This window comes from Sorex fumeus, unplaced genomic scaffold (genome assembly GCF_029834395.1).
Source record: "Sorex fumeus unplaced genomic scaffold, SorFum_2.1 ptg000024l, whole genome shotgun sequence".
NCBI lineage: Eukaryota > Metazoa > Chordata > Mammalia > Eulipotyphla > Soricidae > Sorex > Sorex fumeus.
This window is the reverse complement of record NW_026606081.1, coordinates 15,365,633-15,509,811: the sequence shown is the minus strand read 5'-3', so window position 1 is coordinate 15,509,811 and position 144,179 is coordinate 15,365,633. Positions and strand designations below refer to the sequence as shown.

Below are 144,179 nucleotides of genomic sequence, written 5' to 3'. Positions count from 1 at the left end.
TCCTCCCCGCCCCAACCAGGGCTCCGGCAGCCGAAGACCTCCAGGACCAGCCACCACCATGCTGAGACCACTCTCTGCACACATGAAGGTACTGGCAGAGGGACAAAGCCACGCGGGTTCCGGGGCCGAGACCTCCAAGCCTACTCGAATTGGAGTCGAGCATCCTCCACCCAGATCCTCCAAATTCCAGTAGGCGGGGGTCACACCCACCACCTGGCCCCCTGGCGCCGTGTAATCCCATCAGCGGCCAAGACTCAGAGACTATAAAATCCAGCTCCCGGACATCATATCAGGACATCTTTTTATGACATCTTATTATCTCATTCCTATTTTGGATAAACTTGCAGGCTATCGAATGTAGCCTGCCCACAAGGCAGAGTCTGGCAAACTCCCCGTGGCGCACCAAATATGCCAAATACCAGTAACAATAATGGGTCTCATTCTCCTAAAAGAGCCTTGAATATAATCTCAGGGCTAGGATGAAAGAGACGTTACTGGGGCCTGCTCGAGGCAATCGACGAATAACAGGATGATGAATGAATGAATGAATGAATGAATGCTTGGGTTTCAGTTACACAATGATCAAGTACCCATCCCTCCACCAGCACGCATCCTCCACCACCACGGGTCCCATCATCCCTCCCACCCCCCATCCCCCATCCCACCCAGCCTCTGTGGCAGGGCATTCCCTTTTGTTCTCTCTCTCTCTCTCTCTCTCTCTCCTTTTGGGTCCTGTGGTTTTCAAGAGAGGCATTGAGTGGCAATCATGTTTGATCTATAGTATACTTTCAGCATGTTTCTCCCATCATGGGAGGATCCTCCCAAGACCCTTTATTTGGTGCTCCCTTCTCTATCTGAGCTTCCTTTTCCCCTAGCACATGTGGCTGGCCTCCAAATCATGGAGCAAAATTCCTGGTACTAATCTCAGCCACTCCTGGGTGTTAGTCTCCCATTTTGTTACTTTATGTTCCCCAGATGAATGCAATCTTTCTGTGTCTATCCTGCTCTTTCTGACTCATTTTGCTTAACGTGATACTTTCCATGTAGTACCACTTGTATGTAAATTTCATGACTTCATCTTTTCTAACAGCTACATAGTACTTCATTGTGTAAATGTGCCAAAGTTTCTTTAACCAGTCATCTGTTCTTGGACACTCAGTTTTTTTCCAGATTCTGGCTATTGTAAGGAGTGCTGCAATGAACAAACAAGTGCAGATGTCACTTCGACTATACATTTTTGTCTCTCTGGGATATATTCCCAGGAGTGGTATTTCTGGGTCAAATGGGAGATCAAATTCTAATTTTTTGAGAATCGTCCATACTGTTTTCCAAAAGGCAAACCCTGGATTTTTACAAGTCAGTCCTGGACAAAGGACCATCTCCTGTAAATTACTTTCTGTATTGCTACAACTTCCGAAGACAAAGAAGTTCAGAGATGATGCCAGTGCTCTGATAAAATGAGAATGGGAAGAAAAATTAAATTTAAAAATAAACCAAAAGCATGAAAAGTCACACTAATATTTTAATAGGCTATTTCAGATTTTCATACGGGAGACTTATGTATAGTAGCATTTCATGCACTATCTTTGTTTAGTTCTGGTCATTTCATAACTTTTTTAAAAATGTGGAACCATGCTTATTTCTCTGGACTCAGTGTAATTTAAATATAATTATAACTCTAAGGGGGCTGGAGCGATAGCCCAGTGGGTAGGGCGTTTGCCTTGCATGTAGCTGACCTGACCGACCCGGGTTTGATTCCTCCGCCCCTCTCGGAGAGCCCAGCAAGCTACCAAGAGTATCTAGTCCGCATGGCAAAGCCTGGCAAGCTACCCATGACGTATTTGATATGCCAAACACAGTAACAACAAGTCTCAAAATGAAGACATTACTGGGCCCGCTCGAGCAAATCGATGAACAACGGGAGTACAGTGCTACAGTGCTAAAGTGCTATAATTCTAAATTTCTTTAAAGTATGCTAAAATGGGCAGGAGAGATGGCACAGTGGGTAGAGCACTTGTGTTGCATGCAGTCAGCCTAGGTTCAAAACCCAGCAAGCCATATGTCTCCGTAGCACTTCCAGGAAAGATCCCTGAGCACCAAGCCAGGAGTAAAACCTTAGCATAGCCAAGTATGACCCCAAAACAACAACAACAACAAACACGGTAAAATTAACCTGTGAAATCATCTGAGCTAGGGGATGTTGAGTTCTGAAAACTTATCAGTATCCATGATAAATCCATGATAAATGGTATTCATTACTGTTTTATCTCTTTATGAACATTTTGACATATTTTATTTTCCTAGAGATGTTTGTTAATGCATATTTTGAAAATGTATAAACAAACTCAAGTAAGTTGTCTTAATATTTTAATTTTTCTTTAGTTATCTTCCCTTGTATTGCTAATTTTGCAAATTTATGCAAGAGTGTTTTAAATCTGCACTGTCACTGTCCTCCTATTGTTCATCGATTTGCTTGAGTGGGCCCAGTAACATCTCCATTGCGAGACTTGTTGTTACTGTGTTCAGCATATCAAATACATCACGGGTAGCTTACCAGGCTTTGCCATGCCGGTGAGATACTCTCGGTAGCTTGCCGGGCTCCCCGAGAGGGGCAGAAGAATCAAACCCAAGTCAGCCGGGCCGGCTGCATGCAAGGCAAACAAACGCCCTACTGCTGTGCTATTGCATCTATGGCTGGAGCTATAGCACAGCAGGTAGGGCATTTGCCTTGCATGCGACCGACCCGGGTTTGATTCCATCCCTCTTGGAGAGCCCAGCAAGCTACCAGTATCCTGCCCATACAGCAGAGCCTGGCAAGCCCCCCGTGGCATATCCAATATGCCAAAACAGTAACAAGTTTCACAATGGAGATGTTACTGGTGCCCACTCGAGCAAATCAATGAACAACGGGAGGACAGTGCTACAGTGTTTTAAATCAAGTTTTAAATAACTTTTTTCATTTCATTTCATTTCATAATCCTGTTATTCGTCGATTGCCTCGAGCAGGCCCCAGTAACGTCTCTTTCATCCTAGCCCTGAGATTATATTCAAGGCTCTTTAGGAGAATGAGACCCATCATTGTTACTGGTATTTGGCATATTTGGAGTTTGCCAGACTCTGCCCTGTGGGCAGGCTACATTCGATAGCCTGCAAGTTTATCCAAAGTAGGAATGAGATAATAAGATGTCATAAAAAGATGTCCTGATATGATGTCCGGGAGCTGGATTTTATAGTCTCTGAGTCTTGGCCGCTGATGGGATTACACGGCGCCAGGGGGCCAGGTGGTGGGTGTGACCCCCGCCTACTGGAATTTGGAGGATCTGGGTGGAGGATGCTCAACTCCGATCCGAGTAGGCTTGGAGGTCTCGGCCCCGGAACCCGCGTGGCTTTGTCCCTCTGCCAGTACCTTAATGTGTGCGGAGAGTGGTCTCAGCATGAGGGTGGCTGGTCCTGGAGGTCTTCGGCTGCCGGAGCCCTGGTCGGGGCGGGGAGGAAAGCTCAACCCGCTCCCCTCCAAGGGGCCCAGGCGAGGAACAGCCAGGCGCGGGGGCAGAAGACTGCACTGTTCTCGTCCGGGAACTGGATTTTATAGTCTCTGAGTCTTGGCCGTTGATGCGATTACTTTTTAACTTTTATTATAGTTTTTTAATCAAAGTAGATTTGATTGAAACTTATTTGGAAAGTTATGAGGGAGAGTGTGTGTGAGAACACAGGAGAGAACAGGGGGCCGGATAATACAGTGGGTAGGGCGCTTGCCTTGCACGTTGATCCCCGGCATCCCATACTGTTCCTTGAATACTGCCAGGAGTGATTCCTGAGTGCAGGGCCTGGGATGCACAGAGGCTTCCAAGGCCACACCTAGTGGTGCTGAGGGAATCATATGGGGTCAGGAAGCAAACCCAGGTCAGTGCCTGCTAGGCATGTGCCATAACTGCTAGATTATCTCCTGGCCCCATAGATCAGCTTCATTTGTTTGTTTGTTTTGTTATTGGACGCCACGCCCACCAGTACCTGGGGATTACTCCTGGCAGGGCTCCTGAGACCAAATGCAGTCCTGGGAGCAGAACCTGGTTGGCTGCAAGTCAAATGCCTTACCGGCTTGCACTATCTCTCTGCCCCTAGTGCATACATCAGATTTTTATACCTTATACTTTCAATAAGGGCTGGAGAGATAGCCCAGTGGGTAGGGTGTTTGCCTTGCACGCAGCTGACCTGGTCAACCCAGGTTCGATTCCTTTGCCCCTCTCAGAGAGCCTGGCAAGCTACCAAGAGTATCTTGCCTGCATGGCAAAGCCTGGCAAGCTACCCCTAACGTGTTCGATATGCCAAACACAGTAACAACAAGTCTCACAATGGAGATGTTACTGGGCCTGCTTGAGCAAATCAATGAACAATGGGAGGACAGTGCTACAGTGCTACTTTCAATAATGCACCATAAAATATTCACCATAGCTGTATAGTGGTGGAGAAATGGAATACAAAAAAAAATAATTATTTTTCCAAAACGTTTAGAAGAAATATGTGTGCACATGACATTTCTGACAAGGCTATTGTGACACAGCAGTATGAGGATGCAGCTGTTTTCATGTAGAGATTTTTAAACAAAGTCTCAGAAACCATTACATTTTCATCTGTTTCTGTTAACAAGTAATGTGTGAAACAGACTTATTCTTCCCATTCTGACATCTTTCCACAGACTTGCACCAACCCCACCTGTTATAGATCCTCAACCCCTCGGATAATGAGCAGGGATTAAGGGGGTGGGGGGAGGGGCTGGATGGAGGTGGGGTCAAGAATGGGTTGAGGATGAGGGGTGCAGGGAGGTTAGGCATCATCTGGCAGGCAAACTAGAAGTGACCAGAAATTCTATGTTTACCCACTTTTTCATCTCCCAGAGTTCCATCCATCACTTGAGCAAAGTATTTGCTCATTCTCTGAGAATTCACTTATATATTGAACAGTCTGCTAAATTTACAGTAGACAAACGCCTTTAAATTTGTGAATAAACAAAACTGTCTGAGTAAAAAATGCTACTTCATCTGTTTTACATTTGAACATCCAGAGAATGCAACTTTGGATACCTTCGAGTTTTAAAAAATTGCTAACTAAGTGCTTGATTAATTGGATATATATTACATATAGACTGGAGTGAGACATGTGGAATACTTGAAGTAAGATCTGAATACTCATGAAAATATTCTATTTCGGGGTCGGGGGCGTCCAGCCGGGAAGTGCTCCTGCCCCCCCAGCCGTGCCTCAGATTCCCGCCTGAAGCCCAGTGGGGAGACTGTAGACCACCCTTCCTCCATTCCAGGATCCTGGGTGGGTGTCGCCTGGGACAGGCTCGGGGCGTGGCCACCAGGAAAGGGGCGTGGCCTCTTAAAGGGGGCGTGGCCTTCTCCTTGGCGGGCGGCCGCTAATGCGGCCGCAGTTATATCACTCACATCAAGCACTCAGGACTCCCATCCCCAACTTGCTTCCTAATACCAACCAAACATTTCCCACCTCTTCTACTGCAATCCAACAACAAACCACTCGCCTACTCAAGTTCCCACAAAGACCTGTTTGAAAACAGCTGTATAAGTTCATTTCCAAATAGCACCTCCTCCAAAAGTTTCACTCAATGTCTGTTATAAAACAAAGAATAACGCCTGACTGAGAAGAACGTCAAACTCAGAAACGTAGAAGGGTGCCTACCATGGACAAAAACTTATCCATAATCCCTTCCCACTATAAGAGAGAATAGTATAATCTGTGCTGGACAAACAGAGGCCCATTGTTTGGCAACAAAACTGAACGGCTCCTGGCAGTCTCTCCTCATTCAACCAGGTACAGCCTGCTCCACGGCTTGAGACTCCCCAAGGGAATGCGCAGCTAGCTTGATCCCCTAGAATTGCCGGTTTTCTCCCTTGGCCTGCGCAGAACGGGAACTGAGGCAACATCAGATCCCGCGGCAACAAAGCTGAAGGGATCCGGGAACTCTCTCCTCACTCAACCAGAATAGTAACAGTGAACGTGAAGGACTAAACCACACCTCTCACAATGGTAAAGCAATGCAAAAGCCCACCAAACTTTCTTATTGAAGAGGCAAGCCCAGAAGACACCAACAGTACTGTAGTATCAGACAACCTCTCTGACAAGGAATTCAGAAGGGAGCTAGTTAGGATGCTTAGGGAACTAAAAGAAACAATGGAAACCAATGCCAATAAAAGACAAGAGGATTTGAAGGCAGAAATGATAAAAATGCAATCGGAAATGTCGGACCTGAAAACCCTGGTAGGCGAATTGAAAACCTCAGTGGAAGGCGTCAGAAGCAGAGTAACAGCTGCTGAGAACAGAATCAGTGAACTTGAAGATGAAGTTCAGAGACTCGCCAGAAAAGAGCAGAAAATGGAAAAGAGACTCACAGTTCGGGAACAGATGGCAAGAGAAGATCGTGATGAAGCCAAGAGGGGTAACATAAGAATTATTGGAATCCCAGAGGGACAGGAAGAAAACCCTGATGAAGAAGAAACTGTCAAAGACATCATTGCTACAATATTTCCAGAGCTGAAGAAAACTTGTGACCACATTCAGGAGGCCCGGAGGGTACCACCTAGAAGAAATCCGAACAAAAATACCCCAAGACACATCCTGATCAAAATGACCAAAACTTTAGACAGAGACAAAATTCTGAAAGCAGCAAGATCGAAAAAAGAAATCTCTCACAAAGGAGCACCCTTAAAATTCACAGCTGATTTTTCTGATGAAACCCTCAGGGCCCGAAAACAGTGGTGGGACATAGTGAGAAAACTCAATGAAATAAATGCCTCTCCAAAAATACTTTACCCAGCAAGACTCTCATTCATAATAGAAGGAACAACACACAGTTTCACAGACAAACAACAGCTCAGGAACTTCATAGACTCAAGACCATGGTTACAAGTACAACTAAATGGGCTACTTTAAGACAGGACAGGCCCCTCAAATACACCTAATTTCAACAGAACAATGGGACAAAATCCCATAACAGTAATCTCTCTCAATGTCAATGGGCTAAACGCACCAATTAAAAGACACAGAGTGGCTGGATGGATTAGAAAATTGAACCCAACATTCTGCTGCCTGCAAGAAACACACTTTAATAGTCAAAGCAAACACAGACTCAGAGTAAAAGGCTGGAAAACAATCCTACAGGCAAACAGCTCCCATAAAAAAGCTGGGGTAGCCACCTTAATATCAGACCACATCGATTTCAGAGTGAAGAAAGTCATAAGAGACAGTGAAGGCCATTTCTTAGTGATCAAAGGATCTGTACAACAGGAAGAACTTACAATAATAAATGTATATGCACCTAATGAGAGACCAGCAAAGTACTTAAAACAACTACTCATAGATTTGGAAAAAGACATCAATAGCAACACAATACTTGTGGGAGACTTCAACACCGCTTTGTCACCTCTGGATAGATCAACCAGACTCAAACTTAGCAAGGACATACTTAATCTGAGGGAAACAATGGAAGAAAGGGACTTAGTAGATATATACAGGACACTTCATCCTCAAAAGGCTGAATACACATTCTTCTCAAGCGTACATGGAACATTCTCCAAGATAGACCACATGCTGAGCAACAAAACATATCTCCATAAAATTAAGAAGATAGAGATTGTATTAACAATCTTCTCAGACCACAATGCGCTTAAATTAGAAGTAAATCACACACAAAAACAGAAAACTAAATCAAATACCTGGAAATTAAACAGTGCGCTATTGAACAACGAGTGGCTTAGAATGGAAATCAAAGAGGAAATCAAAAGATTCCTAGAAACGAATGAAAATGAGGACACGAGTTACCAAAACTTATGGGACACAGCTAAAGCTGTCTTAAGAGGAAAGTTTATAGCTCTACAAGCATTCCTCAGAAAGGAGGAGCGAGCCCACATAAATAAACTAACCTCACAGCTTAAGAGCTTGGAGAAGGACCAACAAAAGGAGCACAACCCGAACAGCAGGAAGGAAATAATAAAACTCAGAGCAGAGATTAACGAGATGGAAACCCAAAAAACAATCCGAAAGATCAATGAAACCAAGAGCTGATTCTTTGAGAAAATTAACAAGATCGATAAGCCTCTAGCAAAACTCACAAAGAAGGGGAGAGAGAAAACCCTAATAAACCGAATCAGAAATGAAAAGGGTGTCATTACAACAGAAACTACAGAAATTCAAAGGATCCTCAGGGAGTACTTTGAGAAGCTTTATGCCATGGAACAGCAAAACCTCGAGGAAATGGATAAATTCCTAGACTCCTACAGACTCCCAAGGCTGAACCAAGAAGACCTGGAATACCTGAACAGACCTATCACCATCAAGGAAATTGAAATGGTAATAAAAAGTCTCCCCAAGCACAAAAGCCCTGGCCCGGATGGATTCACCAGTGAATTCTTCCAAATCTTTAAAGAAGAGTTACTACCAATCCTCTTTAAACTTTTCCACGAAATTGAAATATCAAAAACACTTCCGAATAGTTTCCACGAAGCAAATATCACACTGATACCAAAAGCAGACAGAGATACCACAAAGAAAGAGAATTACAGGCCGATATCCCTGATGAACACAGATGCAAAGATCCTCAACAAACTACTAGCAAATAGAATCCAACTACTCATCAAAAAGATCATACACCATGACCAAGTAGGATTCATCCCAGGGATGCAAGGATGGTTCAACATTCGGAAATCAATCAACATAATCCACCATATCAACAAAAGAAAAGATAAAAAGCATATGATCATATCAATAGATGCAGAGAAAGCATTTGACAAGGTCCAGCACCCCTTTATGATGAAAACCCTAGCCAAAATGGGTATAGAGGGGACTTTCCTCAACATAGTTAAAGCCATCTACCACAAGCCTACAGCAAGCATCATCCTCAATGGGGAAAAACTGAGAGCCTTCCCTCTAAGATCAGGGACGAGACAAGGATGCCCACTCTCTCCACTGCTGTTCAATATAGTACTGGAAGTACTTGCAATAGCGATTAGGCAAGAAAAAGATATTAAGGGCATTCAGGTAGGAAAGGAAGAAATCAAGCTCTCACTATTCGCAGATGATATGTTACTATACTTAGAGAACCCAATAACCTCCACCAAAAAACTCCTAGAAACAATAGACTCATGTAGTAAAGTTGCAGGCTATAAAATCAATACCCAAAAGTCCATGGCTTTCCTATACGCAAACAGTGAGAGAGAAGAAAGCAACATGAAAAAAACAATCCCGTTCACAATTGTGCCCCAGAAAATCAAGTACCTAGGAATCAGCTTAACTAAGGAAGTAAAGGACCTGTACAAAGAAAACTACAAAATGCTACTTCAGGAAATAAAAGAGGACATGAGGAAATGGAAAGATATCCCCTGCTCATGGGTCGGGAGACTTAACATTGTCAAAATGGCAATACTACCGAAAGCATTGTATAAATTCAATGCAATCCCTATAAGGATACCCATGACATTCTTCAAAGAAATGGAGCAAACACTCCTGAAATTTATATGGAACAATAAGTCCCCACGAATAGCTAAAGCAATTCTTGGGAAAAAGAAAATGGGAGGAATCAACCTCCCTAACTTCAAACTCTACTACAAAGCAGTAATAATTAAAACAGCGTGGTACTGGAACAAAAGCAGAACTGCAGACCAATGGAACAGGGTTGAATACACTGACATCTCCCCTCAATCATATGATCATCTAATCTTTGATAAAGGTGCAAGAAATGTGAAGTGGAGTAAGGAAAGCCTCTTTAACAAAGTGTGCTGGCATCACTGGACGGCTACATGCAAAAAATTGGGCTCAGAACTCTGCCTAACACCATGTACAAAAGTAAGATCAAAATGGATTAAAGACCTCAACATCAGACCAGACACCATAAGGTACATTGAAGACAAAGTTGGCAAAACCCTCCATGACATTGAGGCTAATGGTACTTTCAAAGATGCCACGCCACTGGCCGAGCAAGTAAAAACAGAGATAGATAAATGGGACTATCTTAAACTAAGAAGCTTCTGCACCTCCAAAGAAACAGTGACCAAAATACAAAGACAGTCTACAGAATGGGAAAGGATATTCACCGAATACACATCTGACAAGGGGTTGATAACAAGGATATACAAAATACTGGTGGAACTCCACAAGAAGAAAACATCCAACCCCATCAAAAAATGGGGCAATGAAATGAACAGAAACTTTCTCAAAGAAGAAATCCGAATGGCAAAAAAGCACATGAGAAAATGCTCTACATCATTAATCATCAGGGAGATGCAGATCAAAACCACAATGAGATACCATCTCACACCTCAGAGACTGGCCCACATTCAAAAGAACAGAAGCAACCGATGCTGGCGTGGATGTGGCGAGAAAGGGACACTCCTTCACTGTTGGTGGGAATGTCGACTAGTTCAGCCCTTTTGGAAAACAGTACGGACGTTTCTCAAAAAATTAGAAATTGAGCTCCCATTTGACCCAGCGATACCACTCCTGGGAATATACCCCAGAGAGGCAAAAATGTGTAGTCGAAGTGACATCTGCACTTGTTTGTTCATTGCAGCACTCTTTACAATAGCCAGAAACTGGAAGAAACCTGAGTGCCCAAGAACAGATGACTGGTTAAAGAAACTCTGGTACATCTACACAATGGAGTACTACGTAGCTCTTAGAAAAGATGAAGTCATGAAATTTACATACAAGTGGTACAATATGGAAAGTATCATGCTAAGCAAAATGAGTCAGAAAGAGAGGGATAGACATAGAAAAATTGCATTCATCTGGGGGATATAAAGCAACAAAATATGAGATCAATACCTAAGAATAGCTGAGATCAACACCAGGAGGATTACTCCATAACTTAGAGGCCAGCCGGATATTCTAGGGGAAAGGGCAGTTCAGATAGAGAAGGGAACACCAAATGAAAGGTGTTTGGAGGATCCTCCCAGGAGGGGAAATGCATGTTGAAAGTAGACTATGAACTGAACATGATTGCCACTCAATGCCTCTTTTGCAGACCACAACACCCAAAAGGAGAGAGAGAACAAAGGGGAATGCCCTTCCACAGAGGCAGGGGGGGAGGGGGGGGCGGGGGGAAATGGGCACTGGTGGAGGGATGGGTATTTGATCATTGTATGACCGAAACTCAGGCACAAAGATTTGTAAATCTACAACTGTACCTCATGGTGCTTCACTAGTAAAAATAAATAAAAAAATATATATGTTCTATTTCCCAGTAGTTACCTTAATTACCAGTGATTATTCTTCAATTTTCAAAGTAATTATTACCTAAAATATTCTACAAAGTACCAATTACTACTAAAATTCAGTCAGTAATCAAATTCCCAACACAAAAATTTCTAAAGTCAAAAATCCTCAGAAGAGGATTTTACAAAACATTTTAAAAATGATTATTACCAATACTCAAACTACCAAAATATCAAGGAAGAAGAAATACTTTCAAGTTCATTCCAAGAAGCCACTATTACTCTGATACCATAATCAAATATGAATATCACAAGAAAAAGAGAAGTGCAGACCAATAACTCTGATGAATATATATACAAAAATTATCAACAATATACTAACAAATCAAAATCCAGAATGTATCAAAAGAATTATACACCATTATAAAGTTGAATTTACCTTAGGATACAGGAATAGGTCACTATATGGAAACCAATAAATTTAATGAATCACATCAATAAAAATTGAAAATCATATGATCATTTCAATAAATGTAGAAAAAGCTTTTGAAAAGTATCATTTAATGATTTAAAAAATCTTTAAGACTGACTAGTCAATGAGCATAAGTTAAGGCTGAATAATCAAGACAATATACAACAAAACCATTAGCATTTTTGAATGGAGATAAACGGTGATGGTCACGATCCTCCCGTTATTCATCGATTTGCTCAAGCGAGCCCAGTAACGTCTCCTTCGTGAGACCTGTTACTGTGTTTGGTATATTGAATACGTCACAGGTAGCTTGCCAGGCTCTGCGGTGCGGGCAACATACTCTCGGTAGCTTGCCGGGCTCTCCGAGAGGGGCAGAGGAATCGAACTCAGGGTGGGCATGTTGGCTGCATGCAAGGCAAACGCCCTACCCGCTGTGCTACCACTCCAGCCCGGAGAGAAACTGAAAGTAAAAATTCTAAGATCTGAAGAAGATTGTAGAACTGGAAGTAATACTTCTGGTGTAACTCAAGGTTTCCCATTCTTACCCCTATTCAATACAATCCTGGAAGTCTATAGCCAGAACAACCTGAGAAGATAATAAAATAAAGTATCACAATCACGACCATCCTGTTGTTCGTTGATTGCCTCGAGCAGGCCCCAGTAACGTCTCCTTCATCCTAGTAATAAAGTTTATCCAAATAGAAACACAAAACAAGGAAACAGTATAAAATTATGGCAAGTCTTTGCCCTTAGATTATAAAAATCAGTGCTAAACAGTGTGAGGGATGGGTGGGGAGAAATGAAGAGACAAACTACAGATAACAACGGGACATTAGTGGAGGGTCTTAGGCACTTTGATAGTAGCTGCGTGCAGTAACTCTGTACATCAAAACCATAAATATTAACATGACTCTATAACCTAAACTACCACTGTCACTGTCCTCTCATTGTTCATCGATTTTCTAGAGCGGGCCCAGTAACATCTCCATCGTGAGACTTGTTACTGTGTTTGGCATATCGAATATATCACAGGTAGCTTGCCAGGCTCTGCCGTATGGGCAAGATACTCTTGGTAGCCTGTCAGGCTCTCCGAGAGGGGCGGAGGAATCAAACTTGGGTCGGCCATGTTGGCCGCGTGCAAAGCGAACGCCCTACCCGCTGTGCTATTGCTCCAGCCCAACCTAAACTATATTTTAGATTTTTAAAACAAAAATAAAATTTAGTTTAAATAAGGACTGGAGCAATAACAGAGTGGGTAGGGTATTTGCCTTGCATGCAGCCGACCCAGGTTTGATTCCTCCGTCCCTCTCGGAGAGCCCAGCAGCTGCCGAGAGTATTCCATCCACATGGCAGAGCCTGGCAAGCTCCCATGGCATACTTGAAATGCCAAAAACAGTAACAAGTCTCCCAATGGCAACATTACGGGTGCCCGCTCAAGCAAATCGATGAAAAACAGGACAACAGTGCTACAGTACTACAATTTAAATAAATAAAAGAATCTTCACAACTGTGTTCATCAGGGATATTGGCTTGTAGTTCTCTTTTCTTGTGGTATCTTTATTTCCTTTTGGTGTTAGAGAGATATGAGCTTCATAGAAACTGTTTGGGAGAGTTTCTGTTTCTTCAATTTCATGGAAAAGCTTGAGAAGAACTGGCAATAGGTCTTCTTTAAATGTTTGGAAAAATTCCCTAGCGAATCCATCTAAATCTGGGTTTTTGTTTAGGGGAAGACTATTGACTACAGTTTCAATTTTCTTGATATTATAGGACTGGGAGATTATAGGAATCCAGGAATTTATCATTTCTTCTAGGTTCTCTTGTTTTGTGGCATACAGAATTTCAAAGTAGTCTCTGATGATCTTCTGAATTTCTTTGGTTCCTGTTGTGATATCCCCCGTCTCATTTCTGATTCAGTTTATTAGGGTTCTCTCTCTCTTTTTCTTTGTGAGTCTTGCTAGTGATTTATCTATCTTGTTTATTTTCTTAAAGAACCAGCTCTTGGTTTGATTGATGTTTAGGATTGATTTTTGGGTTTCCATATCATTGATTTCTGCTCTAAGTTTTATTATTTCTTTTCTTCTTCCTGGTTTGTGCTCCCTTTGTTGGTCCTTTACTAAGATCTTGAACTGTGACATCAAGTTGTTTATGTGGGGCCTTTCTTCCTTCCTGAGAAATGCTTGCAGAGCTATAAATTTTCCCCTAAACACAGCTTTAGCTGCGTCCCAGAGGTAAATAAAAGGCACCCAAGTCAAGAAGGATAAAGCAAAGCTGTCACTATTTGCTAATGGTATGTTATTTGTAGAAATCTCATTGACAAAGTTATTGTAATTAATCAGTATTCACAAAAGTGACAAAATCATGTACAGAAATCAGTGAGATTCCTGTGCAATAATGATAGAAAATTAGAAAAAAGGTAAAAGCAATCCACTCACAATAGTTTTAAAAGCAACATTAGGTATTAGCTCTCAGGAAAGTGTAGAATTATTTAAATAAATTTGCATCACTTGATCACTTGACATCCTGTTACTCATCAATTCGTTCAAGAAGGCGCCAGCAACGTCTCCATTCATCCCTGTCATGTGCTAGTGTAGTCCAATGGCATCTGCTTGTTCCAGGAACGCAAATAGCCTCAAATCAATTGTTAAAGGTCTTGACGAAGAAGTCTGATCATCTCATAGATGAGAGGCCACTCAATCTTTTGATGTCCCGTGGAATCCAGTCGGTAATGGCTCTAGTCCAGTGGTCATCTCCAAATCGCATTACGTGTCCAGCCCATCTGATTTTCAATGCCTTGGCAAACGAGACAACGTCCCTGATTCTCAATCATCAATGGAGGTCGGAACTCCGGATTCTTTCTCTCATTTGAGTGAAGTGTGATACTCCAAGCATAGCTCTTTCGATTCCTCTTTGGGAGACCTGAATAGCGTTCTCATCCTGTTTGCATAGGGCCCAGGTCTCTGAGGCATATGTTAATGCAGGAAGAACAGTGGAATTGAAGAGATGTGCCCAAAGCCAGAGGTTCTTCGTCCTCTTAGCTATTTCTTTGACGCTCTTGAAGGCATTCCAAGCTGCTTTCTTCTTCGAGAGTTTTCGAAGACAGGTGTCTTTTTGTGGTTATCTCTCTCTCTCTCTCGGCGTTCTTTGCACAATCATGGAGGTGCTGAACCAGTCGATCGTATTCCTCATCAATGTTGTCAACGATGGCATCTTCCCATGTTGCTGCTTTAGTGCCAAAGAGCTCCCAGTTGGTGGTTGTTCTGGGAGTTCTTTCTTAAACTTTTCAGCCCTTTCTCCCAACTCTGTGAAGTAGAATTTAGCATGAAGGAGACAGTGGTCTGATGCCGTTTGGAATTTTGGGACAACAGCGAAATCGGTCAGGCAAGACTGTCAATTGAATATGATGTGGTCAATTTCATTGTGGAACCATCCACCGGGAAACTCCCATGTCCAACGTTTAGATTTAGCCTTCAGAAATTGTGAATTACCATGGATGGTCTTGGTCAACATGATGAACTCAGACAGTCTCTCGCCCTGTTCGTTCCATTCTAGGCCATGGATCCCAAAGTGGAGTTCTTCGGCTGATCTTCTCAGTCCTATCTTGGCATTAAAATCACTGACAATGATCTGGTAGAAGGTGTGGTCTTCTTTATAGAACTTCTACAACTCCATATAGAACTTCTCAATTTCTCCTTCATTAAAATTGAATGTTGGTGCATAGACAATAAAGATAGAAACTGCCAGCAGTGAGCCACATCTATTCAAGTGTAATAGTTTGATTCGGGTTGTTAGGCATTCAATGAATCAATGTTTATGGCCAAGTTTGTGTTGACATGGACACCGACACCACCAATGCCTCTTTTGTTGCATGTTCCGAGGAACAGTTCTTTCCCAGTGTTGAAAATAGCATGATGTGATTGATGCCTTCCCATCTGGATAAGACCAATGATGTAGTACTTGATCTTTTGCACTTGCACCATCAGGTCCTCGATGGATGCATCCAATGCCAGCATATGTGCATTGAAAGTATAGACAGTCATTGTTGTCCTTCTTTGTTTTGGCAGTCTAGTTCAGCCCTGAGATTTTATCAGCCTCTCCTTCCTCATCCTTCTTAACGCTGATGTATTGGTGGCTCTTTCAGGGTCAGGGTAATGAGACCCATTGTATTTACTGGTTTTGGCATATCAAATACACCACAGATAGCTTGCCAGGCTCTCCTGTGTTCCTAAATTTGCATATGGTCTATAAAATATATAACAAAGGAAGTCAAAATTCTGTAATAAAAATGCTGAAAAAAATCAATGAAACAAACAGATGTAAAATCACCCATATTCATGTATCCAAACAATTTTGTTAAAATGGCACAATGCCATCTACAGAGTCAACCCAATGGACAAATGCTGTCATGATCCGAAAGTAATGGCGAGATTAGGTTCCTGCTTGGATTGGGAAGACTAACCTGGCCTGAGGACTGTGATCTGGAATACAAAGTGTGATGTCCTCAGGAAGAACCAAACTTTAAGTTTGATCTATCTCTTACTGTGCTCATACAGAATGACATTACTAGAAATATTAGAAGTAGATTTACTACAACTATTTAAGTGGAATACTAGCTGAGGAAAAAAGAAAGTGACACACCCTGGATGGGATCCTCCCCTTGAGCAGATCTCTAGTAATCAGGAGTAAACTCCTTAGAAGAGATTTTATCCTTGAGTTAATCTCCTGGAGTGGTTTTACCCCTCTTTGTTGATTTGTTAATGTTCAACCCACCTTTGTGTCACCACCCTATGTGATTTCTATATAAACTAAGACTGTAAGAGTGGAGGGGGGCAGAGTCAGATCCAGAGGCAGGAAGGAGAATGAGGGGGTAGCAAGAAGGAGAATGAAGGGGGCTCAGGAGAGAGAGAGAAGCAGGAAGGGAATCAGAGAAGACTGAAGAGGAGATAGAAATAAACTGCAATTGATACAGTCGAGCCTGGCCCTCGTTCCTTCCTTTGCCTACCCATCGCCCTCAGCCTCCCCGGGGTGGGGGGAAGCAGAGAGCACCGAATGCAAGCAGCAAGAGAGACAGAACATCGCTGCCCTTTAGAAAATACACACCCATCATATACCAAAGGACACAGGAGTTCTTCAGAAAAACAAACAATCTTGAAATGTACATGGAACCACAAAAGACCCTAAATAGCACAAACAAACCTGAGAAGAAAGAGAGTCAAAAGTATCACACTTACTGACTTTAAGACATATTGCAAAACTGCCATAGTAAAACACTATGGTATCTGCAAAAAATAAAAATAAAATAAAATAAAAATGTGCATATAGGGGGCTGGAGCAATATCACAGCAGGTAGGGCGTTTTCCTTGCACATGGCCGACCCAGGTTCGATTCCCAGCATCCCATATGGTCCCCCGAGCACTGCCAGGAATGATTCCTGAGTGCATGAACCAGGAGTAATTCCTGTGCATCGCTGGGTGTGACAAAAAAAATGTGCATATAGAACAATAAAACAGAAAAAAAAAACCTGCCCACCCCCTGCCAGCAAAAAAAATAAATAAAAACCTGTATATGGGTCAACTTATATTCAACAAGGGAGCCAAGAACATCCAATGAGAAAATAACAAGTTTTTTCAACAAATGGAGCTAGGAAAATAGATGCAAAATAAAATGAAATTTGGTACATCTATACAGTGGAATACTATGCAGCTGTTAGAAAAGATGAAGTCATGAAATTTACATACAAGTGGTTCTACATGGAAAGTATCATGCTAAGTGAAATGAGTCAGAAAGAGAGGGACAGACAGAAAGACTGCACTCATCTGGGAAATATAAAGTAACAGAATGGGAGTCGAACACCCAAGGATAGTTGAGATATGTACCAGGAGGTCTGCTCCAGGGCTTGGCAGCTGGCCTCACATGCTGGGGGAAAAGACAGCTCAGATAGAGAAGGGAACAGCAAGTAAAGGATGTTTGGAGGACTCACTAGGGATGCGAGATGCGTACTGAAAGTAGAATATAGACAGAACACGATGGCCACTGAATACCTCTATTGCAAACTACAAGACCTTGAAGGAAAGAGTGAGCAAAAGGGAATTCCCTGCCACAGAGGTGGGGTAGGGCAGGGGGAGATGGGGTGTGGGGGTCGGAGGGCTACTAGGATCATTTATGGTAGAGAATGGGCACTGGTGGAGGAATGGATACTCGATCATTGTATAACTGAAACCCAAGCATGAAAGTTTGTAAGTCTACAACTGTACCTTATGGTGTTTCACTAATAAAAAAAAAAAAGAAACTGGATCCCTATCTCATACCAGTCACAAAAATCAACTGAAATGAATCAAACACAAAAGACATGATTCCACAAAATTCCTGGTAAAAAACATAAGGAGATTGTTCATTAATATTTGTCTTGGCTGTCACCAGGTATAACCCTGGATGCCCCCAAGCACAGCAGGGCCTGAGTGTCACAGCATCCTTGGGCTCTAGTATTGAACCATCCTTTCCAGTTGGCCGAGTCACCCCCAGACCTCCTGAACCCTGCTTAGAAAGCACCACTCCCCCAAAATTTTATCATCACAAGAAAAAAATGTGACTATGTCGGGTGATGGAGATTAACTCTTTTTATTGTGGTTATCATTTCACAGAATATATAAATATTTAACAGTTTGCATACCTAAAACTGTACTCATACCTGAATTTTCCCTTTTTTGTTGTTGTTGGTAGTTTTTGTTTTTGTTTTTGGGCTACACCAGCAATCCTCAGGACAGTCTGAGCTGGTTCAGGAACAATATGGGAAACTGGGGATAAAACCTGGATTGGCTGCATGCAAGGTAAGCACTCTACCCGCTGGCCCTGTATATCTGAATTTTCTTTCTTTCCAAATTTTATTTTATTAAAGCACCATGAGGTACAAAGTTATTCATAGGTAGGTTTTGACATAGAGTGTTCCATCACCAATCCTGTCACCAGTGTCAACTCCCCTCCACCAGTGTTCCCAGGTTCTCCCTCCATACCTCCCACCCCTGGCCAGCCCCAGTCTGCCTTCTTGACAGGCAACTTTTTAGTTTGGCTATTAAATTTTGGGTCCTGTGATTCATTCAATGTCATTGACTCTGTTGTTCAGATATTTAGCTCTATCATTCTTTAATAGCTCTGATGGACCTGAATCCCCTTGACCTTTGCCCCCTTTGCTTTTCTTCTCTCTCCTCTCTTCTTCCCCTTCACTCTATTTTTTTCCTTCTCCCTATACTCTGGGGCCAAGGGTGATCTAGGAATCCCCCCTTTAAACCATTGTATTTCCTCATCCTCTTACTCTACATATAAGTGATATCATTCTTGTTTGATAGGAAATGAATCTTTTAGTGATATATATCACTAGGTTGATAAATATCACTAAATATATACCACAAATATATTCATAAAAGTTTTAACATCCTTAAATACATATACAGGCAATGTTTTTCTAACATAGTGCCAAAAACAAACAAAAACCAAACAAAAAGTGGAATTTAATCAAATTCAAAAGCTTCTTCACAGCAAAATACACAAAGTGAGTGATATTTTATCAGAGAAAACATTTGCAAACTAACCCTAATGCCCCAAAGTAGAGAGAGAGAACAGGGGAAATTGTCTGCAAGGGAGGCAGGGGGAGGGTGGGAAAGGGTGGTCATACTGGGGATATTGGTGGTGGGAAATGTGCACTGGTGGAAGGATGGTTGTTGTATGATTGTATAATTTTAAGCAGAACTGCAGACCAATGGAATAGGGTTGAATACACTGACATCTCCCCTCAATCATATGATCATCTAATCTTTGATAAAGGTGCAAGAAATGTGAAGTGGAGTAAGGAAAGCCTCTTTAACAAATTGTGCTGGCATCACTGGACGGCTACATGCAAAAAAATGGGCTCAGAACTCTGCCTAACACCATGTACAAAACTAAGATCAAAATGGATTAAAGACCTCAACATCAGACCAGACACCATAAGGTACATTGAAGACAAAGTTGGCAAAACCCTCCATGACATTGAGGCTAATGGTACTTTCAAAGATGCCACGCCACTGGCCGAGCAAGTAAAAACAGAGATAGATAAATGGGACTATCTTGAACTAAGAAGCTTCTGCACCTCCAAAGAAACAGTGACCAAAATACAAAGACAGTCTACAGAATGGGAAAGGATATTCACCGAATACACATCTGACAAGGGGTTGATATCAAGGATATACAAAGTACTGGTTGAACTCCACAGGAAGAAAGCATCCAACCCCATCAAAAAATGGGGCAATGAAATGAACAGAAACTTTCTCAAAGAAGAAATCCGAATGGCAAAAAAGCACATGAGAAAATGCTCTACATCATTAATCATCAGGGAGATGCAGATCAAAACCACAATGAGATACCATCTCACACCTCAGAGACTGGCCCACATTCAAAAGAACAGAAGCAACCGATGCTGGCGTGGATGTGGCGAGAAAGGGACACTCCTTCACTGTTGGTGGGAATGTCGACTAGTTCAGCCCTTTTGGAAAACAGTATGGACGTTTCTCAAAAAATTAGAAATTGAGCTCCCATTTGACCCAGCGATACCACTCCTGGGAATATATCCCAGAGAGGCAAAATGTGTAGTCGAAGTGACATCTGCACTTGTTTGTTCATTGCAGCACTCTTTACAATAGCCAGAAACTGGAAGAAACCTGAGTGCCCAAGAACAGATGACTGGTTAAAGAAACTTTGGTACATCTACACAATGGAGTACTATGTAGCTCTTAGAAAAGATGAAGTCATGAAATTTACATACAAGTGGTACAATATGGAAAGTATCATGCTAAGCGAAATGAGTCAGAAAGAGAGGGATAGACATAGAAAGATTGCATTCATCTGGGAAATATAAAGCAACAAAATATGAGATTAATACCCAAGAATAGCTGAGATCAGCACCAGGAGGACTACTCCATAACTTAGAGGCCAGCCGGGTATCCTAGAGGAAAGGGCAGTTCAGATAGAGAAGGAAGCACCAAATAAAGGGTGTTTGGAGGATCCTCCCAGGAGGGGAAATGCTTGTTGAAAGTAGACTATGGACTGAACATGTTTGCCACTCAATGCCTCTTTTGCAGACCACAACACCCAAAAGGAGAGATAGAACAAAGGGGAATGCCCTGCCACAGAGGCAGGGTGGGAGGGGGGGTGGGGGGGATATTATCCATGGTGGTGGAAAATGGGCATTGGTGGAGGGATGGGTATTTGATCATTGTATGACCGAAAACCAAGCACAAAGATTTGTAAATTCTACAACTGTACCTCATGGTGCTTCACTAATAAAATTAAAAAAAAAAAAACATGAAAGCTTGTACCTGTATCTTACAGTGATACAATAAAAAAAAATTTTAACAAATTTTTAAGAAAAGAACAAAGAAAACTTTGGCAAACTACACATCAGATAAGATGTTATATGGGAGCTGGAGAGATAGTACAGCAGGTAAGGAGCTTGCTGCATGAAGCTGACTCAAGTTCCACCCTCAGCATCCCATATGGTCCTGAGCCCCACCAGGAGAGATCCTAGGCATAACCCCTGAGCACAGCCAGGTGTGAAGTAAAAATAAAACAACAACCACAAATAGATTTTATATACCTCCAAAACAAGTAACAAAAATTAAAAAGTACAGTCCAATGGAAAAAATTAAGCAGAAGATTGCAATAAAATATGCAAACAGACAGTTTTTCCAAAGAAGTCATCAAAAGACCCAGCAAAAGAAAAGATGTTCATCACAATAATCGGGAAAGTACAAATTAAAATCACAGACACAGATAATAATGAGGATGTAATAAAATGAAACACTTACTCCACTGTGCACTCTTGGTGACAATGTAAATTAGTTCAACCATTATGGATAGCAATATGAAATTATTATTTTAAAATCACATAAACAGACTACCATATGAATCAAAAATTCCACCTCAGGTGATATACCCATTGGAAATTAAAATAGGAATTTGATGAAATATATGCACATGCATGCAAAACATTAGTTCCAACAGACAAAATTTTTAAATACCCAACAACAGATAAAGAGGCATACAAAAACAATGGAGTACTTAATAAAATTTTGCGCTTTGCTGTAACTGGATAGAGAACATTATGCTAAGTGAAATAAATAAGAATGCAAAAGAAATACCAGATAATCTCACACACAAAATATAATGAAACAAGGGAAGGGATTATACAATCTCCTATGCAAACAGCCCAGAGATAGGATCATTAAAAATGAGAACTGAGGAAGCTGGGGTGGCACTGCAAAATAGAATTCTGCATCATTATAAACTCGATACCTCAACCAAAACAATTTTAAGTAGCCCAAAAGTCCATCAATAGATTAACAGGTTACAAATATGTCTCACATATATTCACAACATATTAGTCATGAGAAAGGAGGAAATCCTGCCATGTGCAACAACATGGATAGACTTTGAGCACTTTACATCAAGTGATACAAGTCAAAGATAAACACTGTGTCTGCTTATGTATGAAATCTTAGAAATGTTGACCTGTCACACTCCACAACATCAGAGGGTAAATTAATGATCAAGAGAGTATCAAGTTGGAGTGTAAGACAGAGGATTTAAAGATAGAAACTTAACATATAGTAAATAATCGTAGAGATTTAATGATTTATGATTACTTAATGATTTAAAATAATTAAATGATTTTAACAATTTAATGATAATTAATTAATGATTATCTTAATATGTGATAAAATTTCAATGACAACCATTACAATAAACAAATGCATAGAGTCATAAATAGCTAACATTTACAAAATGTAAAAATTATCAACTTAAAAAAAAGACCTACATGTGGAAAAATAAACCAGTCTGGTTGACACATGGGTAAATGCAGAAAATCACTAATAAAAATAATCATGATTACAAGTGCTATTAGGTATCCATATTTGTGTAAATTGCATATTTTAAATGATCTATTTTATAAAGTGGGCTCCTAGTTCTTTAGAACAGAGCTTCTTAAACATTTTTCATTTTCAGCCCCTTTTCACCCAGAAACGTTTACACAACTCCCAGGTATACAGGGATATTAAATAGATATACAAATCAAACACTTACGGATAATCATAAAGACATTTACCTTAAAACAAATTTTTAAGATTTTCCATAAGCCCCAGATTTAGACTCCCATATGAGGCTGCAACCGACTGTTTAAGAAGCTAGGATTTAAAACAACAGCAAAATCTACCTTTGAGCTACTATAAAAGTCAGTAAGTATATCCATAGTTCTGTATGGAAACTATTTCTCCTGAATGAAGGATTTGGTGATTCGCCTTCGGGGAGTTCTTTGTATATCATCTGTTTTCAATTTCTTCTTGGGTTTCATGCCCCAGTGAGTATATGTACGTGCTTGTGCTTGGGTAAAACACATTCCGAACTAACCCAAACATATCATTGCAAATTCATTTGAATATGAATATGCATCCACATTATTTCCAAATAAAACTGTTATATGGAAAAAATAGGAGGATACTGAAAACTAAAGAGGCCATCATAAAATATAGCTTGAATTTATAATTCAACATATTGTATTTAAATCAGTCACCGTAGAACTAAAAGAACTAAAATGCAAAAGTGTGTCCAATCTGTATAGAATTAGCATGAATCACTGGCATTTAACTTGGAGTACTTAGCATTACTTTACAAAAGATCACTAAGTCCTTCCTAAATGCCTGGTTCTATTCTGGCTGGTCAGTTAGGCAGACGGTGATGCACAAAAGGGACCAAGTCTTGGCCCTGAAGATTCTCAGCTCTGGAGCAAACATACAAAATGGGCCAATTAGTACATAAGTTTAGATGATGATAATTTCCTTAAAGAAAAATAAATGTGGGGCTGGAGCAAGACAAATGCACAGTGTACCATTATACAGTGGGTAGGGCAGGTGGCCAACCCAGGTTCAATCCTCAGTATCCCATATGGTCCCCTAAGCATCACCAGGAGCGATCCCTCAGCACAGAGCCAGGTGTAAGCCCTAAACACCACCCTGTGTGGGCTTCCTGTCCCCCAAATAAGAAAGAAATCTGAGTGAGTAATTCCAATGAGATGGCAGAGTAACAATACATGAGCAGAGTTCTGACTGAAGTGAAAGCTAGCCATGGGGCGGGGGGAGGGGAAGTGTGCCAAATAGCAGAGGGGAAGCAAATATAGAGGATCTGACAGAGGAAAGCATGTGTCCAAAGGTCCACTAGGCCAAGGTGGTTAGTGGAGACAGAGAGAATGAGTGTGTAAATAGTGGAAGCAGAGAATGAAGCAAGAACAGAATGGTGCCTTCCTTGGAAACAGGAAGAAGCAGCAAAGAAGCAGGGGTCAGAAAAATAGTTAATCACCATGGAAGTCAAGAGAAGAATATCCAGAAGGAAGAATTGATGCTAAGAAACTAAACTGATGACCAGGAATCAGCCTTAAAATCTATCAAGCCGGGAGCCAGAGAGTACAGTGAGCAGGTTGCTTGCCTTGCTGCAGCCAACCCAGGTGATCTCCTGAACCTCACCAGGAGTGATCCCTGAGCACAGAGCTAGGAGGAAGCCCTGAGAATCAAAAAAGATTTTTATCAAGCTTATTTCACTCAGCACAATGCCCTTCAAACCACTGGCTAGACTCATGAGGAAAAACTAAAATGCTCAAATAAATTGGATCAGAAACAAAATGGGTGAAATTACAACAGAACCTCATGAAATACGAATATCATGAGAACTTACTTTGAACAACCGGAGAACCTAGAAAAAAAATGGACAGATTAGTAGAAATATGGGATCTCCCAAAACTGAATGAGGAGGAGGAAGAAGTAGATAGTCTGAATGGGCCAATTGAAACTAAGTAATAATTTCTTATTCAACATTGTATTGGAAGTTTTGGCAAGGGCAATCAGGTAAGAAAAGGATGTCAAAGGGATACAAATAGGAGAAGAACAAGTCAAATTATCTCTAATGCAGATGACATGATGATATGCATTGAGGACCCTAATGAGGCTACACAAAAGCTCCTAGAAACAATAAAATAATGCAGCAAAGTGGCCATCTACAAAGTCACTGTAACACTGTAGCACAGTCACCCGGTTGTTCATCAATTTTCTCGCTTGAGTGGGCACCAGTAACGTCTCCGTTGTGAGATCTGTTGTTACTGTTTTTGGCATATAGAATACGCCAAGGTAGCTTACCAGGCTCTGCCATGCAGGGGGGATACCCTCAGTAGCTTGCCAGGCTCTCCGAGAAGGACAGAGGAATCGAGCCAGGGTTGCTTGCGTGCAAGGCAAATTCCCTACCCGCTGTGCTATCGCTCTGGCCCCTACAAAGTCAATACCCAAAAAATTGTAGCATTCCTATATAAAAATAACAAATCAGAGGATAGATCATAGAGCCTAGCCTATTTAAATTAGTGCTCAAAAACATCAAGTACTTAGGAATCAACCTAACAGAAGAGGTCAGGGATCTATAGCATGGAAACTTTAAAACACTTAAAAATTCAAAAGACCTTAGAAAATGGAAAAACATTCCATGCTCATGGATTGGAAGAATCAACATTGTCAAAATAACCATATTACCTAAAATACTGTAGATTCAATTCAATTCCTGTCCAAACTTAGACAACATTTTTCAAGGACTTAGAATAGTCAACTACAAAGCTTGTGTGGAATCATAAACAACCCCACACAGCCAAAACCATACTGATAAACAAGAAACTCGGAGGCATCTCACTAACTGGAATCTATACTATAAAGCCACAGTAATCAAAACATCATGGTACTGGAATGAATAAAGACCCTCTGACTGATGGGTTACAATAGAATATCCACAGATAAACCTCTATATCTATGCTCAGCTAATTTTTGACAAAGGAGCCAAGAGCATGAGATGTATTAAGGACAGCCTTTTCAACAAATAGTATTGGGAGAATTAGATAACCACATGCAAGTAATTAAAGCTGGATCCATATATCACACATTATACATAAGTCAACTCAAAGTGGATCAAAGACCTTGAGATAAGACCTGAATCTATAAAGCACTCTGAGGAAAAATTAGGCCGAATGCTACAAGACCCAGACCTCAAACAATATGCCATTGGCAAAGGCTGAGAATCAGAACTAAACAAATGGTATTATATCAAACATCAAAAAGTTTCTGTATGGCAAAAGAACTTTGGGCTAAAATTAAACAAAAGCCAACTGAGTGGGAGGAAATATTCACACTCAGCACATCAGATAAGGGTTGATGTCCAGGATCTATAAAGTACTCACAAAGATCAACCAAAAAGAGGATACGAGGAAATGGAAAAATATCCCCTGTTCATGGATCGGGAGAATTAACATTGTCAAAATGGCAATATTTCTCAAAGCACTGTATAAATTCAACGCAATCCCTATTAGGATATCCATGACATTCTTTAATAAATGGAGCAAACACTCCTGAAATTTATATGGAACAATAAGCCCCCACGAATAGCTAAAGCAATTCTTGGGAAAAAGAAAATGGGAGGAATCAAGCTCCCTAACTTCAAACTCTACCACAAAGCAGTAATAATTAAAACAGCATGGTACTGGAACAAAGGCAGAGCTGTAGACCAATGGAACAGGGTTGAATATACTGACATCTCCCACCAAGCATACGAGCATCTAATCTTCGATAAGGGGGAAAGAAAAGTGAAGTGGAGCAGGGAAAGCCTCTTTAACAAATTGTGCTGGCAAAACTACATGCAAAAAAGTGGGCTCAGATCTCTGCCTAACTCCATGTACAAAAGTAAGATCAAAGTGGATTAAAGACCTCAACATTAGACCGAAATCTATAAGGTACATTTAGGAAAAAGTTGGCAAAACCCTCCATGACATAGAAGCTAATGGTGTCTTCAAAGATGTCACACCACTGGCCAAGTAAGTGAAAACAAAGATAGACAAATGGGACTATATTAAACTAAGAAGCTTCTGCACCTCAAAAGAAACAATGACCAAAATACAAAGACTACAGAATGGGAAAGGATATTTGCCAAATATACATCCGATAAGGGGTTGATAGCACAGCGGTAGGGCGTTTGCCTTGCACGCAGCCAATATGGCTGACCCGAGTTCGATTCCTCCGCCCCTCTCGGAGAGCCCAGCAAGCTACCGAGAGTATCGCGCCCGCACGGCAGTGACGTATTCAATATGCCAAACACAGTAACAACAAAGTCTCCAATGGAGACATTACTGGGCCCGCTCGAGCAAATCGATGAACAACGGGACGACCGTGACCGTGACCGTGAGCAAGGATATACAAAGTACTGGTTGAACTCCACAAAAAGAAAACATCCAACCCCATCAAAAAATGCGGAGATGAAATGAATAGAAATTTTCACAAAGAAGAAATCCAAATGGCTAAAAGGCACATGAGAAAATGCTCTACATCATTAATCATCAGGGAGATGCAGATAAAAACAACAATGAGATATCATTTCACACCACAGAGACTGGCTCATATCCACAAGAACAAAAGCATCTGGTGCTGGCGCGGATGTGGTGAGAAAGGGACATTCCTTCACTGCTGGTGGGAATGCTGACTGGTTCAGCCCTTTTGGAAAACAGCATGGATGATTCTCAAAAAATTAGAAATTGAGCTCCCATTTGACCCAGCAATACCACTCCTGGGAATATATCCCAGAGTGGCAAAAAAAGTATAGTCGAAGTGACATCTGCAATTGTTTGTTCATTGCAGCACTCTTTACAATAGCCAAAATCTGGAAAAAACCTGAGTGCCCAAGAACAGATGACTGGTTAAAGAAACTTTGGTACATTTACACAATGGAGTACTATGTAGCTGTTAGAAAAGACCAAGTCATGAAATTTACATACAAGTGGTACTACATGGAAAGTATCATGTTAAGCGAAATTACTCAGAAAGAAAGGGATAGACACAGAAAGATTGCATTAATCTGGGGAACATAAAGTAACAAAATAGGAGACTAACATCAAAGAATGGCTGAGATTAGTACCAGGAATTTTACTCCATGGCTTGGAGGCCAGCCACACATGCTAGGGGGAAAGGGAGCTTAGATAGAGAAGGGAGCACCAAATAAAGGGTGTTGGGAGGATCCTCCCAGCATGGGAGAAGCATGCTGAAAGTAGACTATAGACCAAACATGATTGCCACTCAATGCCTCTCTTGCAAACCACAGGACCCAAAAGGAGAGAAAGAGAACAAAAGGGAATGCCCTGCCACAGAGGCTGGGATGGGGGGATGGGCGGTGGGAGGGATACTGGGATCCGTGGTGGTGGGAAATGGGCACTGGTGGAGGGATGGGTATTTGATCATTGTATAATTGAAACCCAAGCACAAAAACTTATAAGTCTGCAACTGTACCTCATGATGTCTCACTAATAAAAATAAATAAATAAATAAATAATTTTAAAAAAAAGAAATCTGAAAGCCCCATCAAAAAATGGGGAGAGGTGGGGCTGGAGCAATAGCATGGCAGGTAGGGTGTTTGCCTTGCACGCGGTCGACCCAGGTTCGATTCCCAGCATCCCATATGGTCCCCCAAGCACTGTCAGGAGTAATTCCTGAGTGCATGAGCCAGGAATAACCCCTGTGCAATGCTGGGTATGACCCAAAAGCAAAAAAAAAAAAATAGGGAGAGGAAATGAGCAGTCACTTCTCTGAGGAAGGCCAATGAATGGCCAAGAGGCATATACAAATAAATACTCATCATTTATTATTAGGGCAATCCAAATCAAAACAATAATGAGATGTCATCTTACACCAATAAGAATGGCACATATCAAAAACAATGGGAACAGTTTCTATTGTCGGGGATATGGTGAAAAAGGAACCCTCATCCGCTACTAATGAGAATGTTTTCTAGTACAACCCTTGTGTAAAACAGTAGGAATCTCTTCAGTAAATTCAAAATTGACCTCCCAAATGAACCAGAAATTCCACTTTTGAGTATCTATCCTAAGACATAAAAACATTCATTCAAAAGAACATATGTACACATTATTCACTGCAGTGCAGTACAATAGCTAAGATTGTGGATCAGGAAAATGTGGTATATATACACAACAGAATATTATACAGCTATAAAAAATGATGAAATCATGCACTTTGCTTCAATATGGATGGAACTGGAAGACATACTATGTTAAGTTAAATAAGCCAGGAGAAGAAGAATAAACACTTCATGATATCACTTACATATGGTATTTAGAATAACCAGATAAAGGAGTGCAATGGCTTATGAGGGGGTATACTCAGATTAACCTTGGCCCTAGAATATAAGGAAAGGAAGGAAAGAAAGAGTGGAAGGGAAACAGAGGAGAGATGAGAAGCTACAGGGTGAGGTCAGGGGAGCCAGGTACCAATAGTGATGTTGAGGAACCGTACAGCAAAATATACAAAGAGATGTCCCAAGGGAAGATGTCCAAAGGCTCCCAGTGAAAACAGACTCAACTAGAAAAACCGCAAGATATATTTGTCCTCAAAATGATGAAAGTCAAAGATAGAGGGGGCCAGAGCAGTAGTGCAGCGGGTAGGGTCGTTGCCTTGCATGTGGCCTACCTGGGCTGGATCCCTGGTATCCTATGTGATCCCCTGAGCCCCACCAGGAGTAATTCCTGAGTACCTCTGGGTGTGGCTGCAAATCAAAACCAAAAACAAAAGTCAAAGATAGAGACAGAATATTGAAATTAGCGAGATCACAAGAACTTATATACAAAGGAAAGCCCATAACATTTGCAGCGGATCTAGCAAATGAGACTCTGTAAGCCTGAAGAGAATGGAGGCTATAGCACAAAATCTCAACAAAATGGACACCTCGCCAAGAATATACTTTTCAGCTCGATTTTCATTTCATTTCTGAAGAATGGTACAGAGATCTGTGAACAGCCAACCGCTTAGGGAATTAACAGTCTTGGAATCAGTTTTGCAAGAAACATTAATAGTTCCTTTAAGGGAAGACAAACTTACCGACATGTGGCATTGAGAATGGCACTCACTAATGGTGCATATGGTTGTCCCGACTAGATTAAGGAAGGTTATGTTTACTCCTGGACTGGAGCGATAGCACAGCATGTATGGCATGTGCCTTGCACATGCCCAACCGGGGTTCGATTCCTCCATCCCTCTCGGAGAGCTTGGCAAGCTACTGAGAGCATCCCGCCCACATAGCAGAGCCTGGCAAGATCCTCATGTCATATTCAATATGCCAAAAACAGTAACAACAAGTCTAACAATGGAGACGTTACTGGTGCCCTCTCGAGCAAATCGATGAACAACAGGAGGACAGTGCTACAGTGCTATGTTTACTTCTAGCTTGCTAAGGGATTTTATACATTTTCAATAATGAATTAACATCTTGTTTATATTGATTGTTCTCATGTCTGATCAGTTCTTTTTTACATCCAGAGATTTTTATTGCAATCTTTTACTTATGAAGACACTTAAGCAGTATATATATGTTCTTATATCAAACCAATTATTCCTTTCTCCTTTATACTTTTACAAGCCTACTATATTTCCCCATTTAAATTTTAGTTCTCTTTACTTTTAGTAAATTTTACATTTTTAGGTTTTTGACTATTTCATAGAAACTCTTAAATACATTATTAGCCCAGGATTTTTTAAAGAGCTTTATTTATGAGGATATGATTACTACTGCAATAAGATACAAGTACACCATAAAAGTTAATATAATATATATATATTTTTTTTGCTTTTTGAGTCACACCCGGTGACGCACAGGAGTTACTCCTGGTTCATACACTCAGAAATTACTCCTGGTGGTGCTCTGGGGACCATATGGAATGCTGGGAATCAAACCTCGGTCGGCTGCGTGCAAGGCAAGTGCCTTACCCGCTGTGCTATTCCAATATAATATATTTTGAAATAAAGATAACAATAATCTTTATTTTATAGTATAGTTATTTGGTTGTGCTTAACAAAACACCATGAACATAGAGCATATAACAATTAAGTATTACCATTTTATAGGTGATACAATTGCGCTTAAAAATTTATTTGCTCAAGATTAATTAGATGGTGACATGAGACATCAGACATGAGACACTAGTCATAATTTTCTCTCTAATGTACGTTATATACTTGTAGACTTATTTCTAATACCTGATCCTCCTTTCAATATTCCTATCATCCTGGGACATTATAAGGGACAACCAGCCCAGTCTATGCAGTACACAGCGATATAACACCCCAGTCACATGCTATTTTCCACAGTCACTGGGAGAAGGACTCTGCTTTGCCACATGAATCCATTTCAGGGAATACACATCCAGGCCTGTGCCCTATGATTCCTGATTTTCCTCAGCTAGATAAATCTCTGTTAGTTTCCTCTGCAAATTTTCCTCAAAATGAAGTAAATCTATCAGGTTTTAACATCACTTCTAAATATTAATCTCTAGGTTAATATTAGACTTACCTCTACATATGATTCACAGAAGAAAAATATCCTCTTACTGAGAAGACTCAAAGTAGTTGAGAATTCTGCAGAAATCTAGAGCCTCTTGAAGCCTAAGTATCTATTCATCTCATTCCTAGGATACAAGTATTCAGAAATAGGACAGCAGAATCTTTCCACTATATACTGACAATGTTTTCCTTATCGCTAGAGACTTTACTTAAGATCTCCACAAAACAGACTTTTTTATTATTAATTGAAGTACAACTTGAAGCATGAAAGTAAAATTAAGAAGTCATTGTCTTTCATAAGACTTAACAAATCTAGTATGATTTAAAGTCCTTAAGTTCTACCCCCATTTTAATATATCCTAGTTTAAAAACTAGCCTTGATGCAATCTCCCTCGACTCCAATAGAATGACTCCCATTTCTCTTCACCTACACAAAGACTTCTAAATGAATCTAACATTTTCTAAATGAACTTAGCATTTCTAAATGAATCAAACACTCATTTAGAAATTTCTAAATGAATCTAACAGTTCTAAATGAATCTTTTAAATGAATCTAGTATCTGAAAAATTCTGAAGTATTACAGAGATGGTCCCAAAGCTCAATGAAGTTCTCAATGGCAGTGAACTTTTGCACATGTGCATGATGCAAAAACTAAACTTTGTTCTCAAGATCTCAAAGATGATCACAATCTGATTTCTTCTGCATATAAATTAAATGCTATAAATACTATAAATACCCCTATAAATTAAATACTTGGATTTTTAGATAGTCCTTCTCAAAGTCATACAAAGATTCAAACTTGAGACTTCATCTCAAACAAACTTACACATTATTCCAGAGTGCCCTTATTTTTTCAGAATAATAAATGCTTTCTGGTCAGTGCAAAAAGTTTTCTGCTTTGTGCCTCCTTTAGACAAAATTGTGGCTTTAATAAGAGGAAGTCCTCACTTAACCTCAATAGGTTCATGGAAACTGCAACTTCAAGTGAAATTAAGAATAATGAAACCAATTTCACACTAATCGATATAAACTGGAGAGTTAAATTCCTGTGGCAGGTTTCAAGTTGCAAAAACATCACCAAAGTTAAGTGAAGACACCAAATAATTCTAATGTTCAATATTCATTTGTATTCACTCATTTTCTGATCCACTGATTCCAGTTCAAGGTCACAGGTAGATAGGTGGAGAGAGTCACTGTGCGCACTGGGGATGTGCAGGGTGAAAACCAAAATCCACAGAGAAAAACCAAAGAATACACATGCCTACATGCATGCGCGTACACACACACACACAGACACACACACATACACACACCACAGCCAGGAATTAATTCTTTATCAACTTTAAAACAGAACAACATCACACAAAATAGCTTGGTTCTAATGCCTGATGTAAAAATGAAATGGGTGGGCATGTCCTCAGCAAATAACTTATGTTGAACTAAGAGTCTTATTACTACCAAGATTGTCAATATAGTCTTTGTAAAAATTAAAATTAAATTTCCATTAGAAACACACAAATCCCTCTCGGCCAAATATGAAAGGTCAAAACTGGTACAAAGAAAATTTTCCAAGTTTTTGGAAGGTCATTATTAACAAAAAGATTTAACTATTTTTGGCACTATCCCTTGAAACAACTTGAAAGACAAAATAAGCTAAAATGTGAAGCCTATAACTAAGGGTGCCCAGTCAGTCAGTTCATTGCCAAAATAATTCTGTTGCCTTTTATGTTTGAAGAATTTTCCTTTGATTAAATTCCCTTGCAGTGTAGGGCTCTGTATTGTTCTAAAGGCCAAGACAGAACGTGGGAGAACCAAAGAGCAGGGGGTTTCCAGGGTCAGGTCTTCAGAAAGTGGTGGACAGACTTGCTCAATATAGGATTCATTTCTCAAGAAGCCCTAGAATCTAACAACCAAAATAAGTGGGCAATAAAATAGTGAAAAGTTCACTCTGGAAGACACCATGAGAGATATTTCCTTTTCCTAGCACAAACAAGTGTATTACTTTATATTTTAATTCTCTGATAAACTCTCTGAATTTTCTGTTTGCATATACACACAGTAAATTTAACCAACTTAAATAACTGACAAGTCAATCTCTTATCATTAATGCTACAATAATAACTATTGGGGAGTTTAAAGTTTACCTCCATCCAACAGGAGACCACGGGGCTGAGGAAGCTTATAGGGATATATGTTTTTTAAAAAGTCAAAGAAAGAAAATTCTTTTGTCATCTCATAGTTAAGTAATCAAATTATCAGACAGCTTACATTGTAAATACACACTAAAGTCAGTCAGTGGACCTGCCAGCTCATGGATTCCAGTTCTTGAAGGGCAGGGAGATGAGAGTGAGGAAGAGGAATATGAGAGGGGCCAGAGTGATAGTTCAGCAGGTAGAACATTTGCCTTGCACATGGCCAACCCGGGTTGGATCCCCGGCATCGTATGTGGTCCCCTGAGCACTCTCAGGAGTAATTCCTGAGTGCACAGTCAGGAATAAACCCTGAGCATTGTCGATGTGGCTGAAAAAAATATATATATGTATACACACACAAACACATACACACTCACACACACACACATATATATATGAATATGAATGAGAAAGTAGGATTTATTTTTGGAACCATACTAGCATCATTAATCTTTTTAATTTTTGCATCCATTAATTTATAGAAAATTATTACACATATGGGCTGGAGCGATAGCACAGCAAGTAGGGCGTTTGCTTTGCACATGGCTGATCCAGGTTCGATTTCTCCTCGGAGAGCCCAGCAAGCTACCGAAAGTATCTCGCCTGCAAGGCAGAGCCTGGCAAGCTACCCAAGACGTATTTGATATGCCAAAAATAGTAACAAGTGTCACAATTTGTTGTGAGATGTTACTGGTGCCCACTCAAGCAAATCGATGAACAATGGGAGGACAGTGCTACAGTGCTATTATACATACAATGAATGACCTAAAGGAAGCTGGTGATGAGCAAAATGCCCTCCGGATAAGCCTCTTTCTAAATAAAGCCCAATTTCTCTTTTGAAAGTACTAAAATTTCTCTCCCTCTTTCTCTCTCTCTGTCTCTCTCTCTCAAACACACACACACACACACACACACACACACACACACACACACACAAACATTTTCCCAGTTAGCTGCAATCCTATTTAATCAAAAATAATCACTATCATCTATTGGTACCAGACTAAATTTTTCCCAACCTTAATTCATTCCAGTCTCACAATATCCCAAAGAAGGTAAATATTTTTCCCTTCCTTCACAGATGACTTGGAAACTGAATTTAGGGAGGTTAAACAACTTACTCAAATTTGCCAGTAATTTGCAAAGGTGGGATTTAGATGCAGGCGTTTCTGGTCCCAAAGCCACTCCTAACTTAACATAAGGAACGATGCTCTCACAAAACGATGGTCTCTCATGTCGTTATGCTTATTTCTTTCATAATTTCTCATCATTCTAATTCCAAGTGGCTGAGTTTCAGAGGAAATGAAAAGATTATATTCATTTTTTTTAAAAAATTTCTAAAGATTTATCATGATACCTGAAATTTATTTAATACTTAAAAGAACTGCAATACAGATAACAAACGTAAACCAAAATGTGAATAACCAAACTCATAGCCAGTCTGAAAACAAATCCATAGAAAGTGGGAATCAGGTTCTTGGTCCTCAAATGGTCCTCAAACTTGAGTGCCTATCAGAATCACTTTAGAAGGTTGCCAAAGTCACTGCTGGACAATGCCCTGCTATAAAGTCAGCATTTCTGCCATGGAGCATTTATAGAAGGTTCCTAGATGTTGCTAATACAGCTGTTTTGGGAACACAGTTTAAGAACCACCACAGAGGGTGAGGGAGATAGCTCAGAGAGCTAGAGCATATGCTTTGCATGCAGGAGTCCCCAGTTTCATCCTTGGCACTTTAAGATCTCTGGAGCACTCAGCATTTTCGGCTCTGCCAAAAAAAAAAAAAAAAACAGCAAAAAGAACCGTAGCTATAGAATATCTGAGGTAAACTCAAACAGGAGATCTTTCCAGAAGCTGCTCATATAGTAGCTAAATACACTTTTAAGTACTAATTTGAAAAATAATAATCCCCATCTCAAAACATGTCATGCTTCACCAGGAGTTAAAGGGAGATAGGGGATGGTTCATTTAGTCAAGAATAAAAGAGAACTAAAATCCAGAAGCTTGGATTTCTTTGGGCATGAGCGTGTTTCTGGTTGTACTGTGTTTACTCTTGGAAAAATGTGGCATCCCATTTTTACTCTCAAAGGGTTTTAAATGCTTATTAAAAATGTTGTTTGAAATCAAATAGCTCTTTAAAGGCTGTATTTTGATGATTTGATTGTAAATGAATGAAAAGCATATGCATGAAGTCACACATGGTTTTAAAGAATTACAGGCAAAAGTGTCTAACAAGACACTTGAAGAGTTTACCAAATTCAATTGTTTGAAAGAAAAACTCACAAGAAAATGAAAAAACAGCAGCTTTATTCTACTTAGAGGGTCAACATACCTATATGCAAATAAATACATTAAAATTTATATTATTATGTATCTCCTTTTGTCATTCCTGAGGGCTAATATGTTCCTTACCAGTATTCAAGTTTAAGCTAACCACTTCAATGCATGATTATAAAATAGAAATTGGATTCTGAAATAGCTTTAGACAAGATAAACAGTAATTTGTCTCCAACCATGGTTGAAATTCAGCCCCCAAGATAGCTATTATATTACATTCGTGGCTTATTGACATGTACAAATCACAGGTGGTAAAGAGTTATTCTAGATCTGAGCCAATTATTTTTCTTTCAAGGTTTGTTTTCCCCTCCCCACAACCCACCCAGAGAGTATTCTAGAATACTTCCCTAAGCTTGCCATAGAAGGCATTCAAAGGCATGATCCACTTGGCGTTGTATTTCAAAAATAATGAAAATAAACACAAGAGAAAGAAAAAAGTTTAAGGCTAGCAGTTTACGAAGGCTTGGGAGGCAAACGGGAGGAAATGTCAAGGAAAGAGAGTACCCACGCTTGGCTTTGGAACGAAAAGACCAGCGACGGAAATGCAGAATGCCAGGAAAGCAGCGCCAGCTCCTGGGCTACACCTGAATATACCCACTCCATAACCAGGCCCTCAGCGCTTTCCGCGTGGCAGGGAGGGAGAAACTTCTGCTGCCCTGCTTCCACTACTCATTTATTCCTCCCGCTTATCCTTCATGTTGACTCTTTCCAAAAACCTGTCTGTTATTAAAGTTATTATCTTGTGCACTTGATCACTTGACAACACGTTACTCATCAATTTGCTAGAGCGGGCGCCAGTAACATCTCTATTCGTCCCTGTTATGTGCTAGTGTAGCCCAAAGGCATCTGCTGACTCCAGGAACATGAAGAGCCTCAAACCATTCGTTCAGGGTCTTGACAAAGAAGTCCGACCATCTCGTAGGTGGACGGTCACTCCTTCTTTCGATGTCCCGCGGAATCCAGTCGGTAACAGCTCTAGTCCAGTGGTCATCTTCAAATCGCATTAAGTGTCCCGCCCAGGACCTACGCCCATAAGACACTCCCTGCCAGCCAGATAATCTCATCAACTGACCTCCACTACCCAACAGCACCTCACTCCAGGCCGCTTTCCGGACACTCATGGCCAGCCTCACGCATTATCTTGTTAAAGTTTTTTAAGAGCCCAATTTTACTGATAACCATGTCTTTAGGGTTTTGTTTGTTTTTATTGTTCTCATATTTCCTATCATTTTTCCTTCTGTATTATTTTCCAGGCTTTATGATTTGAATGACTAATACATTGTTAATTTTTTGTTATTTTTATGTTAATTTATTGATCCACACTTGACATAAATCTGCATTACTATTGCTTCTATTCCAACAGTCACATACATGGAATTTTGTTAATTCTTTAAGGAATGTATCTTAAACTATAAATCTGTCTCTGATCACTGCTAAAACTGATTATCACTGATTTTCAAATGCACTAGATTAACTATCATTTATCTTTCTTTTTTTTTTTTTTTTTTTTGCTTTTTGGGTCACACCCAGCGATGCACAGGGTTTACTCCTGGCTGTGCTCGGGGGACCATATGGGATGCTGGGAATCGAACCTGGGTCGGGCCGCGTGCAAGGCAAACGCCCTACCTGCTGTGCTATCACTCCAGCCCCTATCATTTATCATTGGTAAAGGTAAAGGTAAAGGCCCTCCCGTTGATCGTCGATTTGCTCGAGCGGGCCCAGTAACGTCTCCATTGGAGACTTTGTTGTTACTGTGTCTGGCATATCGAATACTCTCGGTAGCTTGCCGGGCTCTCCGAGAGGGGCGGAGGAATCGAACTCGGGTCGGCCATGTTGGCCGCTTGTAAGGCGAACGCCCTACCCGCTGTGCTATCGCTCCAGCCCATTTATCATTTATTCCATTATTTATATTTTAACCTTTTCTTCACTCAGAATTATTTCATAGGTTCCAAATGTTATTCATTTCTTATTAAAAATTATTAACTTCAGAGTTTGGGGTTGGTTTTTTGTTTTTTTGGTTTGAGCCATACCCATACCTGTTGATGCTCACAGGTTACTCCTGTCTCTCACTCTCCACTCAGGAATTACTCCTGGCAGTGCTCAGGAAGTCAGACAGGGTGCTGAGAATCGAACCAGGATCAGCATGTGCAAGGCAAACACCCCACCTGCTGTATTGCTCCAGCCCTGATTTGCTATCAGAATTTTTTAAAAACATTTTACTGTATCAGGTTGGAGCCCACACTTCACACGGAGGTGCAGAAGCTCGTGGCTCAATCCCCAGCTCGGCATGTTTCCTCAGTCACCTGCAGGAGCAACCCCCAAGCACTGAGCCAAGAGAATCTCCTGAGCATCACCAAAGGCTAAAAGAGAAAAATTCTTAATTATTTTAACGTGTTATTCATATAGTCTAAGCACAACATGGATAAGGAATATGGTCTTTATTAAATCATTTGAACAACTTTTACACATATGCTCCATGTTGTTTTTCTTGCATTAAAAAAAAGTGATGCAGACAAAAGCTACAATATGTCAAAGATTGCCAGTAACAGATAACCAGATAAAGAAACTATGGCTTATCTACACAATGAATACCATATCTTTTTTTTTAATGCAGCACTCAAAATATAATTTGTCTAGAAAATAATCCTATATCATTTCCTTGGTTTTCTTGAAAACATTGCTCAGTTATACCTTGATTTGTTTTGACAAATCTGATGCATTTTAATTTTCCTGTGCTTTAAATAGTTGAGAACCTGTAGATTTTTAAATTGTATCTAGAGTCTAGTGATTTCACATGAAGAGGTCACAGGGTTTATCACTTCAAATCAATTTTCATAGATTCATAGTGGTCTCTTTCAATATTGTTTTATCTCATTTTCATTTTTCTTGAGTTAAAACTTTAATTATTAGTACTGCATCATTGTTATATTTTTTCTCAGTGACTCCCATTACACTTGATTTGGATTTTTATTGTGTTTTTAACAGCTTTTACTATTTCAAAGCTATCTTGGATGTTTAAAATAACTCTTGTTAAAATGTTATCTAAATCTATTCTCAGGAGAGAGAGGAGAGAAACACAGGGGGGGAGAGAGAGAGAGAGAGAGAGAGAGAGAGAGAGAGAGAGAGAGAGACTGTTTTTATTCAGGAGGCCTGGATTTTGATCCCCTAAATCACATGGTCACACAAAAACAAAAGAAATCTACTCTACTTTGGGCACTGGTTAATCTTCATTCTTGAGATTTTTTCCTTCAAATTTCTTTACCAATGCAATCGCCTCTCATTGCATTTCCCACATTTTACACCATTTCTGATTGAACTTATTCTTACCATTTTAAAAGCTCCACATGCTAGAAAATAAATAAAATAAAAATAAAAGCTCTACATACTTGATTTAAATTTAGTGTGGAGAACTTACTGCATTACAATTACTGCTTATTGACTGCTTATTATTGATTGGGGGAATTTTCACCAGTTGATGAAATATTCATCAATTGGAATATTGTGATTTTCATCTTCTTTTCTTTACAGTGAAGTTAAGCTAATTTTTCTGGTCAGATTCTAGGATTTCTTGATCAAGATTGCCCTCTTCTGACAATGACATGCAGTTCTTTAAACAGATGACATTTCTTTTTCATTTCTATATTCAGTCCCCACCAGAATTGCTGACATGAACAAAGTTCTAGATCTTGGTTTCGCATTTTAATCTTCAGTATTGAAGACTATTTCTGATAAAATTTAAAAGTTATGTATTTGTACTCATCTGATTTTTGTTTTCCTCTCTACCACCCTGGCCATATTCAGAGGTAATCCACTGGTAACCATGTTTAAATTTTCTATTAAAATGCTTTCATTCCCATTTAAGGTAAATCTAAATTTGTGATATGTCTCTTAGTATAGTGTAGGTATGGGTTATGTATTGTGTTTGTAGGTTACTTAGGTCAACTGGGTTTCAGAGGAGGCAGCAACCTGGTAAGACAGTGCAATTGACTTCCTGTTAACTCACCTCAGTCTCCTGAGAGAAGTGCCTGGGTGTTGGGGAAGTTTTTCCCCAATGTGCCCAGACACGTTGCACAATGGGTCTAGGCAGACATGGGGTAAGGGATGACAGGCGCGTGGAGAAACCACTCTGGGAGACAGCTTATGACTGTTCACTTTATTGCCAAATACACACATATTTTATAGATTCTCAGCTTAAAAGGATGGTCCAATCACATAAAGTTTAGCATTCCTGACCTATCACCTTTCAACTCTGCTTTGCCCTGGCCCAATCCCAATTAGGGCTAAATGCTGCAGTTAGGAATGACTAAGTATGGGTGACAATTCTTGGAGGGTTGGGTGAGACTCAAGGTTGGATACCTGGTGCTTATAAAATGCACCCAGACACTCCCTACAAGGTCGCTATACAGGGGCAGCTCTTATCTGCTCTGGTGCCCATTGCCATTCACCACACCTGGGCGGGGGGGTGGACATTACCCAAAGTGTGGCCCAAGGACCTGTCCAACCTGGATGCTAACATTCCACTGTGGCTGCAGAGGGCAGTCATCAAGCTGCACCTGAAATCCACTTGACCTGTAGGGCATGGGAGCGGGTCCCCACCAGCTGCCTTCTGGAAAGCCATGGACTCAGAGTAGAATGAGGAAGTGCCCTTCACAGTCCTGACTTCCATCCAGGTTACTAGGTCCACAGTCCTGCTTTGCAGAAAAGAATTTTAGGAAGGAGACAAATACTGAAGTAAAATTACTCAAGAAATATGAAGGGAGAGAAAGAGAAACACAAATGGGAGTATGCAGGCTTCTCCAGAAGAGTGTCAAAAGTAAGAAACTAAGTCAAGATGTGGCAAAATCGAAGATAGGGTTTTACCAAACTGCCCCTCTTGGAATTTTCTATATAGATGAAACTATTGCTTGAGTGTTGTCAAGAGGAAGAAATTAAAAATTTTGGTGGTCTTCTTTTATACTTTTATCATGGACTTTTACTTCAGTTAGATCTTTTTTCAAGAGGTCCAGCAATCTGGGTTGATGCTGGCAGTCTTCATTTCTGTATATCATGTCTTTAGACTGGTGAAATATCATTCCTTTAATCCTTATTTTTACCTGTTTTCTGTGTGTCTTCTTCAGTGCCTTTGTGTTCTTTGTTCATTTTACAGTTTTCAGGTTAGGAAAGGCTTGTAGAGAGGTCAAGATTTAAGTGGGAGGTTCTCCATATCCTTGAGCTAACTCAAAATTTCTATTATTTTTTAAGTATTTCCTCCTCTTATTTCTCTTATCTCTCAGAATGGATATTTTATGTGTAGTAGACACTCAAATTCTCCTTAATTTTGGGTGTAGGGGAAAAAGTTTGAGCAACACCCAGCATTACCCAGGGAACCATGTGGTGGTGGGGGGGGGGGGGATCCAATTGGGATAAGTTACATGGGAAGCAAGTGCCTTAAACCCTTCACTGTCTCTCTGGCTCAGCTTACTTTATTATAGAGGCCACTCCCAATAACTCTTTGTGGGCATGACATTCAGGCCTTGTGCCAGGTGCTTACCAGGTAGTTCTCTGATGCAATGCTCATACCTGGCAATGCTCAAAAACCAAGCTACGTGCCAGAATTAAATTTAAGACCCCATACATTTCCATGCATGTGCTCCATATATTTGAGTAATATCCCTGGCCTCAATTACATTTATATAATTTTTAATTTATATTTCTTTGGGCTGGAGCGATAGCACAGTGGGTAGGGCAATTGCCTTGCACGTGGCTGACACAAGTTTGATTCCTCCATACCTCTTGGAGAGCCCAGCGAGCTACCAAGAGTATCTCGCCCACACAGCAGAGTCTGGCAAGCTACCCATGACATATTTGATATGTCAGAAACAGTAACAAGTCTCATAATGGGGACGTTACTGGTGCCCACTCAAGCAAATTAATGAACAATGGGAGGACAGTACCACAGTACTACAGTACTTATATTTACCAGTTCTTCTTTTATGTAGGAGTACTGCTGTTTATTCAGCCACTGATTACCTGATGGAATTGTGCATGAACTCCACCTTTTTTTTTTCATTTTTTATAATTTTATTTATTGAATCACCATGAGAGCAGTTACAAAGCTTTCGGGTCTAAGTCTCGGTCATACAATGAAACAGCCATACCTTCACCAGTGCCCATTCTCCACCCCCAACAACCCCAGTATATCCCCATCCCACACCCTCCCCCTACCTGTGGGGCAGATGATTTCCACATTACTCTCTCTCTACTTTGATCACATTCAATATTTTGACACCAGACCCACCATTATTATTTGAGATTTTACCCCAACACTCAGATCTGCTGAAAAGGCAACAGTAGACAATTTTTTTTCTATTGCTGTTATGAATAACATACGATGTCACATGGCTGCAGTAGTGGCCATTTGATTTTGAAATTCTGAAATTTTAACACTTAAATCTGGAGAGATTTCTGCAGAAACCTGCTGGGTTGTGAGATATGTTCCTGAGTCTCTGGGATCATGGCCATTAAGCAGCTTGATAAGGAGCCAGAAAGGCCGTTCGTGGGCGCTGACTTGGGGTCTCGTAGGGGTGGGGAGGACAGGACCGACTCCCACCATCCCGTGAGGCCCAACATGTCTCGTCACTGCGGACCCAAGCCTGACTGTTCAATGGTCTCTGGAGGATGGTGGCCACCAACCCACCAAGGGGGAGCAGGTGGAGGGACAGCACCCTTTCCCCCCTGAGGTGGCTCAGCGACAGTAACCTACTGGGGGGTCCAGACGCATTTCTGCCAAAAGCCACTGGGTTTCGATATTTGTTTCTGAGTCTCTGGGATCATGGCCATTAAGCAGCTTGATCAGGAGCCAGAGAGGCCATTCATGGGCAATGACTTGGAGTCTCGTTGGGGTGGGGAGGACAGGACCAGCTCCACCCCCATCCCGTGAGGCCCTGAGTATCTCATCACTGCGGGCCCAAACCTGCCTGTCAAGTGGCCTCTGGAGGTTGGCAGCCACTGGGCCACCAGGGGGAACAGGCCAAAGCACGAAACCTATTCCCACCTGGGTTGGCCCAGTACCGGTAACCTACTTCAGGGTCCAGACGCATTTCTGCCAAAAGCCACTGGGTTTCGATATTTGTTTCTGAGTCTCTGAGATCATGGCCATTAAGCAATTCAATCAGGAACCAAAGAGGCCATTCCTCCAATTAGCCATAGGTGGTTTGTGGGTGTGTTTCCCACATACCTATCTTTTGGCTCTTTATTTTCTTGGTAAACTTTGCCCCAAGTTTTTGGGGTATGGCCAAAGGCACAGCAGCAATTTTGGGGTATCTGGAAGTCTGAAGGCACCATCAGGCTGCTGATACACTCGCCTCACAGGTACAGATTGACCTGCTGGCGGCACCATACCCCTTCTTTCCAAGTTCTTGCCTTGTGTAGAGATGACCCAAGTTCCATCTCTGGCACCAAATATGATGTTCTAAGCGCTGCCAGAAGTGCTATAGAGAGCCAAAGAGATAGTACAGAGATTAAGGTGCTTTCTTTGCAAGCAGCTGACTGAGGTAGAATCCCCAGCATTGCATATGGTCTCCTAAGCACTGCCAGGGGTGATCCATGAGCACAGAGCCAGGAATAATCCCTGAGCACTGCTGAATATGGTTCAAAAACCAAAAATGAGAATACAGAGCCAGATATGGTTCAAACACCACCACCCCAACATTTAAAAAATCAGTAATTTGTCATTCAACAGAAAATCTAAACAAATACAAATGGCCATGGATATTTTTTTGCCTCTTTCTCATGGAGAATTAGAATACAGGATAATTCCTCTAAAACTGGACAAGTTCTATGACTGACTGCTCTGATGAATGGATCAGAAATATGATGCTGGGTCAATTTCCATACACAATGGAAACAGCTTCCCGTCTATTTGAACAATGTGGGAGTAGCAGCACCACATTAAGTTCAACTTCGTGATACTGCCATGTTGTGAGAAATCCAGGCTGTCATTTGAACAGGCTCCATGAAGAGAGATGCCTGACTAGTTCCCTGCTATTCCCAGTACCTAACATGGGCAGAAAGTCACTATGGACACCTATCCTGGTGAGTCACCTAATCAAGTGACTCCAGCCCTAAATGAGACCTTATGTAAACACAAGAAACTCCATGTTAGAACTGACTACACAGCCCACTGAATAATGAGAGATAATTACCTAACTTGAAACTATACTATATAACTATTGTGAACAAAACAACATGATACTGGAATAAAGACAGATTCTGTGACCAATGGGTTAGATCTGAGTACCCCAAAACAAATTCCCCACATCTACAGTAGCACTGTGGCACTGTCCTCCCACTGTTCATCAATTTGCTGGAGCAGTCCCAGTTACATCTCCATTGTGAGACTTGATGTTACTGTGTTTGGCATATCGAATATGTCACGGGTAGCTTGCCAGGCATTGCTGTGTGGGCAAGATACTCTCAGTAGCTTGCTGGGTTCTCCAAGAGGGGAGAAGGAATCGAACCCAGCTGGGCCGGGCCGGTTGCACACAAGGCAAATGTCCCATTGCTGTGCTATCACTCCAGCCCACATCTACAGTAAACAAATTTTTGAAAATTGATCTGGCTACTTAAAATGGAGTAAATATAACCTCTTAGGGACTAGAGGTAGTACTGTGGGTAATGTGCTTTACATAGGGTTGGCATGGGTTCTATCCCTGGCATTCCATATAGTTCCCTGAGCAATGCCAAAAGTAAACCCTGAGTGCACAGCCAGGAGTAACCCTTGAGCATCCGCAGATCCGCAGATCCCAAAACCAAAACAAACAAAATGGAAAAGATAGCCTCTTCAATAAATGGTGTTGGAAAAGATGGATAACTACATAAAGGGGCGTGGCGGGGGGTCAGCTGGATCTTTATCTCACACCTTACACAAAAGCCAATTCAAAGTGAACCAAAGAAAGATCCTGAGATCAAACGAGAATATATAAAGTACAATGAGAAAAATATAGACAGAACACTTCAAAATTTGGCCCTCAACTATGGTTTCAATTTTGATTACAATGACAAAAACAACAGAACCAAAACTAAACTACATCAAAGTAAGAGTTTCTGCATGACAAAAGAAACATGGGCTAAAAGTAAAAGACACCCAACCAAATGTGAGAAAATATTTTCACTAAACAATCAGATAAAAGTTAAATATTCAAGATATCAACAACAACAATCAAAAAAAGAATCCCTGAAAACCCTACCCAAAAATGAGGAGAGAAGTAAATAGCAGACACTTCTCTGAAGACAAGTGGCCAATAGGCACATGAACAACTGCTCATCATTTATCAGGGAAAACTAAATTAATGCAACAATGGGATATCATCTAAGACCAGAGATAATGGATAAAAAAAAAACAACTGAGCTACAACGATAGTACAGTGGATAGAGTATTTGCTTGGCACATAGTCAATCCAGGTTCAATCCTCAGCACCCATATGGTCCCCTGAACCTGCCAGGAGAGATCCCTGAGTTCTACACAAAGCCAGAAGTAAGCCCTGAGCACACTGGGCGGGCTCCACAAAAAAAGAAAAACTAGCTGGAAATAATTGCATTGGTGGGGGAGTGGTAAAAATAGACCCCTTATCGGGGGTATGGTGCCGCCAGCAGGTCAATCTGTACCTGTGAGGTGAGTGCATCAGCAGCCTGATGGCACCTTCAGACTTCCAGATACACCAAAATTGCTGCTGTGACTTTGGCCAGACCCCAAAAACTTGGGGCAAAGTTTACCAAGAAAGTAAACGGCCAAAGGGGGTGATATCAAGGATATACAAGGTACTGGTTGAACTCCACAAAAAGAAATCACCCAAACCCATCAAAAAATGGGGCAAGGAAATGAACAGAAACTTTCGCAAAGAAGAAATCCGAATGGCTAAAAGGCACATGAGAAAATGCTCTACATCACTAATCATCAGAGAGATGCAGATCAAAACAATGAGATATCATTTCACACCACAGAGACTGGCCCACATCCACAAGAACAAAAGCAACCGGTGCTGGCGCAGATGTGGCGAGAAAGGGACCTCCTTCACAGCTGGTGGGAATGCCAGCTGGTGCAACACTTTTGAAAAACAGTATGAACGATTCTCAAAAAATTAGAATTGGATCTCCCACTTGACCCAGCAATAGCACTCCTGGGAATATATCCCAGAGAGGCAAAAAGGTATAGTCGAAGTGACATCTGCAATTGTTTGTTCATTGCAGCACTCTTTACAATAGCCAGAATCTGGAAAAAAACCTGAGTGCCTGAGAACAGATGACTGGTTAAAGAAACTTTGGCACATTTACACAATGGAGTACTATGTAGCTGTTAGAAAAGATGAAGTTATGAAATTTACATACAAGTGGTACTACATGGAAAGTATCATGTTAAGCAAAATGAGTCAGAAAGAGCAGGATAGACACAGAAAGATTGCATTCATCTGGAGAACATAAAGCAACAAAATGGGAGACTAACATCCAGGAATGGCTGAGAGTAGTACCAGGAATTTTGCTCCATGGGTGTTTGCCTTGCACGCAGCCAACATGGCCGACCCGAGTTCGATTCCTCCGCCCCTCTCGGAGAGCCCGGCAAGCTACCGAGAGTATCTCGCCCGCACGGCAGAGCCTGGCATTCGATATGCCAGACACAGTAACAACAAAGTATCCAATGGAGACGTTACTGGGCCCGCTCGAGCAAATCGACATGGAGGCCAGCCACACGTGCTAGGGGAAAAGGAAGCTCAGATAGAGAAGAGAGCACCAAATAAAGGACGTTGTAAGAATCCTCCCAGAGTGGGAGAAGCATGCTGAAAGTAGACTACAGACCAAACATGATTGCCACTCAATGTCTCTCTTACAAAACACAGTACCCAAAAGAAGAGAGAGAGAGAACAAGGGGGAATGCCCTGCCACAGAGGCAAGGTGGGACGGGGGGATGGGGGATAGGAGGGACGCTGGGACCCGTGGTGGTGGAGGATGGGCACTGGTGGAGGGATGGGTACTTGATCATTGTATAACTGAAACCCAAGCACAACAATTTATAAGTCTATAACTGTACCTCATGGTGTTTCACTAATAAAAAAATTAAAAACAAAAAAAAAAGTTAGGTATGTGGGAAACACACCCACAAACCGCCTCCGGCTCAGCTATATAATTGGAGGCATGGCCTCTCTGGTTCCTGATTGAACTGCTTAATGGCCATGATCCCAGAGACTCAGAAAAGATGACGTTTACCCAGCGGCTTTTGGCAGAAATGCGTCCGGTCCCTGAAGTAGGTTACTGGTGCTGGACCAACCCAGGTGGGAATAAGTTTCGTGCCTTGGCCTGTTCCCCCTGATGGCCTGGTGGCCGCCATCCTCCAGAGGCCACTGGACAGGCAGATTTGGGCCCGCAGTGACGAGACACGCAGGGCCTTGCGGGATGGGGGTGGAGCCAGTCCTGTCCTCCCCACCCCAACGAGACCCCAAGTCATTGCCCACGAACGGCCTCTCTTGCTCCTGATCAAACTGCTTAATGGCCATGATCCCAGAGACTCAGAAACAAATATCGAAACCCAGTGGTTTTTGGCAGAAATCTGTCTGGACCCCACAGTAGGTTACTGTCGCCGGGCCACCCCAGTGGGGAAAGGGTGCTGTCCCTCCGCCTGCTTCCCCTTGGTGGCTTGGTGGATGCCATCCTCCAGAGGCCATTGGACAGTCAGGCTTGGGCCCGCAGTGACAAAACTTGTTGGGCCTCACGGGATGGGGGTGGAGCCGGTTCTGTCCTCCCCATCCCAACGAGACCCCAAGTCATCATCCACGAACGGCTTCTCTGGCTCCTGATCAAACTGCTTAACGGCCATGATCCCAGAGACTCAGAAACAAATCTCGAAACCCAGCAGCTTTTGGCAGAAATGCATCGAACCCCACAGTAGGTTACTGTTGCTGGGCCACCCCAGGGGGGGAAAGGGTGTTGTCCCTCCACCTGCTTCCCCCTGGCGGCTCAATGGCCATCATCCTTCAGAGGCCATTGGACAGTCAGGTTTGGGCCCACAGTGATGAGACATTTTGGGCATCACAGGATGGGGGTGGAGCCGGTCCTGTCCTCCCCATCCCTACGACACCCCAAGTCATCACTCACGAACGGCCTTTCTAGCTCCTGATCAAGCTGCTTAACGGCCATAATCCCAGAGACTCAGGAGCAAACTTTGGAACCCAGCAGATTTTTGCAGAAATCCCTCCAGATTTAAGGGTTAAAATTTCAGAATTTCAAAATTGAACAGCCACTACTGCAGCCATGTGACATCGTATGCTATTCATAACCAGCAATAGAAAACAAATTGTCTACTGTTGCCTTTTCAGCAGATCTGAGTGTTGGGGTAAAATCTCAAATAATAATGGTGGGTCTGGTGTCAAAATATTGAATGTGATCAAAGTAGAGAGAGAGTAATGTGGAAATCATCTGCCCCACAGGTAGGGGGAGGGTGTGGGATGGGGATATACTGGGGTTGTTGGGGATGGAGAATGGGCACTGGTGAAGGTATGGGTGTTTCATTGTTTGACCGAGACTTAGACCCGAAAGCTTTGTAACTGCTCTCACGGTGATTCAATAAATAAAATTATAAAAAATAAAAAAATAGACCCCTTATCTATTGCTAGTGAGAATGATGTCTGTTTCAACTCTATGGAAAACAGTATGGAGATCTCTCAAAAAGGAAAGACCTGAGTTGCCATGACCCAGAAATTCCACTTTTTGTAATCTACTCACAAGACACAAAAATTATTATTCAAAAGTACATATTCATTGCAACACTTAGCACAATAACTAGGATACACAATCAACATAGTTGTCTAATAATGGGTGAGTGGCTAATGAAAGTGCTGTATAAATACAAAATGGAAATCTATGCAGCTGCAAGGAAGAATGAAAGCATGCAATTCTGCTGCAACCTGAGGATCTCATGTTAAGCAAAGACAAGAACAAATATTGGATAATCTCACTTATTTGTGGTATACGGAATAACAGAGAAGAGAATGCAAGGTAAAAAGGGGAGATACATTGATGATCCTGGTCCCTAGACTAGAACTGAGAAATGTAGCCGAGCAAAAAAATCAAGGGGGGGGGGAGAAGAAAAGGCAGATGGGAAGTAATAGAGAAAGGGGCTCCAACATATTGGTTGTGTAGAGCTGCTGTGTATCTATATATCTGAAACACAGGACCTACAAAATCAAAAGCACAAAATCTAAACTACAACAAACCAATTTAAAACTGTGACTGTCAAGAAGGCAAGCTGGTTGGAGGGGGGGAGGGGTAGAAGTTGACACTGGTGATAGAATTAGTCTTGGTATCCCTGAAACTCAACTATGAATAACTCTGTAAATCACAGTGCCTTAATAATTTAAAAATATTTTTAAAACATTATGTTTGGGATGGTTTATTATAATAAGTAACACAAATAGCATTTTTCCAGTCTCAATGTAATTTTCAAGTCAATTTCTATAGACCTGAATTATAGGAGTAGCCTTCACCATAGGCAACCTTCAAATATGAATTAGTTAATATTTCAAATTCAGTTTCTCATTCACACTAGTCATATTTTCAAGGTTTAACAGTCACAATTAGTGGTTTCCACATTGTAGAGAGATTGCAGAACATTTTTACAGCCACACAAGTTCTGTCAAAAAGCGCTACTATTGAGCAACACAGAGCTCTGCCCAGCTGCAAAAGCATGTGCTTGAGAGGAAATACTTTGAAAATGCAGTCTGTCTACCCATACATAAAACCAACTCAAAGCATAATTCTAGGATCTACATCTAACATAACTGAGGAAAGAAAAGGAAAATTATGCAAATATAGCACAAACAAGCAAATCGAGATTGGTTTAACTTCTCCACACTTAATTTTTGAAGCATGAGTCTTTAAAAAAGAAAACTTGGGGTCTAGAGAGATAGCATAGCAGATAGACTGCTTGCCTTGCATGTGGCCAACCTGGGTTCAATGTGTGACACCAAATATGGTTCCCTGAGTCCTGCCAAGAGTGATCCCTGAGCACAGAGCCAGGAGTAAGCCCTGAATACCACTGGGTGTAGCACAAACAAACTTGTTTATCAAACAAATTCCTCCGTAAATAACTGGTCTCATTTTGTCACTGAATATGGAAGAAATTTTTAGAAAGAATCATCTCAAATTTAAAAGTCACAAAGCCCAGACATGTATGTTACTATAATTGAGTAGGACATTATGCAGAATTCATAAAAGCTTTTGCCTGACATAGGATCATTAAGATAAATCAACTGGAAAAGAACAAGGTTCTTGTACCTTGGCATGAAGCCATTAAAAACGTTGCTTTTTATTATGAGACTCCCTCTGATCCTTGTGGAAAATTCTGAATTTACATGAATGTATAGGTCTACGTGGAAGAACTATAGAAAAAGAATTCACAGTAAGGCACGCAAACTAGTTATGAACATATATAGACAAGGGTATATCTTTAGACAAAGGAACTTAAGATCTCATTTTCCTAAATGCTTTTGGAGAAATATGATGCTTATTTTTCTAAGTACAAATCAAGCTACAATTTCAGAGGTGATATTAAAGTCAAACAAGAGTGTAAGGTAAAAGGTATATTTCATTTTACTCTGTGTAAATCCAAAAAGAACTACTGCTTGTTCACTATTTTCCCCCCCTTAGGAATGTGTTTTCCAGACTCTGACAATAACAACAAGGTTACCAAGAGGTGGAAATGAATGACGGTGAAGGATGGAAGCCAACTACAAGTGACTTTAGGACAACAATAACTTTGTGCACCAAAAGCACAAATATTAACACTATCTCAATAATAATAATTTTAAATATTACTTTTCTCTACTAACAAGCCTCAGCCACCAAATGGTTCTATAAGGAACTTGTGCTTTTTATATTTATTTTGGGGGTGGATCATGCACTTTTAACTACATTTTAAAATATCCAGATAAAAACAATATTGCAGAAAAGTTTCAAGTTTGGCATTGTGACTATCAGAACTAAGAAATCTTTCTCAGTATGAGAGATTAAAAGATTGATAATCTTAAATTACAATTTTCTGATGAGAAACCACTTTCATTTCATAATTTATTTATTATGTGGTGCAGGAATGGGGAAAAGATACAATGGAGGCCTCAATTCCTTCTCTAAAAAGTCTCAGAGAAAGATATTGTGTCCAACTCATCACAATAATCAGCTAAAACTAATCTCTGAGTACTTTTGGTGTGGGGAGAGTGGCTGGGGTCACATCAGACAGTGCTCAGCAGATACATCTGCCTCAAGAATTAAAGGATCATGTCATAGCAGGGACTGATCCTGAGCCCCTTATGCAAAACATGTGCTTAGCCCTTTGAGCTATCTCCCTGCACTCGAAGAAATTCTTTATTCTCATCTAAAAGCAGAGGAAGAGTTCTTGCAGTGACCAAGGCATACCAGGTAACTGCAAGGAAATGAGCTATGAAGAATAATTCCATGTCTGTCTCTATAGGTCTTTTATAATTCTAGCTGAACATCAGACTCAAATACTCAAATACGCCATAAAGACATGAAAGTGATCTTTTCCCATTTTTCTCTCTTGCCTACTGAAATAAGTATATATGACAGCCAACAGAATTACCCTGAACTCAAAAATCTCTTGAGTTTGAACTGTACATGGAAAAATTTCTGCCTAAAGGGTAAAATTTGAACTAGATTAGTAGCTGATGAGAACTAGAATTTTAAAGAAAACCACACTGTAAACACAGAATTAAAAACAATGAGTTAAATGTGTGTTTATACACATACAAGTTTCTGTTGTGTACATATATTACTGTATGTTACAAATTTATTTAGATCAGAGAGGTTTGTATCTTAAAATGCATCCACCAATATTTTGCAAAGTATTACAAAAACCTTCATAAAAGAAAAGCTAGTAACCTTTCCTACAGAAGATACCGGGTGCAAGTCTGTGGCAGTGAATTTGGATTTCATCATTTCAGATTTTGTGATGTCCTCACCAGTGTCGGGGTGCAGTCAAGTGCTCAGGGGTCCACCCAGGACTGAGTCAGAGGCTCCACCCTTTGAGCTCTCTCTTCTGGCCCAAGGTTATTTTTTCCTGTGGATAAAGAAAAGCTCTTTCAGGAGCAAGGACTTGGTTCAAAGGGCTTTAGAGAGCATGCGGGGCCACGCTAGAACCTGGACAGCTCCGTTTCCCAAGCACCACGAGGAAGGTCCGGTGGTCACCAGCATGAATGGGGCCAGAAAAGAAAGAGAAGAGAGGGAGGAAGGAAAAAAAAAGAGAAAGAAAAGCCCTTTATAACGCCATAAAGACATGAAAGTGAGCATGTTAAATTTGAAAACAGAATTTCTTCATAAATTTTTTCATAAATTCTTCATGCACACATTAGCAACCCTCAACTAGGCAATACACCAACCCTCGGAACTGAACCCTGCCCTTGGTGCATCCTGCAAGGGAAGCCCCCAGCCCCATCTTCCACACGGGGACGAAGCACCCGGAGGGGTGGGAGCGCGGGCTGGAGAGGCTGGGGGGCGTCTGCCCACGGCTGCTCACTCCCGGGCCTCCGGCCGGCCGCAGGGACCAGGAAGCAGCAGCCATTTGCATCGAATTTAGACCGTTAATACAAACCAAATACGGGATAATGTTCCGTAACACACAAGTGTCATGAACACGGATTCTTGTCCCGTTCGTTCCCCGCGACGTCCCGGCAACTGTAATAATGATGACGAGCATGTAATTGGTGCTGAGCCGTGAAGAATCCGGCAGCGGCGTTATCGTTTCCCCGGGAGCGGCGCCGTCTGCTGGGCCCAAGGCGCTTCCTCTCCTCAGGGGCCCGGGCACCAGGCAGGCAGCGGCTGAGGTGGGGCTGCGGAACCGAACCGAGCCCGAACCGAATTTGAATCCCGCAGCGGGCAGCCCCCGGGGCAAGTGCCTGGGCGTGGGAGAGCCTCGGGCCAGAGCCTGCCTACAGGGCGTCCTGAGGGGTGTGCTGAGGGGGGGGGGGCGAAGGAAGGGCCCTATTTCCCCTCAGGATTGGAACAGGGGGCCCAATGGGCGCGATTTTACGTTCTGGGCATCGGAACAAAGAGCAATGTGGCAGTGCAGGGGCGCCTCAGAACCTTCGAGAAACCCAGCTGGCACCCCGCCAAGCCGCGAGCATCATCCTCCACGCACCAGACTCGCCGAACTCCTCTCAGCAACCTCCCCTCGCGCACGCCTGGGCGGCCGCCTTTATACAGAGAGGTCACATGGCGCGGTCACGTGGCCATCTCGCGAGAGCGGGTGTGGCCCCGGGAAGCGAGCACGTGGTGCACGTGGCGCACCGCTGCTGCCCAATCGAGCTGCTGGCTGCTGCCCAATCGAGCACTAAGGAAGAGCCCTGGTCGGGTGTTGGCGGCCAGGGAGGGGTGCGGGAGGGCCTCGTGGATGCCACGGCAAGGGGACCTGGACACACTCACACTCGAGGTCCCTGTCCCCTCCTGAGGTGGCAGCTGATGCTGCTCAGCCGGCCGAGTCACAGTTAAAACGGGCCAGAAGCTGGAGAACGGTGACAGGCCGACAGAGATGCCCCCTCTGCAGTGACAGAGCCCGCCGAGACCACCGGCATGGGGTTCCCAGGTGCCACAGGGCTGACCCCTGAGCACCACTTCATATGTCCCCGCTACCCCCCCCCCCCCCAAAAAATCTGGACCCGATTGTTTGATGAGGCATTACTTTACCTTCCAACCTTCCTAAACACTGGAAGGTTGGGGAAAAGGAGCTTTGTGTGAAGACTGGGGCAATATTTTAAGACTCAGCGCTGCTCATCTCCACATGCATGAAACTGAAACTGAATTGTGTTTTCTCCTTTAGTCTGTCATGTGCCAGCCTCAGGACAGAAAAGGAAGGCCGTTCCACCCCAGCCACCTACAAGCTGACAAAAGAAACACAATAGCAACATGCTCTAGTCCTAGTTTATGGGCAGGTGAGAGGAATCTAGGGATTATCGAGAACAAATAGGGGCTGGAGCAATAGCACAGCAGGTAGGGCGTTTGCCTTGCACGCGGCCAACCGGGGTTCAGTTCCCAGCATCCCATATGGTTCCCTGAGCACCGCCAGGGGTAATTCCAGTACAGAGCCAGGAGTAACCCCTGTGCATCGCCGGGTGTGACCCAAAAAAAAAAGAGAACAAAGAGTAAAGTAACTAAGAGCAACAATACCCACCTGCCTGCTGTGTAAAATGTTCCCACATACCACCTCAGGGCTATAAATACTTATCAGCCAGAAGGGAATCAATGGCTATTCAATTGCAACAGCTATGTACAGTCATACCTGACAGAACAGTCTCTATCAATTATGCTTGTGGTAGAATATTCTTGTGCTTTCAGTAACTTTCATATCTTTCAGTGCAGCTTATTTGGGGCTGATATTTACAAAAGGTTATATGAATATCCCTAAAACATAGAGAGAGGCAAGGGAGAGAGAGAGAGAGAGAGAGAGAGAGAGAGAGAGAGAGAGAGAGAGAGAGAGAGAGAGATGAAAAGTGCCTGCCATAGAGGCAGGGAGAGTGGAGGAGGAAAGGAAACTGGGGACATTGGTAGTGGGAAATGTACACTGGTGAAGAGACCGGTGTTGGAACATTATATGACTGAAACCCAATCATGAACAATTTTGTAACCATGTATCTCACTGTGATTCAATAGTAAATAAATAAATAAATAAAAGCTTTCTTGTATTAATCAGTATTCTCCAGAGAAACAGAACCAATGGATATGTTAGGGGATACTTATTTGTTCTAGAACTTGACTTGTTATTATGAAAAGTGAAAAGTCCCAGGATCTGCTGTCTGCAAACTGGAGACTCAAGATAGTTGGTAGAGATCCACTGCTGCGGACCCTCTTTTTTGTCTACCAATCTAAATGCCAATATCTTCCAGAAACATCTGATTGACACATCCAGAAATGATGTCTTCCAGATATGTGGAAACTCCTAATCCGATCAGGCTAGCATATAAAAATAAACATCACGCTCATTATATCGTGTTAAATGCAATGATGTATAAGGAAGTTCTGCAATCCTAAATGAAATCATTAAGATGTCAGACCCAGGGATCAGAGCAATGGTACAGCAGGTAGTATGTTTGCTTTGCAGGTGGCTGACCTGGGTTTGATTCCCTGGCATCCCATACCATATGGTCCGGGAGCACAGCCAGGAGTGATTCTTAACTGCAGTAACCCCTGGGTACCAGCCAGGTGTGACCCAAAAGCCAAATTAAATTAATAAAATATCAGACCTCTACACAGACTTCTTAAAAGTGAAGAGTGCTGAAAGGAGAGATGCAGTGTGCTATTGCAAGCAAAGGAGCTGTTACTTGCTGTTTTTAATTTTGGGGGTGATTAGGAATCAGGGTAAATCTTAAGCATTTACAATCTGTTACTGTATAACATATATGGTTATAAATTTCACATATGTATTAATATTGATTTATATTATATTCTATCTTATCGTCTACTATAGATTCACACAGTTTTTCATTTATGCAGGTTCTGCATCCACAGATTCAACTAACCACAGATGGTTACACAACTCTTTCTTGCCATCACTTGCTATCACTCGTATAAACAATACAGGGTAACAACTGTTTACATTATATCAAATAATACAAGCAATTTAGAGATCATTTGTGCAGAGGATGCGCATAGGTTATATGCAAATATGTCATTTTATATGAGATATAAATATCAGCAGATTTTGGTATCCACAAGAGTCCTGGGATCAAATCCCCAGAAACTATGGGACAACCGTATTTGTTCTCTATTAGCATTTTGTCAAACAAAGCACCTGAGTTCAGAAATAAATTTAGGGTGTTAGGAAGGAGAGTGTAATTTTATTTCAGCAATTCGAAGTAGTAGCCAAGACTGACTGATTACCAGTTTTAAGAGAAAATAAAACTTCCACTTCCTCTCTTACAACCAGGAAACTGGTAAGATTTCATTGCTCTCTCATTTGAGTCTTGATTTCATTGGGATCATGAGAGTCAATGGATAAACAAAACCAGAAACTCAGAAACTATATTTCCCCTGTGTTTCTGCCAATACCTCAGTGGCAAGAAGACCTTTGTTGGTAGGAATGCCTCTATAGACTTGTCAAAACTTCTAGGAAGATGGAGGTGCTCTGACAAATGTTTACAGGACTCAGAAGCCTCAACACTTCAGTGTTCGTGAGGTACTGAGATTGTGTCCATTGCAGCATAGGTGCATACAGCCCTGAGAAAGGAAGACAGAGCTCACCTTCCCTACAGATAGAACAAGAGGACAATGCCGTATACTTAGTTGCCTAGATGTTCTAAAGACATTCTCCTGGGAACTGTGTTTTTTGGTCTTTAATATTAATCACTGCTGGAAATAAGCCAGGGATACCAGAAGTAGTAATTTTTTTTCTTTTGTAAAGCGTTTGTTTTTTTTAATTTTTATTAGTGACAAACCAAGAGGTACAGTTGTAGACTTACAAATTTTTGTGCTTGGGTTTCAATTATACAATGATTAAGTACCCATCCCTCCACCAGTGCCCATTTTCCACCACCACGGGTCCCAGTATCCCTCCCACCCCCCATCTTCTCCATCCCACCCTGCCTCTGTGGCAGGGCATTCCCTTTTGTTCTCTCTCTCCTTTTGGGTGCTGTGGTTTGCATAAGAGGCATTGAGTGGCAATCATGAGAAGTAGTAATTTTTAAAGAAAATTATAAAGAAATCTCTTAAAGGCTTCTTTGTGTTACATTTTGGTTCTCTTCTCTGAGATAATCATAGTTGTAGGGGTTCAAAAACCAAGTGAACATCTACTTTGAGTGCACTAAACAGCCTTTTTCATCAGTGATCTCCAAGCTATTCTAGCATAAACTTTTATTTTTGTGGTATTTTGTGCACAGTTAGCATTTTCAAAATGTGTCTTTATTTATATTTTGCTATGAAAGGTACATAACAAAACTTGCCACTTTAACCATTTTAAGTATATAATTCAGTGGCATGAAGAACATTCACAACTTTTATGCATCCTCAGCACTATTTCCAGACATTTTTATCATCCCCAAGGTAAATTCTGTAACTATTAAGAATTATCTCCCCACTCCCCCAAGCACCCCGCACCCCTCACCCCCCACCCAGGAGCCTGGTAACCTCTCTATTCTACCTTCTGTTCCTAAGCATTTATCTATTCCCATAAGTGAAATTATGCAATTTTTGTTCAATTTTTGTCTGGCTCATTTCATTTAACTTGTTTTCAAGGTTCATCTGTTTTGTAGTATGTATACAGATTCTCTTTCCTTTCAAAGATTAATAATATCCTGTTGCATGCCCTTCTCGTGTTTTTTTTTTTATTCATTCCTCTGCTGGTAGACAATTATTTACACCTTATGTCTATTGTGAATGGCTGCTATTAACATTGATACACAAGTATCTGAGCCCATTTTCGTTTTCTTGGGAGGATACAAAAAAGTTGAATGCTGGATCATAATCTGTGTCTGACTTTTTGTGAACCACTATATGGTTTTCTACATGCCCACCAGCACTGTACCAGAGTCCTAATTCCACATTCTGGCCAACACAAGTTATTTAGTTTTATAATAAGTGTGATCATTTATTTTTATTTATTGGTTTTTGAACCACACCTGGTCGTGCTCAGAAATCACTCCTGGCAGTGATAAGGGAACTGGTGATCAGTTAATGTTGTGAATCAGATGTGAGGCCAGGCTCAGAACCAGGCTGGTATGTGCAAGGCCAGCACCTTAATCCCTGTACTATCTCTCCAACTTATTTTTGATTCTGTATCTGTTTTATTAGAAGTTTATATATGAAACTTTTTTGAAGTCTAATTATGAAAATTAAAAGTAGAAATTATAGTTCTAAAGGTAATACAATCTGGCTTAAATTTTATTATTATGTCTCAAAATATTGTTTAGACTAAAAATTTATCATCAACATGAATGACGTTAAGGAATGCAATGATTATGCACTGTAATATTTTTACTTCAACAGGTTGCATTGTCACTGAGATCTAGTGACTGTCATCTGTTTTTGTTTTAGGTCCACACCTGGCAGTGCTTGGCACTCCCTCTGGTGCTCAGAGGATGAGGCAGGCACCAAAGCGAGGGTACAGTGCAATACCTGAACTCAGCCAATTGAGCCATCTATGTGGCACAAGTGACAATCTTCTGAAAAGTTCCTTGAACAGATCCATATGGAAAAAAATATTTCATTGACTATAAAATTCTAGGATTAATCTTTAAATTTTATCTGCCAAACACAGTAACAAGTCTCACAACGGAGATGTTACTGGGCCCACTCGAGCAAATTGATGAACAACGGGAGGACAGTGACAGTGACCATTTTTCTATTAAAACACATGAAGCGTATTTTCATCTTTCTGATATCAGTTTGTTTCCTGGTAACTGAATCAAAAGGTACTACTTTTTCTTATTATTATCAAGTAGTTTCAAAACTCACTAAAACTTCCTGCAAGCAAGCATGAAAGTCCACCCTGTTCCCTTCCCTATAAAAGCATTTCTTAGCATCTCTCACCGCCCCTGTCTTTGCTCTGCCTCTCAGTCTTAAAAGAAGTTCTTGAGCATTGTGCCCTTGAATCTGAACTAGGTCCAGTTATGGATGGAGCAAGGAGATCCACTAACAGGCCCTCTGAGAAACCTCTTGAAGTTTATTGTGCCCAAAGACTCCTCTTGCCTCCGAAAAGGGCCAACACTGGGCTCTGAAAAGATTCCTAAAACTTGCCTGACCACTTCCTCCTGATGCCCACTTCCCATCATTTCCTGCCAACTTATTTCCCTAACCAGCTCTGTGGAAACCACTGACCCCAGCCTCAGAGCAAGACAAGTCTGTTTGTTCATTTGTTTGCTTTGGGACAAGTCTGCCATCTCCTCAGTTAATGTCTGAATGAAATGTTTTATCATACCAACTCATATGTTGATAATATGGGGCACCCAAGCTTGGGTTCAATATGAAGAGGATATTTAGTTTCAAAATTTTTAATAGTTTAAGAAAACCTGTATCTGACATCCTTTCATTGTTTTTGACAATAAAAAAAATCATATAACAAGGGAAACATCTCCAAAAATCCAATTTCAAAAGGCTTTGTTCAGAGCAGGGGCTCCTTTAGAAAAGAAATGACTTTCTCTTTCATTGTTAAATGTCACTTCAAGTTAGGGGATACATTAAGTGTGTTTGATTTTTTTTTTTAAATATTTGCTGGGTAACATACTACTGACAGCCACTTGTCATCATAGCTAAGGATAACAAATTTGGAACATTTGTCCTTTTTTACTTTAAGTTGAACAACTCATGGGTATTTTGCTATGAGAAATGCAGTGAAATGTTTATGGTTACAAAAGATTTCCATGGTCTCATGTCATACAAAATCTATTTATTTCTTTTGTTTACATAAAAGTAAGGGCTTCAGTATATTCTGTATCCTGGAAAAGTGAATGGGACTGGACTCAGGATAGGATTAATGCAGGGTTTGGTGGGATTCACATGAATACTAAAGCATAAACGTGAGCAAGTATTCCTGCCCTTCCATCCTTTGAGATGGAACCCGAGATGTGACTTTGCACTTCTGTCTGTCACAAGGAGACAGACGTTTCCTGCTCTTGAATCTGTGCAGCCTTGTACCATGTCATGGCCACTGGATTTGGAACTGCAGATATATGCAGATGTGTACAAGCCTCAGCCTCTAGATGCTTCCTGCTTCTGAGCTGCCCTTTGCAACAGAGCCACCCGGATTTCTTAATCGTACATGTCCCTGGGTCCTTCCCTGCAGAGATGCTAAACCACTAGGTCCAGGTACATTTGTATCAAGTGTCAGGAGCAGTACTGATTTGGGAGGTCCTCAGCTAACAGTTTGGGAAGCCCTAGGAGTCTAGATGATGGAGAAGTTTCAACTCCATAAGAATGAATCAGAGGGGCCGAAGCATAGTCCAGGGAGTAGGGTGTTTACCTTGCACCTGGCTTACCCAGGTTCAATCCATGGTCCATTCCATATGGTCCCCAAGCATCGCCAGGAGCAATTCCTGAGTGCAGAGCCAGAAGTAACACCTCAGCATCACTGTATGTGACCCAACACACACACACAAAGAATGAATCAGAAACTATTGATTAACTAGTGCTCATTTATAGCCTGAAATACACGCCACCTTTCCTGACTTCCAGGCTTCCTGGGGGCTCCCAAGCAGTGTTCAGAAAGTTTCATCTTTCTGATATCAGTTTGTTTCCTGGTAACTGAATCAGAAAGTACTACTTTTTCTTCTTATTTTCAAGTAAGTTTCAAAACTCACTAAAACTTTCTGCAAGCAAGCGTGAGAGTCTACCCTGTTCCCTTCCCTATAAAGGCATTTCTTAGCATCTCTCGCCGCCCCTGGCTTTGCTCTGCCTCTCAGTCTTAAAAGAAATTCTTGAGCATTGCGCCCTTGAATCTGAACCAGGTCCAGTTATGAATGGAGCAAGGAGATCCACTAACAGGCCCTGGTAAGTACTCGGCCAACTTGGAGAGATTCTGACTTTCAATCTCCCTCATCCTGAAACTCCCTTCAGGACTAGTAGGCGGGGAATTTTCCAGAAGCCAGACTCTTTTTGGTCAAAGGTTTGACTGACTAGTAGAAGGAGATGGCCAGGGACCTGCATGGGTGCAAATGATTGAGCCTGTGCCCTGTATAATACAGCATGGCCCCGCAATAAAGGAGCCAAAGAAGAGAGATGCATGCACCCAGGAGCTGTGATGGAGTGGCCTCACCGCCTCAGAGTGTGAAGGAAATGGAAACATGGGGGAAACAGGGCAGAACTGCTGGAGGCCCATGAAATCACAGTGCTCCAAATTCTCATAACTCAACTTGGCCATGGTAGTAGCAAAGCCACGGACAGGGATGGAGGTACTGAGAGAACAGTACCCATCCTCTGTCCCAGCCTGCTCGCCATTTCCCTGGGGGAATACCTAAAAGCTAATGCTAGATCATATTCTGGTTGGCTTTTTGTGGGGGGAGAGAGGCCACACTCAGTGGTGCTCAGAGCTTCCTCCTGACTATGAGCTCAGGGATCACACTTGGTGGTGCTTGGGAGATGAGATGTGGTAGCAGGGACTGAGCTAAGGTTGGCTGCATAAGGTGGCACTTTGGCTGCTCCACTATCTGTCCCTGTACCCTACATTGGCCTTATCTGTCCCTGTACTCTACACTAGTTTTTTAAACAAAGTGATTCCAAAGAACCATCCACTCCAGCTTTTATGCCACCAGTATCAATGTGTAACAATAACAAAAAGCACATTTTCAGAATACATTTCCTTGGCTTTCAACTCAGGGCTGAGGCCTCTGGTGACCTGAATACGAATGGGTCAAAGCCAGGGTTTGAACATCATCTCTCTAAACATTTTTCCAAGCTAAATGCCATCAATCGTGTCTTGTCCCAGAGCTTGTCAGGGGAGAGTTCTTAAGTCTGCCTACCAGACGGATGACAAGGAAGTAAGGAGGGGCCAGCTGTGCCTACTCTTTAGGGAAGAAGGCAACATCCTCAGCCCAACAGAATTCCTCTTGGGTCTCCTTGGCCAAAATTGGTCCCATGACCAATGGCAGCCACATGGGAGGCTGGAAAAGCTGGGACAAGGCTGTCGTATCCAGTCTAAACACTCAACACGCAACTCTGAGGGCTGGCACAACAGCTTTAAAATCAGGAACCCGTCTAGAAAACAAGGGCAGATAAACAGCTGAACGACTCACAGTGTCTACCTAGACAGGGAAGGAAGCCAGCCGATGCTGAGTGCCACTGGTGGAAAGTTCTAGAACAAGCATTTCCATGTTTTAACAAAATCTCATCGAACATAAAAGTCCAAACTCCCCTGTAAACAAAGCTCTTTGCTTTCATTGCCTTTTCTCTGTACTCTTTAGATTTTTCCAGGGAAAGTCATGCCTGACCCTATTCTAAAGCAACTGCTTTTTAAACGTTTCCATTCAGTGTCGTTTTAATTGCTCAAATCTGAAGTCTTCAAGATTGTCTCAGAATGTATTCTAGTTTCTTTTACTTTTCTGAGGTCCTTTGTTCTCTTTAGCTTATTTCTGGCAGTCAGAGAAAAACAATTATGTAAATTTTGAGCATAATATTTTAATGCATTAGAGATATGAATGAAAGGAGCCAAATCCCTTTCTTTTTATTCTAAAGACTTAAGGATTTTTTTTAAATAACAAAAACAACAAAAGCCCACTTAAGACCCCTCCCCACACATACACAAAGCAGCTGTTATGTGGTATTTGGTGATTAGCCCTAGAGACTGGGGCATTAAGATTCTTTTTGTTCTCATTTTTAAAGGAAATTAAAAGTGAAGAGGAATGTTAATACCATGCACAAGAGACAGCCTAGAGCGCAGAGCTGGGGAACTACCCTGTGGGGGGTGTGTGTGTGGGGGGGATATCCACTCCACGCTTGGGGACTCTCTGCTGATAAACCGGAAGTGGTGACTACCAACCTCTGAGAACTGCGCTGACAGTCCTTAGAATCTGAGAAAGGAAAAACAAGAAACCTGCTATTGGAACCAGCTTTTATTCAGATTCGTTTGGCTCACTTGGCTGGTGGGCCTACGTCTGCAGTGCCCTCTCCACCACTGAGCATGTGCAGTGCCCTCTCCACCACTGAACACCAGCCTCCAGGTCACTCTCATTTCTGTATTGTCCCTGCTTGAAAACAATGTATCATTTGTTAGAAGTACAAGTTTCTACATGTCTTCGCCAGGAGAAATATCACTAGCTCAACCAGATGCTGAACGTTCTCAGGTGTTCAGGAAAGTCTGGCCGACTTGGCCCCAAAGGCAGTCAGCCTGGGCTTCGGAAACTTGGATGCATCATTACCAGGAACAGCCGCCTCACTCCCACCACCGAAGGCGACCCAGCAGCTGAATCCTCTCCATGTCTGCGCAGAAAGGGGCAGCAGGGGAGGATGGCCATCCTGCCCTTGCTCTTCCCCTCTGGGACTCAGGTATGGGAGCCCAGGGACAGAAGTCCGGCTGTGCAAAGCCTGCCACTCCTGGGGTCAAGGGCAGGGAGTAGTGCCTCACTGGGCCTTATCAGCACCCTCTTCCCCCAGGGCACGAAGCAGCCTTACCCAAACACCTAACCCAACACAGTCCATTTAGGAAAACTGAGAGTCAGGTTGGAGGTGCTCCCGCTGGGCTAGAGAGCACTGCTTCTCTATCCTTTTTCTTATTTTATCAAGGATATATCATCAACCCTTGTTGATATACAGCAACACGAATTTAATCTCACTGGGTGTGTCTGGGTTTTCTTGTGAACAGAATAAATTTAGGGTATCAGTAAACGGAGGACAGGATTGCCCGTGCACTTTCTCTCTCCTTTTCTTTTCCCTTGTTTTACTGCAAACAGGCAGTTTATCACATACTCCACAGAATACGAGTTACTGTCTGTACCCGGGAGTTATGAATTCCAGTCAGAGGGCTCTCATGTTTGAGGGGCTCAAAGGTTAGAGAGTTTGAACTGTGCAGGGGTCTATCTCCTTCACCCCATGTTGTTTAGGGGGCAACTCTATCTTTGATTTTATTACTCAGCAGCTCAGCACTATTTCCTAAACATTCACTGTTTCCTAAATCTGATTTACTTCCTGCCACTGATTTAATGAATTCTATCATTTATCCTTGCCATCATAAAGCTTCCAGCCTATGCTGTAGATGCCGCAATGTTTCATCACCTTCCTCGGTTTCCCCAGCCATCATCTATGAGTGAGCTCAGGAGTCAGTTATCCAGCCAAGCCCCTGATAACTCCCCACCTTACATCACTTACATCACGTCCCCATTTTTCATGATTCTTCGAGTCAGCACCTATGCTAGCTCCACTTTTATTTTCTTGCCTGTTCTTGATCAGCACTGTCAGCACTGTCCTCCCATTGTTCATCGATTTGCTCGAGCAGGCCCAGTAACGTCTCCATTGTGAGACCTGTTGTTACTGTGTTTGGCATATCAAATACATTACGGATAGCTAGCCAGGCTTTGCCATGTGGGTGAGACACTGTGAGTAGCTTGCCAGGCTCTCCGAGAGGGGCTGAGGAATCAAACAAGGGTTGGCCTGGTCGGCCGCTTGCAAGACAAACGCCCTACCCTCTGTGCTATTGCTCCAGCCCTGCCTGTTCTTGATGTTATTCTAAAAAAATGTTTTTTTTAATTTTGGTTTGGGGGCGCAACATCTGCTAGTGCTCCAGGACTCCTCCCAAGTCTCACTATCCCTGAGGGTCACTCCTAACAGTGCTCGGGGCACCAGGGACTCCTGAATGAAAAGCACATGGTGCTCAGCTCATGAGCTTTCTCCATCTCCCCTGAACTGCAAATGTATTTTACTTGATCTCCTCCCCTCAAAAAACACATCGAAACCTTAATTACCTCATATGTAACTTTAGGAAGACATTGTCATGTGATTGTCCTTTCACCTTGACCTGTTATTGTTTAACTCTCATCTTGAAGTATTATTCTACAATTAATTTTTATTTCAATGATCATTTTAAAACTTTCTTCTTTTCCTTTTGAAAATAGTATTTCTTACCATATAAGCTATTGTTATAAAAATTTAACGAAATAGCACATGGAAACTACAAAGCACAAAGTCTGGCAAATTGAACATGAAGCACACAATAAACGGTAGATTTGGGTTGCGCATTCAAGATCAACTTAACATTTTTCTTTCCCTTCCCTTGACTCATTACATCCGTCAGGTGCTGGCCTTGCATGTCTGCTTACCAGGGGTCACACTCCTTTAGCTGGGTCATCACACTACTTGCAGGAGGACATGCACCTAGGAACTCCCCCCCCCACCCCCCTCGCCGAAATTCAAAACACTCTTGCCCCTTGCTGGGTGCAGGACACTGATGAGACAGAACCAGGCCGGGGCTTTCCTTGGGACACACAGGCAGCCGTCTTTGCTTAAGGAGCAGCCGTAGGCTCTGCACTCTGCCTACGGTCCCCTGGGTGAAAGGAGGGACAGCCAGCACCATCAGAAGGCAGAGTGGGGTCGGTGTTCCTGAGCGTGTCTGTGGACACGCTGCCTTCTCCTCACAAAGGCAGGTCCTCCAACTTGCTCGGTGCTGGAGCAGGGCCGAAATCAAGGTACACGGTAAAATGTTCTGTGTTTCCTTCTTGAGTTCCTCGAATCCTAAGGTGGCTTCTGTGTTAACGCAGCCCTGTCCACCAGGACTTGTCTCTGGGGGCCACCTTTCACTGGGGTCAATGCCCAGGAGTTAGGGGAGCAGGAGATTCTATGCAAAACTTAGATACCATGATTATCGGAGCAAGACTGAGTGGAGGAGGGAAGAAGATCTAGCAGAAATCTAACCAGTGGTTTCTGGGTGCTCTGAGAATACAGCCCACACGTGAAAGAAGCCCAGTGGGCAAATACTTCTCTACTTTGTGAGCCAACCTACTCCTGGATACATATGTGCTAATAAAAATATGCCATATGTGGAAAGCATGACTTCCGAATTTTCCCTGATAAAGGAACGCTGACTTCCCCGAGATAGACATAATTGCTCCCCTCTTGGATGGAAACGAAACTCAAGTATGTGGTCTTGATTATCACAGTGGAAGAGAGAACTGACAGATTTGAAACCTCCTACTTCTGCCAAGAGGATTGCACTTTTTCTTTCCCTTCTTCCATTAAAAAAATATCATTTTTTCCGTTTGCTTTTCCAGCTGATGAAGAGATAAAAGTGGCACTGAGATTTCCAAGACCACTTGGCAGGAGAGGTCTGATGAAAGGGTTGAATATTTTAAAGATTGGTTTGGGCACATTCTTATGAAACAGGAAGAGGAAAAATAAAAGGACCGTGTCTGTCAATTCACAGATTAGAGACACGTCCAACCTGCGGGCGTGTGGCCATCCCTGGCGCTTTTTCTTCTCCATCTCTCCAGATCAGCCAGTGGGTGGCCAATCCCAAAGGCACTGGGCCTCCATCGGGTCTTAGCCTGTGTCCGGAAAGGGGATCGGGGGCCTAGATTCAGAAATGACAAATACACGCCAAAGGAACTGCTTGGATCACATTTTCACCACAGTGGTGTTAATCTCGATTCTCATCTTCACAGTCTCATCTTGATGGTATGTTTTTATGGTTTTGAAAGGACATATGTTTTCTCAGTGCCAAGTATGTTCAAATGCTTCTTTTCCAGAATACGCTATGGACATTAAAAACATCAAGATTTTTATGTCAAATGCATTTTTCCCACATGCCATGTTTTACAAAGAGGTTTCCTAGTAGCTAACAATGGAAACTCCAAGTTAATTTACCATCAAGGGGATTCATGGGGAAAGCTGCAGAAGGAAGCTTAGAAAGTAGTCATGAAAGGAAGGACAGTGACAGAGGACTCAGCCAAGGCCAGACCACTTGAATATTCTAGAAAAAAACACTTCCTCTGCTCAGGAGACCCACAAGAACTACCTCTCCAGATGCACCTCACTTCTGTTCACTGTGGAAGTCTTTCTCTTCACAACTCTGCTTCACTCCCACACACTCAACATTCAGGTGCAAGTTTCTAAAATTGTCAAGCAGAGATGCCATGTCACACCTGAGCTCTTTGGGGTCAGAGGCAGATATTCGTTTTTTTCCTTTTCTTTTCCATTTGGTTTTGGGCCACTACTGGAGATAGATGCCCAGGGCTCACTCTTGGAAGGCCCAGGAGACCATATGGAGTGCTGGGGATCAAATCCAGGTCAGCTGCATGCAAGGCAAGTGCCCTCCCTGCTCCAATGCCCCAGAGATGGATATTCTATGGTGCACTTCAACCTTTGTAGATTAACAGAAAGGAATTGTCCCTAAATAAAGTCAGTTAACGAGGAGCCAACAATTTATATATGAATTATAACCTCTAATTTTTCCTGCCAACATAGCTATCCATGTACCCTCTACATCACTTGCTAAAGACATGGGTATGTGCGTGTGTGTGCTTGTGTATTTGTGGTGCGGTGTGGTGAGAGGGGGGTTTTGACCCATATCTGGCAGTGCTTCCCCAGGCTTGTCCTTGGATGAGTCCTGGTTTGGGGGAATCCAGACCTCCCATTTGCAAAGCACACGCTCAGTTTATGAAGCTCTCTCCTGCCCCCTAGAGATTTTTTAAAATTCCATATCCATTAGTAAGTTTCCATCAGGAAAAATGTTAACTCACTCTCCATTTTCTTTTTAACTTTTCCCCTGGGGCTGAAGAAACGGTACAGCCCATAGGACACCTGCCTGGCACACAGCTGACCCAAACTTGAAAAAAAACCACCCTTTTTCCCTGATTAGTTCCATCATCTATTTTAACTACTTTAGTTTCAAGTTTCTTCTGTTATATTTCCATTTGCCTTAATGGTAAGATCTACATTTATCATGTATCATCTCTTTATCATGCTTAAATTTCAAGGTCAGATGATGCAAGATTATTTCACCATCTACAGTATGACTTCAAATCCAAAATGCTGACCTCGCCTCCAGAATTGTCTCACAAGCTCCTACTACATCTTCTCTCGAACATTCCCCTTAGGGAGTCTTCAGAGGCTTGAGATGTTACCTTGCCTCCATCTCATCCCCCAAAGTGAATAACTGCAGCTTCTGTCATGTCCCTATGACCAGCACCACCATGGTTGGTGGTTAAGAATACTACAGATCTATTTGAAAAGACTGAGTTTTTGGATGGACTAAAGATGCATTATATTATATTCCTTAAAAACTCACTAAGAAACACAGTTTAAGAATTATTAGGATACAGTCATGAAAAAAAGGCCAGTGGTTTCTCTCCTCTCTCACAAGCATTGGACTGGAAAGGAAGAGTATTGGAAAACAAATCAATTAAGAAAAAAAAGTAACCATCAATGCTCCGGGCTCAGTCCTTTGCAAGACAACAAACACACATACACACGGTAACACATAAATACGAAGACCAAAAAATTATTTTTATTGAATAAAGTTCATTCAGGGCTTAAACAGATCATCAGGATACTTTAGATTATAACAGCTGAGAGATCACTAGCTGGTTGCAAGGAAGAAGAGAGTTTGTAGTTTCAATGTAGAAAAACAAAATCTAATCGCTACAGATGTACAATTCCTGCCATTTCGCCATGTTTCTTGTTTAGTGGATTTCAGCCCTTTTTTTTAACCAAGAAGCAATAGTGAGACTCACTGTTTATACTATTAATTATACTATACTAAGAAAAAAGTTTGAAAAAATTATGAGACAGAAGCATAAATACAATATAAAAAAGACAAGATTTTAAAATTGCGTTGTAGGAATATTAACTAAGTAAGTGGAAAAGATACATTAAAACCAACAGAGTGTTACACAAGTTCCAAAGAATTCATAAGGCAGACCAAACTGTGCTAGTTAAGGAAACGGGTCTGTTTTTTGGGGTGAGTGTACAGATGGAGGCCACCACAAAGAGATGCCAATGGCGGCCCATGGTCCTTCCAGGTCTCAGTGACGTGGCAGCTGCTGGGGTCCCCGGCTTAGGCCTTCTCCAGAGACTTGTAGTATTCCACCAGCACCGTCCAGGCCTTGGGTGCCATGAAACCTTCTGGAGGTTTCTGCCCCTCTCGGGCAAGCTTGCGCATCCGTGTTCCAGAAATAAACTCAAAGTCTTCATGGCTGAACGAGAAAAAAAATTAAATTATTTCACAACTTGAGAAAGTCAGAGTAAAGGGTTGGAGAGACAGTACAAGGGGTTAAGTCACTTGGCTTGGTTATGGCTGACCCAAGTTTGATCCCTGGTACCATGTATCCCTGACCACCAACTGGGTATGGCTCCAAAGTCAATAAAATAAAAATAAATTTTAAAAAAATTTAAGTTCCTTCTCTCCATGGTAGACAAGCTAAACAGGGAAAAAAAAATTAATCAAGAATGTGGTCCCAGCCGGGTATCCTAGAGGAAAGGGCAGTTCAGATAGAGAAGGGAGCACCAAATAAAGGATGTTTGGAGGATCCTCCCAGGAGGGGAGATGCATGTCGAAAGTAGACTATGGACTGAACATGTTTGCCACTCAATGCCTCTTTTGCAGACCACAACACCCAAAAGGAGAGAGAGAACACAGGGGATCGCCCTGCCACAGAGACAGGGGGGATGGGGGGATGGGGGTGGGAGGGATATTATCCATGGTGGTGGAGAGTGGGCACTGGTGGAGGGATGGGTATCTGATCATTGTATAATTGAAACCAAAGCACAAAAAATTGTAAATCTACAACTGTAAAAAAAAAATAAAATAAAATAAAGGGAAAAAAAAAAAAGAATGTGGTTCCCCTTCAAGCCCGAAGACAGTGGTTGGATATAGTAAAGAAACTCAATGAAATGAATGCTTCACCAAGAATACTTATCTGGCTAAACTCTCACTCAAACTTGAAGGAAGGATACACACTTTTATTGATAAATAACAGCTCAGGAACTTCATAGAATCAAAACCAAACCTGAATGAAGGACTAAAGGGGCTACTGTAAGATAAAAAAGCCCTACAAGCACAACAAACCCCTACAGAAAGATGACACAAGACCCCATGATGATAATCTCTCTCAATGTCAGTGGTCTAAATGTACCAATTAAGGCACACAGAGTGACAGAATGGATTCAGAAACTGAACCCAACATTCTGCTGCCTACAAGAAATACATCTGAACAGTCAAAGCAAACATAGACTCAAAATCAAAGTATGGAAAACAATCCTGCAAGCAAACAACTCCCTCAAAAAAGCTGGGGTGGCCTTACTAGTATCCGACAACATAGATTTCAGGTTGAAAAAGATCAGAAAGGTCAGTGAAGGATATTGAGCTCCCATTTGACCCAGCAATAGCACTTCTGGGAGTATATCCTGGAGAGCCAAAAAAATATAGTAGAATGACATCTGCGCTTGTATGTTCATTGCTGCACTGTTTACAATAGCTAAAATCTGGAAAAAAACCCAAGTGCCTAAGAACAGATGACTAAATAAAGAAACTGGTACATTTATACAATGGAATACTATGCAGCTGTTGGAAAAGATGGAGTCATGAAGTTTGCATATAAGTGGATCAACATGGAAAATATCATCTTAAGTGAAATGAGTCAGAGAGGGACAGACAGAGAAAGATTGCACTCATCTGTGGAATATAAGGTATCAGAATGGGAGACTAACACCCAAAAATAGTAGAGATAAGGACCAGGAGGTTTACTCCAAGACTTGGGAGCCAGCCTCAAATGCTGGGGGAAAAGGCAGCTCAGATAGAGCAGGGAACACCAAGTAAAGGGTGTTTGGAGGACCTGCTCGGGTTGGGAGATGCGTGCCAAATGTAGGCTATAGAGCAAACACAATGGCCACTTAGTGCCTCTCTTGCAAACTACAACACCCAGAAGGAAAGAGAGAGCAAAAGGGACTGCCCTGCCACAGAGGTGGGGTGGGGTGTGGGGGATACTGGGATCATTGGTGGTAGAAAATGGGCACCAGTGGAGGGATGGGTACTTGATCACTGTATGACGAAATGTAAACACAAAAGTTTCTAAGTCTATAACTGTACCTCATGGTGATTCACTAATTAAAAAACAAACAAACAAACAAACAAAAAGAAAGTGGTTCAGTGGAAGGGTGAATACCAACTTGGTTTCCAATGTGTCACTGAGCAAAAAAGAAAATAAAAGTAACCAATCACACTTGGAGAACTATAGGTTTTCAGAAATAAGAAAATATCGTTTTAGTGGACATTTTTAAACTGTAATCAATATAGATTTACATGCGGCTGTAAGAAACACCATCCATCAATCTGTTGGCGCCTTCCCCCTTTCCCCAACAGCGTTTTCAACAGAGGTGGGTCTCTCGGGGTCCTCAGTGGTGCTGGCATCCAAGTCAGAGCTACACTCAGGCTGCTCACCCACCCGAGCCCCATCTGTGGCCCCCAGTAATGAGAACTCTAGTACAAGTGCCCGTGAGACGGCTCCGGGGTAGCACCCGACATGGACAAGGGCCAGAGCCTGAATCCCAGCACCCCTCAGGGCTGCCCCCACCAGCACCACCGCTGGGGGTAGTCAGAGTGCACTGCACTGCAGCTCCACAGTTGGACCCGATGCTGAATCAGCTGGTCCAGTTGGCTGAGTATCCCCGGGAGCTGCCCCTCAGGACCTGAGGGCCCTCAAATAATATTTAAAAACTTCTGAGCCACTCCTGGTAGTGTTCAGGGCCAACTCCTGACTCTTCACTGAGAGATCACTCCTGTTGCTGTTGTGGTTTGGGGGGACATAGGGGTGCTGGGGATGGACCCCCAATGGTGCATACAAGGCAAGAATTATTGCTTGTATTATTGCTGTGAGTCCCTTCCCACTCTCAATTTTTTTTTTTTTTTTAGAAATAAAATAAGCTCTGGACTCTACTTGTGAGCCACCGGGAAACTTCCAGACACAGGAAAGATCATTGCAGAAAGGATCTTGGGTTTTTAACTACAAAGCAATGCAGAGGGGGTTAGCTAGTCACACCCTAGTGTACCCCAGTCTCCCACAGTACCTGACGAAGGAGACATGCGTGTTATCTCCTGCCTTCCAGTCTCGAATTCGGACTCTCCATAGCTGACAGAGGCTGTGTTTGTTCTTCACAAAGAGGGCAAGGTGGAAGGAGGGGGGAGGGAAGCACACAGCATGTGGCCAACTCTGGGGTCCTGTGAGGCCAGCACGCCACCCCGGGGGGCACGCGGACCCCATGTGGCTGCATTCTGACTTGCCACAAAGGATTGGGACTCTTGGCCACTTGCTGAAGCTGTTCCTTCTTTACTCCCATCTGCCGATTCAGGCCACACGTGGCCGTCAGAGGCCTGGCAGCAGCTGCCCGGGTAAAGAGCTGGGTCAGACGACCCTGCCCGCCCGCTTTTTGAAGATTCGGATGCAATTAGACCCATTTCCAAAGAATGCTAACAGGACGATAAGCAGAAACGCAAATGGTTTCTTCTCCCACGGCACTAAAAATAGTGGCAATTTAGAAGCAAGTCTAAGAAAACTATTTTGGGTCTAAATTAACTTGAAGGAAGCTTATGTACAACACAACTTCATCAGAATGTGGAGAATCCTTCGGAATAAGATTAAAAAAACATCTCTTCAAAATCAGTCACTCGTAGCTTTCTTGCCAGCAGTTTAAAAAAAAAAAAAAGAAAAACCATGATCTGGCATATGTGAAAAAATGTAACAATTATTTTTTCAAACTAGTGCCCGACCAAAATACATGGAAAATCTCATTATCGAGCATCTAATGAGCCCCAATCCTGAATTCATACTGTGTTTCTTCCAGCACCCTGCTCTGATCAATACCAAACAGTGGGAGAGCAAGTTGCAGGCACGCAAAGAATGAATTTCCAGGGTTGCCCTTAAGTGTCTTTTTTCCCCTTTTCTTTGCTTTTTAAATTTTTATAAGTGAAACACCATGAGGTACAATGGTCGGCTTACAAATTTTTGTGCTTGGGTTTGAATTATACAATGATCCAATGATCGAGTACCCATCCCTCCACCAGTGCCCATTCTCCACCACCACGGATCCCAGGATCCCTCCCACCCCCACCCTCCCTCTGTGGCAGGGCATTCCCTTTTGTTCTCTCTCTTGTTTTGGGTGCTGTGGTTTGCAAAAGAGGCGTTGAGTGGCAATCATGTTCGGTCTATAGTCTACTTTTTAAAAAAATTTATTCTTATGAAGTTGTTCATGATTGATTACATTCAGTATCTGACCACCAATCCCACCACCGCTGTACTTCCCACCACAACTAGCCCCTGAAGTGTCTTACAGACAATTCTGCTGTCTTCACCGAAGAGGGTCTCGGAATATGTCACCTAGCACCGTGTGGAAATAGAGGCCTCACTGCGTGCCAAGGGCCAGACTTCAAATGCTCTATAACGAACCTGACAGACAATACTTGGGGTTTCCGTGCTTGCCCAGGGCGGGCAGATACCTGTGCCTCAGAGGGGCACAACAATGTCCATCTGCTTCTTACAGAAGCCCCTGATAACTAATCCAGAACAGGCCCTGATTGTCAGGACATGAATCCCAGGAGCCCTGAGGTCCATCGTGCCTGTGACCTGCCCCCTCCTCAGTATGGTACGAGGCACAGAGCGGGCTCCAGCTGCTCAAATTCCTCCGGAGGCCTGCAGCCAGGCCAGGGGTCCGGGGACACAAGTGTGTGTTCCCCCATCCGCCTCAGCTCACGGTCAGGCAGAACCAGAGCCAAAGCCACTGTCGCATCCCGTAGGACGCCACTGCCATGGAAATAGCTGTGTTCCTTTAGCCGCGAGCTCTTTGCTCCTGACTTTCAAACACACGTGGCTCTTGTTTACCCAGAAACCAGAACCTCTAGAGCCCTCAACGCCCCAGCTCCAAATAGGAACGAAACAAGCCTCTGAAGTCATGTTAAAAAAAAAATAGCCCGTTTTTGACTTTTAATAAGGAAATAATTTAAAAGGACCACTGATAAAAGTCTCCAAACAGGCCAATATTGTTATGAACCACTGAGGCTTCGCAGCAGAGGTGACAAAGTCAAGGAAGCATGACCATGGGCATGTCATAAAGGAAGAAACACTGATCTTATTATTGAAAGTAATTCTCACTCCTACCCTCCATGATGCCCAAAGGGGACGAAAAAGAAACAAAAATGAAAAGCAGGTAAGACAGGGAACAACACTTTCCTCATGCAAGCTACCTCTGGAGGAAGAAACCAAAAACCAAAAAATTCAGTCTTTTTCAGGAACAGGGGAGTGCCATCTGCCTCAGTTTACCTAAGAGACCCTCAGACTGTGAGGGAAGGCTTCCCAGAACCAGAACCCACACAAGTGCCATCAGAACCCAAACACAGAACTCACAGCCCAGAAAGACCCTCGTCCAGAGTCGACAAATACAGCAGAAAGAACAGTGTGACTGTCCTGCAAATGCCCACGAGAGAGCATCGGGGAAAGAATGAAGGCAGAGGCCCACGTCCCTGGGAAGAAGCAGGACGTCCAGGTGCACCCCCCGGCACCACACACCAGGGCTCACAACAAAAACACAGGCAGACGCGAGACGCTTTTTCTCCAAATTTCTCTAGAACCAATGGAGGAAGTCCTTCCACTCAGCTCTTACTCACCCCGATTGAGGGCATCCCTCGCACCCACCCACCCACCAAGAAGAAACTTTCCAGGAACGAGGGTTTTTGAGGCTGGTCTGCCTCCTGCCAGGCTGCACCTCCCCAGCACTCAGAGAAGCAACAGCTGTGGCCTCTCACCAGCCTTGTCCTGGGAACCAGTGGGTGTGGGGTTGGGGCTTGGGGAGAGGGCACGCACTGGGGCTGGCCTGGCCCAAGGCTGCTCTAGCACTGAAATGGGCCCCACAGTCATTCCAGCTCAGGTGTCTCTGGGGACCGGAGCACCCGGGCCTCACACGGATGCCTCCAGTTCAATGCCGCCTTCTTTCTTTCGTCTGGAGCCGAACACCAGGCTCAGTCTATGCACGCAGAGCATGTGTGGGCCTGTTGTGCTCTCGCTGGCCCGACAGTATAGGATGTAAAGAAGCCTGGGTCAGACACAAAAAGACTGCATTCATCTGGGGAACATAAAGTAACAAAATGGGAGACTAACACCCAGGAGTGGCCAAGATTAGTACCAGGAATTTTGCTCCATGGCTTGGGGGCCAGCCACACCTGCTAGGGGAAAAGGCAGCTCAGACAGAGAAGGGAGCACCAAATAAAAGGTGTTGGGAGGATCCTCCCAGTATGGGAGAAGCATGCTGAAAGTAGACTATAGACCAATCATGATTGCCACTCAATGCCTCTCTTGCAAACCACAGGACCCAAAAGGGGGGGGGGGGGGAGAGAGAGAGAGAGAGAGAGAGAGAGAACAAAAGGGAACGCCCTGCCACAGAGGCAGGGTGGAATGGGGGGATGGGGGGTGGGCGGGATGCTGGGACCCGTGGTGGTGGAGGCTGGGCGCTGGTGGAGGGACGGGTACTTGATCATTGTATAACTGAAACCCAAGCACAAAAATTTGTAAGTCTATAACTGTACCTCATGGTACATGTGTGTATCTTTAGTCCTACACGTGTAGACTTACAAAAAACACCTCATGGTGTTTCACTAATTAAAAGAAAAAAAAAGAAGCCTGGGTCACAGAGGGAGCACAGGGTGTACCTTCTCTGGGTGACACCTTCTCTGGGTGATGCCTTCTCTGGGTGACTCCACGGGATCACAGGCACCTGAACATGAGATGGTGGGGGGAGGGAATCGGGAGTGGCCCTGTTACCACCAACTGGGGCCAAAAGGGGGGGGAGGGAAGGAGAGAAGGGGGAGGTAGGGAGGGAGAGAGAGAGAGGGAGAAGAGGAAGGGAGGGAGAGGAGGGAGAGAGGGAGGGAGAAGAGGGGAAGAGGGAGGGAGGGAAAGAGGGAAAGGGAAGGAGGGAGGGAGGGGGACAGAGGGAGGGAGAGGGAGAAAAGGAAGGAAGGGAGAGGAGGGAGAGAGGGAGGGAGGGAGAAGAGGGAGACAGGGAAGGAGGGAGAGAGGGAGGGAAAGAGGGAAAGGGAAGCAGGGAAGGAAGGAAAGAGGGTGGGAGAGCGAGAGAGGGTGGGAGGGAGAGAGGGAGGGAAGGAGAGAGGGAGGGAAAGACAGAAAGGAAGGTGGGAGGGAAGGAGAGAGGGTGGGAGGGAGAGAGGGAAAGGGAGGGAGAGGGAAGGAGGGAGAGGGAGAGGGAGAGGGAAGAGGGAGAGAGAGAGAAAGAGAGAGAGAGAGAGACGGGGTGTCTCCCTCATGAAATGACAGGAGCCCCACTCTGCAGGACGGGCAGTGGCAGCACGCACACAGGCATCTTGCAGCCGTCCCTCCAAGGCTCTCTCGCCTCTAGCGGAGCTGCTCTTTCAACCATCTGGATCTTAACGTGTATTTTTCTACTCAACTACAGAAGATCTACTGCAGGAAGAAGAAGAAAAGTACTAAGAGGATAACTGAGTTATCTCTGAAAGTTTGCAACATCTGAAGGAAAGGGCTTTAATCTTTCGGGTTTAGCTCTAAAACTAAATTTCCTTGAGTCACTATTATAGCTAAAATAAACTTAGCTTCCTAAGTGTAAGCAGATGATTTTTAATCATGATTCCTATCAATGATATCTTGCCTGAATCTTCCTGAAGTTTTTTTCCTCCCCAAGCCTTGTCTTACACTGGTATTTAATCAAATCAAAAGCTACAGAATCATTAATTACATAAAGGTTGGCATTGAGTAACGTCCATTAATCAAACACAAGACAACCTCATGTGTACATAATTAATAACTGTGTTTTCTCACTACATCAAAGACTATCGCCTTTCCACAAAATTTTAATCACCTTCCAACATGCTCCCATCAACTTAATTGTATTTGAACAGAAATATGAAAAAATTAAAAAAAAATGAGGCAGTTTTAAAGCTTCCCAAGTTACAATTTATTAAGATTTGGTAACTCAAAAAAAAATTCCAAGAAAATGAGCTAGTCATGCAACTAATTCATCATTGGAAAATCTTATGAGAACTGATGTAATTATTTAGCTTTGGAATGATTAAAAGAGAAACTCAGAGCAATACTGCGCAGATTGAACAAAACATGAAAGTTATCAAGGGCTTCCCAGCCCGTCAGTCAACTACATACAGATGGGGTCCTGATCCCTGCGTGATTAGATCAGCGGGCCCTGCACACAGACCTCAAGGACGAAACACATCGGCACAAGAAGTGGAGAGGAAAAAACTCCTCTCGGTTTTGTTTTCGTAACTCATCAAAAAGGAAGCGCGCTGGGCTCCAATCTCGCAGGTTCTGAGGGACGCTCTGCTCTCCCTCTCTGTGGAGAAAGCCGCTGCCTGCCTGGTCAGGCCCGCACAGCTCGTCCAGCAGAGACAGAGAGTCTGCATGTGGGGTTGGGGGAGAGGCAATGGGCCAGTCTCTAGGTCTGCCTCTGCCATTTCCAGGGGTCCCAGCGGGGAGCACGACGTGGGCAAGCCTCAGACCCCACAGCGAGCCGCCCTGACGTCAACCACCAGAGGACAGGACTGAATGAGACCTTGTTTTACTTCCCTGAATACTGCATTTACGTTCTGGGTTTCAATCACCTTTTATGGCATTCGAGTTCAAAGTGTGCTCTAATTGTGTGTCTTGGCCTTCAAACTCTTTCATGCTTCTAAAGCATCCCTTCGGTAGGACAGTGCCCACGACGGCAATCAGGACTTGCTGACGTTTACACGATGCTGCAACATGCGTAGGACTCTAAAGATATACACACACTCATGTTCACAAGCATACGCGTATGTGCATATGTACGCCGAGTTCGCCGCCTCAAACCCGGACTTCATACAAGGGGGGAAAGGTTCTAGTCTGTCACAAATTCTTCCCCTGATGTTGTTCAGAAGTCCACAGGAATCTGGGTCACATTTCAGATTTTCAGAAAATAGAATTCTGGAAAATTCCTGTACTGAATCCATAGCTGGGCCCCGGGGAACTGGCTGCCTGTGAGGTCTGTCCGTCCGTCTGCTCTCCTAAGTTCTTCCTGGGCTTCAGCGACCACAATACACTCAGAAAAGCTACTATCACTATCCTCTAAAACCCGTACTTTCCCCAAAACCACTTACGCTGGTGGGCTTGAGGACAATTACCCCTCAGACTCTACAGACTCTACTCTTAATCATGGTCTTTCTTCATACAACGTCAGCGTGCACTGATGACTTGGAAATGACACGCAACTTTATACTCCGTTTTCTGATAGAGAGGAGGGGGTGTTGGGTCGTACCACAGTATACGCAGGAGCTACTCAAAAATGTCCCACAGGGCTCAGGACAGCACATGTGCTGCCCGGGACTCAAACTGGGCTCAGTAGGATGCACAGCAAGAGCTTTAACCCCTGAACTATCTCTCTGTTTGCAAATACTTTTCATTTAGTTATTTTGGGGTTTTGGGGTCCTACCAAGTTGTGCTCGGGGATCGCTCCTGGCAAGGCTCGGGACCATATGGAAACTGAACCAATGCAAACTGAGCACTTTACCCAGATGCTTTGATTTGTAAAGAGTTTCTCTTAGATCCTTGTCCCCAGCATCACGATGACAGAGGACCAGGGGTCACTACAAACTCAGAGCCCATTGGCATTTAAGGAAAGTCAGACCATAGGGGTTTGCCACCCCATTGCCCTCAGAGGGCTCTGCTGGTGTGTGCCACCACTTGCTACTCCTCAATAAAACAGGATGGGAACAGTGCCCACTGCAGACGGCTGCCGAGGGCACCACAATTTAACACATGCAAGGGAGCAGTGCCCGACACGGTGCGATTAAGAGACTTAGCAGTAGTTAAGCTCACTCCAGGGACCCCAGGGCTCCCACAGCCATCACCAACTGCCCTCGGACACTTGGCCCCAAAGTTCCTAAAATCCTCAACTGTAGGGTAACACTGTTCGGTCTTTCCTGCATAGCCTCAGAATAGTTGATAGTTTATTGATAGTTTATTGGACTGAGGAAAAGACAAAAACACCTTAAGGAGGTATTTTGCCTCGGGCAGTCAGGAAGGGCTTTAGAATACCTTTCAGGTGGGCCCTCAGGAAGGGCTTTCTTATATTGATTTGGCTACCTGACTGAGTGGAGGTCAGCCCAGGACTGCAGGGGAGTTGGAGAGACAAGGTAGCTGGAGAGAGAGAGCACAGGGCTGCAAGATGGACCACGGAGAGACTAACAAGGGGAACATGTGCTTGAGAGAACCTAGGCCCTCCATAACATAAATTTCTTCTATGGGATAAACTTCCTTGTAATAAACTGTTACTAAGATCAACCGGCCTGGCCCTCGTCTCTTCCTTCGTCTGTCCAACAGCCGTCCTGATCCAGGCCACACACAGCGGCCCTAGGGCACCGAATGCAGGTGGTGAGATACAGCCATCCAGAGCCTGAGAGCACACAACCTCCTGCGTGCTTAGCTTTTTACACTCTACTTTCATCTTTATCTCACTAACTCGTGGCAGGCTGGGGAATTCATTCCCTGGGCCTTCCTCTGAAATGGGTGTCACAAACCTTGAGGCACCCGTACAAAGAAGCCCTCCGCAGAGGCCTGGGGGCACAGCACAGAGCAGGATGCCCTGGGGTTTGACTGAGAAAGTCCCACTTACTGTTCGGAGTCGTAGTAGTCCATGCGCTTCTTTTTCTTGTTGTAAGCTGCTACTCGGAAGGGAACGATCTCCAGGGTGATGAGGCCAGGGGCCATCGTCAGCACTTTGGCGCCGTGAGAGGGCTCATAGAGATCCTTCCCGGTATCCGGATGAGGCATACCAGCCGGATCCCGTCCAACAATGTAGAAATTGGCTCCTGCGACCATCCGTGCTCGGCAGTGCCACTGGACCTAGAAGGGAAGCTGGCATGTTAGTGGGCCATGCTCACGTGAGCCGTCCTGGCCAGCACTGACCAGCGGATAAGGACGGCCAGTACCCAGTAGCAGGAAACATCCACAAGATGTAGAAAACCTAGGAAGCCAGGGGGGAAATTGGTAACCCCTCCCACCACTGCAGAAAAAAAAAACAAAACAGTCGGAACTAGTAGACATGGATGCATGGGTATTTATGGTTTTTACTTCAAAAAAACAATGTGAATGCACAAATGATTTGATGCAATAATCAGGGGCCATTTATGTACAGTTCAAAATCTCATAATGAGAAGTGAAGCTAATGACTGGTCCTTCGAGGTAAACAGATGGACAGGCTTCCACGGGGGCTTCCACGGAAAGGGTGGAGCCTATTTCCTTTAGTCCTGCCGAGTATTACCAGCAAACAGAACTGCACAGACTTAAATCAATGACTCTCTACATGACACAGTGAAATGTCGCCCACAGTCCAATAATGAACACTTCCATCAACCTAATGGGAGTGTAACGCGACAGACCCCTTTTCCTGGCAAACTTCAAGCACACAAGGAGTATTTGGGGGTTACAGCTGGGGGGCAAGAGAGGCTGAGAATGCCACAGCTGTGCTGGGGACTGGCCACAAGCAAGGTATGTGCCCTGATCTCTTACTACCCCTCTCTGGCCCCAAAGGATTCCTTTCCTTTCCTTGAGTCTGAGGCCATGAGCAGCTGCTGTGTGATGCGTCTGCCCTGACATACTCCTGTGTATGTTCCGAGTTCTAGAGTCGTTTCTGCTCCAGACCCGCTTGTGAGCACGTCATACCCTCTGTGAACTTCGCAGAGCTAGATGGGCATTTGGCTCCGTGTTCTTTCCGGTGTTATTCTTCAATGGGTCAAACAAAACTAGTGGGTGAAAATAATTTAAACCATGTGACTACTTCAACCAGCTGGCACAGAAAATCAGATGCCAAGCACCAACAACCGGAATGGCTGGTGAGAGTGAAACAAGGTGCTGGTTAATACTGAACACTGGTGCATCTAAGGCAATGTTAAGGCCCCGGCTTTCACAGTGAAGACATCGTTTGAAAACAATCAGTCTCATGATAATGCCACGGTTACTGGGATGCATGCACCTGGTCTTCAATAGCGGACGGCCACCAGCATTGCACTGGCTTACTCTGGGGAACAGACCCATATTATCTGACTCTGTGACAGAGGACACGAGGGCATCTTCGTCCCCTGGAAGGAGGTGTGGTCCAAAAACAAAACAAGGACTGTTCAGTCATTGCTCCGAGTTCGCATTGCTCTTGGGGAATCATTTACACACCCTCTAGTTCCTCTTCCGCTCTCCTTCGCTACTCCTCTGTTTTTGAGGTTCCTCTCATCACCAAGTTCCAGCACACTGACCCCTTAATGTGCCCGAATAGCTTTCTTTGCATCCACCCTCTCTGATGCTCACTAGGCCTCTCTGGGATTATAGGTATCAATGAAGGTCTTCACCAATTTCAGAAAATTTTCAACCATCATTTTAATACTTCTTTTGCTATCTTCACTCTTCATATTTTCCCATTCCTCTTCCCTTGAATAACTCCAATTGTATGTACACTAAATGACTTGAACATAATCCATAAGTTACTGAGGTTTGGCTCATTTTTCACCTCTACTTTCCTTCAAATAAATTCTATTGATCTTTTATTCAATTCACTGATCTTTTCTGCCAGCTCTAATCAGCTTTTAATTTTATCCAGTACATGTTTTCATTTCACATGTCTATTTTTTTCAATCCTTGGGTTTCCACTTAACTCTTTAGTTTCCAATTTTTGAGATTCCCCATCCAAAAGAACCATATTGGGGCAGAGAGACAGTACAGTGTTTGGGGCGTATGCCCTGCACATGGCTGCCCCAGGTTCAATCCCTGGAACTCCATATAGTCCCTGGAGCACCAACCAGGAGTGATCCCTGAGCACAGACCCAGGAGTGAGGCCTGACCATATGTGGCTGTGGCCCAACACAAAAAGCAGAACTGTATTTTCATTCAGGGAGCTTTAACTCACACAGGCATCATCTCATAACAGCCAAGGACAATCTTTTAATTTGTGGAGGGGGGTCACACCCAGAAGTGCTGGAGTGATAGCACAGCGGGTAGGGCATCTGCCTTACACACGGCCGACCCAGCTATCCAGGTTCAATTCCTCCACCCCTCTTGGAGAGCCCAGCAAGCTACTGAGAGTATCTCACCCACACGGCAAAGCCTGGCAAGCAACCCGTGACGTATTCGATATGCCAAACTCAGCAATAAGTGTCACAATGGAGATGTTACTGGGCCCACTCGAGCAAATCAATGAACAACGGGAGGACAAGGACAGTAACAGTGACCTGGCAGTGCTCAGGGGTTACTCCTGGCTCTGCACTCAGGAATTAACCCCTGGAGGTGCTCATCATATGGGATGCCAGGGATGGAACCTGGTCAGTCAAGTGCAATGCCAATGCCCTCCCCACTGTATTATTGCTCTGGCCCCTCTATGGACAATCTTCATTTTGGATTCTAGCTCATACTTTCCCTCCTCTTCAGCCTCCTCTCTGTGACCCAGCCAGGCCACCTAAGGGAGCTCCACCTGTGTGTGTCCGAGCCGGAGTCCTCCTGTTTATTCTGGGTCACCCGGCTGCCAGCAGAGAACCGGGCTGAGCATGGGGTGCCCAATGTGTTTCCCATCTCCCAGGGGTCACAGCCTCTTTGCCAAAGCCTCTAAACCAGTGTTTCACATACTCAATCAACTATTTTCAACATGAGCATTGCACAGGGTAGACCAATAAGATTCCAGGAACAAAGGGAAGAGCCCAGAGACAGAAGGGTAGCCCGTGACAGAAGGGTTGTCACAAGGGCCTTTCCCTGCATCAGTCTGACCCCAGAAAGGGCATCAGAGCAGAAAAGAAAGCGCCAGTTCCTGCTAAACTTAGTGGGGAAGTGGCATGGATTACCTAATTGTGGAAAAACCTGACACAAACAGCATCTGACCTTGATGCTGCTTCGGTCTGAAACCACCAAGTAGGGTGAGCTGGAACCTACACGGAAATCAGGAGGGGAAAGTGACATCTCCGCCTATGGAAGCATCCCGAAGCACACAGCAAGTCTGATCGAATCAATTCTCTCTCAACTAGTGAGTCCAGCTCTCAAGACACACAGAAGCCAAACCATGAGGATTCCAGAAATTCCTTTCAAAATAAATTGGTAGATTCTAAATTTAGTGTGGTACAGTCCCACAACTGTGTATTGAAAATTTTAAAGACAGGGGAACAAGGAAAGAGAGGGAAAAGAAAAAGGAAAGGAAAAAGGAAAGGAAAGGAAAGGAAAGGAAAGGAAAGGAAAGGAAAGGAAAGGAAAGGAAAGGAAAGGAAAGGGGGGAGGGGAGGGGAGGGGAGGGGAGGGGAGAGGGAGGGAAGGGGTGGGGAGGGGAGGGGAGGGGAGGGAAGGGAAGGGAAGGGAAGGGAAGGGTTGGGTTAGTTATTAGTGTTAATAGGACATTGCTTAAGATGTACAATGCATTAGTTGGTACATGCATACCCTGCAAAATGATTATCACAGTATGTTCAGTTAAGACACTCATCTGAGTTCCAAAAACCACTTATTTTTGCTAATCTTGTAGCAATAGCTGGTCAAAACTCACACAAAATTACTTTAACTTTTATCAATACCATCTTGTGTGAAAAATCATTATCTACAAAAATATTAATGAATGTCCTTCACGTCTCAGGTCCTTCAGAAGAATACAACCCCCAAAGATTCTGGATGAGATTGTGAACCAATGCCAGGCGACAAACACAACTAGGGGCTGGGAATGTGAAATCAGCTACGAATCAGCTACGGAGGATCCCTCATGGATGAAGCCATGAAAAAGAAAGAAAGAAAGAAAGAAAGAAAGAAAGAAAGAAAGAAAGAAAGAAAGAGGCAAAGAGGGAGGGAGGAAAGGAAAGGAAAGAGGAATAAAGACAAAATTTTCAAGACTGCAAAGAAAGTCAAAGTTACAGGTGAGACCTGCACGGGAGATGGTTGACCAGGCAGCGGGAGGGCTTTGCCTCACATCCGGCTGACTCGGGTTTGGTCCGTGGCACCCCACACAGTGCCCCAAGCCCACCAACAGTGATCCCTGAGCGCAGAGCCAGGGGTAAGCCCTGAGCACTGTTGGCTGTGACCTAAAATCAAAAAGAAAAAAAGACTCTGGAGTCAGTGCTCTCTGAATCCTGAAGATTCAACTTGGTCTTAAGCTGAGAGGTTTCTCGGTGCGCTCTCTCCTCTCTCTCCCCTCTCAATCCTTTCTCCTCTCCCCTGCCTTCCCCTCTCCTCTCCCCCTCCTCCTCTCTCTCCTCACCTCTCTTCTCTCCTCTCAACTCTCCTCACCTTTCCTCTCTCCTCTCCTTCTCTCCCGTCTTCTCCGCTCCTCTCTCTGATCTCTCCTCTCTACTCATCCCTCCCCCTCCTCTTTTCTGTCCTCACCTCTCACTTCTCTCCTCTCCTCTAACCTCTTTTCTCTCTTCTCTCCTCTGAACTTTCCTCTCTCCTCTCCTCTCTCTCCTCCTCCAGCTTCTCTCTCCTCACCTCTCCTCTCCCCTCTTTTCCTCTCTCCTCTCTCACCTCTCTTCTCCTCTCCCCTCCCCTCTTTGCCCTCTCTTCTCCTCTCATTCCTCTCCTCTCTCTCCTCTCCCAATAAAATTATTTTACTTCAAAACATTAAAAAAATACAATCGCATATACAGACCCTATACAAAGGGCCAGGAGTTTCCAGTTTAGGTCTCTAAGGTGTATCTATAGGGGAACCTGGTTTACATCCTATTTATTTGCTCCAGATACTGCTGGAAAGCAGGAACTAATGACCAAAATGCGGCATCCGCTCACTGGCCGATTCCTAAGAGTCACTCAGAAGTGCAGTGACCTTTCATGGCAACACAGAGTCCCTCCTCTGACCACGTGTCTTCTCCAAAATCAAACAGGTCTAAAGCTCAGACCCGGGAGTGCTGATGACAGGGACCACCCGCCCCCCCCCCCCCCAAGGGACATCTGACTAGGGTCTTTATGCCCACCTGGAGGAGGCAGGGTAAGAACACAGTGAGGCAGAAAGGGAAAAGAGAACTTCCCTCGTCAGGACAGAGCTCAGCGACATGGACACAGGGAATGAGTGACCTGCCTTCCGTGAGCCCACCCACGGCCCCCACTTTCCCAAAATGGAACAGAAGCATCAAACCATGAAGCCTTTATAGCCTGGGAAACCAGGGCCATCCTGTTGGTACCCAAACAGGCCCCACAGCTGCTCTCTGCTCTGAAAAGCATTTGTCTGGGGAAACGAATCTGGTCCTAATGCCTTCTAAATGACCCACAGAAAATGATTAAAGGAAGACTCATTGTTTTGGTTTTATTATTATTAGTTGGCACATAAGCATCACTGGCAGCCGTTTTCCTGATGTCACTGGAAAAGCTACAACCACGAGTGTTTTTTTAATTACAAAAAAAAATTCTTCACTTCAGGCCGTGAATAAGCCAAGTCAGCCAAGCACACAAGCAAGCCACTGGGGCAAAAGAAACGGGTGGACGTCCCGAGCTGCACCTGCGACGGTTCTCATCCTGCCCACTCAGGTGATACCGCCACGGAGGCCGGCTAGCCCCAACCAGTTCTGTGAGCCGGACAGACGGGGCAGCAGGGAGGGCACTGGCTAGGTTCGATCCCTGACACTCGGCATAGTCTCTTGCCCCACCAAGAGCTATCCCTGAGTGCAGAGTCAGGAGAAAGCCCTGAGCACAGCTGGGCTGCCCCGCCCCCCCCAACAAACAAAAATAAAACAAATGGGAAAAAGGCAAAAACTAGCAGCCCAACCCTGACCACCTCTACCCACGTCTCTGCCTTTGCTCCTGAAAGGCCCAGGAGGTCAACACTGATTTCTGCTCACACAACCATACTCGCTATTTCAGGCTAAGAATCTGACGCTTAGCTCCCAAGTGACACTCAGTGATGCAACTGCTTCTTAAGAACCTTCTGGAAATCTGGCAACTCTGAGATATGCAGGGCACCCAATCCTTTTGTCCTCAGGAAGACAGTTGATGCTATGCTTTCATAGCATGGGAGTTAATGGACTCCAAAGAATATTTATTCTTGGGCATCCATCATATTTACCTGACTTAAACCTCAGTTGCCTTTACTTCCTAACACTCCGAAGGAGGGTCCCAACAAAGGGTCTGGGGGAACCCAGAGCAAGCTATAAGCTACCCTGACATCGAAGAGGGATCGGCTAAGCACCATAAGAAGTTAAGAGCATGGTCATGTAACAAACTTTGTCATGACCCCGAAGAAATAACTGAACAAGGACCCTGCTGGGGTTAGGAAAGACTAACCAGGCCTGAGGGTTGTAGTCTGGAATATATAGCGAGATGTCCCCAGGAAGAGTCAACCTTTAAGCTTAATATAGCTCTTACTGTGTTCATACAAAATGACTAGAAATATTGTTAAGAATTTACAATAACCGTTTAAATGGATTACTAGCTGAGGAAAGGAGAATGGTGAGTTATAACAGTTCTCAAAAACTGACTTTTTTGATCTAAGTTTTGATAATTCCTCTTCCCTTTGTGTTGGAACAGACAATATGGAATAGATTTGTTTGCACCTACATGGGGCAGGCAGGGGTGACAGGTGGGAAACTGAGGACTTTGGTGGAGGGAAGGTCACACTGGTGGTAGGATTGAAGTTGATGCCTGAAACAACTATATTATGAAAAACTTGGCCACTCATAATGTTATAATATAGAAAGAGAAAGAGAGGAAGGAAGGAAGGAAGGAAGGAAGGAAGGAAGGAAGGAAGGAAGGAAGGCAGGCAGGCAAAAAAAAGAAGGGAAGAGGGGCTGGAGCCATAGCACAGAAGGTAGGGCATTTGCCTTGCATGCTGAAGCTGCCAACCCGGGTTCGATTCCCAGCATCCCATACGGTTCCCTGAGCAATGTCAAGAGTAATTCCTGAGTGCAGAGCCAGGAGGAACCCCTGTGCATCGCCGGGTGTGACCCAAAGAGAAAAACAAACAAACAAAAGAAGAGAAGGAAAGGGAGACAAGGGGAAGGGAGGGAAACACAGCTGATATGGAAGACAAAGGCCTTTCTAAAGAGAACAAAGCAGCGTGAGGCTGTGTGGAGTTCTCTCCACAAAGGACTTTCCATTTTACTACAGTCCGCTGTTTTTAATTATTTCTCTCTCCACTTCATGCCACCCTCTTTTTTGGGGAGTAGCACGGGTGGGACCATGTCCCATAAGCCTGTGCTCTGCCTCTGTCTCTGTCTCCCCTCTCTCCTCCTCCTCCTCCCTCCCCCCTTCCCCCATTTCCTCTCTCCCTCCTCCTCTCTCATCTTCTGGCTTTGGGGCCATACCCAGTGGTGTTCAGGGGCTACTTCTGGCTCTGACCTTGGCAGTCATTCCTGGTGGTGCTCAAAGGCCCATGTGGTCCAGGGAGTTGGGGGGGAGGGGTCAGCCACATGAAGGCAGCACCTTAGCCCCGGGACTGTCTCTCGTCCCCTCTCTGCCCCCTAGGCTCCCTCGGCAACACACAAACCTTTGAAGAAGTGATTTTTAATTTAGTTCCTTAGTAACATTTCCTCTCTCCTCCCCCTTTAGGTGAGCAAGAGTAAAAGTTACCAAGGGAATAAAATCTGTCCCGAATGAGGGGTCCCACGGTAACCCCTTTCCTGAGCCTGAATTCACCTGCGTTGTTCCAACACGGGCCGAGTTCACTCTAATTCTGCAGAGTATCAGACAAAAAGAGGCTGACCTGAAGAGGAGGAGGAGGGTGACAGGATGACACAGGGCAGGGAAACCCGGGGGACTCAGGAACACAGACCCTTCATCTACAAACAGCTTGGTTCCTCCCCGGTGGTCTCAGGAACTCCAAGGACAGCCCTGCCCTTTCTCCCGAGACATTTGCACCAAGAAGGGAGAACCAAAGGGAGGCCCGACTCAGGCCGCATCTGACAGAAGCACCAGAGACTTTGGGACCTTCGAGTATTCTCTGGTTCTCATCTCTGTGTGTGCTTCTTCGAGACACAAATGGAGAGTGAGCAGCCCTGCCGTTAGCCCCAATAAAGATGTTCTGGCTCAAGCCCAGCGGAGAGTCAAATGCTTGGACTTCTTCTGAAACTTTTTTTTCCCTCAAAAGAGGCATCATATGGCTGGAGGAATCATTCGGGACGGGAGATGTGTGCTGAAAGTAGATAAAGGACCAAACGTGATAGCCTCTCAGTACCTATATTGCAAATCATAATGCCCAAAAGTAGAAAGAGGCCATGGGGGAGATTGTCTGCCATGGAGACAGGGGGAGGGGTGGGATGGGGGTGAGGGGTGGGATACTAGGGACATTGGTGGTAGAGAACGTGCACTGGTGGGGGGACGGGTATTAGATCACTGTACGAGTGAAATTCAAACATGAAAGCTGTATAACTGTGTCTCACAGTGATTCAATTAAAAAAAAAAAGAGGCATTGTTGCTAAATTATTTAGATCCATTGGAAAAGGGTCTGTCTCCCAGAGAAATCCAAGTCAATTCTAAGAGAGATGAAAAGGAGCACAGTAAGAGTGCACATTCCATCCTTTATCTTCAAAACTAAACAAGAAGCTGCCTTGGAATTTCCCACACACCGAGTTTCTGGCCCCTCACTGATTGATTCACTCATTCTACAAAATAGTTTTTAAAGCCGATCTGCCTCAAAGCAAAAAGCCTAATGAAGTCCTTTTCTTTTTACAGAGTTATAAAGTTGACCACTAAGCTGAACTCCAGAGCAGCGACACAGGGAAGGCCTCCTGGCTGTGCATTTCCTCCCACCGAAATGCCCACGGCCGCGGCAAACTCCAGGAGGAGCAGAAACGCAGACTCCGCTGTACCTTGGGAAGAGGCCAGAGGAACGTGCCAAGGGTGAGCTATGCTGGAGACAAGCGGCCCTTCACAGGGGCGTCTCCTACTCAGTCATGCCCTGACCGCTCTGCAGGGACCACGCGTCCCTCCCTTCCCAGGACGAAGCAGCACAGGCGGAGCAGCAGAACTGATGGAGCAGAAGGACTCAGGCCAAACCCAGCTGGTGAGGGAAGACGTGACCCCACCCCGGTAAGGGCACGGCTCCAACAGAGTCCCCGCACACCAAGATGCTGGGCAGCGTGTATTACGCCAAGCGGGGCCCCAGCCCTCATGGTCCTGCAGGCGCAAGAGAAGCTTTGTTCCACTGCACCAGCATCCAAGGAAGAACATCGGGGGCAGGAGAATTTGTTCCAGGCTCGTTCCAGAGATGAACTTCCTGGGGCGACTTCAGCTGGTTCTGGAGCCCCCGGGCTCTGCTCTCTCCTCCCCACAGCCTCATCTCCCCTCCCCACATCAGGGTCCTCTCTCCCACCGCATACCCAAGAAATCCTTTTCTGGGGCTGAAGTGACAGCACAGCGGGGAGGGCGTTTGCCTTGCACGCGGTCGACCCGGGTTTGATTCCCAGCATCCCATATGGTCCCCTGAGCACTGCCAGGAGTAATTCCTGAGTGCAGAGCCAGGAGTAACCCCTGAGCATAGCCAGGTGTGACCCAAAAAGCAAAAAAATTAAAAAATAAAATATAAAAGAAATCCTTTTTTCCTGTTCTGCCTGATGAAGCCTGGCTTTGGTCCACCAGCCTGAAAGAAGCCTAGAGGAATGTGTGGAGGGGGAGCGGGGGCGCGGGAGGCCAATTTCCCTGCTATCCCCATCACGAAACTGTTTCTGTACCCCCCCCAACCCACGTGTGCTCCCCTGGGGGCCTACCTCGGTGGGCCCGGCATACATCATGGGGGACGGGAAGATGGCCACCACAGTTGAGTCGGGGTCCAGGACGCCCTCATCCAGCACGGCCGCATGCTGCTTCATGCGCCACAGCAAGGGGACGTCGTCGTCCTTGGTCCAGCCCCCAAGCGGGTGCAGCAGCAGCACGGGGCGCCGGTAGCCGCGCTCCAGGAGCTGCTTCTGCGTGTCCTGCATGAGCAGCGCGTGCCCATTGTGCACCGGGTTGCGGAGCTGAAAGGCGAACACGGCATCTGGAACAAGAAGGACATGGTCAGGCTCACGGGAGCGGCCGCCCGGATGAGGGAACCCCCCGGGCTAAGGGCGCCTCTTTGGCCAAGAGCGAGTCCAAGCTGACGCCTGACTCCCGGGAGATGCTACCTTCACCCGCTTTACCTGGCAGAGCCCACCTGCCTGGGGTAACTGATAAGACAGCTGGAGTCCTGACAACCACTTCCTGCAAACTGGAGAGTCACAGTCAGAGCTCTAGGTCCTAAGCTTACTGACGATGGAGATTCCTGGCTGCGCTTTAACCGCCCAATGGGCCAGACCTCCAGAGGACCTCAGACTCTGCTTTACTAAACGGAGAGAATGGCAGAAAACTCTGTAGCTTGAAAAAATGTGCCCTTCTCTCCGGCAAGGGAGTGTAACATGATGCGCACCATAACCATGCCTCGGGACCCCGCACCAGGCTATTTCACTCGAGGCGCCCCAGAGGGGGGTGGGTGAGACCCCTACATTTCCCAAGGGACCCAGTCCCGGAAGTTGAAAACTCCCAGAACTCATCCGCCACCATGCCCAGGGCTTCTCTCCACATGCACGGGCCGAGCTTCACCCACGACTGAACCTATTACTTGATCCCACAGTCACAAATGTGGCCACACAACACTTCATACCACACAACCTACCTATACTCCAAGAGTACTGCACCACATTTGATAGAGTTCAAAGTAAAAGGCAACCAATCTTAGAGGGAAATATATTTTTCTTTAACAGATATATCAAGATCACGACCATCCTGTTATTCGTCGATTGCCTCAAGCAGGACCCAGTAACGTCTCCTTCGTCCTAGCCCTAAGATTTTTTTTTTAAAAGTGCCATATTTAAGGCTCTTTTTAAGAGTTAGGAGAATGAGACCCATTACTGATACTGGTATTTGGCATATTTGGTACGCCACGGGGAGTTTGCCAGACTCTGCCATGTGGGCAGGTTCCATTCAGTAGCCTGCCAGTTTGTCCAAAGTAGGAATAAGATAATAAGATGGGAGCTGGGTTTTATAGTCTCTGGGTCTTGGCCATTGATGGGATTACACGGCGCGAGGGGGCCAGTTGGTGGGTGTGACCCCTGCCTACTGGAATTTGGAGGATCTGAGTGGAGGATGCTCAGCCCCGATTCGAGCAGGCTTGGAGATCTCAGCCCCGGGGCCCGCATGCCTTTGTTCCTCAGCCGGTACCTTCATGCATGTGGAGAGTGGTCTCAGCATGGTGGTGGCTGGTTCTGGAGGTCTTCGGCTGCTGGAGCCCTTGGTCGGGGTGGGGAGGGAAACTCAACCCGCTCCCACCAAGGGGTCCCGGCGAGGACAGCCAGGCGCAGGGGCAGGAGACTCATATATATATATATATATATATATATATATATATATATATTGCTACCCGTGACGTATTCGATATCCCAAACACAGTAACAAGTCTCACAATGTCAGTGGGCCCGCTCGAGCAAACTGATGAACAACAGGAGGGCAGTGACAATGATATATAAAAGCACACAAGGCTCAATTTCTAACAACATGTTAGTGATCTCTTATAGAAAGGTTTAATGTCCCCTGGGTGAAAGACAATAATCCTCATCCCCTTTCCTGTAAGGATACTTTTTCGTAGCATTTTCAGTGGTTTTTCATAACAAACAATACAAAATAAATTACTTTGGTTCTGCTTTGGGGCAGGGATTGAGGATGGAAACACCCAATATATGGCGGTAGGAAGGTGTAATGCTGGTGGGATTGGTGTTTGAATATTAAATGTAATCAAATATTGTGAACTACTTTGTAAAGTAAAAGAAATTATTAAAAAATAATTAAATTTAAAAATATTCCTCATGTGCCAGAGTGATACTACAATGGGTAAGGAACGTGCCTTGCATGAAGCTGACCCAGGTTTAGTCCCCAGCATCCCCTATGGTACCCTGAGCATCATAAAGAGCGGGTCCAATCTGATTCTGTAAAATCACCATTTACCAAGATTAGTTATATGATAGGGTGTACAAAAGGAAACATTCCAAACAAATGGTCTCGAATCCATCCACTTCACAGACTCAGCTGTTTCCTCTACCCAGGCTTTCTCTCCAGAAAGCACCAGACAAGCTCCAGTCTGAAGGTCGACCCGATACAGAGAAGCTGAATGATTTAGAGTTCACAGCGGCCATATGTAAAAGACAGTACTGCCCAAGTTTCTCCCAGGTAGAATTATTTCAGAGTCTCCTGCTCCTGCTGTCCTCATGGGGGTCCCCTGGAGGGGGGCAGGTTGAGATTCCCTCCCTGCCCTGAGCAGGGCCCCAGCAGCTGAAGACCTCCAGAACCAGCCACAGCCATGCTTAAGAATACTTTCCACACACTCAGACGAGCCTCACGCACGAAGGAACCAGCAGAGGAACCCAGGTGTGCGGAACCCGGGGCTGACATCTCCAAGGCTGCTCAGATCGGGGCTGGGCCTCCTCCACCCAGATCCCCCATCTTCCAGTAGGTAGGCATTACACCCACCAACTGCCCCCGGTGCCATGTAATCCCATCAACAGCCAAAACCAGAGACTGTATCAACAGCCAAGACCGCATTCGTGGCCGTGCAACCTCTTATTGTCTAGTTCTTGCTCTCAGAGAACCTCACAGGCTACTGAGAGTAGGCAGAGTCTGGCAAGCTCCCCGTGGCATATTCGATATAACAAAACCCAGTAACAATGATGGGTCTCATTCCCCTGACTCTGAAAGAGCCACCAATGTGGCACTTGTTAAAATCTCAGGGCTAGAACGAATGGAGACCTTACTGGTGCCTGCTAGAGGAAATCAATGAACAACAGGATGACAGTGATACAGCGAGAATTATTTCTACTTGGAATCCAATGAGCATTTGCCGGGATTACCAGGTCCCTCTGTGATGCCATCTTTTCTCGATCCCTTGAAACTTGCTGTCCGTCACAAATGGCTCTAACTGTCCACAGGTCCAGGCTGCATTTCATCTCCACTTAGGTAAGGCAAGCAATGGAATGGGAGTATGTGGTCAGTGGAAGGCCCCATCCCCCAGGTATCGGCCCAGCTGCATCAGAACTGCAACAGAACCCAATGTGCATCCCTACTCATGTCCCCTCTCCCTGTTCTCCACCAAGGACGGAAAACGAACAATGGGCCACTACAAACGTGAGGCGACGCCTTCCGAAACCCACTGCCACTGAGACTCTGCACCCTCAGCCTCCTTGGCTCGGGCAGTGGCTACCACCTCCCGGGGTCGCACCCCAGTCGAGGCAGGAACAGCTGCCTGTGCACTGGTGAGTTCTGACAACTTCACTCTGGGCTACTCTGCGTGGCCCCATCATTTCCATTCGATGGGCGTGAGCCTGGGAGAGGTGGGCACCACTGAGGCCTGGTCTGTGACATGAGGCAGCTGACACCGGGACTGAATAGCTAAGCGAGAGACCGGAGCGATAGTAGGTAGGACGTTTGCCTTGCATGTGACTGACCCGGATCCGAGCCCCAGCATCCCATATGGTCCCTTAAGCACCATCAGGAGTAATTCCTGAGTGCAGAGCCAGGAGTAACCCCTGTGCATCACCTGGTGTGATGCAAAAAGCAAAAAAAAAAAACAAAAAAAAGAGCTAAGTTAAGTGAGCCGGGTTGGCCTTGGAGGGGGTGGGCTTCTGAGAACAGGCTCAGGCTGCCGGGGTCTGCTCAGAGATCCAGAGACGCACCCACAGGCCCACCACTGCTCCCCAATAAATGCTGCAGACAGGAACTGGCCGTTGCGAGGTCTGGCCACAGACTGCAGCTCACGCACCTTCAAAAGATGAAAGAACATGGCCAGGAGCACTGCAGCTGGCAAACGTGGCAGCAGAGAGCAGGACGGCCTGAGTGACACGGGCTCCCGAGTGTCAGAGCATGCGTGAGAACCCGGCACAGGGGGAGGCCAGAGGGAAGACTGAATGCCGCATTCAGAGGGTCCGAGCAAGCTCCTGGAAACCAGCCTGGACATGGGGACAGGAGGGACAAAAGGTCACACAGCAGAGCAGCTGCCGCACTTCTCCACAAAAGAGAACCAGCACCTGGCATCTCACGCCGCTGAGTGGGGGACCCCTGGGAGACAGGCCACTCAGTGAGGTCCCGCCCAGGAAACGCTGCAGAGCTGAGGGCAGGGGACTCCCCCACGCTGCCTGGGGCAGCTCTCGCTGGCTCTGTTTTCGATGTCTCTCACCTTTTTTCCCCGGGCAAACGCTATTTGACCAACACAGGAAAGCCCACATGACCTGAGCATTCAGCATGGCTGCTTGGATCAAATCACTGGACATCACCCAGTCCTCCCCGAGCCCCAGGGTCAACAGGGGTCCCAGGAAATTCTTTTTTCTTTTTAATGTAGGAGTACTGCTATTTATTCAGCCACTGATTAGCTGATTGAATTGGACATGAATTCCACCTTACTTTTTTTTTCATAGTTTTATTTTTCTTATATTTATTGAATCACTGTGGGAAAAGTTACTAAGCTTTCAGGTTTAAGTCTCGGTCATACAATGATCAAATATCTTTCCCTTCACCAGTACTCATTTTTCACCACCAAGAACCCCAATATACCCCCCTCCCACCCCTCCCAATGCCTGTGAGGCAGATGATTTCCACTGAACTCTTCTCTACATTGATTACATTCATTATTTCAACAAAAGATGCACCATTATTGTTTTGAATTTCTCCCCAACAATCAGAATTGCCGAAAAGGCATTGTGAAATTGTGAAATACTTTGTTTTCTATAGCTGGTTATGAGAATCATATAATAATTTTGGATTTCTGTAAAGAGCCAGATAATTACAAAATTGGTTTCTATGCATCTGGTGTTATGGCTGTGCCAGAGAGCGACTCGTGGGGGGCAACTCGTGACCTCAGTAGGGCGTGAAGGACGAGCCGGTACTGCCTCCCTTCCCATGAGACTGCAGTTGCCCGTCACTGCCGGCTCATACCTGGCTTTCCTATGAGGTGAGGGCCACCTTGCTGCCGGGGGAGGTGGGGGGGGGTGAGAGGGAAGGCGGAAGGGAGCAACACCCTTTCCCTCCCGGGGTGCAATGGTGCCATAGTTTAACACATGGTCCATTCACTTTTCTACCACAAGCTGCCGGGCTCTGGACCAAGTCCTTTTGCCTCTGGAACCATGGCCATGCCGGAGAGCCGCTTGTGGGGGGCAACTCATGACCTCGGTAGGGCGTGAAGGATGAGCCAGTACCACCCCCCTTCCCATGAGACTGCAGTTGCCCCATCACCACCGGCTCATATCTGGCTTTCCTATAAGCTCTGAGGTGGCGGCCACCTTGCTGCTGGGGGATGGGGGGGGGGGGGGGAGGCAGAAGGGAGCAACACCCTTTCCCTCCTGGGGAGGCATGGTGCCGCAGTTTAACACATGGTCCATTCACTTTTCTGCCACAAGCTTCCGGACTCTGGATTAAGTTCTTTTGCCTCTGGAGCCATGGCCATGTATGTGGTCCAGATGCATTTCTGCCAAAAGCTGCTGGGTTTCGAGATTTGTTTCTGAGTCTCTGGGATCATGGCCATTAAATCAGCTTGATCAAGAGCCAGAGAGGCCGTCTGTAGGCAGCGACTCGGGGTCTCGCTGGGTCCCAGAAAATTCTTTCTCTCTGCCCTCACCTGGATTCTGTCACGCTGCACACACAGATGGTGGCTGTCCCAGCCCGCCCAGTCCCCAGGCACAGAGGCCCAGGCTAAAAACGTGCCCGTGAATATTAATATCTGCGTCCACGGGCCTGCCACCACCTGTATCTTCAAGGTGAGATTGCCACCCCCCACTCTTCCTGGAAGGGAGTGGGAAGAAGGCAGGACACAGATGCCTCCTGTCCATGGTGCCCAACCCTGTCTAGCCCGGGCACTGTGCCACGGGCTTCACACAGGAGCAGGGGCTGTGGTGAGAAAGTTCCGGAAAGGTGCAGAAGATGAATGGGAACAGAATTAGCTTTGCTGCTGGGGAACAGATTAGTCCTGTCCCCTGGACAGCGTAGGACACAATCTCAGGGGACAGTCTTCATCTACCGGGGTCACAGGGGCTTGGCCTTGCTCCACTGGCCACCAAGAGTCTGTGCAAAGCTGTGTGTCCTCTGGTGGGACTAGTCTGTGTCGGGTATGTGTGAGTGTGTGTGTGTGTGTGTGTGTGTGTGTGTGTGTGTGTGTGTGTCAGAGAGACCGAGAGAAAGAGACAAAGACAGAGACAGAGAGACAGAGAGAGGGAGGGAGAGAAAGAGAGAGAGAGAGTGTGTGTACCAGGGTATAAGTCTGATTGTGTGCATGGCTGACTGTACGCATGCCTGAGTGAGTACATGGATGAAATACTACGTGCATGCAGGAGTATATGTGCATGCCTGAATGTGTACATGTCTGCATATGTATGCTTGAGTGTGCGTGTATGTGACGCATGCCTGAGTGTTATGTGCATGCCTGAGTGTGTGTGTACATGCCTGACTGTGCATGTGTGCACATTCCTGAGTGTGTGTGCATGCCTGAATACATACGTATATATGTGTATATGTGTGTGTGTGTGTGCGTATCTGTGTACTCCACAATGGGACACATTAAGCACTCCCCTTCCCCAGGTTCTCAGAACCCTACTCACTCCCCAGACAGAGCCCAGGAGAGCTTCTCTGTGGCCACTGACCCCAGAATGGCAACAGCTTCCTGCCTCCATCCTTTCATCTTCCCAGAACACAGTTCTCCACACAGAACCAGGAATAAGTCTCCTGTAAGGTTCAGAGCACAGCCTGTCTGACCACCCCAAAACCAAAGGGCTAAGCAAAGTCTGACAGTTGCAGAGCTGGTAGCAAGGGGGTATCCATGGCGAAGTGTGGAACACTGTTCTGTGGGATGAGTTAAGAGACTTGGAGGGGAAATCTTCTTTCCTCCTCCCTCCAGATATCATAAATTACTGGTCTTTCCTGCACTCAAACTGCTTGTGGGCATAATAAAAATAAGACAGAGGCCACTTGAGTCGACGTGAACACCCTGGCCTTCTCCTGACAGTGCCGCATCGCCCAGGAGTGAGGACCAATCCCAGGACCAAACCCACTTTCCAATGATGTAAGCTAAGGCAGGCTGGAGAGACATGCTCAGATGGCATCACACAGGGCAGCACATCGGGGGCTCTGAGCTTGAGCCCCCCGCCCCCAGCACTGCCATAGGGAGCCCTGCAGCCCCCGAGGACTATCAGGCTGAGTACAGGCCTGCATAGTGGTGCTGAGCATCTCACCTCTAAGGATGAGGCACCTGTGAGAAAGTGATGCCAGGCTGGAGAGACAGAACAGTGGGCAGGGCATTTTCCTTGCGTGCATCTGACCTGAGTTGGATCCCTGACATCCCATATGACATCCCACACCCACTGTTACCTCCCCAGGAGTGATCCCTCCGCACAGAGCCAGGAGTAAGCCCTAATCACCACCGGGTGTGGCCCCCTAAAAAAACAAAGAATAAATTCATGCACATGCTAAGCACAAAGTGTTTTTCCCACCTGTCCCCCCGACAGTGCTCCCCTGTGTGCTCACGTGTATTTTGGGGCGAAGAGTGGGACAGGCTGTCCTCTGGCCTGTAGGACAAGGGTTAGTCCTGGGTCCCCAGACACCCACAACCAACCCTCAGCAGGACTCTGGCCCCAGAGGGGCCCGAGCTTCTGTGTGACCACTGTCCACCGCCTCAGCACCGCACTGCAGATGCCACTGGACAGAACGGTTAGAAGCGTTCCTGAGCGTCCTCTCAGACACGTCCTTTCCTCAACTGTGCTCAGAGCCTCGCCCAAGAGGCCAGCACAACTCCCGAGCACTCCGCTCCAGAAAGCCAGCATCTCCCGAGCGAGCTCACACCCCTTCCCATCCTGCCTCTGAGGTCAGCCTCTCATTTCCAATACCTGTGGCATCTGAACAGCTCTCCAACACTTCCTCCCAATGACTGCACACCCTGCTACAAAGAATTACAACTTGTCTCTCTGGGATCCAATAGCACACCAGCATTCTCTGTGTAATAAATGCCGACTCCCATTTGGTGCAACAGAAATTCATTCTTCCTTTCAAATCAATCATCAGTGATGCAAAAAACCCAGCAGAGGGGCTGAAGCGACAGCACAATGGGTAGGGCATTTGCCTTGCATGCAGCCGACCTAGGTTCAATTCCCAGCATCCCATATGGTCCCCTGAGCACCGCCAGGAGTAATTCCTGAGTGCAGGGCCAGGAGTTATCCCTGAGCATTGCTGGGTGTGATCCCCAAAAAATAGCACTGTAGCACTGTCCTCCCACTGTTCATCGATTCGCTCGAGCAGGCACCAGTAACATCTCCATTGTGAGACTTGTTGTTACTGTTTTTGACATATTGAATACGTCACAGGTAGCTTGCCAGGCTTTGCTGTGAGGGCGAGATACTCTCAGTAGCTTGCCAGGCTCTCCGAGAGGAGTGGAGGAATCGAACCCGGGTCAGCCGCGTGCAAGGCAGATGCCCTACCCCGCTGTGCTATCGCGCTGGTCCCCCAAATATAAATTTAAAAAAAGAACCCAGCAGAGCCCACTTGGATCTGTGTCCTCGAGCCATCGCTCATGTAATTACAGTCCCCCAATCCTGCCAGCCACAGAATAGCCAGATCATATTAATGTACACCAGGCAATCAAAGAGCCTTTTCTGAGATGAAGAAGGAAAAGGGAGAGGGGAAGCCCTAGATTAAAAATATCAGTCTTCTGTGTCTGTGGCCAGAATCTTCTCCATGTCAGGAGAAGGCTGGTTATAGGCATCCCCGAAGCAGGGACCAGAAACTACAAAGGAAACTCCTCATCCTCTGTTTATTTGCCTTGATCTAAATGGAAGAGAAAGAAAAATAGAACTCCAGAATCTTTGGTGTCTGAGGGAAGGCTGGTATCTGGCTCCCAGATACTTGAAACAAAGCTGAAGTCCCTCACTGTGCAGCTTTAGGTAAGCTGGGGACATCAGAAACTGGACAGGACCCGGGGCTCCCAAACCAGAGTATTAAAGAAATGTACTGTTAGAGCTCTAATGATGGAGCAGAGTTCCTCGATAAGGCCCCTCCACGGTGCCAACAATTAATTTACTAACATGAATTCCAGGTTTGAAGTCAAATCTTGGCAAAAATTGAAAGTAAGTAAAGTGGTCTTGACAAGAGCTCCACTAAACATGTTTGCTCCAGGAAAAAGACAAATCCACACACCTTAAGCTATCAGATGCTCTGGATTCAAACAAAAGATCCAACCAGAGTGTTAATTTTGATAACTGAAGCCCTGAATAAGAAATCTTCATATAAGGGACTCCAGGTTTGGGTCAGAAACTCAAACACGATCAGCTTCTCTGGGCTCCCAAGGACACAGGCAAATGTTGGGGCTTTGGGTTCAGGAAACACGGTGCAGAAATGGTGCTCGGCCCAGATGTCAATGATGATGGCATAACGGCTATTCCTTTACAAGCAGTCACATGGGGCCAGGGAGATTTTAAAGGGTTGGAGCACATACTCTGCAGACACGAGCCCTGGGTTCAATGCCTGCAACCTCATGGTCCCGAACCAAGAGGAACGATCCTTGTGAACGGGCTAGGAGCAACCCCCAATACCAAAGGAAGTAGCACCAAGAGAAACATAGGAGCCTTCAGAGATGCCTAACTCTTCTCAGCCACAGAACAACTTTGGACACAGAAAAGCTAAAAAAAAAAAAAAAAAAAAAAAAAAAAAGGCAACACCAATGCTCAAGACATACTTACTGCTGTAAAGGGTAAAATTTAATGTCCAACGTAATTATACATTCCTTGAATTTCTGGGCTATTCACAAATCCTGCCTAATCTACAGGGATCGCAGGTTCCAGACAGGATACCTTGAATCTGAGAGTGAAAAAATGTGCAGAGGACACCATGAAACCACATCACCTGTGATACTCATATGTGGACAGTCCCGCTGAGTGACCCTGTGACAGTGCTGACTGACCCTGCAACGGTCCCACTGAGCAACCCTGTGACAGTCCCGCTGACTGATCCTGTGATAATCCCTCTGAGTAACCCCTGTGACAGTCCCGCTGACTGATCCTGTGATAGTCCCTCTGAGTAACCCCTGTGACAGTTCCGAGTGACCCCTGTGACAGTCCCACTGACTGACCCTGTGACAGTTCCGCTGAGTGATCCCTGTTACCGTCCCGCTGACTGACCCTGTGACAGTCCCGCTGATTGACGCCTGTGACAGTTCCGCTGAGTGACTCCTGTGAGAGTCCTGCTGACTGACCCTGTGATGGTCCTGCTGACTGACCCCTCTAATGGTCCCGCTGACCGACCCTGTGACAGTCCCACTGAGCAACCCTGTGACAGTCCCGCTGACCGATCCTATGACAGTCCTGCTGACTGACCCTGTGACAGTCCTGCTGACTGACCCGTGTTACAGTCCTGCTGACTGACCCCATGACACAGCCCCACTGAAAGCTTCCTATCCTGGAGTACTTTAGACTCAGGGTTACAAAACAGCACCTGTGCCCTCTCTCCCCACTGCCTCAGTCACCTGAGTCCTGCAACCAGGAGTCACGTTGAACCCCTTCTGGCAACCCCTCTGCTACTACTGAGTGGCACTCCCTCTGACACCACCCGCTCCTGTCACTGACCTGGGGATCCTTGGCACTGGGCAAGCCCTAGACCAAGGAAGCACAAGACACATCTGTGGAACAAACATCAAACAGCAAATACTCTGCTGTTCTGGTATTACCTGCAGTGAACTATGTCTTTCATATGTGATATTCTGGGGCAGGAAGGAGAACGCAGGTGTGAAGGGACTTGTCATGCATGCAGCTAACCCGGTTCAGTCCCTGGCACCCCATATAGTACCCTGTGCACAAAGCTAGGGGTGATCCCTGAGTACCAAGCCGGGAGTAATCTCTGAGCACTATGGGGCGTGGCCCCAAACCCCAAATCTCCCCACTCCCGATTAAAAGACATTCTGAGATAAAACGCACATTGAGATGAGCAAACTCTCTTCAAATAACTTCTTTCATCGTTCTACTCACTTTTAACATCTAAGCTTTAAAATACACACGAGAAAAGATCAATCTATTAAAGATTCATCGTCCACAGTGTGTAAAGCAATGCTGGATCAAATCACACTGACAGTGCGGGGAGGGACAGTCAATGGAGTAAATGCAGGCAGGATGCCCAGGGCTAGCCCTGGAACACATGTCCCCAGGCACCTCCGGGAGAGGCACTGCACACAGAGCCAGCAGCGGACCCTGGAGACCCCCAGCAATGGCCCCAAATCAGAGCAAAACAAAAACAAACTGTCTCAACATAACCAAACAACACAGGTTGTTTTAGAGCGACTTTTCCCTATGTGGGCCCCAGTTGCAAACACCTCCACTCATCACTGTCTGTAACATTTTAGTCAAAGCAGAGGCAGGTCAGGGAAGAGAAGCTGGTACATCCCCATCAAGCAGAGACTTCACGTCACTTGTTAATGATATAAGTTGGTCAGTATCTGGGTCAGAGCAATTGTTCAGCGGGGAGGACGTCAGCCTTTGCGTGGCCAACCCAAGACTTGATCTCTGGCACCCTGTATGATCCCCCAAACACTGCAAGGTGTAATTCCTAAGTGCAGAGCCACGAGTAACCCCTGAGCATTGCTGGGTCTGACCCCAAACAAGCAAACAAAGTCCACATCTTACCAGCATTCATATCCTTAAACTTCTGCTTCAGTTCCGTGGGGGTAAGGCGATACTGGTCAAGGCCGTCATTCCAATAAATCCGGTCTAAGACCTGAAGGTCTCCCCCGATCAGCCAGTCACCTTGCTCCATGACCATCTAAACAGGGAGAAGAAGACAACATCACCAGCCAAGCTCCAGAGAATCGTGGGCCTCTCTCTCCTACAAGCTAAAGACAGTTGGAGATTACTTTCACTCTGTGGATGGAACAGCTCTCGAATCAGCTTTTACTTCCCAACGGAGAGACACACCTCTCCCATTTACACACACAAAACCAGCGTCAACAAGAACTCTTGAAGCAACACAAACATTCTTCCATTCCTTGGATGTGTGTTACCCAAAAAATGTGTTGCCCGGGTACTGCCCTTTTCCGTACACCCATCGGACATGGGCACTTCTCAAAGGCTTCCGGGCCTCTCTCAGCCCCTTTCCCTGCATCTGGGGGGACCCCCCTTCCGGGTGCTCACACTGGCCTGAATGCTGCATTCCTCACTAGCAGATCCGCCCCCAAGCCCAGAGATGACACGCTTCGAACTGATCATCACAACACTGCAAAATGCCCCACGTTCCTGCACCAAGACTGGCTGAGCAAGAGGAGACCTTGATGTAGGGGTGACTCTTGCAGGTGGTCCCCCACTGCCGGGCGCAACGCTCCTCCTTCCGGTGCTCGAAGAACTCCGGGTTGCGGAGAATGGCCACGCGGCGGCCCTCGTAGACCAGGGCGAAGGCCGTGCAGCCATCCAGTCGCTCTTTGTCTTCACAAGTGGCCGTGAGAACGATGGGCACCGACAAGTTAATGACACCCCCTGCGAGACACAGAGAGAGGAAGGCACGGCATGGCCGGAGGACTCGCCACACACCGTGCTCCTTCCCTGCAGAGGGCAGGCGGGCTTGCACCATCCACCCAGTGGCCAGGGACCGTGCCGGGTGGGTACCCCACTCAGAAAATCCCGGGGAAAGCCCAGAGGAGAAAGGCAAGACTGCAGGCGGTCAACACTCGGCTGTCATACTTATCACTGAATCTCTTTGAGTGGGAAAAGAGAAATGAAAGAAACTGTTTAAGAAAGAATCAGTGGTTAAAACCGAGCATCCCTCCAAACAGACTGAGCCCCTCCACCAGATGAGTGAGGTGAGAAAGATGTCCAGGGATCGGGGGACGGAAATTGAAATTCTTACTGAAAACTAGATTTCCATTTCTGGAGGACAGATGGCACAGAAACCTTCGGTACAGTCAATGCCACAAATACAGAGGGTCCGACTAGGTCCCTAAAGCGCTATGGAATCATGCTGGGAATGAATGATGCAGCGGTGAGTGCAGGTGCGGGGTGGGAACTGCGTGCTGAATAGCAAGTTTTGTGAGTCTACTTGGAATCTTTGGCTCCCCTTAAATCTGGGAAACAAAAACGCAAAAACTCCAGAAAGGTGTTTTGTTTCTTAACGTCTCGGTTCTTCATCACATGGAACTAAGGTTGGCGACCACAGGCAGAGCGAACAGCCATCACCCCGCCTCCACTTACAAAGACCACAGACCACTTTCTCAGTTTATATCTTTTGGGCCCAAAGTTCTCAGGTTTTTCTAAGCTGTGAACTCAATTGTTCATGGTTAGAAAAACAAAATGCAGGAGTTCCAGTGCTTGATGCTAGTTTGATCCTGGCACCAAATTTGGTCCTGTTGAGTACCACCAGGAGTGATTTCTGAGCACAGAGGCAAGAGTAGCCCTGAGCGCCGCTGGTTATGGCCCTTGCATCCCCCAAAAAGACTAAAAAGGCAAATTCCTATGTGGGTCTTATTTATATATCAAAAAGATGTGTTGTAGTTGTTTTTTAAATGAGATTGTAGTATGTCATTACTGGACCTAATATGCCAACAAAGATAGTAAGTGTTTGGCTGCTTTAACATGACTACTATCAGGTCTAGTTTAAAAGCAAAAGTTAATGGGAAGATTTGCACCAAACCCAACTAAATCATTTTGAAACAGGAAATCCAAAGAGCAATGACCAATAGTTCCAAGGAAGAAAATGAAAAAGCAGTATCTAACCCTGATGCTCCTGTGATAAAAATTCCAGAGAAGATGGGGGAATCACTCTGCATTTAAAAGCCAGCACCTGAGGAACACCAGAGTATTTGTAGGATTCTTTGACTTTTTAAAAGATGAGAGAGAGAGAGAGAGAGAGAGAGAGAGAGATAAAGAAAGAGGAAAAGCACCTGCCACAGAGGCAGGCTGGGGGCAGGAGGTGGGGAGTGGGAGGTGGGAGAGAAACTTGGGGACACTGGTGCCAGAAAATGTACACTGGTGGAGGGATGGATGTTGGAATATTGTATGACTGAAACCCAATCATGAACATCTTTGTAATGGGCCATCTCATGATGATGCAATTTAAAAAATGATTTTTTAAATATGTTTTAATGTAGCAAACTAAACTTTCCAATGGCACTGTCTGCACTGTCCTCCCATTGGTTCATCCATTTGCTCGAGCGGGCACCAGTAATGTCTCACAACAATTTGTGAGACTTGCTGTTACTGTTTTTGGCATATTGAATACGCCACAGGTAGCCTACCAGGCTTTGACATGCGGGCAAGATACTCTCGGTAGCTTGCCGGGCTCTCTGAGAGGGATGGAGGAATCAAACCTGGGTCGGCCGCATGCAACGAAAACGCCCTACTGCTGTGCTATCGCTCCAGCCCAAACTTTCCAGTAAGTATACAAAATTTAAGGGAGTGGAATGCCATCACATTATACTGAATGCCATCTGATTTGGCAATGAGGTTTGGTTTTTATAGACACAAGAGAGCACCCTCAGACCCAGCTCTGTCAGGGCTCCTTAACATGTGCTCTCTGAGTTCTTACCCAATGCCCACATACCCATGGCAGGATGGCGAGTGCAGAGCAAGCTTAGACTTTTCTAGAGGTTCCCACAGAGAGGAGATGAATGTGGCCTCGGGGAACTATTTGGTTTTTCAATCCATTTTCAGCCCTACTCCCTAGATTCTCCTTCCCCCTATTTGCCATGAATCACAACCAGGGAAACAAAGAAATGGGGAAAAGATCTTCCGGTTCACTTCCAGCACACAGGACGAGATTTCGCTCCTGCACGAGACACCCTCAGGGTAGGGGCTCTTTTCACTCACAATGTGCTACTGAAAGACGAAGGTCTTACCATCCAGAAGACAGTCGAAGTGAAGGCACTGCAAGTACTCCCGCTCCCTCATGAAGCCATTCAGCGGGGTGGCCCAACCTTCAGCCAGAACCTGGACCCACTGCATGTCCACCTGGGGGAAGGGCAAGAAAAGGTGACACTCCACACCTGCCCTTACTGGGAAAAGCAGCAATGTGAAAAGACGGAACAAAACCCTTCAAGAATGACTAGAGCTTAGGGGAATCTAGTGAGGAGTGGGGTTACTGGGAAAACGCACATTCCTGCTCCTGCACTGTAGCAGCAGGGTCCGAAGCAGCTCTCAGAAACAGCTGCTCTGACACCAGTGATTCTGACTTCAAAACCTCTGAGACCTGGAAAACTTCATGAAACGAAGATCGTGCCACAACCATAAGGTGAACTGGTGATGGATTTGTGTTTTCAGCAGAGACAATACACCGTGGTGATGGATGCCCTCAATCAAAGCAATGCTTAAATGAAAATATTTACATGAAAAGTGCCTCATCAATGACACAGGTACACTTCCCTCAACCAACATGATGTGCTTTTGACATTGTCTTTTGGGGCCACGCCCAGTGGTGCTCAGGGCTTACTCCTGGCTCAGAGCCCAAGGATCCCTCCTGGGGGGCTCAGGGACCATATGGGGGTGCTGGGGATTGAACGTGGGTCAGCCCTGTGCAAGGAAATGCATGATTGGCTGCACTATCGCTCTGGGCCCCCTGAGTTCCTTCTCGAACCTCTGATATGGATCAATGTGGAGGGACTGAGAAAATACAGATACAAACAATTATCATTCTCCGATGAGAAAAGGCAGGGTACCTGATCACCGGTAACCAGGCACATATACCTTCCCACTTATTCCCAAAGTATGTGGCCAGTACCACAAAGAAAGGAAACAGCCTCATATTCCCCTCCTTAAAGTCACAGGAAAAATTATGTTCACACACCACATTCATTTATTTTCAAACTATCCTCTTATTTATTTTTATTTTTAAAAATTGTTTTTCTCATGGTGCTGGGGATAGAACCCAGGGCCTCACGCACATGAGGTGAATGCTTTGCCTGTGAGCTACATCACAGCTCATTCTATTCTTCCAACTCCACGACTTGTCTCCACTGGGATCCTGTTAGGGTCTGTGGTGGACGGAACGTATGTGACCCTCTCAGACTCTGATGCCAAGTCCTAACCGTGGTTGGCTGTGCTGATGGGGTTTGTGGGGAGGTGAGGAAGGTTTGGAGAGGTGATGAGAGTAAGCGTCCTCACAAAAGACCCCAGTGCTCTGGCTACATCCTGGGAGGACACAGTGACCAGATCACAGCGATGAGATCACCACCTCCACCATCTCAGTCTTCCAATGAGCATAACTGTGAGGAAACTTAGGGCACATTTATATTATATATATATATAATTATGAATTATAAATGTACATTTATATATAAATTTTATGGCCATAAAATTAATATACATAATTTATAAACAATTATGGGCTGGAGCGATAGCACAGCGGCAGGGCGTTTGCCTTGCATGCAGCCAACATGGCCGACCCGAGTTCGATTCCTCCTCCCCTCTCGGAGAGCCCGGCAAGCTACCGAGAGTATCTCGCCCGCACGGCAGAGCATGGCAAGCTGCTGGTGACGTACTCGATATGCCAAACACAGTAACAACAAGTCTCATGATGGAGACGTTACTGGGCCCACTAGAGCAAATCCATGAACAACAGGAGGACCGTGACCGTGATATGCATGTAATTTTTTAATGTCATACAAGGAACAAATAACTGCACTGAAAATGCTCTGATCTTTCTGCAATGTAGAATCTGATCACTCTAGATTCTGAACATTGGTTCGTGTGTGTGTATGTGCAGGTGTGTATGCATGTGAGTATATTGTGTATATGTGTGAGGTGTGTGACATGTAAAGATTATGTGACATATATGTGTATATACATGTGGTATGCTTACAGGCACGCAGTATGCATGTAATTGAGTGGCAACATACGTGGTCTGTGGTTTGTGTGTGTGTGTATCTGTGGCATATATCTGTGACCTGTGCAGATGTCACGCACACAGATGGACTCTTTCCAACTCTCCCTCTCCCACGGATGCCATATATCTTGGCTCTGATCAAAGACAATCGCACCAAGTGCATCAGATAATCTCTTCTTATGGGGGATTTGGACAAGCTCTGTCTCTAAACCCAGAAGTTTGGGGCACGACATCTTTCTTTCTCCTTTCACACAGTGTAGCACGCTAACCCCCTTGGGAGGAGGAGCAGTGAGGAACTTACTTTACTAATGTTCAGTGCTGGTAAGGTTTCTGCATCTGTCTTCGCCAAGTGAAGTTTATTCTCTGGCACATACAGCTCCTTGACTTCGTAAGAGGCATCCACGGGTACAATATCCTACAACAAAGAACAACCAAAGGTGAGCCGGCAGCCTACAGTTCTCCACCAGGGTGAGACGCTAATAAAGAAACATACGAGGGTCCTGATGGAGCCAGAAAAACAGAACGTGCAACAGAGCCTGGTTCAATCCCCAACACTAGGCCCCTGAGCACCAGCAAGAGGGATCCCCAAGCAGTGAAGGAATATTCCCCAAGGGAAGCCAGGTGGCAACCAAAGACAGCAAGAAAAGCGGGGTGAGGGAAGGAGCACTGAGCATCAGGCCACCCCAATCAACTCTCCTGCCAGCCATTCACAAGCTGGAAAACAACACACATCCAAGAACTCTGTCAGTAAAATACCCCATTCTCTAGAGAAAAGGAGAAATTCCCAGGATGGGCCGTCTATGTTAACATCGGCCAACAGAGGAGGCAGGGCGACGGGACAGGGTGCGAGCCAGGCCAGGATCAAACCCAAGACAGTCCTTGGAGCCTGCCGGAATGATCCCTGAGCACTGAACCCCACAAAAAATATTATTATGGGGCCTTTTCCACTCTGGAGAAGCTCATGTTTTCTCTTGAACACGTACCTCTTTTTTTTTCTCTCCCCTCATTTCTTTCAAATTAAATTACGTTAAATAAAAACCAACTTACTTCACTAGAAACTTAACACATAAATTGTATCAGGCAATTGAGAAGAGGTGACCTTGAGTGAGTGGTAACAGCACGGCAACAGGACAAATACGCTCACTACAGTCTTTAATGAGTCCGCTTCCTGCATGGTTATCACTCGTGTCAATGAAGCCACAGTCTGCTTTGTTGCTGTTTAGTTTTTTTAGGTACTCCTTTCCCAATACAGTGAATAACCTGTTTTTCTGCAGAGAATGTTCCAGTGTGACCCACCTGTTTCGTTTTGCCACACAGGACACAGAACCACACCAACTTCCCTCTCACCTGCCGGGCTTACGTAACGGCGCCTTTGGCCCCACCTAATATGACGTGTGAAAAGGGAGAGACTACTTGCCAGTGGCACAGATGAAAAATGACTGGCACCTGAAATACGGGAGGTCTGGGAGGGCCAAGGGGGGGGAGGGGAAGGGGTGTAGTGTGTGTGGCATGAGGAGATTCCTGAAAGTCGAAAGTCAGAGCAGGTCTCACAGGTGTTGAGAATACGTGTGCTTACACATATACTTGTTTATACACCCACACAGGCTGCAACTCACCATATAACCACCACAGAGCTTGCTATTATCACAGATTCATGGTGTTTCATGTTTTTGCAAAAATGTGGGGTCTTTTCATTACATGAAGCCTTTTGAACTGTGCTGGATTTGCTTAAAAACAGGACGCAATGAAGATGTGGTGAAATACAGAACACTACAGAGTTGCGGTGAAATGACATAATTTAGAATCCCTAAACTGCAGGGGTTAACGTTAACTGCACAGCAATTAATGCACTGTCCTAGGGCGCTGGATGAGTTCGTTCACTGGCTCTTCATGCCATCCTGCCCATTTACAGAAGAGGACATTAAGGCCCAAGAGAAGTCAATCACTGGCCCCCAAATCCCAGCTCTCCAGTCTTTGATGCATTCACCACACAGTAACTAAACAATAAATCAGACTTCAGTGCTTCGGTGTGTTGCATTCTTTGTCCAGACTGCGCTAAGCACTCCACATTTATATTAAATCATAGGCCCCTCAGTACACTTTGGAGGCAGGTACTACTATTAAGTCCCATTTCACAGATGATGGGACTTTAGTCAGGAAAGAGATGGCTTCCCATGCAGGAGTGGAGGCCCTCCGGAGGTCCCCATGCTCTCCAAACTGGCCAGCCACACTCCAGGCACAGCTGAGCTGCCGTTTGCCGAGTCTGGTTTTATGGCCCAGCTTGAAGATGAATGTGCTTTACTGTGAGGCGCTTTTTATGTTTAAACTCAGAGGCTTTAACAACTTTCTTTTCGGGAAAGAAGGAATGTGTTTTTCTTACTTTGAGCAAAATACTTTTTCCATTATAAGCATTTTATAAAACCCTTTCATAGCTAGCAGTATCTTAAAATAAATGTTAGCCTCCCAACTTAAGATACAGATTTATTCTGTCACCTACCCAAAACCTGAGAAAAAGTTCAAGAGGTGGCTGTTGTTTTTCTCTTCTAAAATGCGACCAAAAGGGAACACTTTGGGAATGAACGCAGACGTAACAGTACGCATCGAGAGGAGCAAGGAACCTTCTAGGCAGACCCCATGTGCAAAGAAAAGGCGCAAATCAGGAACAAAAAGAATTTTAGAAATGCAGACACAGCCCATTTCTAGTATATTCTGGTGACAAATCCTTTCAGTTTCCAAAACCACTACTAAATAGCTAAAAGGAGCAAAACCACCTCAAAGTGAGACAAGATCTCTGGACAACAGAACGCAGAGGCCCTGCCACATGAGTTATCCATTTCGCTTGGAGTCATGAGGGTTTCCAGAGACAGAGTCTGTGGGAGAAAACAGTATGTTCTTCTGTAACTTGCAAACATAAAACCCTTGGTTTCAGGAAAGATCCTTTGAAACAAAAATCGGTCCCAAGCCAGGCCAGGAACGAGCGGTCCCAGAGCTAAACCTCTCATTTTCCCTGCCCCAGTCACCAAGCACTGAGCTAAGAAGGCTCGAGGGTGCACCTGACAGAGTGTGGAGACAGACGAGTCTCGTGTCTCCATCAATAAGACAGGCCGAGAGATACTTAACTCTGAGAAACGCCTAGGGACTGGAGACAAGTACAGTGGGTCAGGTGCCTGCTTGCCTGGTTCAGCCCCTGGTACCTCATATGGTCCCTTGGTTACCCCTGGGAGTGATCCCTGAGCACAGAGACAAGAGTAATGCCTGAGCACAGCTGGATGTGTTTCCCCAAACAGAAACCAATTATTTTAAAGTAACATGGGTTCTCAAGACTTTTTTTATCTTGGGGTTGGAGTGACAGTTCAGCGGGTAGGGCGTTTGCCTTGTACGCAGCTGGCCCGAGTTCAATCCCCAGCATCCCAAACGTTCCCCTGAGCACTGCCAGGAGTCATTCCTGAGTGCAGAGCCAGGAGTAACCCCTGAGCATCTCTGGGTGTGACCCAAAAAAATAAAAAAACAAAACAAAAAGAAAAGCAAAAAAAAAAAAAGAGTTAAAAAAAAAAGACTTTTTATCTTTTGCTTAAATGGAAACATAATCTAAGGTAACCTAAGTTCTCTCCACCTCTTTGCTGCAAGAAACTGGACTCTTTGTGATTCTCTGGACACTGGCAGGCAGAGCAGATAACTGCCCTCACTGCCTGAAACAGCCCATGCCTTCGCTGTTCCGTGTCCCTGAAGAACTCTGAACATGTCAATAAACAAAGTGAGTCCACATTTGAAAGGCTTCCCTTTAAGTATTTTCTGTCCTTTTTTCTGGAGCCAAATCTGCTCGACAGATTGGAACCCTCGAGCTTGCTCGTGCTCTTGTGTAACGGTGACCCTCCTATTACCTCCGACACGAGGGCAGAGAGGGCCACCACCACACGCGGCTCCGTGGGGCCTGGCCTCGGCGCGCCATCAGATCCACTCCAACACTGAACCATCATTTCATAAAAAAGACAAACCTTTAACTCATTTATAGAATGAGTAAATCTAGAGTTCCTAAGTCGATTTAAAAACAGCATTTAAAATACCACTTGAGATTGAAACCAGCAGCCAGTGCGCACAGCCACGGCGGTGCCAGAAGGCCCTCTAGTGCCCGTTCTGGGGGAAAAAGGCGCTTGGGAAAGCGTCTTCGCGTCCCTCGACTCAAAACACGGCAGCTGAAGCACATTAAGGAAAGAATGACACTCTGACAAAATATTTTAAAAATTCAGTGTTTCCATTCCAGACCACCTCACCTCTTCTAATCGTGTTCCTGAGGCCCACGGGAAGGGGTAAGGAGGGACCCACAGCGTGTACGTGGCCCCGACATGGCATCCTGAACACCACTCGCCCAGCGCACACCAAGCCGATTCTTCTCACACAGTCAAGGCCATTGCTGGGTAAAAAGCATCATGGGGAGAATGGGGCCGGGCCTCTGGCGACAGGGACGAGGTGACTCCGAACACACACGTCACTCCCAAACCCACAATTTCATCCCCAAGATGAATGACAAAATTAAAGAGAGCTGTTGAAAGGAGCCCCATTGGTTGTTGCTGCCTACAAGCTGGTAGAGAGGAGAGGCCAGAGTGTCCAGCTGAGGTGTGGGTGCAACAGCGGGGGCCTTACAACAGCCACAGACTTCCTCATTTTAGGGGAAACCAATGCAAGCGCAGTCTGCAAACACAGATTCTAATAGGGTAGCTGATCCACGTGGCACTTCTGCTGACAGAGACGGGGCGGGGGGGGGGGGGGGGGGGGAGTCCAAACTACCACGGAAGGGGCCGCAATGTGCACCAGTGAAGGCAGCGGCCACTCAGGGCACCCCCACAGCCTACTCCCAGCTCCCAGGAGTCTCCACACTCCAGGGCCTCCCCGGCGATTTACCAGAACAGACTAGAGAGATGCTGCTCCCCACAGTCTCACACGCACCCTGGTTTCAACGGAAACCAGCCAGTACCCGGGATGGAGGGCATTCACTTTCACAGGACTGCACCACACTGTCCCAGGCCACCAAGAAACAACACACAAGAGAGTTCTCTTTCGAGTCCTCGAGCACAGGTGTCACCAGTGGGTCCCTGGGCTCCCTCACGGGACCCCCAGTGGTTCCCAGCACAGGAAGTAGCCCCCAAGCAGCCCCTGATACAAACCTAGAACACAACCAGATGTCGCCGCCAAAAAAAAAAAAAAAGAGGTGGAGAAGGAAGTCAGAGCTGGGAGCTACCTGCTGTGTCTACCCTGGGGACACATCAGGCGGGTGCTACGGAAGAGGGGGAGTCATCAGGACCTAGGGTGAAGACGGGGAGCCGCCCGGACCTCCCTCGGGAGCAGGAAGCCAAATACCTCCATTAAAGCCACATTCCAGGCCCTCGGGTGCGTCAGCAATAAGGACAGGGAAAATGAAGAGGGACTTTGTGAAATGACCTATTCTCTCTTAAGCCTTAGTGACTCACAACTACAAAGGCCTTAATTTTAAGTTTTATGCTTCAGGCCTTCTCGGAGTCAGGAGAGGCGATCTCCCTGATTTCTTTCTTCTTTGGTTTTTTTTTTTTTTGAGGTGGTGGAGGGGGTCACACCCGGCAATGCTCAGGAGTCACTCCTGGCTCTGCACTCAGGAATTACTCCTGGCGGCGCTCAGGGGACCCTACGGGATGTTGGGGATTGAACTGAGTAAGCAGCATGCAAGGCAAACACCCTAACTGCTGTACTATCACTCTGGCCCCGCTCCCGTATTCTGTCTGGGAGTGGAATGAGGGAATTAGGGATATCATTTGGGACAGCAGGGATCTGGCCAACCTTCTCCCTCCTCCCATACTTCCCAAAGCACCAACCACCACACCAGTGCCCCAGAGCCGCAGCCATGCCTCTGCTGCAAGACTTCCCAGTTAAATATTCAAGATTTTCTGCTCACCTCCAAACTCTAGAATACTGGCGGGGCTGACTGCAGAAGACAACCCATCCCAACAGAAACACAAGCACAGAGGGCTGACCTTCAGAGATCCCTAACCCCTCAGACAAGGCCTTCATGTCCCCCTGCGAGACACAACACGTTTCACAAATTTTCGTCTATGGAAATATTTCTGATCATTCTGTTAGCCAGTTAGTGGTTAATAGAAATAAATATTAAGAGTTAATATGTTAATAGAAATTAATGTTAATAGAAAATAAGTGACTGTGGGCTGCTACGGGAGCAGGCTGGAGGGGTGGCTGGGAAAATGGGGACGATGGTGAAGGGACAGTGGGGGGGGGGGGGTTGGGAGCGGAGCAGCAAATGCCTGGAACCCGGGACTGCCGCCAGCCTGCTTCTGTCTGGCAGATCAGCGGGAGCAACGGCCCAGGGCGCGTGGGGACCGACGGGCGGGGCAGCCATGGGGTGTCAGCAGGCAGGGGGGACCCTCCCAAGTCTAACAGAGTCAGAAGGAGCTGGAGCTGGCAGCGCTTTATTATTCTAGGAATGAAGTGCTGTTGACACACAGTGACGAACCGCTCTGCCTATTTACTGCTTAGGTTTGAGCCCCCGAGCAAAGCATTACTCGCCTGGCAACAAGGTGCATGAGATCACGTAGCAAGTTTCAGGACATAACAGCACCCCCAGGAGATGCCGCAGGCTGCCTCCAGATCATCTTGAGAGGGCAACAAGAAGACTCTTGTAGAGGTTCTGGTTCCCAGGGAAAACACGAGTTCCTATTCGCACCACAGCACATTCTAGCGAGAGTGCCAGGAGTCTGCGAAATGTACACACCTGGGTTCAAAAGGCGCCCTATAACCGCTAACCAGCATCCAAACCTTCTGCAAGAGCCATTATTTTAGACAAAGCGATGTAGTGTCTGGAGCCAGAGCGATAGTCCAGGGGGAGAAGGCATTCGCCTTGCATGCGCCTGACCAAGGTTTGCTCCCCAGCACCCCATATGTCCCCCAAGCACTGCCAGGAGTTGACTCCTGGGTGCAGAGCCAGGAGCAACCCCTGAGCCTCATTGGGTGTGACTCATAAGCAAAACACAGAACAAAACAGGAGCAGTGTCTGTGCCGTGAACAGCAGCTCTGACGTGGGCACGGCAAGCTGCCCGCACTCACTGTTCACCAGGCTCGAATCATCACAATTACAATTTGATAAAAGACACAGAACCTGCCTCCTCATAACCGGACCCTCCAGACGCCGCTTCCCACTGATCCTTCTTTTACAAACACAGACTGCAATAGTCCAGCCTTCAGATTTCCTCTATCAGGCATAATACAGAGCAATATCTTTATCAAACAAAGACTAATTCACATGATCACTGGTCATGAACAAATAAAACCGGAACAAGGCCAAAGAGACTGAGACAAACAGAGCAAACCAAAGAAGCAAATGTTCCAGTGGAATCCCGAAGGACTTTAATAAGAAAACAGACCACTGGGAGTAGACTGGAGAGCCCCTTGACAAAAATCACCTTTATTCCCTAAACCAAGGGGAAAATCAGTGTTTTAGAGCAAAAGCGGGAAAGAATTCAATCCATTACCCTGCAGAAATTTCCTGCTGGTCTGTGAAGAAGCTATTACTGCTGAATACATGATACACTTGGATCATGTACCAGGACCGCCATAGATGCTGGCATATAAATACTGATATACAAATACCCTTGGCATAAATGATGGCTTGGATGGCTCATTTCTGTCCACACCAAATTTCTATTTTCACTGGTCTACGGATATCAAAAACAACAACAACAAACAAGGTGGAAAACCACTGGATTCGAGTCACTTTAGAAAGATGTGGTGGCAGTCGGGTGGAATAAGGGACACAGATCGGGGCTTCTTAAATCTTTCAACACCCGTGACCCCTTCCACCAGGTGAGCACTGCCAGGACCATCTCAGTTCCTGACAGGGTATTCATCTTTGCTTGCTGCATATTCAGAAATCTCTCCTAGCTGCCCCGTCTTTGCGTGGCCACTTGTGGGTGATGGTGCAGAAAAGCTCAGGCTTGGGGGTGTTAGAAAACCGGAGAGCAGCAGGAGCCGTTTACCCAAGATGTTTCACCACCCCGCCACGGGGAAGCAAGAGGGATGCTGAGTCCCAGAGCCCTGAGCATCACAGAGCAGGGGCGCAGTGTCTTCCTGTCACAGAATCCCATTTAAAATCCAGCTCAGACCTGTACACGGAATGGAATCCAGAACAGAACCCGAGAAGACCAAGAGGTGGAAGCATGAGCGATCTAAATCACCCAGCGGATGGTGCGGCGGGGAAGCTGCCGTCTGCATTCTGCGAGGAGCTGGGGAGGATGGGCCGGCTGCTCTGTGCTGTTCCAGCCTAACACAAGAGCTGCAGAAGTTTCTCAAGTTCAGAGTTTTACAAAGTCATGCGCCCAATGCAAAATAAAAAGGTTCTTCTGGAGGAAAAGTGTCCAACTCAAAGGACACTGCTGTGGGCAGGACCCCAAAGAGGCTCAGAAATAAAGGAGAGGCAGAAGGGATGCAGGGAGGCTGCTCAGTGCTCCTGGGGCGGGGGGGGGGACTTCACATCCCTCTGATGTTTCACTGTAGGAACCACCCATAGCCCGAGGATGGCTTCAGGGAGCCCCAAGCTCCAGCCTGAAGTCGGGAACATCTATGGGCTTTTTTCCTCAGGTGTTGTAAAACACCTAAGAACCAATTATAAAAAAAAAAAAAACAGGTAATGCCCACGGTTGGCAGCCTGCCTCATGAGCTGGGGGAGAAGGCAGCTGGGATAGAGAAGGGACCACTAAGTCAATGATGGTTGGAGGGATCATTCGGGATAGGAGATGTGTGCTGAAAGTAGATAAAGGACCAACATGATGGCCTCTCAGTATCTGTACTGCAAACCATAATGCCCCAAAGTACAGAGAGAGTATGGGGGAAATTGTCTGCCCTAGAGGCAGGAATAAGGGTGGGATGGAGGCGGATACTGGCGACGTTGGTGGTGGAGAATGTGCACTCGTGGAGGGATGGGTGTTCGATCATTGTAGGGCTGAAACTCAAACATGAAAGTCTGTAATTGTATCTCATGGTGATCCAATAAAAAAGAAAAAGAAAAGAAAAAAGAAAAGAGTGGGGAGGAAGGAAAAGTGACTTCTAAACTTGAGACTGCTGTTACACTGCTGACATTCTCTCGCAACAGCACGGCATCTCACAGTGCCTGAAAACAAACAGGGGGAGAGTCGAAGACTGGAGCTAATGCTGAGGGCTGTATGGGTGCCCGTGCTCTGGGCAGCATCCAGTTACTCAGACCCCAGGGAGGTCCTTCCCTCCCTCTGGGCCAAGCAGAGAAACCAGCCGTTGGCACCAGGAAAGTCCAGGCCTCCTGACGTGCAGGAAAGCCGGCTCACATAGCACACATGGCAGAACCGGGGTATGCCGCAGAGCCGATAGGCCAAAACAGACTCCTCTCCAGAAGGCAGACAGGAAAATGACTGGGAGGACATGGGTCCCTTGGCTTCCTGTCCCCGACCGCTCACCCTCTGGGCTCCTACACACTCTCCACAGACACAGCGCACCCCACACCCCCCAAGTTCCCTAGAGGACACAGGACGCATCACTGCATCCTCTACCTCGCGCTGCCGGAACCCGTTTCCCACGAGGTGCCATGACCGCCCCCACCCCCCACCAGCCACCCTGTCGCTCTCACCCGCTCCTGCAGAAGCTCCACGACCTGCTGGACACAGTCATTGACGTCGCAGGAGTCTGTTTTCAGCACCAATTCCGGGGCCTCGGGTTTTTCATACTCGGAATCGATCCCGGTGAAACCTAAGAACAGTGCCAGTGAGAGAGGGGAGGGGAAGTCAAAATTAAACTCCGTGTTTCTCAGGGCATGGAGGACTGGCCCACGGCTGGGAGCTTGCTATAGTCGCAGGGAGCAGGCAGCTGGGGTAGAGAAGGGACCAGTAGGACAATGGTAGTGGGAGGTGATCACTCTGGAAGAGAACTGAATGCTGAGAATAGCGAGGGATAAATATAACATCTCAGTACTTACAGTGAAAGCCGTGATGCCCAAAAGGAAAGAGAGAAAGAGAGAGAGCAAGAGAGAGAGAAGGAAGAAAAGTACCTGCCATTGAGGCAGGCTGGGGGCGGAGGGAGGGAGACAGAAGGGAACCTGGGGACACTGGTGGTGGGAAATACACACTAGTGAAGGGACAGGTGTTGGAACATTGCATGACTGAAACCTGATCATGAACAACTTTGTAACTATGTATCTCACACCATTCAATACAAAATCAGTCAATCATTGTTCTCCCATTGTTCATCAATTTGCTCAAGCGGGCCCAGTAACATTGTGAGACTTGTTGTTACTGTGTTTGGCATATCGAATACGTCATGGGTAGCTTGCCAGGCTTTGCCATGCGTGCGGGATACTCTCAGTAGCTTGCCAGGCCCTCTGAGAGGGGCGAAGGAATCAAACTCAGGTCGGCCGGGTCAGCCGCATGCAAGGCAAACGCCCTACCCACTGTGCTATCGCTCCAGTCCTCTTAAAAATTAAAATAAAATAAAATAACGGGTGCAGGTGGCGGCAGCGCTGAAGCTTGAGAGTGTCTGCTGCAAGGGACCATGGCCAACCAACTGTGAGAAAACTTTCATTGCCATCAAGCTGGATGGGGTCCAGCTCGGGCTCACGGGCAAGATCATAAGCATTTTGAGCTGAAGGGATTCCGCCTTGTTGGTATAAAGTTCATCCAGGTTTCTGAAGACCTCCTTAAGGAACACCACATTGACCTAAAGGACCGCCCGTTCTTTGGTGGCCCAGTGAAGTACATGCCAATGGTCGCCATGGTCTGGGAGGGTCTGAATGTTGTGAAGACAGGCCGAGTGATGCTCGGGGAGACCAACCCAGCGGACTCTAAGCCTGGAACCATCCGAGGGGACTTCTGCATCCAAGTTGACAGGAACATCATCCATGGCAGCAACTCCGTGGAGTGTACAGAGTAGAAGATTGGCCTATGGTTCAGCCCCGAGGAGCTAGTCAGCCACAAGAGCTGTGCCCAGAACTGGATCTACCAATGAGCGGGACACATCACCAGTTTGCTCTTCTCCATGTCCTTGTCGCTCATCCAGGAACCCAGCCACAGGTTGGGTTCTAGTCATCTCAGAACTTCCCAACATTACAGAGGGAAATTCTGGGAGCCAGGGGTGCTCCCGGTACAGTGTTAAGTGCTGCCGTCAAGTTAAAACGTTTCATTCCAAAATAAATAAATAAATAAATAAAAGGTAACGGTAAAGGCCCTCCCATTGTTCGTCGATTTGCTCGAGCAGGCCCAGTAACATCTCCATTGGAGACTTTGTTGTTACTGTGTTTGGCATATCGAATACGTCACGGGGAGCTTGCCAGGCTCTGCCATGCGGGCAAGATACTCTCGGTAGCTTGCTGGGCTCTCCGAGAGGGGCGGAGGAATCGAATTCGGGTCGGCCATGTTGGCTGCGTGCAAGGCAAACGCCTTACCGCTGTGCTATTGCTCCAGCCCAAATAAATAAATAAAAATTAAAAATAAAACAAAACCCCACCTGACTGTGCTTCCCTGCTGCAAATGCTGCTCGGAAGCTCCGCCTTGCACTGCCCATCAGAAACAAACAAAAAGAAAGAACCTGAGTGTTTTCCTTCCTATCTGTTATATACTAAGTGTTCCCGATCAGCTACTGATTTAGAAGTCCAGGCTAAATGGATTGGCCTTTAAGCACCTAGGGCCGTGGGGTGCGATGCCCTCCCTGCCATCCCCTAAACTCTGGCCTCCAAATGGGCAGGGCAGCCCCCGTTCTGCCCAGTGAGCGTTCAGTCAAGCTGGGCCTCAGCTAAAGAAGCAAGACCGGAACCTCTGCTCCCAGAGGAAACACGGGCTGAAGTTCGCAGCAGTCTCCGGACACAGAGCTTTCTTTCCCCCCCCCCCCCCCCAGTCTTTGGTTTTTGTTTTGGGGTCACATCTATGCATGATCAGGGCTTACTCCTGGCTCTGCCCTAAGGGCTCACCCTTGGCGGGGCTCAGGGGACTATAGGGGGTGCTGGGGACTGAACCCAGCCGAGTGCAAGCCTACATGCTGTGCTATTGGGAAAAAAATTTTATCCACCAATTAATGTATAACTTTGCTTCTTGTGTCTCAATTTACACATTCAACACAGCATCCACTCCCGGCTCTCACATCCTTTTCCTTCCGCCTTTCCCTTCCTGGGTCTGGGGCAGAAAGCCCAAGGCTGGGAGTCACACGGAGCCCTGGGCAACCCTGAGCCCCACCCTGCCAGGAGACACAGCCAAGTCACAGACCCCAAGACAGTCCAATTGCATCCCGTACCTACAACGGTCAGTGCCTGCACGGCCTCTGTGTCAAAAGAACAGGCCCAAGCCAGAGGATGTGCAGAAGGTAAGGAATGTGATGGGCGTTAGGGCCGCTGAGGAGGAGCCCTAAGTGTTGGCTCTGCACCCAAAGGCGCCCCACAGAGGGAGGCAGGGAGCAGAGTTGGTATATTCTGTTGCCGTTGGCACACTAACTCAGTAGGCACGCCCAGAGTCAGGAGGGCACCATTCCAAATGGGCACAGTGACCCTCAGGAAGATCCAGGAGGACCCTAACACCCCTCCAACCCAACATGCCTCAGGACTTACCACCCTTGCCCAGGGAGAGAAGAGGCAGCACCCAATGCCTGTTTCCTGCAAGCCGCTTACTTACAGCAAGTAGGGTCCCACCAACCCCCGAAGTCCCAGCCTTCTAAGGGTCTGTCTGGTGAGAGGAGAAACACCCCCCTCCCCCCCGCAGTGGGTGACACTTGCTGAGCAGGAGATGCAGGTACTACCCAAGGCTCACTCTGACAGCCGACCAAGGGACAGAAAGGGTCCCTCTTCTGGCCTCAGTGAGCCCAGGCGGTGAGCACTTTCAGCCTCTCACGGGCAAGAGCGATGGATGACGGCACTGCAGGTGCCGGCCCAAGCTCAATCACTGGCCCCAACAGGGCCCCTGAGTCAATCAGGAGTGACCCCTGAGCTCAGAGCCCGGAGCAAAAGGTAAAATGTCTCAGCAAAGAGAACCCGGGGAGAAACAAGACGCCCTTACCTTTGATTTCTCCGGCCCGGGCTTTCTTGTAGAGCCCTTTGACATCTCTCTGTTCACACACGTGCAGGGGGGCATCAACAAACACTTCAAAAAAGGGTAAGCTTGCACCCTCGTGGATCTGCCTCGCATTGTTGCGATCCTTCCAAAGAGAAAGACAGGGACAAGAGCATCAGAAACCTGCTCTACGATCAGAGCTGCTACATTATTAGTAGGAACAAGCAAAGGCATTTTATGGGGGCCAGAGCCAAGCTCAACAGGCTGAGCACAAACTTCACCTGCAGGAGGCCTGGGGTGATCCCCAGTAACGTGCCATCCAAGCACGGAGTCAGGAGCTGCCCCCAAGCACTTAAAATTTAAAAAAAAAAAAGTGATTTTTTAACAGAGTTAAAAAAAAAAATCACTGATGAAATTCAATTCTTATTTTTAAAATATAAACAAAAGGGCTAAAGAAGTAGTCCAGGGGTTAAGACACTTGTGCAATGCTTGTGATGGTCCCTGCAGCAGAGACTTCTAAGCACAGAACCAGGAGTGAGCCCTGAGCACTTCTGGATATGGCCCCAAACAAAGCAACATAAAGTTGAACTTTTCAGCTGAATAAACTGAGAGTTTCCGTGGTCTGTGAAGGGGCAAGAAGACGCCACAGAGATGGTAGCACAGCAGGGAAGGCTCTTGCTCTGCACTGCTGACCTTGGTCGGTCCCTGATACCACGCATGGTCCCCCGAGCTCAGACACAGGAGTCAACCTGAGCACCACGGGTGAGGTTCCGGAACCACAAACATAATAATAATGAAAAAATAAAGGCGAGTGCTTATGCAAAGGAAATAAAGTGGCAGGAAGTGTGTGTTGAAATTGCAGGAAAAAAGCTGAGGGGCACGAGTCCTGTTAACGACGCAAACTCTGGGGAGAGATGGCACAGGGGTGAGGGCAGAGGACTCCACGCGAGAAGCCTGGCTCAATGCCCTCCACCTGTCCCACGCACACAGAGCCAAGAACAACCCCCAAGCACTGACAGGTACGGCCTGGAACCAAAACGAAAAACAAACAAACAAACAAACAAACAAAAAGAACCTGAGTGTTTTCCTTCCTCTCTGTTATATACTAAGTGTTCCCGATCAGCTACTGATTGAAAAGTCGGGGCTAAATGGATTGGCCTTTGGCCTGAGAATGACTGTCAGGTGGGGCAGGTGGCAGGTTTTATACAAACTGGATTTACTCAGAGAGGCAGAGCAATAGGATGCTGCGGCTGCTAGTGAACCTGGGCTTGGCCTCGCTGCATGTGACCGAGCAAGACTCTGCCTGAGGTGTGTTGGCAGGAAGGGTATTAACAAAAGCACCAGCTCAAAAGCTACCGACCTAAGGGTGGGATGGGGTGGAGGTGATGGGAGGGATCCTGGGAACATTGGTGGTGGAGAATGGGCACTGGTGGAGGGATGGGTGTTCGATCATTGTTTGAGTGAAACCTAATCACGAAAGTTTGTAAGTCTGTAACTGTATCTCATAGTAATACATTAATATTTAAATAAAATAAAATACAGCTACCAACCTGCGCATAGGGAGAAATGAAACTTGTGATGCACACCAGGCCCGCGTCTGCAAACAGCTTGGCAACCTCAGCGATACGGCGGACGTTCTCTTCTCTGTCCTCGGGGCTGAAGCCGAGGTTCTTGTTGAGGCCCTGGCGGATATTGTCACCATCCAGGGTGTAGCACGGGATGCCGTGGCACACCAGGTACTCCTCCAGTGCCATGCTTACCGTGGTCTTCCCTGCGCCAGACAAACCTGCAACAGAACCGGCCCAACAGATCCCAAGTCAGAGCCAGGACAATGGCTAGTTAGCAACAAACCGTTTCCATCACAGGTGTAGATGCATCCATGATTCGATGAACACTTGGGAACACGCTTAAGCAATATTCTAAGGTTCTCTTTCCATCTAGAAAACACTCAGTAGTTTAAGCGTCTACCTATAAGCGGCACTTGCCTATGCCCAAAGCTATCCTTAGAGGCCACTGATCTTTGGAGCGTCCCATTATGCTATCAGCCACAACCGAGCCTCGGTCACCGCTATTCTAATGCCGCAGACCAGCTTCCAAAGTGCTCAGACCCAAATTAATTCTTCCGAGGGTAAAGAAAGGACATGAGTTAGTCAAATAAGCACTAAGAAGTTACCTTTATCAGGCATCAGGATCAACAGCTCTCATAGAAACCATGATAAAAATATCTGGGATTCAATTTATACAGTCACTAACCTGGGAAGATTATCCCCAGCCGAATCCAGCTTTTTCCAACAACACTGGTAATTCCCTCAACAATGAGAAATCAGGGAAAACGAAAGGATCTATTTCTGTACTAATATCTGCTACCTTGGTAAGTGCAAGATTACAAAATTCACAGAGTAGGCAGTTATGTGGCAAAAGTCTATGATTGGTCCTATGGAGATATTTGGAAAACTGAAGTCTAATGTACTCACAGTCTTTACAGAGATCATATGAGTAGTAAGGTTAAGTGAAGGGGGAAAAAAAACAGAAAAGACGATATGCTGTGAGGTTAAATACAATGGTTAAAATAAAACCTGTTCAGGAGTCAGGGAGACAGCTAAAACAGGCGGTGTGTATGTTCTGCAAGCAGGGGACTCGGGTTCCTGGCACCCCATGGTCTCAAGTCCTTCCTGTTGAATGACCTCCGAGCAGTACGCTGGCAGTAACCCCTGAGCACCATCGGGTATGTGCCCCAACACAAAATCTAGTAGTAAAACAAACAGCAGAAAGGATTTTCCAAAGATATCACAAGAGAATTTCCAGCCAACTGGAGCTGCCCCAGCGTGGCACTTCTGGGGGAGGAAGAGGCTGAGTCTGATCTGCAGCCTTGAATCAGGCTGGCCGGAGGACCCGCCTAAGGCCAGAAGAAGGGGTGATGATGACCGAGGCTGCTGGGGCCCACTCATGGGGACCCGAGTGATAGTAAAGCAGGGAGGGCATTTGCCTTGCACATAGCCAACCTGGGTTTAATCCCCGGCATCCCATATGGTCCCCTGAGCACCACCAGGAGTGATTCCTGAGTGCAGAGCCAGGAGGAACCCCTGAACAAAGCCGGGTGTGACCCAAAAAGCAAAAAATTTAAAAAAAAAGAGACCACTGCTCAGAAAGAGAGAGAGAGAGAGAGAGAGAGAGAGAGAAGGAAAGAAAGAAAAAAAGAAAGAAAGGAAAGGAAAGGAAAGAAAGAAAGAAAGAAAGAAAGAAGTAGAGAGAAAGAAAGAAAGAGAGAAAGAAAAACAGAAAGGCTACGAGGCTCTCTCTGGACATGGCTAGGGAGGAGTCAACTAGCGAACAGCCATTAGTCCATGGTCCAATGGGCAGAACGTCCTTTACTCAGCCCCCAGTTGACAAGCTGTGTCGAATGAGGGACCCGTCGCGGGAACCAAGCTTGGCCCCCAGCAGCCAAGAGGAACCCAAGGAATGAGGCCCTTCCAAGCACCCCGCAACCCTGACCCACAATCGCAAAGTGAATTACAATGTGGTTTGACACCCCTGGGCTTTGAGATGTGGTCACAACGCAACAATAAGCAGAACAAAGACAGCAGCCAGGGAGCCTGGGGCGCGTGGGGTGTAGCTGACTAACTGCCAAGCACTCAGTGACCGGAAACCCTGGACCTGCACATTTTCTATTCAGCCGAGACTCTGACTGTTTGGTGCCACATCCAGCGGGAGGGAGACTCCTGGCCGAGTGGAGAGTGGGGTGAGTGGGGGACGCTCACGTCAGGGCTCAGGAGACTGTGTGGTGCTCCGGATAGAACGTGCGAGCACACAAGTGCTAAGTCCTCTGAGCCATCTCCCTGGCCTGCAAGCAAAACCCGTCCCCCAAAAAGAGAAAAAAAGCAAGTCAAGACTGCTGGAGAAGATGGTGAGAACCTGAGGGCACTGGGTCTCCAAACTTCTGAGGAAGAGGGCAGTGTGCGGTGAGCTCACCTGGGAGCCCAGAAGCAGATGGACACCCCCACCCCGGGATGCCCTGGGGAGGGTCCCTTACTCCGAAGCACACAAAATCAATGGCCCCTGCACGGGGGCCTGAAAGAGAAAGGTAAGAAAGAAAGAAAGTACAGGAAAACAAACTATTATTCAGGCACTGGGGAAAAACGGACTTGTCTCACAATTCTTCACAACATTTCAAATCTGAGGACCATGAAGTAATGATTTTAGAATTCCAAGACAAGAGAAAGGAATGGGGGGAGGGGAGAGACAGCAAGAGAATGAGAGATAGCAAATGAGGGAGCAAGCCAGAAAGAGAGAGAGAGAGAGAGAGAGAGAGAGAGAGAGAGAGAGAAGAGCTTTGAGCTGAGAGAATGTCTTACAGGCAGGAAGCCCAGGCCTGAAGTCTAGCACCTCCTGTGTCCCCAAACACAGAGCTGGGGAAAAGCCCTGGGCACCACCAAGAACCAACAAAAAGAATTCCAAGACCAGTGATCCTTCAGCAGAGGCAGGAGCAGTAAGCCCTGAGCTCTCCTGCTGTGGTCTTAAACAGATGAACAAAACAAGAATTCCAAGACAAGAAAGTCTAAATCGAGTCTCCATTCTACACAACCAAGTTGTCATAAAAAAAAAAAAAAAGACAGGACAGGAGTGATAGCACAGCGGGTAGGGTGCCCGCTTTGCACACATCCATGCCTGGTTTGGTCCCCTAAGAACCTCCTGGAGTAACCCTGAGCGCGGAGCCCATAGTAAATTTTGACACTGCTGGGTGTGACCCCCGAACCCCCAAATGAGCAGACTTTCTCAAATAAGACTCAGGAAATTCAGAATCCAAGGAAAGACCAGCCAGCAGAAGTCTTAGCAATACATTTTATAGCAATAAAACAGACAATTAAATCAGAGATGGGGTGAGTTCTGGGTGGCGCCGTAATGGGAAGACTGAAGGTGAGCTGGATGGAATTCTTTATGGGCCTCAAATCACAGGATTATGGAAATTTAAAGATTTGAGAACAGAATGAGTGTTGTACCCTGGACAACAGTGTAGATTTAAGAACAAGGCAAGTGGAAGAATGTGGGAATTCTGTTTTTACATAGAAACACTTAAACTCTTAAAAAAAAAAAAAAGGGGAGAAGCAGAAAATGGGAATCTGGGGTTCACTTTTTTTTTTTGCCCGAGGAAAAACTGTGAGGGTGAGTAATACTCGTGTTGACAAAGACAAGATCTTACATTGTTGGTAGAAGCTCAAACGGGTCTAAAATTTTAGTGGGTAATTTGAGGCAATGCCTCTGATTTTTTAATACAATTTCTATATTAAAAGCATGCATGCTCCAAATTTCCACATGCTTTCCTCCAAGTTCACAGCTATCTATAAAGATGACTTCTAGAGGCTGGAGCAATAGCACAGAGGGTAGGGCTTTTGCCTTGCACGTTCCAACCACTAGTTTGATTCCAAGGATCCCATATGGTCCCCTGAGCACCACCAGGAGTAATTCCTGAGCATCACCGGGTGTGACCCAAAAAGAAAAAAAAAAGTGACTTCTGAACAAACCAGTTTCCCTTTCTTACTGTACCTGTTAGCCAAACCGTGCAGCCTCGGAAGCCGCCCCGGGTGCCGACCACCTGGCCTCGCTTGTTCCTGCTGACGTGGTGGGCTTGGTAGGTGACGTTAGTGGCCCGCTGCATGCCCTGGGGAGAGAAAGAACTGTGGTTCACAGGGGCTCGCACAGGAAACGCGGATTCCCGCATAACTCAGTCACACTGCCCTAGTCCAGCGCACCCAAGGCCAGGGGAAAGGTTCAGATGACGGCGTCTCTTCTTCTTTAGAGCTACTGGCCTGGGGGCCAGCACATCACATACAAAATTAATCACCACAGCCACCCACGGATGCAGGAACTGTATTACTGTGCTGAGGTAATGAGGACAAACCTGAGAAAGGTCAACAGCTTTCCTGAGCCTAAGCAGAAACAGGGAACTGGACACTTACTCTCGTCTTCCTTCAACCTGGCCTTGCAGAGACCCTCTGGAGCGCATTCAGCTGACAACACGGGGGGGCCAGAGAGATAGTCCAGAGTAAGGCACTTGCCTCCATGTAGCTGACCACATCAGTTTGATCCCCAAAACTGCATATGGTCCCCCCCTGAGCACCAACAGGAGTGACTGCTGAGCGTACAGCTAGGCATAAGCCCAAAGCATCGCCAGCCAGCTACACCTCCAAAACAAAACACAACCTTACAACACAGTTTAAGTTGTTGTCTTCTCAACAACTCCCTGGAGGGTCAGTGCCAGGGGGGCTCCCGCCTTTCAGTTTGAGAGCCAGCTCAGAGGACGGCTGTGCGCTTGGCTGATGAGGTGGGTCAGCATGTCTGTACACTGGGCTGCAGCCGGCCGGACAGGCCAGAGTCCTGTGCTGTGACACTGCCGTGACCCCATGCAGAGGTGGGGACACAGGAGAGGCCGGAGGATATCCAAAGAGAGACACCAAAGTGGGACGGCTTGAGAAGAACTGCCAGGTCATCCTGACAAGACCCTCCAAGTTAGCAAAGACCCTCTGGGGGTGGTCGGAGACGCTGTCTCCACTCCACATCCATGGCCCTAACCCTCTCCCTGGGGAACTCGGGGCCCTCACAGGGAGAGAGGCCCTTCCCCTTGGGAACCCAACAGCTGAGAAAATTCTCCGGCCCCTGCTGCTGGTGGGCAGTGAATCAGCTCTGGGACTCCCATCCCCCTCCACGGTGACTGAATAAGTTCCGGTTGATGCTGTGTGTTGGACCCCCCCCCACCCCCCCCCCACACACACACAATGGCTTAGCTCCACTCCTGGGTCACAGGTCAAGAAAGAGCTTCCAGGGGGGCCGGCGGAGAACACAGACAGGAAGGCACTGGCCTTCCATGCCGCCTTCCCGGGTTCAACCCCCATCATTGCATGTGGTTTCCCAAGCTCTGCCAGGAGTGATTCTGAAGCAGAGCCAGGAGTTACCCTGAGCATCGCCAGATGTGGTCCCTGACAAGCAGCTCAGCTACAAGAGTCGACTCGTGTCCTCAGACCCACCAGAAGGGCCACAAGAAGGGTCTTTATGGGGAAAAGACAAGACCCAAGGTGAGCTGCATACCTCTGGGCACCAGGACGAACCATGGGATGTCCCTGGTGGCGAATCTTGGAGGTCACTGCCTTATCTACAAATTGAAGGATCGCACAGGGGGCGGGGAAAACTCTCCTGCTTCTAGGTTCTGGGCAAGCAGAGTCATGCTGATCTGACACTCGTCGGGCTGGTCGAGTCAGTGCTCTGCTTTGGCCAGGGCTCACCCAAATAAAATCAAATTGCAATTACATGCAATGGGACCGAGTCACTAAATGAAACTGCCACTTCCTGTAGTCCCCCACGCACTGCAACCAGATACAGGATAAATTCGGGGCATCACACGGGGTTAGACCAGTCCCCTAAAGGAAAAACCAAAGGAAAAACGCAAAAGGAGATCAGCAGTCAACACCATGAAGGGTCAGGTATCCCATGAAGGATCACACCATGGTTGGCCACGGAGAAGGCAAAGGCAGGCGAGGCGCACAGAACAGAAGGCAGGCCGGGGGGCAGGCCCTGAAGGCGAGTTTCAGGGAAATCATAAAACCCAGATATGGTCTGAAAAGGAGCCACTCGGCCAGCCCAGCCCACAGAGCTGCACCCGCCCCAGGAAAAGAGTCACAGGACCGCAGCCGATGAGGAACCCGCAGAGGAAGGTCTCTGAGATGAAAGAGCATCAAGGTTCCGCATCCTTCCCGGGGCAATGCCCTGAGGAGGACTCACAGCAAAGTTCTTGGAAGAGGCCTGCAGGCTGCTCAGGGCTAAATGCCCCTTGAATGGCCTCTTGTCCTCTCTTTGTGCTTGGTCACTCTCACCTGCGCGCCTTGGAGCACTTGGGCCTTTCCCAGTCAGAGTGATGCCAGCATCTGGACACCGTCTATGTCTCTCTCTCTCCCCCTTCTGCACCTTTCTGAATAAGCTTTGTTTGATAAAAACCATCTTACTTCAAGAAGGAAGGCAGGAAGGCAGGAAGTAAGGGAGGAAGGAGAAAGAAGGAGGGAGGGACAGGAGGGAGGGAAGGAGGGAGGAAGGAAGGAAGGAAGGAAGGAAGGAAGGAAGGAAGGAAGGAAGGAAGGAAGGAAGGAAGGAAGAGGGAGAGGGAGAGGGTGAGGGTCGGGTCTCTAAAGGTCAGTGGGAGAGTGAGGGGTCAGATCTGAGAGACAGTAGGAAAAGACTGAGGCTGGATCTCAATTCTCTCTCCCCTGAGCACTCTGCCCAGTGAGCTCTCTCTCCCTGAGCTCTCTCTCCTGACCTCTCTCTCCCTGAGTTCTCTCTCCTTGATCCCTCTACCCTGAGCTCTCTCTCCTCTGAGCTCGCTCTCCCCCTGAGCTATGTCTTCTCCACTTAGCTATCTCTACCTTTTGAACTCTTTGCAAACTTAAACTTGAAAAAAAGAAGAAAGGAAAGGAAAAGATTTTCCATAATCTCCTGTCACCCAGCTCTTTTCAGAATAAATAAAAGAACCACTAGCATTCAAAGGCGGTGAGCATATGCCTGATATCCCTGTGCACCGCAGTCAATTCACAATCTTCTCTTGCTCTTCTTTCTTTTCCCTCCCCCCCCCCCACTCTGGCCAAGTGATCCCAAACAAGACAGCAGTGACTCACTGGAGCCAAGCGTGGGTTATTTCTCTCAAAACCCTCTGAATTCCAAATGTCCAGCGGGCTGAGGAATTAGGCTGTTTCTCTGCCGACAGCAAGGAGGTATGTAGAAATACCGGTCTGTCTGTCTGGGCGGGCATGCACCAGCCTCGCCTCGGACAGATGATGGGGGTCCCTGGGACTCAACCTGCAGCCCCTTCTCCACACCCGGGAGTCTGGGCTGACTTCTAGGAACAGTGGGAAAAAGTTACAGGGTTCTGATTTCTCCAGAACACCTGAACTCTTTTCCTGTGCCTACTCAAAACTTGGTGAAAGTCAGGAAAAAAGTTAGATACAGGCATGACTTTGTAAAATGCAAGACTGTTCGGGTTCTGACATTTACGGTCGTGGTGGCACAGCACCCTCCCCTCACCACCACGAAGAGCTCAAGTCACCCACCCCCCAACCAGGCAAGTATTTTTAAGTGAGGTTTGTTCCCTGTAAAATGGGCCAGTGGAAGGCTGACATTTTAAGTCATTGCACGAGGGTTAAGCAACTTGCCTTGCACCCTGGTTCAATGCCCAGTCCTCCAAGCTCTGCCAGGGATGACTCCTGAGCACAGAGTCCTGAGGGTATGGCCCCAACGGTCCCAGTGTTTAAAAAAATTAAAAATAAAGATCCTAAGTCTAGCAAAAGCTAGACAATGTTATTTCAGGAGAATTCATTCCATTTATACGTTTGGGACAAGACGAAAGGCACTCCTATCACACACTAACATCACCTGCTCGAGACTTGTGACAGGCGCATGCTTGTAGCATGCTCCACAGACTCCACCTGTCCACCCAAAGGGTGTTGGGTTCCTTGTCTGACCTCCTTAATTTTCACCTGGCTGCCTTGTTTCATCCACTTCCCTATGGGGCAAGTTGACTTCTCCTAGAATGCCATGGAGGTGAGGTGTACCTACCTGTGAGTTCATTAAGATTAAGGGGCCAAAGACATATACAGGTTCACCTGCAGCCAACCGAGGTTCAATTCCCAGCATTGCATATGGTACCCTAGTCAATGCCAGGAGTCACTCCTGAGCACTACCAGCTGTGGCGTAATCCCCAAAAAACACTGAACTGCTAGTTTTTTAACTGATTTTATACTTACAAGTAGAGCCGCAAGGAACATACATCAAATATCAAGTGCAACTCCAGACCCGATATCTATTTCCCATCCCACAACCCACCTGAGGCATCTGCAGAGTCCCTCAAATGGTTCCCAGCACATTTCTACATTCTCAAGACTTAAAAGGAGAGAACAATGAGGGTGGATTGAAGGGACGGTTATGTGCCGTGAGAAGAAATCTTTAGATCTCAGAAGTACTAAAAACTTAGTTCAGTGCTGATCAGCGAAACCAAGCTTCAGAACACCAACAAGCCAGGACAAACCACGCAAGTGAGTAAGCTCCTAATCGCAAGCAAGTCAAGAAAACCCGCCCAAGTCCAGCTTATTTTGCAGCGGGAAACTGCTTGAAAAGACACTTGGAACCTCTGACAGCAAGCCTGGCAACAAGCAGGAAAGACCTGCTGGGGGTCAGGGGGCACATCTCGGGTCCCCACCTCAGGTCACATGAACCAGTCTGCCTCCCTATGACCACTCACTGTCCAGCCTCATCGCTCAGACTTCTGGCTTGCCAGCTGCTCTGTCTTAAAGGTGAAAGACATTCGAGTACTGATGTCATGAGTAAAGGCGCCTGGGTGACCCCCACGGGGTGGCCCTGGACCATGTCTCAGATGTCAGAAATAAGTCAGAGACTCCCTATTCATTCTTGACATTTGTGTTGATGGATCCTTAGAGATCCTAGGGATGAAACAGCAGAAAAGCATTTCAGAGACAAACCCTAAATAGGCAAAGACATCAATGGGCAGTGGATGATCTGGCCCCCACCGTGGCTAAAACAGGTCATTTCCTGCCCATCTGAAGGGGTATAGGGGCTGTGCAGCCGGAGATACCACCATTCACTCCAGACATTGAAGTAACAATGGAGAAATAAGACCACGAACACAAAAACCTGTACTAGAATGTTCACAGCAGCACGATTCGTAATAGTCAAAGAACTCGAATGTCCATCAATTGATGAACAAATAAACAAGACATGGTGTGTAATCCATAAAAATGGAGATGTCATTTGACTGTAAAGAAATGAAGACTGATGAATATTCTGACATAAATCTTGAAAACACTAAGTTAAAGAGAACTAACAGAAAACACCGTATGCTGTAGATTCTGTCTGTCAGCAAGTTGAGGGTTCAACCCAGACACAGCCAGGGCAGGACCTCAGTGGGGAACACCTGCCTTACACAGGGTCCTGGGTTCGATCCCCAGTACTGCAAGTAAAGAACAAATGGAATACAAAAATCCACAACACAGTACGGGTTGTCAGAGGTCAGAAAGAAGGGAAGGGGGGAAATAGAAAATGACTGCAAATGAGTCAGAACTTACTTCTGGGGTGATGAAATACCTGGGGCCAAGTGATGGTACAGATCCAGGGCACTCGCCTTGCAAGCAGCCGACCTGGGTTCGACTCCCAGCAACCCATATGGCCCCCCAAGCCCACCAGGAGTAAGCCCTAAGCATTGCTGGGCGTGGCCCACAAAAATCAGATCCGGTAATAGAGGCAGCTTCCCAACTCAACACATAGGCAAGAAACAGTGACAAGTACACTTAGACATACAAGACAGAGATGCAAGCAACCAAGAAGCTAGAGAGGAGAATAAGAAAGAGGCATTCTTGCTGACTGCTCCAGTCTTTTTTGGAAAACAATATGGGCATTCCTTAAAAAAAACTAGAAATTGAGCTTCTATTCAACTCCGCAATACCACTTCTGGGGATATATCCCTCTACAGGCCCAAGAACACACATCAGAAAAGCCATCTTCGCTCCTATGTTCATCACAGCACTATAGAGCCAGAAACTGGGAACAACCAGAGTGCCCGAGAACAGATAATTGCTTAAAAAAAATATGGCACATCTACACAATAGAATACTATGCAGCATGGTGTATGGTGCCACCAGCAAGTCAATCTGTACCTGTGAGGCGACTGCATCAGCAGCCTGGTGGTGCCTTCAGACTTCTAGATACCCCCCAATTGCTGCTGTGCCTATGGTCAGACCCCAACAACTTGGGGCCAAGTTTACCAAGAAAGTAAACAGCCAAGAGTTAGGTATGTGGGAGACACATCCACAAACCACCTCCAGCTCAGCTATATAATTGGAGGCAAGGCCTCTCTGGTTCCTGATTGAACTGCTTAATGGCCATGATCCCAGAAACTCAGAAACAAATCTCGGAAGCCAGTGGCTTTTGGCAGAAATTCATCCAGTACCCACAGAAAGTTATCGGCGCCGGGCCACCCCAGGGGGGGAAAGGGTGCTGTCCCTCTGCCTGCTCCCTCTTGGCAGCTCCATGGCTGCCATCCTCCAGAGGCCACTGGGCAGTCAGATTTGGGCCCACAGTGACGAGACATGTGGGGCCTCATGGGATGGGGATGGAGCCGGCCCTATCCTCCCTGCCCCAACAAGACTCCCAAGTCGCTGCCCAAAAACAGCCTCTCTGGCTCCTGATCAAGCTCCTTGATGTCTATAATCCCAGAGACTCAGGAACAAATCTCAGAACCCAGCAGGTTTGGGCAGAAATGCCTCCAGATTTAACTGTTAAAATTTCAGAATTCCAAAATCACACAGTCACTACTGTAACCACGCGACATCACATGTTATTCATAATCAGCAACAGAAAATAAAATGTCTGCAGTTGCCTTTTCGGCAGATGAGTGTTGGGGTTAAATCCCAAATAATAACGGTGGGTCTGGTGTCAAAATATTGAATATAATCAAAGTAGAGTGAGAGTAATGTGGAAATCATCTGCCCCACAGGTAAGGGGAGAGTGTGGGATGGGGGGGTATACTGGGGTTTTTGGTGGTAGAAAAAGGGCACTGGTGGAAGGGATGGGCATTTCATCAATGTATGACCAAGACTTAAACCCGAAAGTTTTATAACTGCTCTCATGGTGATTTAATAAGTTTATTTTTAAAAAAAGTAAGGTGGAGTTCATGCCCAATTCAATCAGCCTAATCAATGGCTGAATAAATAGCAACACTCCTACATAAAAAAAAAAATACTACGCAGCTGTTAGGAAAAACGAAGTCATGAAATCTGCTTATAAATAATGGACATGGAGGGTATCATGCTGAATGAAATGAGTCAGAAAGAGAGGGACAGACATAGAATGATTGCACTCCTTTGTGGGATATTAAAGGTAAAGGTAAAGGCCCTCCCGTTGATCGTCGATTTGCTCGAGCGGGCCCAGTAACGTCTCCATTGGAGACTTTGTTGTTACTGTGTCTGGCATATTGAATACTCTCGGTAGCTTGCCGGGCTCTCCGAGAGGGGCGGAGGAATCAAACTCGGGTCGGCCATGTTGGCCGCTTGTAAGGCGAACGCCCTACCGCTGTGCTATTGCTCCAGCCCTGTGGGATATTAAAAATATATATATATAATATGAGATCAATACTTAAGGACAGTGGAAACAAGGGTAAGGAGGATTGGTCCACGGTTGGAAGCCTGCCTCAAGTGCTGGGGAAGAAGCAGCTAGGATAGAGAAGGGATCACCACGACAAAGATAACTGGAAATGATCACTCTGGATAAGAACTGTGTGCTGAAAATAGGTAAAGGAACAAACATGAAAACCTCTCAGTGTCTGTATTGCGAACTATAATGCCCAAAGGTGGGGAGAGAGAGAAGGAGAGAGGGAGGGAAGAGAGAGGGAGGGAGACAGAGAGACAGAGGGACAGAGAGACAGAGACAGAGAGAGACAGAGAGGAGAGAGAAGGAAAGTGCCTGCCACAAAGAGAGACTGGGGGAAGGTTGTGGGAGGGAACCTTGGGACAATGGTGCTTGGAAATGTACACTGGTGGAGGGACGGGTGTTGGAACACATGTATGACTGAAACCCAACCATGAACAGCTTTGTAACTTTGTATCTGAGAGAAAAAAAGGAAGGAAGGAAGGAAGGAAGGAAGGAAGGAGGGAAGGAGGGAAGGAGGGAAGGAGGGAAGGAGGGAAGGAGGGAAGGAGGGAAGGAGGGAAGGAGGGAAGGAGGGAAGGCGGGAAGGCGGGAAGGCGGGAAGGCGGGAAGGCGGGAAGGAGGGAAGGAGGGAAGGAGGGAAGGAGGGAAGGAGGGAAGGGAAGGGAAGGGAAGGGAAGGGAAGGGAAGGGAAGGGAAGGGAAGGGAGGAAGGAAGGAAGGAAGGAAGGAAGGAAGGAAGGAAGGAAGGAAGGGAGGGAAAGCAGCATTCTAGATGCTTTGATCTAGAATTAAAAACCAAACTTCTATAACTAACACCTAATAATTCCCAAAATTTTACTTGGTTAAAATTTAACTGGTAAAATTTTTCACAGAAATGGTCACCACTTGATAAATACCTAAACCTGAAAGTCCTTTTCTCCCTCTGGATTAATTTCTCATCAGCTTATGAAGCAACGCAAGGCCCTGGTGTGTGGGGAGCAAGCTGAGAGGACCCCACCTACTTCGAGCGTGAAGCACTGACGCTTTGCGGGCGCCGGGGAAGATGCTTCAGCAACTGAATTTAGGTTGTGTTTGTGTTTCGTTTGGGGGCCACACCCAACTATGCTCAGGGGTTACTCCTGGCTCTATGCTCAGGAATTACTTCTGGGGGTGCTCAGGTGACCATGCTTGATGCACAGATGGTATCTGCGTGCGACTACTCCAGGATTTTACTTTAAATGACTACTTTTGAGTTTCAGAATTATGTGACTCTTTCCCTGCTCAAAGTGGGAGTAGAGTTTCTTAATCTCAGCATAAGTGATTTCTGGGGCACAATGGTGATTCTGGGTGGCCCAACTGTCCAGTGTGGGATGTTCAACAGCACCGCTGGCCAGAAGATTCCACCACACACACACGTGTCCAGCTGATGCCAAGACCCCTGAGGCTGGCCAGACTTCAGCTGACTGAGAAGCCCCGGGCAGAGCGCCACACCATGGCCAGCCAGGGGCTCAGGGACAGGGAGCCCAGTGGGAGGCAGAGCACACACACATCAACCCCCTGAGCCAGGGGAGCCGGGAACCCCTCACGGTTTCAGGAAGAGGAAACAGAAATCACGAGCACAGAAAAATGTATGTCGCCAACAGACTCCATGCCACCACGGGACCTGAGCCCTCCAGCCCAACCTTCTGAAACGACACGAACATTCCGCACAGCACTGTCCAGTGGAATGTGGTTGGTGCAACTACAGAGGGAATTTTCCATTTTATTGGAGTAAACGAAGGTGTCCTGGGTGGCCGCTTGGCCCCTGGAGTCGATCATAATATCTGACCCTGGTGCAGCTCATCCTCCTTCCTGGTCACAAGTACCCAGATTGTGTTCCTGGTGGAGCCGGTGGGGGCGGGTGCAGAGGGAAACAGGGTCACTCTGTGGGGTGCAGGGCACAGTCCTGCCATGCCCAGCTTCTTCCAGAACCTCACTCCAAGGACCACGTAGCTAGGGACCAGATACCCTCTTGGCAGGCGGGTCAACAGCTGCCCCAAGCAGTGGCCACCTTGTGTGTGGCTTCTCGAACTCATTTCCATGTGACTCGTTCACTTCTGTGCCCAACTCAGCCAGACAGGGCCACAGACTTCCACAGAGACATCCAGCAGGGACTGTATATAGGACAGTGGGGAGGGCGCTGGCCCTGCACGCAGACAATCCAGGTGCAATCCCCAGCACCCCCATAAGCTCTCAACAGCCCTCCCAGAGTTGAGAGCACAGAGCCAGTAGTCAGTCTTGAGCACCACTGAGTGTGGTCACAAAACATCGTAATTATTCCCAGCTATCATTGTCTTACTGGGCTCTTCGCTATCTTACCTACCCTCAGCCCCAACACACTGGTGATTAGTTCCAACCACTGACCAAGTCCTCCTAACCCCTAACCCCTGTTTTCCCTGGCAATGGATATCGGTCTTCCAATAGCTGGGAAGGATCACGCTGGACAAGATCTGAGGGTTAAAATTAGGTAAAGGGATATTCATGTTAACCTTTCAGTATCAAGAAGGGGGAGAAAAGAGCCTGCCATAGAAGCAGGCAGGTGGGGGGGGGGGGGGTGATGGGAAGGAACCTGGGGACACTAGTGCTAGGAAATGTACACTGGTGAAGGGGGATGGTGCTGGAACACTGTATGACTGAACTCTAATCATGAACAGCTTTGTAAGGGTCTATGTCACAGTGATTCAACAAAAAAATTTTAAAAATCAAAAAACAATTTTAAAATAAATTTTAAAAAAAAACAAAACAGTAAGAGGTGCCTAATAGTGTGAGGAAGTGGGAGAGGCAGCACCGTGAGAGGAAGAACATTCCGCTCATCTGTTTGCTTCTCAGTGAACTGCCTCTCTCCTCGGCTGACTGAACTAGCCAGAAGACTCACTTTTTTTTACCACCTCCTGCCAGGCACCTGGATCAAAGACACCTACAAAGCAGGTGTTAAATATGTGATGAATAAACAGTAACAAGAACCCTCAGGGGCATTCATGAGCCAAGCACACCAGTGATTCAAACCTATTTCTTGAACTACAACCTGATCTGATGTGCAGTTATCATGATGGTAAGGGAGCCTGTGGCGATGGGGACACATCTGCAGTCAGATTCCTGCACCCCAAAACCGAGTCGCTCAAGCTCAGCTCCTGGTGATCTGAAGTGTTCACGTTCATCTCACCTCCACTCAGGCCCTGTTTGGGGAGGTCTGGGGTCTAAAGCTCGCCATCTGCATGGGCTGTATGATCACATGACACTTGACAACACATGCGGGTACACACCCACAAAAGGGCCACATGGTTGGCGACCAGCAACCCACCCATCCCCTGGAGTCAGCACGCTCCATTTTCCTATCTGTCTCTATCTCATACAAATTCACTTCCTGTTTTGGGTTGTTTTTTTTTTAACCACAGGAGACATTACCCAAAGTTTAAAATTTAGGAACCTGGGCTCTCATTTTTCTCTTGTAATACTCTCTCACTCAGACATAATCATCACATCTATTTTTTCCAGACCCAGCCTAATTCTTCCATGTAGACGTGCTGGCCATGTGTCTTACGAGCAGGTCAAAAGCTGCTCATCTAAATTGCAATGTGAACTAAATGTAAACAGGTACTTGGGTAAAGTAACAACGCTATACTGACTTTAATGGCTTCGGACAAATATTTATTGTGAAACAATGGTTTGTTTTTATTTGGCTTTTTGGGTCACCGGCAATTCTCAAAAGTTATTCCTGTCTCTGCTCTCAGGAATTACTCCTGGCAGTACTCAGGGACCCTATGGAATGCCAGTGATTGAACTCGGGCCAGCTGCGTGCTAGGCAAACGCCCTACCCACTGTACCATCACACATCCAGGCCCCATCAATGGTATTTTAATATTTAATATGCAGATTTGATTGGGTTAAAAAAAATACCCTATTAACTTTTCTGGAGTTATCAAGCTGGGAATATCCTGGCTGGGCTGAGGTCATCAGGTTTTGATCTCCTCAAGTCCCTCTCTCGCAGTGTGCGGAGAACAGAGGCACCACAAAGGAGTTGCGGGACATCTCTGGGCCACTATTTCTGGGAAACCGGGAGGCTGATTCTCTTGGAACAGGTACAACCAAAGGTCACAGAGGCCCCTGCTCTCTCTGCGCCCCCCACTGAACTGAGCATTTTTCTAGCTTAACCCCTTCCAACTTCACGTTTCTCTGGGGGCAGTCCCATTTTACAGATGGAATAAGAGCAATAACAGATTAAATGGCCTTCGTGCTCCCCAAAAGGGAGAGCAAAGAGCTTGCCCTGTAGGCAGGTAACCCAGGGTCAGTCCCTGGTACCCTCTGGGGTCCCAAGCCCCACCAGGAGTGAATCCCTGAGTGCTGAACCAGGAATAAGCCCTGAGTACCGCCGGGTATGGCACAAAATAAATAAATAAATAAATCTGTAAGAGGAAAATAAGACTTTTTCCCAATAGAAGCAGAAAACATATAGGATGCACGAGATTAAAAAAATTCTTAGTCCTGTTTAAAAAAAAAAAAGTGCATAACGCCAAGCTGTCCTGCCTAATCTAATCTCCACTTCTCAACCGAAACTTTGCAAAGTGATCAAACAGGACCTTCATTGTTCCTAGAGTGAAAAAACTCCCTCAGTTCCGATTCCCAGCCTTTCCTCAAACAGCAACCCTCTGCCCCAAAACCCTGAGCCTTCCTCCTTCCTTCTGCCCTTCTAGGCCTCTGAGGCTATACTCTCTCCTCTGCGCTGCCAGAACTCTTGCATCTCACACCTCTTACTCACTATGGCCAGAGAGGCCACATTCACCGTGTGGCAATTGCCACCGATACCCCAACCAGGCCATGAGCAAGCGGAAGGCAGGCAGAGGCCCTCCCCTTCCTCTCCTCCGTGAGTCCGGTCAGGTCTCTACAAAGAATGTGCACATGTCTGGCAAACGGGATAAAAAAACGAGAAACTGAATGAGATGGAGAAAATGAAATAATCCATCAACAACATGCATCATTTGTTTTGTTTTGCTTTGGTTTTTGTTTTTTTGGGATGCACCTGGCAGGGGGCTCGGTGCCCCTCAAGTTTGCTCTGAGTAGTGCTGGAAGAAGCCGGACGCCTCTGCTGCAGCCCTGGGGTGGCCTTGGTACCCTATTTAGTCCATCTTGTTCTCCTTGACAGGGACGTCCTCATGGTGACAGGAACATAGAACAGGCTCATTACATTTCGCAATTCATTATCTTCTCAACTTCTCAAGACAACTGGGAGAAGTTACACAGTATTATCACACTCTGGACTCAACAAGAAGCCCAGTTCACATGCAGCTACCCTTGGCAAAGCTGGAACCAGAGAGGCGGGGAGCCCGGGATGCTTCTCCCAGCATCCTAACTCCCCTTGCGTCTTCTGTCCCTTCTCCCCAACTAAGGAGAAGTTCCACTGCCAGTCTGAGAGGCTGAAAAGGCTTCGGGTGGGATTCTTGGGAACGACCCTGCCGGTCAATGAGTGACAGCGACTTTGCCTTTCATGTGACTCACCCAGGGAAATGATTTACAAGGCTGCATTCAACCCCCATCATGCTGTACTGAAATTAAAAAAAAATGTTCATCTACATTCAAAACCAGTTTCTTGATTGACTCCAAAATAGAATAGCCCCTCCCCCACCCCAACCCACCCCAGCCCACCCCAGCCCACCACACCGCTCTATGCACCCACAAACTGATTGCTGTTTCTCAGCGAGGCAAAAGGAAGCAAGTCACCTTGTGAGCGGAACCCGGGGCCCAGCGCTGGACCTCAGGGCCAGCCTCCACCCGCAACCCTAATGACCAACTCGCCTGCCCACACCTTCGCAGGCTCCAACTTCGCAGGGAGCCACAAAGAGCCTCAGTTCTGGGCAGTCTCGGCTCATGAATGGACACATTGTTGGGGGCGCGGGGGGGATGGGGGGTCTTTCCCTTCAACCCTGAAGCGCAGGGGCAGAAAGGCCGGGTCCCCGGCCCGTGCCCACTGCACTGACAGGGCCTGGGAAAGGCCAGGCACGTCCAGGGCCCCCACCCCGCCCCCACCCCGCCTCCGCCGCTTCCGCAACGCCGCTGGGGCCACCCCGGGGATGCGCGCGGACAGCTCCGCCTCGGGGTGCAGCTGTCCCGGGCTCGGCTCCCGGGAGAACCCCGCCCTCGCCCCCCAGACCGCCCCAGCTTGCAGGTGCCGCGGCCTCGGGGGCGACCCCCGCCCCCCGAGCTGGGCAGAGGATGCGTGCAGGCGCTCCGCCGCGGGCTCACCCAGTTCTGCGCGTTGTTGCCCAACTTGACTTTCTTGCACAGGCTTCCCGGAACCTCCATGGTGCGGAGCGCGCGGGTGTCGGGGCCCGGAGCCCGCGGGGGGCTGCAGCAGAGGCAAGAGCAGGAGCAGGAGCAGGAGCCGGAGCAGCGGCAGCAGCAGCAGGCTGGGAGGTGGCGGGGGCGGGGCGGGACGGCGGGGGGCGGGGCCGGCCGCGCTGACGTCAGCGCGCGCTCGTGTCCGCCGCTGCCGCCCCGCCCCCGAATCGGGGCCACGTGGGACGAGCTGCCGCCACGGGCGCGCACGGCGCGGAGGAAGGGGTGGGACCGGAGCCGGTTGCCGGGGGAACCGCGCGTGCGCAGAAGAGGCCCACGGGCGCCGGGAACCGTGCCCTCCGCCGGCTCGTGCTGTCCCGACCCGGCCGCCCGCCGCTGCGCGCGGCCCCTCAGGCCGAGACCCCGCGTCCTGCCCGCCCGGTCTGTGTCCGTTCCAAAACGGAATTTTAAGTCTGTTCTTTTCCCAGCGATAGACTGGACGACGCGTTCTCCTCAGGCTCCGCCTCGTTCCTCCAGAAAAGCCAAAACCGGGCCACGCCCCAAGCCGGGGTGTCTGGGATGGAGCTTCTGACTCGGACGGGGTCGTCTGGCTGGGGGGCGCGGGGGGCGTTGCCTCCGCGGCTCTCGGATTCTCCCTCAGGCCGCGCCGGTGCCGCTGCGCCGCTCCACAGTCCCCGGCGCCCTGAGGGGAAGTTCGGAGTTGAGGGGACTCGAAGCCCTCACCTGCCGCCACCCGCGGACCAAGGAAGTCCCTCATCGGAGGACCTTGCCCCCCACCTTGCCCCTCACCCTGGGCCTGTCCTGAGGCAGGCACAGGGTTTGACCCCGCTTTAGCTCTCGGGGTCTCGCGCCTTTTTGGAGCTGCAAAGCCGAGGTGCTTCTTTGCAACATCCATGAAGGGACAAAGGTCCCGTCTCACTTTTTGTCAGGGGTCTTTTTTTTTTTTAACATATTAGAACAAAAAAATCTTTGAATCACATGAGATACAGTTACTTCATGTTTGAGTTTCAATCATATATTATGTAGCTGTTAGGAGAGATGAAGTCATGAAATTGGCTTCTAAGTGGACAGGCATGGAGAGTGGCATTGCTAAGTGAAGTGAGTCAGAGAGGGCCAGACACGGAAAGGCTGCACTCATTTGTGGAATGTGAAATGGCATAATATGAGACTGACACCCCCCCCCCCCTCAGTGTCAAGGATTCCTAAGGTTTGCACAGAGCTGAGCATCAGGAATAACTCGAATTCTGACTTTGAAGAGGGCCCTGTGTGCCCAAGGAGAGCACCGTGCCACATTGGGACCACTTGCTTTCTCTGAGCCCCTTGGGGAAAAAATTCTGTTTAGAAGGAAATTTTGTTTAAATGTTATCATCTGGGCTCCTAAGAGAAACTGATGTGGAGGGGATGGGGAAGACATGCACTGTCTCCTGTGCTAGGGTTCTACTCTCACTATCATTGCTCAGGACCTAAACTGCTGAGGACCTAACCCAGGGCTCCTGCATTTAAAGCATGAACTCCAGCGGTTTGAGTTCTCGCCCCAAGCCCTGAGAAGCAGGCAGGCTTGTCTGTGCTCTGCGCTTATTCCTGGCTCTGCACTCAAGGGTAACTCCTGGTGGGCTCAGGGGACCTTATGGGGTGCTGGGATCGAACCTGGGCCAGCTTTGTACAAGGCAGGTGCCCTACCCACTGCTCTATCTCTAGGGCCTGAAAGAAGATGTTTTTGTTTTGTTTTTGTGGGGGGGGGGGCTGTTGGTTGGTTGTTTTTTGGGATTGTTTGTTTGTTTGCCACATCCATCAGTGTTCAGGGCTTGCTCCTGAATTTCATTCATTTCATTTCATCATCCTGTTATTCATCGATTGCCTCGAGCAGGCCCCAGTAACATCTCTTTCATCCTAGCCCTGAGATTATATTCAAGGCTCTTTAGGAGAATGACACCCATCATTGTTACTGGTATTTGGCATATTTGGTACGCCACGGGGAATTTGCCAGACTCTGCCCTGTGGGCAGGCTACATTCGATAGCCTGCAAGTTTGTCCAAAGTAGGAATGAGATTATAAGATGTCATAAAAAAAATGTCATGATAAGACTTGCACTGCTGCGAATGCTGCCACGTGGTTCCGGGAGCTGGATTTTATAGTCTGAGTCTTGGCCGTTGATGGGATTACATGGCGCCAGGGGGCCAGGTGGTGGGTGTGACCCCCGCCTACTGGGATTTGGAGGATCTGGGTGGAAGATGCTCGACTCCAGTCCCAGTAGGCTTGGAGATCTCAGCCCCGGAACCAGCGTGGCTTTGTCCCTCTGCCAGTACCTTCTTGTGTGCGGAGAGTGGTCTCAGCATGGTGGTGACTGGTCCCGGAGGTCTTCGGCTGCAAGGAACAGCCAGGCGCGGGGGCAGAAGACTGCACTGTTCTCGTCCAGGAGCTGGATTTTATAGTCTTCTGCCCCCGCGCCTGGCTGTTCCTCGCCGAGGCCCCTTGGAGGGGAGAGGGTTGAGCTTTCCTCCCCGCCCCGACCAGGGCTCCGGCAGCCGAAGACCTCCAGGACCAGTCATCAAGCCTACTCTACATCTCCAAGCCTACTCGGACTGGAGTCGAGCATCTTCTCCTGAATTTAAACTCAGGAATTACCCCTGGCAGGCTCTGGATGGACTATATGGGATGCAGGAATCAAATCCAGGTGGCATACTAGGCAAGCGTCCTGCCTGCTGTACTATTTCTCTGGCCTCGAGAGATGGTTTTAAGATAAAATGCAAGAAGGGAGCTGAGGGGACTTCTCAGATAGATGATAAAAAAAAAAAAAACAATCTAAGGATGACCCTTGCAGAATACCCTTGGAAGCATTTGTTTAGGCATATGAAACTGACAAAGCAACTGATGGTAGTGACCACACTGAAAATGATTCAAACAACTGCACATAGATTTGGGGACTAAATAAGTGCTATCTGCTCAGAAAACTAAATTATCACAAAGGACACATAATGCAACACCCATTCTGTAATATTTCAAAAGTAGTCAAATAGTTGATGAGGGAAAGTTCTTAATGATAGAATTTTTAGCTATTCATGGGATATTAACATTTATTAAATAGCCACTTTAGGAGCTGAAAAGATAGTGCAGGGGTTACGGTGCATTCCTTGTATGCAATTGATCTGAGTTGGATCCCTGGAACCACATGGACCCCAAGCATCACTAGATGCAGCCCAGGAGGCCTCTGAGCATTGCCCATTAGGGTGACCAGGGTAATTCCTGATACCACAGGGCCTGAGCAGCATGGTATCCTCAGACCTCACACTGAACCACCAGCCTGGTTGGCAGAGAATTGCTGAGAGTCACACAGGTTTCTCTGAGCACCCTTCTTCAAAAGAAAAAAAAACAGTAAGTGTGCTTGCTTTGCATGCCAGAAGTCTAGATTTGATCCCTCTCACCACATGGCCCCAAAAGCACCACCCGGAATGACCCCTGCATAGCAAATCGAGAGTAGTCCCTGAGCACAGGTGGATATGTCCAAGCCCCCCTGCCAATTAAGTAATATCCATTTTGTAAACCTGATAGGATAATTTACATAACTGACTGCTGAAAGTGTTAGATGAGAAGAGTATGGTGGTTGATTTTATCTGTCAGCTTGACGACCACAGTATGTCCAGATTTTAGATTAAACACTAGTCTAGGTGTATCTGTGAGGATGTTTTTGAATGAGTGTGATTAAGATTTCTCTTTCTAATGTGGGAAGGTATGCAATCAGTTGAATGTCTTAATTGAACAAAAAAGATAACTCTTCTGAAGGTAAGAGAGAACTCCTATCTTATTTATTGATCTAAGACTTTGATCTTTTCTTTCGTTCAGAACTGAACTGAAACACCAACTGAATCCTGAGCCTGCTCTTGCAGACTGGAACCTACATCATAAGTACTACTGATTGTCAGACTTTCGGGCTTTGACTGGACTTGTACCATCAACCCTCCTTGACGACTGCAGATCATAGGACATCTCAGCCTTCATAATCACGTAAGCCAAATTTAAAATACTATATACTTTCTATGATATTGGTAATTTCTTTGTAGAACCCTAATACAGGTAAGAATAAGAATTTTATAATGAAGGAATCAGGCTGAAACCACTAGCATTCACCAATCAATCTTAGCATCTCTACAACTAGAATTCCTGGTATCTTTAAAATGTGCTAGATGAAATATTTAGCAGTGTCTTAAATGAGGTTGTTCAAGAAGCGGATGTGAAGAGAAGGATTCTAATGTAAGTAATATAACTGGGAGTTAATTGCTGGAAACTGGAAAGCGATACAGGTACGATAAGGAAGTTAATAATTAGTGTGTTCTCTAGAAGCCAGGGTGGGCAGCTGGAAATAACCCTCAATGGAGAACTCTGAGAAATTGTGTTGAATATTCACTGCCTCACAGAGTATTACCAGGAGGAGAGAACTCACTTCAGTCATTATTCAAGTACTAATCTAGTACTTTTTCCCTTTCCCTTTACTTTTTTGTGGTGGTGGCAGTGGTGCACCAGGGTTACATCTTGTCTGTGACATGCTTGATTGGAGAGTGCAGGGTCATTGTGGGGCAATGAATTCTGCCACCTGTTCCATTTATATAACACCTGGTCTGCCTTGGAGAGTGAGTTGTATTGTGAGTCAGGCAAACCAAAGGAGGGCAACCCAAACACATGCCACTAGGGATTTGACTTTATTTTGGCACCATTACATCCACTCTGTCTCAGTTGCTTTGAATTGGAAAGCTAAAAAAAATGGAGATAGAGATGGAAGTTACACACACACACAGTCCACAGTATGGCTGAGGGGCTACTATCATTTAAGAACACGTTGGCCTTTTTCTTTCAGGGTATGTTTCTAATTTTTTTCTCTGTTATGTAAAGAAGTACTTTTTTTAAATTAATTTTTTGGACCATACCAGCAGTGCTCAGAGGCTGCCACACCTGGCTTTGTGCTCAGGGACCAAACCAGGCTCTGTTCTCCAGAACCATATCCAGGATGCAAAATGGTATCACAGCCACAGTCGCATAGGAAGCAAGTGCTTTGACCTTTGTACTGTCTCTCATTCCAAAAGTACATCCTTTCTTTTGGATGGTTTTGTTTTGTTTTGTTTTGTTTTGTTGGTGGGGGTGGTAGTGGGGGGTGTCACACCTGACAGTGCTCAGGGCTTGCTCCTGGATCTGCATTCAGGAATTACCCCTCAAGGCCTTGGGGGGGGGGGGGGAAGCGGGCGGGAATCTTATGGAATACTGGGAATTGAATCCAGGTCAGCAGCATGCAGGAACACTCCTAGTGGGCTCTGGGACTACGTGGGGTGCAGGAAATTAAACCCAGGTCAACTATGTGCAAAGCAAGTACCTGCACGCTCTGCTCTCTCCAGCCTCCAAAAGTCTGTAGCACTGTCCTCCCGTTATTCATTGATTTGCTTGAGCAGGCACCAGTAACGTCTCCTTTGTGAGACTTGTTACTGTGTTTGGCATATCAAATATGTCACGGGTGGCTTGTCAGGCTTTGCCGTGAGGGTAGAATACTCTCGGTAGCTTGCCGGACTCTCCAAGGGGGCAAAGGAGTCAAACCTAGGTTGTCCTCCAAAAGTACTTAAAAAAAAATGTATTGAATAACCATGAGATACAGTTGCGTTCCAACGCTCATCCCTCCACCAGTGTACCAGTTCTCACACCAATGTCCCAGTATTACTCCCACCACCCCACTCCCCATCCCCACCCTCATCCCCAGCCTG

At 46.1% G+C, this 144,179-nt stretch overlaps 1 protein-coding gene and 1 pseudogene across 1 annotated transcript; one reads left to right on the top strand and one right to left on the bottom strand.

Moving 5' to 3' along the window:
• Positions 1–67,590: 67,590 nt before the first annotated feature.
• Positions 67,591–138,503, bottom strand: PAPSS1 (3'-phosphoadenosine 5'-phosphosulfate synthase 1). Its single transcript, XM_056113980.1, has 12 exons — positions 138,385–138,503; positions 124,478–124,592; positions 120,487–120,722; positions 118,943–119,081; positions 115,540–115,658; positions 106,207–106,320; positions 103,924–104,035; positions 101,364–101,569; positions 100,727–100,862; positions 88,790–89,058; positions 78,766–78,995; positions 67,591–68,300 (listed from the first exon to the last, which is right to left on the bottom strand). Exons 1-12 carry the CDS (start codon positions 138,442–138,444, stop codon positions 68,162–68,164), a joined length of 1,875 nt encoding a protein of 624 aa, XP_055969955.1. The 5' UTR covers positions 138,445–138,503; the 3' UTR covers positions 67,591–68,161.
• On the top strand, positions 115,804–116,909 carry LOC130023671 (nucleoside diphosphate kinase A-like; annotated as a pseudogene).
• Positions 138,504–144,179: the final 5,676 nt, after the last annotated feature.

What these genes read in the sequence shown, in the direction of transcription:
- PAPSS1 (XM_056113980.1), bottom strand. Translation starts at nt 138,444, where the DNA reads ATGGAGGTTCCGGGAAGCCTGTGCAAGAAAGTCAAGTTGGGCAACAAC. An exon ending in CCGGGCCGGAGAAATCAAAG is followed by an intron (nt 115,659 to 118,942) that starts GTAAGGGCGTCT and finishes CACTGTTCTTAG; the next exon opens with GTTTCACCGGGATCGATTCC. An exon ending in GACTACTACGACTCCGAACA is followed by an intron (nt 68,301 to 78,765) that starts GTAAGTGGGACT and finishes TTTCTCGTTCAG; the next exon opens with CCATGAAGACTTTGAGTTTA.